This window comes from Hemiscyllium ocellatum, chromosome 34, assembly GCF_020745735.1.
Source record: "Hemiscyllium ocellatum isolate sHemOce1 chromosome 34, sHemOce1.pat.X.cur, whole genome shotgun sequence".
In the NCBI taxonomy this organism is placed as follows: Eukaryota; Metazoa; Chordata; class Chondrichthyes; order Orectolobiformes; family Hemiscylliidae; genus Hemiscyllium; species Hemiscyllium ocellatum.
In genome coordinates this window covers 26,614,786-26,758,964 of record NC_083434.1, presented here as the reverse complement: position 1 = coordinate 26,758,964, position 144,179 = coordinate 26,614,786, and the positions used below count along the sequence as shown (strand labels likewise).

Below are 144,179 nucleotides of genomic sequence, written 5' to 3'. Positions count from 1 at the left end.
TATCCATCTAGGTAGAACACCTTGGACTCCAATCAATGTAAGTCAGCAGAGGCAAACATCCAGCCTCAGCACATCATGTTGCTCTCTAACCAACCCACACTCCACCTCAACCTTTGGAGGTTCAGGTACATCCATGACTTTAATGCTTCTGTCAAATCATTTTGCACAAGGGGCCATTTATTCATCTCATCTGCACCATCACAGAATGCATGTTATAGCTCTTAGTCTGCTTTCTTAGCACTTACTTACTTTGTGCTTACTTGAAGGCTGGCTGTTTCAGTGTCTTTTACTACTTTTCAAGTGCACAGGGTCTTCTGTGTTCAGTTACAGGATGCCAAGCTTTGGGGTCTACATTGCTTTACAATGTAAAGAGAGAGGTGGCCATCTGGCCATGATGGGGAATGCTGGACAGTCAATCAGTTGACTAGTTGTTATATAGCAATGTGCTACATGAACTACAAACCTTCAGCATGTGGCAGAGCATACATGGCAAAGACGGTGCATCTGCAGTTCTGAAAGCCAAAGGGGAGCACTCCTTCATGAGGTGACAGGGAACCATGCTCCATTAAGAATCTCACCTTATTCCAGTCTAAGGGATTGGTCATGATCAGTCAAATGTTTGGCCTAACAGAGTCCAGGGATCTGTGTCCTTGCAATCAAGGGACTGAGCCATAGTCAGTGCAAGGTCAAGGGCAACCATTCTGGGGATTACAGGTAGGGTACTGTATAGAGACATCAGCCCAGAGGGGGAGCCAATATTCCTGAATTGAGACAAAGGCAAAGATTGAGTGAGGTGGAAATGGATAGAAGAGCAGTTTCTTGATAACATATGAGCAGGAGATATTCAGCAAATGAGCAGGAAACACAAAAGGTAGAAGTACTCATAATTTGAGGCCATTCAGTGGACATGATGCTTGCATTGATGAACATTGTAGTCTGTGAGCTTTGGTGAGGTACTTGTGCAGTGGCAGAGATAGAATGAGTGGTGGGCCTGTGAGTGGTACTTATCATTGCGGAGTGCAATGGATCATTGACCTTCTTACACTCTTAGGCATTCCTTTTAATCTGGGCCACAGCACTAACCTAGGAGCTGTCTGGGTGGGGCTGGTGGTGTGGCCTCATATGGTCATGGGAAAAAGGACGTCCTCCTCCCCAGCATCCTGTCCACCAGCACCTCCAGGCTGCAGACCGTGAAGCAGTGTGTGAGCTTTTTTTTCTGGGCCATATGCTGAGAGATCAAGTTTGAGCAGCATTGTATGAGGAGCAGTATATGAGTTGCTGCAGTACAGTCCAAAGATGTGCGGGTCAGGTGAATTGGCCATGCTAAATTGCTCAAGGTTTGTGCGAAGATTTGTAGCTCGGGTGCTCGTTGTTGTGGTTCTGTTCGCCGAGCTGGAAATTTTTGTTGCAAACTTTTCGTCCCCTGGCTAGGCGACATCATCAGTGCTCTGGAGCCTCCTGCGAAGCGCTTCTTTGATGTTTCTTCCGGTATTTATAGTGGTCTGTCCTTGCCGCTTCCGGGTGTCAGTTTCAGCTGTCCGCTGTAGTGGTTGGTATATTGGGTCCAGGTCGATGTGTTTGTTGATGGAGTTTGTGGATGAATGCCATGCCTCTAGGAATTCCCTGGCTATTCTCTGTCTGGCTTGCCCTATGATAGTAGTGTTTTCCCAGTCGAATTCATGTTGCTTGTTGTCTGAGTGTGTGGCTACTAGGTCTTGTCGTTTCATGGCTAGTTGATGTTCATGTATGCGGATTGTTAGCTGTCTTCCTGTTTGTCCTATATAGTGTTTTGTGCAGTCCTTGCATGGTATTTTGTAAACTACATTAGTTTTGCTCATGTTGGGTATCGGGTTCTTTGTTCTAGTAAGTTGTTGTCTGAGCGTGGCTGTTGGTTTGTGTGCCGTTATGAGTCTTAAGGGTCGCAGTACTCCGGCTGTCAGTTCTGAAACGCTCCTGATGTATGGTAGTGTGGATAGTCCTTTTGGTTGTGGCATGTCCTCGTTCCGTGGTCTATCTCTTAGGCATCTGTTGATAAAGTTGCGCGGGTATCCGTTTTTGGCAAATACCTTGTATAGGTGTTCCTCTTCCTCTTTTCGCAGTTCTGGTGTACTGCAGTGTGTTGTGGCTCTTTTGAATAGTGTCCTGATGCAGCTTCGTTTGTGTGTGTTGGGTTGGTTACTTTCATAGTTTAGGACTTGGTCTGTGTGTGTTGTTTTCCTGTGTATCCTTGTGGTGAATTCTCCGTTCGGTGTTCTCTGTACTATCACGTCTAGGAATGGGAGTTGGCTATCCTTTTCTTCTTCTCTCATGAATCGGATTCGTGTGAGTGTGGCGTTGATGATCCGGTGTGTTTTTTCTATTTCCGTGTTTTTGATGATTACGAACGTGTCATCGACATATCTGACCCAGAGTTTGGGTTGAATTTGTGGTATGGCTGTAAATACCGGAAGAAACATCAAAGAAGCGCTTCGCAGGAGACTCCAGAGCACTGATGATGTCGCCTAGCCAGGGGACGAAACGTTTGCAACAAAAGCTTCCAGCTCGGCGAACAGAACCACAACATGCTAAATTGCCCGTAGTGTTAGGTAAGGAGTATATGTAGGGGTATGGGTGGGTTGCGCTTTGGAGGGTCGGTGTGGACTTGTTGGGCCGAAGGACCTGTTTCCACACTGTAAGTAATCTAATGTGCAATATCTAAAATAGCGTGGCAGGTTGGCTTTAGATATGGCACTGATGGCACGAATACCTCAAGGTCCCAGCTGCAGAAGGCAATTCCATGAGAAAGGGCACTGAAGTTGCATAATTAATAGTAGACAGCAGCAGACTGCATGAAAAAATTAACTTCAAGCCATGGTGGACTGACAGTCATGTATCTTAGAAAACAAACTCCAACTGAAAATGGAAAACTCCTGCCCAATATCTATCTCATTGGTGTAGCCTGTACCTAATTGCTATTATGCTATGAACTATATGTTTTCTTGGACACAAGAGCCACTTGGTTACCAAGAGGTTTTCTTCTACCACACTGGAGCAAGGGGCCATGTGGAACCCTATGCTAAAAGAAAACGGTGGCAGCAAACAGTGAGCAATAGCATGGCGAGCTCATCTGTCTTGATGAGCATTGGGAAAATTTGTCCATACAACTCCAAACACAGCGGTGACTTTAACAAGCTTGATTCCATGTGAACAATTAGAATTTGTTACCTTCACAAAGATTATTTTGGCAATACTACCATTTCAATTCACCAGCAAAGGGGAGACTACTGATTCTGCCATTTTACAGGTAATGGATCCGGATTCAATTTTTCATTCAGTCACAAAAAATGGGAGTCACTGGCTGGGCCAGCATTTATTGCTCATTCCTAATTTCCGAGAGAGCAGTGTTAAGGACGTTGCTGTGGGTCTGGAGTCATATGTAGATCAGGTAATGACAGCAGATTTCCTTCTCTAAAAGGCATTAGTGATCGAAATGGGTTTTTCTAGGAGAAAGTGAGGACTGCAGATGCTGGAGATCAGAGCTGAAAAATGTGTTGCTGGAAAAGTGCAGCAGGTCAGGCAGCATCCAAGGAGAAGGAGAATCGACGAAGAAGGGCTTATGCCCGAAATGTCGATTCTCCTGCTCCTTAGATGGGTTTTTCTGACAATCTGCAATGGATTCATGGTCACCATCAGACCCTTATTTCTAGACTTCAGCTGAATTCAAATTCTACTATTTACCTTGGATGGATTTAAAAAGGATTTTATATAGAATATATACAGCATATTTGAAACAGAAACATTTAGCCTAATTGGTGCTATGGCATTGACTGGCAGTGCTCCACACAAACCTCCTCCTGCCTGACTGTCTCCAGCTTAATCAGTATATCCTTCCATGCTTTTCCTCTTCTGGCATGTAACTTCTCCTTGATTGGTTCTACATTCACCTCCTCAACCATTGCATGTGGTCATGCATTCTACTTTCGAACCACTAAGTCACAATATTTCTCTGAATTCCTTATTGAATTAATACGCACATTGGAGAGAAAGTAATACTGACATCCTTGCTTTCACATTCCGTAGTACACCTCAAGCTTTCTCTGAAAGGTTTATCTACAGCAATGGAATGCAGAAGAGAGTGTTGACTCAGTATTGTGCCATTGGAACATATTTAGCAATAAGATAAGCAAGAGCAGACAAAGCAACTCCCATGTACTGGGTTGCACTGCTGCCGCACAGCGACAGGGATTTGGGTTTGATTCCATCCTCAAGCGACTGTCTGTGTGGAATTTGCACATTCTCCCTGTGTCTACATGGGTTTCCTCTGGATGCTCTGGTTTCCTCCCACAATCACAAAGATGTGCAGGTGAGGTGGATTGGCCCTGATAAATGCAGGTTTACAGGGATAGGGGTGTGGGTTTGGGTGGTTTGCTCTTCAGCAGGTCAGTGTGGACTCAATGGGCTGAAAGGCCTGCTTCCACGCTGTAAGGATTCTATGATTCTATTTATCAGCAGCATGTGATTCAAGTACATTATCCTAGTCATAACTAAATTTTCAACTTTATAAATACAGAATGCTTCTCTTCCCATCTGGACAGTTATACAAGCATCCTGCGTGCTTCAGCACAGTAATCCAGCTGAGAGTCTTGTAGATAAAAGCTCCTACAAGGGACGTAATCTTTCATGGAGCACATTTACTGCTCGTACCCAGGACACCATGCCACATGAATACTAATGATAACCAAGTGGGGAAAACAGACCAGGGTCCTGCTGAGATAAAGGAATTAGTTGTTGTGGATACCTTGTCATGCGTAGTTTACTGAAATTGTGGTGGGTGTTGGTGCAGAATGTGAGAGAATGAGATCTTAATTCTGTGCTACCTCGTTGATTAAGTTCACTGGCAATATTTTATGGATCATGATTACAAATGGAATGAATAGTTCTCAGTGGTTATAAGCTCAGATAATTAAAACGAACAGAAACTAAAGTATGTGGCTGAGTCTGGCTTTGCTTACTGTTGTGTATTTATAAAATGGAGTGCCTGTGCAGAGTAACTTAAAAATGAAGCCATTTTTGATAACATTGTCTGATTGTACAGAGCACTGGTACAGTTGGTGATCCACTGAGAGGAGTCTAATGGCAGGAGCTGACCATTGATTCCTCTTCCAACTGTTTAATATGATTATGCCTTATGGATACACTCATACAGATCTAACCAGATCAAGTCTGCAGACTTTAATGTCATCACTTTATGAATGATAGGGGAACTAAATTCTTAGCACAAAACAGCCCAGAAGCTGAATGTTATGAGGGTGGCTTTAGAAAGGGCAAAAATGTTCAACTTGTTCTGTCATTTGTGCTAATGTATATTATTTTCCAAGCTGTTTTATTGTTGATCTTGCATGGAGCATACCACAGCATTAACTTCACCTCACTTAATTTTATAGCTTTTTAAAATGTTTGAAGAAATGCAGTAACCATCAACATTTCTGATCAAAATGAAATCTCTACCTTAACATTTGTAGAGAAGTAGCAAGCATGATGAGGTTGCTTATTCAATTGGAAAAAGGAGAAATGGAAGAAAAGCAAATTGTACATTTAAAATGCCTTTAATGTAGAAAAATATCCCCAAGCCACTTACCAGGAGTGTTATTGAAAAAGTAGTAATGAACTGAATGCTTTGTCAAAGAGGTGGCAGTGACTTACAAGAGGAGTGTGTAACAGAAAGATGGATTTGTAGAAGGAATTCCAGAGCTAAAGACTCAACTACAAAATTTATTGTAAAGCTCCACAAGGATTCTTTGAGACCATTTTTGTTCCTTCAGTCTCATGGCACTATCAATCTGCTTCATGAGATGGATTCAGAACAGTTCAACAATCCATTCATCAAAACTAGGCATCCAATCTGTAAACTCAAAACCAACTGTCTCACTCAAAAATTACCATCATGGTGGGCTGATACAGACAGTGATGTCACATGGGATCTGAGATGAGCTAGTAAGATGGATTCAGAACTGGCTTGGTCATAAAAAACAGAGAGTAGCGATGGACTTGAGATTGTGACTAGTGGTGCTCCACAGGAATCGGTACTGGAATCCCTGTTGTTTCTAATAGATATGATTTAGAGGAGAATGTAGGTGGCCTGATTAGTATGTTTGCAGAGGACACAAGGGTTGGGGAGCTGTGGTTAGTGAGGAAGATTGCCAGAAGATACGGGAGGATATAGATAGGCTGGACTCCAGGGCAGAGAAATGACAGATGGAATTTAATCTGGAAAAATGTAAGGTGATGCATTTTTAAGGTCTAATGCAGGAAGGAAGTATACAGAATCCTTAGAAGCACGAACATATGGACAGGTTTAAGCATACATTGTCCCCTGAAAATAGCAACACAAGTGGATAAGGTAGTCAAGAATGCATACAGCATACTTGCCTTCATAGATTGGGTCTTAGAACATGAAAATTGGCAAGTCATGTTGCAGCTGTATAGAACTTTTGTAAGGCCACATCTGGAGTATTGCGTACTGTTCTGGTTACCACATTACCAGAAAGATGTGGAGGCTTTGGAGAGGGTACAGAAAAGATTTACCAGGATGTTTGATTTAGAGGGTATTAGCTATGAGGAGGGATTAGAAAAACTTTGAATTGTTTTCACTTCAATGTAAAAGGAAGAGGAGAAACCTGATAGAAGTTTACAAAATAATGAGACTCATGGATAGAATAGATAGTTGGAGCCTTTCTCCCAGAGCAGAAACATCTATTACTAGGGGACATAGATTCAAGGTGAAAGGGGGTAAGTTTAAAGGAGATGTGAGAGGCAAGTTTTCTTCACAGCTGGTGATAAGTGCCTGGACTGTCAGAGGAGGTGGAGGCAATAATTTAAGGATGATATGGACTACATTGAGGCAAAAGTTTTTTAGTTTAGAAAGGTATCATGAGTCAGCAAAGGGTTGGTGGGCTGAAGGTCCTGTTCCTATGCTGTACTGTTCTTTATTTTGTCAATTGGGAAAACCTCTTTTAGTTGAATGAAGAGTGCAGGATAGCATGCCAGAAGCAACAGACCTAAACAAAACACTATTAACCGGAAACACAATAGGGACTAGCCATATAAATACTGTGCCAACAAAAGCAGGAATTCTGTGGCAAGAAAGTAACCTTCAGACTTCCCAAATCCTCATCCTCATCTTCATAAGTCTGGGGTGATGAAATAATGCTCTTTTGTATGCATGCAGTAGTCAGGAAGAGCAACAATGAGCAAGACAAAACAATCCACTTGATTAATAAAAAACAAAAAAACTGTGGACGCTATAAATCAGAAGTGAATGTACAAATTTCTGGAAAAGTTCAGTACCTGTGGTACCTGTGGAGAGAAATCAGAGTTAATTTTACAGATCTGGTGACCCTTCCTCAGAACCTTCAGAAAAAGGGTCACTCGACCCAAAACGTTCACTCTGATTTCTCTCCACAGGTGCTGCCAGTCCTGCCGAGCTTTTCTAGCAATTTCTGGTTTTGTTCCCACTCCATCTAACAGCTTAAGCATTCACTTTCTCCACTTACCAAGACACAGTGGCAGCAGAGTGTACCACTTACAGGATGCTCCTGCAATAGCACCTTCCAAATCTTCAACTTCTTTCTGGAAGAAGTATAAGGGCAAAGGATTCAAAGGAATACCACCACTGCCCTCCAAGCTGTACATTGTCCTGCTTTGGAACTACCTCATCACTCCTTCGTAGTTGCAGGGTCAAAGTCTGAGAAGTCCCTGCCTAACAGCACTACAGAAGTGTCTAATCCACGTGAATGACACTGGTTCAAGAAGGCAGCTCACTATTGTCTTCTCTAGGTCAATTAGGAACAAACAAAGAATGTTGGCCTTTTCTGTGTTGTTGACATACTATGAAAAAAAAGAAATCTGAAACTATGGCCAATGATGGTAGATCAGGAGTTATAGGAGTGAAGGAGATTACTGAGATGATGAGTGAGTGATTTTAGCTGACCAGCTATTTGCTGTTTACACTTGAATTGTCCCGACCTTCCAGACAAAAGCAATGCCACACTCTCACTGTATCTGAACACAGAGAAGACCTTTGTTGGTGGAACCCAATTGTGTTCCTCTGTGCACCAAAGGCACTGCTCAATAAGTGTCTGTGTTATTGATTAGGCAGTATAAGATTGACCTGTCATCCACAATCCATCCACCCCTAATACTGTCTTACCAATTGGCAATGAGAAATTTAGATCATTCTAGTTGACGTGAGGAATAATAAACCATTAAAGCAAATAGAAATATAAATTGAATAGAATGATCAAGCTGAAGCACTTCTCTCTGGAGTACTGCCAAAGATCTTTAAATGATGAAATAGTTCAATCCCACGTACATGGAGAAATTGCTGCCAGACATTGGTGTGTCAGAATACAAGGGTATAAATACAAGATTACCACTAATGCAAAACTAAAGATTTAATGATTTATTTTTTAAAACCAGGGATGGTGAGAATGGGGAATTCCCTGTCACCAAGGGGAATGGAATGCAGATAATACAGACATTTAGTGGCACAGTGGTGCAGTGGTTAATACTGCTGCCCCACAGTGCCAGGGACTCAGGTTCGATTCCAACCTTGGGCGATTGTCTGTGTGCAGTTTGCACATTCTCCCCGTGTCTGCGTGGGTTTGCTTCGGCTGCTCCGGTTTCCTCCCACAATCCAAAGATGTGCAGGTTAGGTGAATTAGCCAAGCTAGGTTGCCCCATAGTTTTAAGGGATATGTAGGGTAGGTGCATTAGTCAGGGGAAAATATAGGCCAGGGGAAAGGGTGTGAGTGGGTTACTGTTCAGAGAGTTGATGTGGACTTGTTGGGTCGAAGGGCCTGTTTCCACACTGTAGGGATTCTAAAATAAAACAATTAAGGGGCAACTTGATGGACATTAGCAGGCAAATGGATGGAGGTATATGGGGACAGGGTGGAAGTTAGAATAATATTGTAAAGAGACTTGATGGAATGTATCTTCCCCAGACTGGGCCATCTCTATCCTGTTCATTCTATTTAAGAATTCTAATTAAAATAACTTTGCACTGAATAAGTCATTATATTGTTCTTGGAAGGGAGAGTTGGGGTGGTGTTCTGAATGGATCAATTTTGATCGATCAAATAGACTTCTTAATTATTGTCCTTTTGTAGTTGTGTAATGTATATTGTGAGACACTATGCAAATTGGTGGGAAGGCTAGAAAATGGACTTGTGGTCAACCAAAATGAATGAGTTTCTCAGGGACAATGCAGCCACTCCCATTCATTCATCATCGATGTTTTCAATAACTTACACTGGCTCCCATTCCAACAACTTCTCAATTTTAAAATTCTCATGTAGCTCCCACCTTGGCCTGGCTCTTTCCTCCCTCTGCAACTACCTCGAGCTCTGCAATACATTAAATTGTCTATTTTCCTTTAAAACTGCCATCTTGAACATGTCTGATTTTAATCCACTACTATCAATAGCCATACCTACAGTTACAACCTTAAGTTCTGGAATTGTCTCCCTGAGTTTCTCTACCTCTCTTGCTAACTAAGACACTCCTCAATACCTACCTCATTGACCAAGTTTCTCATCACATTTTCTGACATCTCCCTCTGTAAGACCAGAAAATGCCAGAAATACTCAGCAGGTCAGGCATCATTGCCTTATATTTCGGGGTAAGGTTGAGCCTGAAGTGGAGGAGGTCAAGACGTTGTGAGGACTCTGAGCTGGCAGGCACTTATGGATGTGGTATTGAACTGTTAATGTGTTTCTTTGTTTCTCTACTTTTTAGTAAAAAGGAGTGCAATGTTTGACTTTTTAACTTTGTTTTTCTTATATCTCTGCTTTGTAACTACGATTCTGTGCCTAGGTAGCTTCATACCAAAGTAGGTGGCAACTTGTAAACATTTCACTATGAGCACATGACAATAAACCTGATTCAATTCAATTGTACAGTTCCTTGTATAGTAATGGCACAATAAAGTGCCTTAGAATGTAAGGCTATTGTTCATTTATCCAGTGAATTCCCAGACATACTATCAGTAAAAACAGAAATGTGGTCCAAAATACTGCTCAGACATCTGGCTGAATTTATAAGTACTTAAATTGTTTAATTGTTAGTTAATGACACTTGGCTGGAGGACAAAAGCAATCTATTCCCCCTTTTAATAAGGATATCTGTAAATTTACTAGAATGAATAAATGAATAGATGCCAGCATTAAAAGAGATTTTAATTTCAGGAGAGTGCCCATCTGATCAAGCCATATCATTATCACTCTCTTCTACATATGATTTGGCAAAGGCTCTAATGAATTCATTGCCGGTTGTTTGGGTGCTTGGGCATTTAGTTACATCGTAAAGTTCCAGCAGACCATAACACAGCCAATATTAACACTGATCTTAATGATGGGGCTTAGTTAAACATTTATTTAAAAATGGTAGTAAAGGATGTTTATTATAGCACGTCATTTGATATTTTGAACTGGGAGTTGATTGCCTTAAATGGAATTTTCACATCGAGTTCTGAGAAATAAATTAAATATAGGCATGGAGTCCAAAATTTAGAATGCTTGAGTGCAGTTTTTATTTGTTAAACTTTTTAATCTATCTGTAGTCAATACAAGTCCAAACTTCATTCATTACTCGACTATACAGTGTCCCAGGACTTGGGTCAGATTACATATAAAAAATAATGATTGTTGAAGATGCATAAACATGTTCTGCCAACCTTGACACTAAAGCGTATGATGGGTTGGCACGGAGCCCTGTGCCAGAGCAAGGAGTGTCATCCAAAGTTAGAGGCCATTTTGCTTCATTTCCATTCAGGTTGCATCGTAGTTAAGCGCCATAAACTTTTCTAACAAAAACATGCCAATGTTTCTCTTCCTCGGCTTCTGAAGAAGGATCAGGTTTTTTTCAGAGTTGCTGGAACTTCAGGAGATTCTGGCTTTCATGACAGGTAATTACTTACATTTGCGGTCTCGAATTGGCAGGTATGCATTGTCAATGGTCTATCACTCCCCGCACTCCCCATCGCACCAGCCCCGCATACCTCCCCCTGTATCACCCACAGTCCTCTACCACTGAGTGCATTTCTACATACTTTTCCCAAGCAAGAAAAACAAGTTGAGTTTCAGAAAATGTCTGTGTGGATATGAGGGACGCACAACAATTGTGGAGGACGACGTGAGGTGTAAATGCAAGAGAGCAAGAAGGTGAGGTTCAGTGGGAATGGTGTCTGCTGGAGATGTTCAGTTGGGAATACAAGGAGGTGCCTGAAAAGGAAAGAATAAGGGGAGCTGCAATCTAAGAGGTGTCGCACAGGAGAATACTGGAAAAGACAGGGCCTGGCACTGAAAACTGTTATTCCCCATCACCTTTCTCACGCTTCCAAGGTGATGGTCCCTCTTGCTTCATTGTGTAAGGGTGGAGGGGCCAAACCTCTGGTGCAAACTCCATGTCACTTCCAGCAGGATCGGCTTGGTTGGAGATGCTGGAGACAAAAAAAAAGCAGATACTGGAATCCAAGGTAGACAAGCAGGAGACTGGTTGGCTGCTTCATGCCAATCTTCAGAAATGTTCAGCTCACTGTAGTCCATCAAATTCCAGAGCATGAATACCTGCGAGACCTGGCAAACTGCTTTCCAATTGTTCTCTTCATTCCTGTGGTTGCTACAGCCTTGAATATCCATGCACCTTTCTGACAACCATCACAACCATGTCCATTCAATTAGAAATTCTTTCACAGGGAGTTTCATTCTGCCATCCTCTTTGGACAAAGAGCTGAGCGGCGAGACCTTAACATTGGGATAGAGTTAAAGAGACTTGACAAAATTGGAGGTGTAGTGGACAGCGAAGAAGGCTACCTTGGTGTAAAATGGAATCTTGATGAAATGGCCAATGGGCTGGGCAGTGGCAGTTGGAGTTTAATTTAGATAAATATAAGCAAATCAGAGCAGGACTTATACACTTAATGGTAAGATCCTGGGGAATGTTGCTGAACAAAGATTCCTTGGAGTGCAGGTTCATAGTTCCTCAAAAGTGAAGTCACAGTAAATAGAATAGTGAAGAAGGTGTTTGGTATGCTTGCCTTAATTGGACAGAGTGTTTAGTAAAAGAGATGGGAGGTCATGTTGGAGCTGTACTGGACAATGGTTAGGCCACTTTGTGAGGGTCAAGCTTGGAGGGTCTGAGCTATAGGGAAAGGCTGAATGGGCTGAGGCTGTTTTCCCTGGAGCATCGGAGGCTGAAGGGTGACATTATAGAGGTTTATAAAATCATGAGGAGCCCAGATAGGGTAAATAGACCAAGCTGTTTCCTTGGGGTGGGGGAATCCAAAATCAGAAGGCTTAGGTTTAAGGTTAGGGGAAAGATTTAAAAGGAACTTAAGGGGGGGCAACTTTTCCATTCAGAGGGTGGTACATGTATGGAAGTGATGGAGGCTGGTACAATTACAACATTTAAAAAGCGTCTGGATGGGTATACGAAAAGGAAGGGTTTAAAGGGATATGGTCCAAATGCTGGCAAATGGGACATGATTTTCTTTAGACCAACTGGCTGGCATGGTCGAGTTGGACTGAAGGGTCTGTTTCCATGCTATACATCTTTATGACACTATGGCATGGCCTAATGAAACTTGCAATGATTTCCTGAGCCAATAATGGTGCCATGATTTCACTGCTTGATAAATTCCTCTCATCCCTACTTAGTATCAGTCACTAGAGAGAAAAAGACAGAAAAAAGGAAGTAAGGAAACAGAAATTTTTGACAATTCAATTAAGTTGGAATACTTTGGCCTGAAGCTGCTGTGGTTGAATTCTGGGTCACACAGAAAATAAAATATTGCCAGTCTGTGAAATATTGGCAACAAATCTGAAATAGAATTCAACAATTTTTTCACAAGCTGCTGAGTATTTAATGCAATGCACCATGCCTGAATAAAGTGGCTTTTAATTAATGAGAGAAAATGTCTTGGAGATCATATGAGAAAGTTTTAATCTGCCCTGTTGTATATTGTATTCTCCAAATGAAGGGATAGACACTTCATTGCACTAAGATAATAAGCAACTGTTTAATCTTCCCAAACAAGCAGAAGGAGTGTGGATATCATAGACTTTTCTAGCCTCTCTCATGCCAATTGTTCCTCAATGGTATTGCTTGCACATGGATTAGTTAGCTATGACAAACAATAGTTCCAGTCCGTGATGATGTCTGCTGCTGTTGATTTGATTTTTCTTCATATTTGTTTGGTTTTTATTTATTTTTAATTCTAACGGAAATCTGTTTAACTTTTTATTTCTGTAACATTTCATTTCTATCTCTTTTCTCATCAATGTTTTCAATTTTCATTAACCTCTGTTTCTTCACTGGAAGACCAAAAGCACATGGAGCTAAACATGACAAATGTATGTAGAAACATCTACCATCTGAGAATGAGTGAGTACTTCACTCCCCTCTGGCTTAAGAGGTCATGGATTCAATGCCCATTCCAGAAACCTGGGCAGAAAATCTAGGCTGGCACTCCAATATGGTACTGAAGGGGTTCTACATGTTCAGAAGTGATGACTTGGGAGTTGGTTAAATTGGCCTCCTCAGGCGAATGCAACATGATCGCACAATGAGATTTGGAGAAAAGCAAGAGAGTTCCAGTTGGTAATCTGAGCCATTATTCATCCCAAAAGCCACATCAATAAAGTAGATTGTCAAGTCATTGTCATTTGCAGTTTTGGGAACATGCTATGTGAACATTGATTTCTGATGTTTCTACAGTACCACAATGCCTACGCTTCAAAAACATTTCACAGGCCATAAGCACATTGGGTCATATTGATACCTTTTAAATGCAAATTAATTCTCATTTTTCATCTTGAGCTTCAAGGTCAAGTGACCTACAAGCAGTTTAGCTTGAATGAACATGACAGAAAGGAAATTAATCAGAGTCAGACCTCATCTATAATTATACTGGTGATAACTATATCTCTTAATATATCTTAGTTTTCAGAATCTAGCCGTAGATTCCACCTTTACTATTGAATAATTCCACTGTTATTTCCTTTGTCCATATTACTGAAGGTTATCTGCAGGTTGCCCACACCTCTGCTGTCCTTGTGCTGCCTCACACCAAGTCCCATGAATACATCAGCAATATTGTCAGTCAGCTGCAGGCATGTGCAGCAGTGCACCAGCCAGAATGCCTAACTATTAAACTGCGCATGGCCAATGTTCCCTTTTAAGGGAATGCCCACTAAGCAGGCCCAAGGGGCCAAATGGCCTACTCCTGTTCCTATTTCTATAACCTTCTGGTTTTAAGGTGAGTGCATGTGTGGCTCAGCCACAATGCAGCAAACAAGATGCAAAGTAAAAAATGACTAAACATTGCCTATGGTTCCCAGTGAAGCTTCACCATGATTCTAAAATTCTCATTCTCAAATCTCTCTAGCGCCTAGCTCCTCCCTGTCTCTGTGTTCTCCTCCAGCTTCACAACTACCTGAGATATCTGTACTCTTTTAAATCCAAGCATCCCTAGTTTTAGTTCATCCATCACTGGGAGTTTGACTCCTCAGCACTAATACTTCCTCCCTAAACTCCTCTGACATTCAACCCCCTGCCAATGGTCCTGAAAACCTCTCCCTTTGACCTTCTTGCATTGTTCACTGTTCAAATCTGCTGTAAAATGGTCAGAGAAGCACCTTAGAAACTTTTATCATTTTAATGGCACTCTATAAAGGGAAGCTGTTGCTGTTATTACATTGGGTTGGATGTATTTGAATGAGAAAGTATAAGTCAAAACCTAACATTCAAAACCCCCCTACGTCCAGCAATGTTCACCCTCGAAGCTGTTCTAATTAATCAGTTTTCAAAGATATTTTCTCTGGCACATCAGAGAAACCTGTCATGCAGTTACTCATTACTGCATATACTCGAGTAAAAGTCGATCTCATGTATAAGTTGACCCCTAAATTTGGCCAAAAAATCTGGAATTTTCTATATATATAGTATAAAAGTCAACCTTAGTTCTTTGCAGATCAACATTATTATTATCCTACATATAAATGTTGCAATGAGGAAGTGAATACTTTTTCTTATGTGTTACGTGTTTTGATGTACAATCCACAGTAATTGGCGCAAAAATTTAAGATACATCAGGTCAGAATTCAGACAACTGCAGTTCAACTGAGTCCTACTTCCCTGCAGCACATGTACCTAACTGAACAGTGTGATTTTTCAGGATTTCAATGAACTTTTGTATTTGACATGTTTAATTTAAGATGAACCAAGAAATTGTAATTTAAAGCTGTGTTATATTCCTTTCGTCGCTTTTTGTATAAATTGACACTTACTAATTCATTTTTGTTTCTATTGTCTTCACCCGAGAATTACCGTCATTTATCGTGTTTTTTCTTTATTCATTTAGAAATCAATTTTGATCATTACAGTATTTTGTACTGTAGCATGAATTTCAGCTCCTCAAAAGTAATATCCATGTAATGGTCAACCCCATAAATTTAACCTTAAAACATAGTCTAAAATATGTGACTTTTACATGAGTATATATGGGAATAGATATGTTCTTGGTCTTTGCTGGTCTGAATGTTTGGCTGTTGGAAACTCCGTTTGGGTAAAGAGTACACTGATATATCTCACTGCAGACAACAGATACAGCTATAGACATCATCTCTGCTTCAACTACGTTGACAATGTTTTTAGTCCAGTTGTACCAAAACAACAGAGTTAAGCTGCTAGTATATATTAAATAGTGTTAGAAATACCCAGCAATTCTCTCTGCATCTTTTGAAGTGAAGACGTAGGCTGATATTTCAGGTGTGAAACTTTCATTAGATTATTTCTGGCTAAGTTCCTTCATCAAATTATTTCTGACTAACGACTACCAGCTGAAGCCTTTCCTCATTTTTATTTCAGTTTTCTCAACATCTGAATTCTTTTTTCAAGATCATTGGGAGAAATTAATTTCCAACTACATGAAGCATATGGCTTCAGGATTATCCCCAGCAACCTGACCAATATTTTTTTTCCCATCAATCAGAATTAACAAAAAAATGATTCTCTGGTCATTGTCACATTACTTTTTATAAGTTTGCTCTGTACACACTGGTACCATGTCCTCAAAATTATAAGAGGGACTATACTTCAAATACTCAACTGTCTGAAACTTTAGGAAATTGTGATTGTAAAAGGCTTTATATCAGCAAGTTCTAATATAACTTGCTCCATGCTTTAGGAAAAATGTGAAACTTGGAAAGGTTCGGAAAAGATTTATGAGCATGTTCCCAGGATAAAAGGGTTAGAGCTATAGGGAGAGGCTGAATAGGCTGGGGTGATTTTCCCTGGAGCATTAGAGGCTGAGGGGATGACCCTATAGAGAGTTACAAAATTACGAGGAGTATGGATAGGGTAAATAGTCCAGGTCTTTTCCCCGGGGTCAGGGAGTCCAAAACTAGAGGGCATAAAATAAGGTGAGAGGGGAAGGAATTAAAAAGGACCTGAAGGGTAACTTTTTCACATATTAGGGTAGTCTGTATACAGAATGAACTGCGAGAGGAGGTGGTGGAGGCTGGTACAATTACAACATCTAAAAAACATCTGATGTGCATCTGAATAGGAAGGGTTTAGAGGGATATGGGCCAAGTGCTGGCAAATTGGAAAAGATTAATTTAGGATACCTGGTTGAACTCTTTCCATGCTGTACATCTGAGTATGATACACAACATTATTATTCACAGTTTAAAAATATGGTCACCATTGTTAGTAAGAGAAATTCAGTTGACAAATTTGACAGCAAACAGTTGTGAGAACCTGATCTAAAAGTCTTTGCCTCTAGCACATGATAACTAGGATATTGTTCCCCTTACTTTTGAAATACCTTTATCATGCACTTGAACATTAATACATGTTCACAGAAGCAGTTGGCTAGCTGCCCAATAAGCTGACATTGGTCTCAAATGGTCAATCCACACCAAGCTTTTCATGTATAACTTTGGGGAAATTAATTAGATCACCCGACAGCCTGGAGCACTGTTGATCTTGAGTGCAATCTAAAGAGCCTGTTACTGTGCTGTACTGTTCTATGTTTAATGTTCTTTGTACGGTAAAATCTGCTTTGGCCATATTTCAGTTTAATCACTGCCCTATCCAGTATCTTTTTCCTGGATGCCTCCTCTCCAGTGCTCCCCCACTCTGCTCCCAGACACGTCAATCTCTCAAGGTCATGCTGGGATGAACATAAGCAGTTTATCTTTGCTCATTACCTCTCCAGAGACGGAGAGGAGGAGACATATCAAATAAGCTGCAGCACTCCATTTTTCCCCGATGCAAGTATTTTCACAGTGTCATTCATTTTGCAGAACATGTTCATTGCACTAAGACTTTCTCTTGGCTAAAACTAACCATCCTGACATGGGTCCTCATGTCCACAATATCGTCCTGGAGTGTCTTTGGAATGGTTTCCTCTTTGCTCTCAATATTCCAGGTTTCCAACAGAAAACAAACACCACACACAGGGCCACAACCATAATCACTTTACACACATAAATACAAAAATAACAGTTATATGGTTCAAAAAAGCAGTTAATTCATTAAAAGGCAAATAATACATTGGGTTGTCCCTGCTGGGGGCTAAACAATGTGGGCAGTGACCATTAATCTGGGTGGGTAAGAGAAAATGAGGGAAAATACTGATGAAAAAGTGAGAAAGAGAGAGCATGAGTCTTGGTAAGAGATGGCTACAGTAGCAGAGATAGAGTGAGTGTGAGATAGCAAAGAGAAGATGGTGGCAGAGTGGAAGGCTCACTGAACCCCGAAACATTAACTCTGACTTCTTTCCCGAGATGCTACCAGACCTGCTGAGCTCTTCTAGAAATTTCTGTTTTTGTTTCTGATTTACAGCATCCACAGTTCTTTCAATTTTTATTTATCCATTCTCCCTTGTCTGCCATGTACAGGGGAACAGTAACAAACCGTGCAGAGTCGCTTCAGAATATCAGCGATCATTGAGATGTATAACAGCCGTTTAAGGATGACACGGTCCCAATCCATTCCAGAACATGTCATGGGTGATGAAATATCCAACTATGGCATGTGGGGGAATTGGGCTGGCATCAGACAAGGAGTGGCGTAGGGACAGGGGTGGTGATGCAAGTTTAGGATGACATGGTGAGAAATCTCATAAGGCTTCACAGAAAGAAACCCTCTGTAAAACCCATCAAGATTGACACTTGATTAGATTAGATTAGATTCCCTACTGTGTGGAAACAGACCCTTCGGCCCAACAAGTCCACACCGATGCTTCGGAGAGTAACCCACCCAGTCCCATTTCCCTCTGACTAATTCACCTATCACTATGGGCAATTTAGCATGGCCAATTCACCTGACCTGCACATCTTTGAACTGTGGGAGGAAACTGGAGCACCCGCAGGAAATCCACGCAGACACTGGGAGAATGTGCAAACTCCACACAGACAGTCACTCAAGGCTGGAATCGAACCCGGGACCCTGGTGCTGTGAGGCAGCAGAGCTAACCTCTGAGCCACCATGAGTCAGCTCAAAGGCTGACCGAGATACATGATCAGATCATTTATTTTGGTAATGCTGATTGAGACAAAAATATTGGCCGAGGTATTGGAGATAACACCTCTCCTTTTCTTCAAAATAGTGCTTTGGGATCTTTCCATGTCCACCCTGAGAGTGCAGGTAGCGCATTGGTTTAATATGGAAAACTGGAAAAATGGTGCACTGAGAACAACCGAGCTCTCAATTCCAGCAAAACCAAGGAACTCATTATTGACTTTTGGCGGGATGTTACTCATGCTCCCCTACACATTAACAGCACAGAGGTGGAACAATTGGAGAGTGTCAAGCTCCTGGGAGTGATCATCAACAACAAGCTTTCTTAGACTCTTCATGTCGACGCACTGGTTACAAAGGCCCAATAATGTCTCTTCTTCCTCAGGCAGCTGAGGAAATTTGGCATGATGGTGAATACCCTTGCCAATTTTTACAGATGTGCCATCGAGAGCATTCTGTCTGGATGTATCACTACCCGGTATGGCAACAGTATCATTCAAGATTGGAGACGGTTACAGAGAGTGGTGAACTTGGCCCGGACGATCACAAAGGCCAACCTCCCATCTACAGAATCCATCTACCAGGCCCGCTGTCAAGGAAAGGCCGCCAGCATTCTCAAAGATTCATCCCACCCTGACAATGTTTTTCTACAACCTGTACCGTTGGGGAGAAGGTAAAGAAGCCTGAACACAGTTTTCACCCTACTGTTGTTAGTATACTGAATGAACTCACAAACTCTTCACATTCACCTGTACCTGTGTTTTTGTCTTTGCCGCTGTTTACATATTATTTACTGTCTATGCTACTTAGCTATGTGATCTGCCTGTATCGCTCGCAAGACAAAGTTTTTCACTGTTCCTCGGTATATGTGACAATAAATTCAATTCATTCATTCATTCATTTACATGCCACCTGAAGAGCAGTACGTCCAAACGTGCAGCATTCCCTTTGTACTGGCACTGGAGTGGAGCCTAGATTCTGATCTAAACTATCAACCTGAGCAGGTTGCAAATTGAACAAAGTGGAACATCCCACAAATTTGTCTCCCAATGGACTTTAGAACATAACATGACAAAAGGAGCACAGATCAATTCCTGAAGATTCCTGAATGATCTGGAAGCTTCTTAGTTATAATTAATAATAGTATTTTCAGTAAGAACCCATGCTCAGTGGATCTGCTCCACTCTTTTATTTAGATTGAGTTGCTGTAGATCTTGTTTATCCCAAAGTAATGCTGAAGTGGTTCTAAATGCAACTAGTTTAGTTACATGCATTAAACTGTCCTAAACCTTTACAAAATTTATAGCCATAGCTTGGAGCATCTACTCTCCGAAATTCTCTCCGAGATTCAGGAGTTAGTTATTTGACTCACCAGCTCCACCCACAGGCTAAAGCAGATCAGAAAAGCTTGAATAGTTAAACTGAGGCCAATAATGATGGTATATTTCTGTTTCTACCAGCCAAAAAGAAATACTCAAACATTTATATAGTATCATACATGCAATATTCTTTTGAAGCTGTTCAAATGGGCAAATGCATAACCACTTGTAGGGTCCACACTACCGTGCAGACCAATTGGCTTCCGTCTCTGGAACAGGAAATGTAACTTACACACACTCAGGATATACTCAAGTGCTTTGCAGCCAGTTAAATCATTTTGGTATGTCGTCATTGTTGTGCTATTGGAGCCAGTTTGTGAACTGTACAACCCCACAAATAGCAATGAGATACTGATGTTTGGTGAGGAATAGACATTGAAGTCCTCTGCTTTTTGTGGAAATAGTGCCATGCAATTTGTTTTGTCCCGCTAAGAGGAGAGGCAGGGCTTCAGTTTTGTATCTCATCCAAAAGGCAGATAATCAACACTGTTCAAGAAATCCAGACAGTGTGGAAGCAGGGCATTCAGCCCATCCAGTCCATACTGAGTACCTGAAGAGCATCCCGCCCAGACCCATCTCCCCCTACCCTAACCCTGAATTTCCCATGACCAGTCTGCATATTTCTGACCACTATGGGTATTTTCACATGGCCAATCCATCTAACCTGCACATCATTGGATTGTGGGAGGAAACCAAAACACCCGGAGGAAACCCACGCAAACACAGGGAGAATGTGCAAACTCCACACAGACAGTCACCACAGACAGTCCACACAGAGGCTGGAATTGAACCCAGATCTGCGGGAGGCTGCAAGGATAACCACTGAGCCGCAATGCAGTCATTTCTGAACCAACCATTACGAGCTATTGGTCAGGATAAAACTCATTCCTCTACTGTGTCTAAGAGCCTGTTTGTTTAATGGCTGTAAAGGATGAACCACTAGAGAGTCTGAACAAGAACAGACACTGTCTTAACAAGTTACATTAGATGGTTAGATGTAATTACTAGGTCTATCACAAGCCCATGACAACATATCCAACCCCATTGGGATTTCAAGCTGACTCTTGCCTCTCAATCCAAGACTGAAAGATATCTTCAGATTGGGTGAAGCTTAATTCAGCCTCCAACATTATAACTGTTAGCTTAAATAGCAGCTCCCTCCCAAACATAGCTTCTCCCTCACAATTCGCCTTAACATCTATCACTATACCATCCCCCCGACCACTCACACCCCTTCAAAATCTCTGACTTCACAAATTCTGGAAGCTTTGTAACTCCTCCAGAGCAGAGTAAGTGGTTTAGTGGGGATCAAAGGATAATTTGTTTTTACCTGAATGGTGGGAGAAGTGTGGAACACGCCATCTGAGAGGTTGGTGGAGACAGGTACTCTACCAACATTTAAGAAATGTCTCAACGAGCACTTAAAATGCCAGGGCAAAGTAGGCTATGGAGCAAGTGCAGGTAAATAAGATTAGTGTAGATTAGTGTTTGCTGGTCGGCGTAGGGTTCTTGCCTGAAACATCAATTTTCCTGCTCCTCAGATGCTGCTTAACCTGCTGTGCATTTCCAGCACCACTCTAATCTTGACTCTAATCTCCAATATCCGCACTTTCGCCATAGTGTTAGGTGCATTAGTCAGGGGTAAATGTAGGGAAATGAGTCTGGGTGGGTTACTTTTCGGAAGGTCGGTGTGGACTTGTTGGGCCGAAGGGCCTGTTTCCATACTGAAGGAAATCCAGTCTAAGTTCTCCATATTTTCAACTATTTTACACTCTTTGAGTCTCAGAGTTATTTGTCTTTATTCTTGAGAGTTATTCCATTTGTAGAATGTAGTCTGATCTCTGTAGCCTTCCACGTCTGTTTCTTTAGCCATATTATTTGATTTGAAAGAACAGTGACACTCACCGCTATATCAAACTTAAAATTCATGAGGTGTCCATATTACATTCTGTCAAACTCATGTTGAAATTTCCAGTTTCCCATGGGAATGCCATTAGTATTTTTTTTCCATTGGTGGTTGCTCCAGTGTATTAAACCTGTTGCATGTTGTGACGATGCTGGTCCTTGAGTAAGGTTATGCAGTCCTTAGGGTTTCTTTTCAAAGAGGTTGTAAAAGACACAAACTCTGAAATGTCTAAGATGAAGGGTTTTAGGGCCAGTTTGATTATAGCTAAAAGATACTGCCCCAGGCACAGGCTTTCAACTTTAAAAAAAAACACTTGTACACTGAAAGGATGGAGCCAGTTCTCCCATCTCAGCTTTTACTCTGGTTTGATGTGGTTTTGACAGTCAGGCAATCGAAACAGCTGCTGGTCCCAAAGAAGCAAGACCAGGCTGGTACTCTCTGACTTCTCTCCTGCAAGACACTGTAATTGATTTTATCTTTCATGCCAATGGGTGTTAATGGGGATTGTTGCAAGTATTTGAAGCAGCTTCATTATGTTGGGATAATCTGTTGGGTTTTTGGGTTTTTGGTTATTTGGTATTCTGTTCTCTTTTGTTTGCATTTCATTTGGTAATCTTACAAATAAGTTCTGTTTTGTTTAAACCTAAGTGGGTTGACCAGCTGCATCACTCCCAGAATAGGACGGCATGGTGGCTCAGTGATTAGCACTGCTGCCTTGCAACGCCAGGGATCCGCATTTGAATCCAGCCTTGGCTGACTATCTGGTGGAGTTTGCACATTCTCCCCGTATCTGTGTGTGCTTCCTTTGGGCACTCCGGTTTCCTCCCACAGTCCAAAAGATGTGCAGGTCAGGTGAATTGGCCATGCTAAATTGCCCATTGTGATAGGTGCATTAGTAGGGGAACGGGTCTGGGTGGGTTACTCTTTGGAGGGTTGGTTGGGCCGAAGGTCCTGTCTTTGCATTGTAGGGAAGCTAATCACATCTGTATAACATCCTCTTAAAACAATTAGCAAAGTTAGTGTTCAGGTTACTTTCCTGAAATATTTCAAGGGGGTCTGACCGGGTCAACAACAATGTGTAACTACCATTATTTTTGCTTTACCAAGGGCATGTCCTATTTATATAACATTTTTGGAAATGACCTATAATTTACAGATGAGGCATGCATTTATCAAAACTGGATGCTGTTTCTGCCTATGAGACTTTTTATTCCATTGTGCTGATGCTGACCCTTTGTGTCTATTTGGCATACTCTTAGAATTGGCTTATTGCATGTGTCTGTTGCGTGTTTATTCTTCTGAAGCTGATGGATTATGTAGCTGTCCTGTGATAAAGTTCTCAGACTCCTCGCAGAATTTGTCTGAGAGTTTTCCTGGAGTCTGCATAGAGCACAAGTTGAATAACTTTCTCCAAGGTCAAATCTTCTTCACACTGCAATAAATCCAACAAAGACTCATGAGTGGTTCAAACAATGATTCTGTCTGCTACAAAGTTCCACAGTCATATATTTAAATTAAACTGTAAAATTATTTACGAATTCCTGAAAGCTGAATTCTCTGGTAAATCTTGCTCTTCCAATGATTTTTTTGTTCTCGGATTAATTAATTTTCAAAAGCTGTCAGAAATTCTTCAAGATCACATATGCCTTCTTTTATGTTTTAGTAATTTCCGATTCATCAGCTTAGATCATGTGGATGCATTTACTTATTCAGCTTGATAGTTAGGATTTAATTTTGAAGCAATTCTGCATCATATCATTCTCCAAAGCATTCAATCCTTTTCTGTTCGAGCTATCTCTGACATTAGATCTTTGGGATAATATTATTTTTCCTTTTTTTTTATTCTTAATGCTGGCACTTAATCTGAATACCTTAAAGCTATTTTAAATTGGCAGAATCTCATTGCTGTTTCAGCTGCTCGCATTTAGGTTTTTAATTTACAATATCTCAGTACAATTTTAATTCCCATGGTTTAAAGTCTGTTCAACTGTTTAAACTCTTCATTATATTAACACATTTTGTTTCTTTTAAGTCTTAAATTCCATTAAACATCAATCTGTATCACTGTACTGATTGCTGGTCATTTCCTTTCAATATAATTACACTGATGGTTCCCATCAACTGCTGGCTAAGTGGAACTTTTCCCAACTTCCACAGCCTAGAAAAATTAATGGTTCATACCTTTCATGGCCTGATACACTGTGCACATCTCTATACCCAAATTTTGAAATACATGCCTGTGGCTGACGCCTTACAAAGTCTCTCCACCCAATCTGTGGTTTAAATTATATATCTCCTGATCTTATCACAGTCTTAAAATTTTTCTATCTTCTTCTGTCAGACTCGATCTTGTAAATCCTTGAAATTGCCCTTTTTTGACTATAAATCTGCCTCACAATGTTCCTGATGCTGCAGCCTCAGTATAAATTAATTTAATGATCTTTGACATTGTTGCTGTAACTGTGCCTCATGGTGCATGCTGACAACAGTATCATGCTTACTGTGAATGGTAAGTGTTCCCTTTTTGTTTCTAACTTTTCCAGCCTGATGCTGTTAATTTAATGTCTTTTTGCTTACTGATAAGAATCTTTGACTCTAACTAGAGTTCCAAAGCAGTTGCCTCTCAGATGAGGCTTGAATCAGAATTGCCCTGGCAAATCCTTTTCCTCTTTAACTGCCAAGCATGACTAGTTTTTTACTCTGTTACTGACCCATAGTGTCTTTCCTTTGCTTCTCATCAGTTCTGAAGTAAAGGGATAAGCCTGGCGCATGGTTTTTGTCCTGCCATCACTTCCACAAGCTCCACTGACTGTTCAAACATTTACCGAATGTCTAAGTATTTTTAAAGCAGTAATGCCCTTAAAATGGTGTACTCAGCCTTTTTCTCATTTTTTGTCTTGTGAGTGGAATGTGTTTGTTCATTACCGTTACCTTAAGATATATGAGCAATAATGCCCATTGCTGATCACCATGTTGCATGTGTTGCAGAACCAACCATGATCAATGACTGTAACGGTAATGTCACCAATGCTCTATTCTATATTGGTTCTAAATATGGTTAACAGTGGGAAAAGATAAATCACTTGTGAGGCTGAAAAAGAGGCACTTTTCTTAACTTAAGTTTATTACATGATAGCATTAGGTATTTAGCTGCATTTGTTTGACGTATATACTAAAACTACCAGGAGCCAGAGATGACATATTTGACTGCATTGGATCGCAAGTTGGACAGCCCAGTTCTCCAGGACAAAGTGAACGTCTCCAGGTGCTGGAGATCAGAGTCGAGAGTATGTTGCTGGAAAAGCACAGCAGGTCAGGCAGCATCCGAGGAGCAAGAGAATCAATGTTTTGAGCCAGAGATTCCTGATGAAGGGCTCCAGCTCGAAACATTGGTTATTCTGCTCCTCACATGCTGCCTGACCTGCTGTGCTTTTCCAGCACCACACCTCCACCCCAATTTTCCACCCAAAACTGAGAGGCATCATCAGAGTGGGTGAGCCCTCATGCAGGATTCAACATTAATCTTTTCAGAGCCATTGCCTCATACACTAGATGCTGTGCATGTATATTGACGAGTTGATATATGTCAGTTCTGCAGCAATAATTGTGCACTCTCACAGATTCTAGTTCTGAAAACTGAGCTCCTGTTAAATAGTTGTCATCTGCTGCCCTCATGTGGCAAGAAACCAAAGCACAGGATGATGGAAATGATGGAAAAACACAATTGTTGGAAATGAGGAACACGATTCAAGTTTTGGTATGTACAAGACTACCTCCCAATGGAGATGCTTAGTACAGCAAGTTTTTTAAAAAAAATTCAAACAACCCTTACAGTTGTTCGCAAGTGGAACACTCTCGGATGGCATTCCTTTCCCATCTTCGGGCAAGTTGTAGCGTGTTGCGCCCATAGGATTTTTTGCAAGGTTTGTGATACACGATGCACCAGGTTACACGAACACCAGCTAGCTACAAAAAGACACGACCCTGTCTCCCTCGTAGCCCGAAAGAAACCACCATTTCGACTGGGACAACACATCTATCCTGGGACAGGCTAAGCAAAGACATGCCAGAGAATTCCTAGAGGCCTGGCACTCCAACCACAACGCCATAAACAAACACATAGATCTAGATACCATCTATCAACCCCTCAGAAAACGAACAGGAAATGACATCAAAACAAACCCCAAGTACCCCATCCAGGAGAAAGATAAATAGAAAGCAGGAGACAACAGCTTCACTTCACTTGGAGGTTGCCACTGATGATATTACCGAGCCAGGTAATGAAACGTCTGGATATCAAACCTACAGCTCAGTGAGCAAACCTACACCCTCAAGCTCAACCTGAGCTACAAACCTTGCACAACCCTTACAGTTAAGCTTTCAGCACCACACTAACTTTGGCAATACACTGCAAACCTCACAGTCTTTTAAGCTGTCACATATCTTGGATTCTGGCCATTTATTGACTATTGTTAAAACACTATCTCCTTCCAATCCACTGCAACAGGAAACTACTGCTGTTGCTGACAACATCTTGTGAACCAGTATTTGCTGCCTTTCACTATACGGTCCATTCTCCACTTTACCGCCAACACCCCAAGCTCACCATTCCAAAAGATAAATTGTCTGAACAGGTTGTTTAAAAATATCTATAATACAAGTTGGACTAGAATGCCTCTCTTGCTGGTTTTGCTGTGATTATTTTTGTGTAACTTGAGTTTTCAAAATATGCTGCACTCATCTCTCAAACAGGTTGGATATTCGAGACTGATTCACCTCAATTCGTCTGTATCTTCAGCAGGATATTTGGGATCAGTTTTCCCCATGTAAAAATTGATACAACTGGTTGAATGATAGTTCATCATCACAGCGATGTGTAATCAAATCAAAAGTGAAATCTTCCCTCTGATTCTGGGAAGAGTTGTCTCAGTCCACATCACCAAACTGACAGAACACAGCATTTTTAAGCACTAAACCTAACTGGAATGCATACCAGAGAGACCACCAAATTTTGGCTTCATCGCTCTTAGAAGTGCTTAGAATAAAATCAGAAACACATTGGGCCTGGTTTTGTGGTAAAGTTAATGCTGATGCTGGATTGCTCTCAGCCTGGGGGATGTCAATTAGACTCATTAATGAGCCAATTAATATCCATTATCTCTCAGCCTGCTGTAATTTAACAGTGGCTCAGGGACTAAATGGAGGCCCTTGGAAGTGCTGCTTAATTGCTGCTTAGCTCAGCTGGTTAGAGCTTGGTGCAACAATATGAAGGTCATTAGTTCAATCCTCATACTGGCTAATTCTGCTGGCTTCTGATCTGGACATTAATGCTCACCATTCTTGTGACGCAGTTGTAGTATTCCTACCCTGGACTGGGAGGTCTGGCTAATAAGATATGCAAAAAAGGTTGATTAGAAAAATAGATTAAATTTAAATGGGGGCACAAGATCTCTTGTGGTGCAGTGGTAGTGTCTCTACCTCTGAGCCAAAGGCCTGGGTTCAATTCCCACCTGCTCCCAAAGTGAGTTCTAACATCTCTGGTCAGGTTGATTTGGGAAAAACAAAATAAAGCTAAATGGCGGCCTTCCCTGCTCTCTGACCTTTTGGTGGTTTGTATTGCCATTAATGGGTCTTGTGTATAAATTAATTGATTGGTAAACATGGGTTATTTACTGCTAGTGGTCAATAGGTGAAAAAATATCATGGGTGATTTGGTGATGGACAATAAAACTGCTCAGTTGTGTGTAAGAGCACTTCTGGGTATTAAAAAAGGGGGAATTGAATAGAGGTCTGGTGACTATGCTGTGGTTTCAGAAGGCTGCTCAGGAAACCCTATTGGGCTTTCCAACAGCCTTTAATGGAGAGCCTCATAGTCAGGCTTTCAGTTAAAACTATAGCCTGTAGTTAAGACATTGATTGGGATTAATTAATTGGGTTGATACAGATGGGGAATAGATGGGTCTGATGCAGTGTAGAAGGAGGTATAAGATTGAGTAGTTAATAAACTCTGTCTACAAAGAAAGGTGGCTTGGTTTTAGACTCACTCACTGACTGGCTCAGATCCATGATAACATTTGGTAGCAGAGGAGAATTACATACAGGTGAAGATTGGAAACAGTTCTTATCAGACAGAAGGTTGCAATTTGTGTCATATTTGAGAAGAATGGTTGAAGCATGCTTAAAGTGCTACAATTTCCCAGCAACATTCTGTGACTCTGACCTTTACGATCAATAGAAAAATGAAGTAAATGTCTCATGATGGGTTACAAAGACTACCAAGAAGCCTATGATTTTGTACTGTCGCTTCTTTCCAGAAGCAGGAACAGGTGTGAAGTATTCTCAGAGATAATGGCTCAGGAATTAGATACCGAGGAAAGTTTGGATAATCTAGTAATGGTTATGAACAAAACTTCTAAGAACGTTGACATTTTAAAATCATTCCAGGTATTAAAAATACAAAAGGTACAGTCAGAGTTTGATAAATGTAAAACATTGGAAAGTTATTCCATTGATGAATTTATAATGGACTATATTTTTAACTTGTTTTTAAATCATTAGACTGTGCTGAAATGTCAAATGTGTCTAAACTCCTCGCAGTTAGATTTTCAGAATGAGACCTATTTTTAGAATAGAACTTAGACGTCTTAATCCACGTGTGGTTGAAATACACCATTCGGAGTAACACAAAGAATAGAGGATTCAATGGGATCAGCAATATAAGGCTGTCCAGATACAGACTGAAAGCATCAACACAGAGCAGAATCATAACTGAAGGAGTGAAGATAGAGATATCTCTGGTAATTATAACAGACAACAGGAATTGGGTGACTGTAACAGAAGGATGCATGGGGTATGGTCAATTTGTGTTTTAGACAGAGTGCAAAATACCATTATGCAGTAAATCAACTGAAATGAAATAAAAAGGTTGCACATAGCATTGTAAAGAGACAAAGATGATACTGTCCAGGGAAAGGAAATTATACAATTTACAAGAAGTTTCAGCACAGTAATCAATGTTTTAGCTGCAGACTAATCCAACTGTGCTATGTTTGACATTGAGTGCACATACAGTATGTAGATAAAACTGGTATGAAATACAACGAAGCAATTACTTTTGGGGAAGTCAGTGGATTTATAGTTCATACAATCATTATTGCATAATTTTAACTAACTTCTCTAATTAAAATATTATGCAGGAGATAGGAGTTTAAGCGAAATAAGGGCTAACTGTCTTAAAGATATTCCAGCAGCGTTCCTAGCCATCTGTTGACAGGTTGAAAATTCTCTGACAGAATGTGGAGTAAAAACAATGATTATATTAAACTTATCAAAAAGATCAGAGCACACCATCCGGTCTAACAATGAGCCTTCCATTAGCAAGAAACTTTCATAAAGCTGTAGCAATGGATTTGAAGATATGGGTTAAGGAAAAAAGACATTTTGACTTTAGCTTACTTAAACATGGCAAGTGGATTGAGTCAGTCTAACATAACAAGAAGAGTAATTGTGGAAAAGGAATGGGGAAGTGGTTAGGACATGGATTGGGCTTACTGACTAAATTCATAAACTGAAAACTGGGATGAATTTAGGAGTAAAGGTGAAAATGTAAACATTATGCTAATGAACACAGCATAGAGTCATAGAGTCAGAGAGATGTACAGCATGGAAATAGACCCTTGATCCAACAGATATCCTAAATTAACCTAGTCCCATTTGCCAGCTCTTGGCCCATATCTCTCTAGACCCTTCCTAATCATATTCCTATCCAGACACCTTTATAATATTGTAATTGTACTAGCATCCACCACTTCTTCTGGCAGCTCATTCCATACATACACCACCCTCTGCATGAATAAGTTGCCTTTTAGGTCCCTTTTGAATCTTTCCCCTTTCACTCTAAACCTATACCCTCTAGTTCTGGTCTCCCCCAGCCCAGGGAAAAGACCTTGTCTATTTATTCTATCCGTGCCCCTCGTGATTTCAAAAGGTCAACCCTCAGCCTCCAACAGGGAAAACAGCCCCAGCCTATTCAACCTCTTGCTATAGCTCAACTCCTCCAATCCCAGACAACATCCTTGTAAATATTTTCTGAACCCTTTAAAGTTTCGCAACATCCTTCCTCTAGCAGGAAGAGCAGACTTGCACACAATATTCCAATGCCCTGTACAGCCACAACATGACCTCCCAACTCCTGTACTCAATGCTCTGACAAAGCACACCAAATACCTTTTTCACTATCCTGTCTACCTGCGACTCCACTTTCAAGGAACAGCAGAAATACTCTTTAATCACGGAGTGCCTGAAAGAAATCATGTGATAATAGGTCTCAACATCAAAGAAAATCTTAATGGATCAACCAAATTGTAAATTAATATTTTCAAGGAGAAAGTGAGGACTGCAGATGCTGGAGATCAGAGCTGAAAATGTGTTGCTGGAAAAGCGCAGCAGGTCAGGCAGCATCCAAAGAGCAGGAGAATCGATGTTTCGGGCATGAGCCCTTCTTCAGGAAGGGCTGACAAAGGGCTGAATATTCCTGAAGAAGGGCTCATGCCCGAAACGTCGATTCTCCTGCTCTTTGGATGCTGCCTGACCTGCTGCGCTTTTCCAGCAACACATTTTCAGCTGTAAATTAATATCTGCCCTAGCTCGGCCAGTCTGTGCAAAAAACTCAATGCATGGGGACGACAATCTATAACCATTTGTTTTTGGGAGAAATCCAGAAATTCCTGTGGTGATAGAGATCATCTTCCGGCTTGGGATCGAATTACAATTAGTTCCACTCTTGCTGAACAAATGAAAGCACTCAATGCGGGGAACAGGATATTTATTAAAGTGAAATATTCAAATCAAATTCAGCGAACCTTGTATAAGACCATTGTAAATACATTTTAATCCAGGGGTCATAGTGTATTACAAAAGAGAAGGATGAGTGGAAAGGTCAGATTAAGGTTACACTTAGGTTTGGAAAGTAGTAATTTTGCAGCATGGCAATCGTGAGTGCGTTCCTCAAAGTTAATTAGTCCTGATTGCCCACATACTGAATCCAAATGGCATAGATTTTTTTTAAAACTTCTCCAAGAGCTTACATAACATTTTTACAGCATTTGACATTTCACATTCTCCCTATGTCTACGTGGTTTCCTCCGGGTGCTCCGGTTTCCTCCCACAATCCAAAGATTTGCAGGTCAGGTGAATTGGCCACGCAAAATTCCCCGTAGTGTTAGGTGCATTAGTCAGGGGTGAATGTAGTGGAATCGGTCTGGCTGGGTTGCTCTTTAGAGGGTTGGTGTGGACTTGTTGGGCCGAAGGGCCTGTTTCCACACTGTAGGGAATCTAATCTAAAATGATTTTGCCTACACGAGCTTATTTCAGATGATGGACTGAGTAAGTATGGATAAAGTGAAGCAGTAACGTGAGGCAAGGCTGTTTATCCCCAGTGGAGAACAGCTAGAAGTGGACACCAAAGTGATATACATGCCAGGGTAGGACCATGATGAGAGGTGATGCTACTACTAAGCGTATAGCAGGGTAAGTCACCAGGAAATAGTAACATTTACTCAATGACCAAAGCTGGTAAGAACCATGGATTGGCCAAAAGGGGTAAAGATATGGAAGGAGAAAATGGGGACTGCAGATGCTGGAGATCAGAGCTGAAAATGTGTTGCTGGAAAAGCGCAGCAGGTCAGGCAGCATCCAAGGAGCAGGAGAATCGATGTTTCGGGCATGAGCCCTTCTTCAGATTCTTGAACAAGGGCTCATGCCTGAAACGTCAATTCTCCTGCTCCTTAGATGCTGCCTGACCTGCTGCGCTTTTCCAGCAACACATTTTCAGCTAAAGATATGGAAGGCCAGAAAATGGTTCCCATGCTCTGACAGTGCATGTGGATATGAACACTGGCCTGGAAAAAGATGTCAAACTTGTGAAAAGAATTCTGACTCTCATTATCTCCCAATTTATTCACTGCTAGCCAGTGTTTTCTTCCCTTTATTAATTCCTACCCTGACCTGCATGGATTCTATGTCTTCCAATCCAAGATCATTTCTTGCTATTATACTTATTGCAACTCATACAAAGTCACCCCACCACTTATTCCTTCCTGCCTATTCTTTCAAAAAGTCACATATGTCTGAATGTTTTGCTCCTAACTTTGATCTCCTTCCAACCATATCAGTATAATGGCTATAAGATCATATCCCTGAATCTCTAATTGTGACAATAATTTAGTTATTTTGTTCTAAATATTATGTGCATTGAAGTTAAGAATCATTAATTTTGCCTTTTTACCATTTTATAACCTTGACCCTTTTTTTGCTGCTTTTATTTAAGTTTGCAGACTCCATCCCTCCCTGACCCACTCTAGGTTTTTCTTAACTAAATAGCTGACTTGAAATGTTGCCATGCCCTCTTGCTTGGAAGCCTATAAATCTCTTCTCCAGAATCACCACATCACCAGCCCATTTAGTTTAAAGCCCTCTTTACCGTCCTAGTTATTTGATTTGGCAGGACACTTTACTTTCAAGCTCAGGGACATCCATGACATGCATGCTTCTGCCAGGTTACTTTGCACACAGGTACATACATGCATTTTATGTATCTGCACAAGATGCAATTGATAGCTTTTCACTTCCTTTCTTAATACTCATGAATCTTGCACTTACTTGTGTGACAATGCTGTAGCTTTAAGAGGTTATTTTGTTCTGGGTTTATTTGAAGAGAGCTTTTAAGGCAGAGGCACACAGCAGTCTACCTGAACCACTGGAGTAAATAGGTTGTGAGGCCATGGATATTTTTAAGTTTGGAACAATAGAAGCAGCCTGAATGGGTGTGGTCACACCGGCACCAAAGCAGGATTGTTAGCTCTGGCTTTCAGCATTTGCTGTTGGGGTCTTGAAGAAGTGGAAGCTATTTTTTCCCTAATTTTGTTACAGCCAAAAGGTGGAGATTCTTCTTCTGAGATGTTGGAGTTGTATGTGAGACAGTCTGTTTTCTGAATTTGCCTTTTGCCAATGGTGTGTTTATGGGATGCTACCATACTGGAACAGTTAATTAGCAATATTTTCTGTAGCTATCATTTTGTTACATTTTCCAATCGAGTTTAGTTATTCTAATCTCTTCTTTCTTTCATTGTATTTTAACTATAGTGAATGAATAAAGTGTGTGTTGGTTTAAATCCGATAGTTTGACTAATTGAATTGCATTTAGAATGGAACACCGTACATTTACATTTAAAATAAGAAAAAGTTAGGATCTAGGCTACCTTATTAATTTATTTTGAGGAGGTTTTGTCTGGTCCATAACACTAGGAGGCTACCAGCCACTGTATATTTGACATTGCTTCTTTTCAGTGTGCTCTGATCTCTACACTGACATACAGGCTACCAACCAGTGCAGCTTGCATTGCTCTTTAATGCAGAGACAAATGCAGGAAGCTCGTCATGGTCAGGAGCACTGAACAGTCAAGGGGATGGACTGGTTGGTAAATAGCAGCAGTTTGTGCTGCTATCACACCTACAGCATATATCAGCATTTCATGCAGCAAACACACTGCATATGCTTCGAACAAATGTGAAAACCAAAGGGAGAACAATCCCTATTAAGGTGAAGGGAGACAATGTTTGGTGAAGCAGTTGGTCCTACCACAGTTCAGGGAATCAAATCCTTTCAGTCCTGGGATTGGGCCACTCTCTGTCTTGCAGGCTAAGTGCAATTAGCCGGGGATTACAGGTCAGTCAAATGAGGGTCTGTGGAGGGGAGCAGGAGATGGGTCACTTTTGCTTGTTAAGGATGTGTTTGAATATGATGACAGTGGATAGAAGATCATCTGTGAGAAATTCCTCATGGGTGAGCTTAACTCTTCTGCAAGCAGTTGTTAGAAACTTTGGGTAATGCATGAGCAGGAGAGGAGTTCCCAGTTAGTGTGTAGGGAAATATAGAGGGCAAGAAGACTTATTTTAAAATGATGTGATGGCATGATACCCATCAGTGGTTGATGAATGAAATGAACTTCCATCAATTATTGAGCAATCTCTGTTCAACACAAAGTTGAAGAAGTTCCTAAAAAGGCATTGGACAACACCAAATGAAGGAAAAGAAAGCTCTAGCTATTCTGTCCTCATGCCTGTTCTATCATTCATTTAACTTGACTCCTTTTACCCATTTTGGGTCTGTAACTTATTGACTGTACTTGACAAACTTCTATCAATCTCAATCCTGATCTATAGTCTCCTCAGAGTCTTGAAGAAGGATGTTTGATGTTTTTAACATTCTTTGTGTGAAGTAACTTGAAGGTGAACCACTGGTCTGTATCCATAATTTGAACTCTTTTACGTCAAGTCCATGGGACCTGATCAATATGTTAAACTATTTTTTTTAAAAACTATACATTCGGGATCCAAGATGGCGGCAATCTGATGGGTCTGCTGTGCTGCGCTCTGCACCATAACCCAAGTGAATGGATGTCTTTACCACCCCAACCCTGTCTCAATACCCATCTACAAGAAAAATGTGGAAAATAAAGTAAAACAAAACTCTTAGAACATTTTAAATACTGATCATAAAAATTTGGAATGAAGATGAAGATGAAGAAAAGAAAGAGAGCACAAGGACTGCAGCAATCAGGGCATGCGCCTACAGTGTCAGGCACACCCGCAGCGGTGTCTTTGAGTCCATTGGAGTTACAGAACTTAGTCTCGGAGTTTGTAAAATTCTGAGAAAAAAGTGACTCAGTGCTGGAACCAGTGTCTGCCGTGCGCCAAAGGCATGAGCAGGAGATCCAAACGCTTGATTGACGTGTCGAGGCAGTCGAACAAAGGACCGTGGAATCGGAGACTGCGGTTGAGAATTCAGAGGGGAGGATCCAAGTGCTGGAAAGCCAGGCTCAGGCCCTGCTAGACCAGATCAATGACCTTGAGAATCAATGGAAGAACTTACGGATAATCGGGCTTCCGAAATGTGAAGGAGGTGAGAACCTGGTTAGATTCCTGGAGCAGTGACTCCCTCAGTTCCTGTGGCTGAGAGTCAGGTCAGGCCGGGTGTGTGTAGAGCAGGCCCACTGGATCATAATGTGCAGGTCTGGGTCGGATCAGCGTCCCCACCCAGTCCTAGCGCGACTGCATTGTTACAAGGAGAAGCAAGTGATAATGAAAGCCTCCAGAAGGCTGGAAAAAACTTACAGGCCCTGGTGTACAAGGGGTTGAAAATTATGTTTTTTCAAGACTTCTCTGGAGCTGTAATCAAGAAGAAGAAATCCTTTGATGAAGTCAGGAAGGTGTTGAGAGACCTGAATATCCAATACTCTGTGAGGTACCCAGCAGTACTGGGCTTCAACAATGGAGGGTTCATTTACAAATTTGACTTAGCAGAAAAAGCAAGGGATTTCCTAGAAGTCTAACTTTGAAATAGTTTGAAGAAATTTAATCCCTAGTGTTGAAACAGGTACTTCGGCCCAACAACTCCACACTGACCCTTGGAAAAGTGACCCACTCAGACCATTCCCCCTACCCTGTATTTACCCCTGAATAATATACCTAGCCTACACATTCCTGAACACTATGGGCAATTTAGCATGGCCAATTCACCTAACCTGCACATCTTTGGATTGTGGGAGGAAACCGGAGTACACGGAAGGAACCCACGCAGCCATGGGGAAAATGTGCAAACTCCATGTAGACAGTCACCCAAGGCTGGAATCGAACCTGGGTGCCTAGCGCTGTGAGGCAGCAGTGCTAACACTGAGCCATCGTCCCACCCCATTTATCCAGATTGAACTCCATCTGCCATTTTTAAGCCCATTGACCTATTTGATTAAGACCGCTTTGTAATCTTAGAAAACCTTCTTTACTATCTATTTTATGATTTTGATGTCATCCACAAACTTACTAACCATGCCTTCTATATTCTCATCCAGATCATTTATACGAATGACAAACACCCTTCAGAGCTCTGGGGTGTAGTCCATCTGGTCTGGATAGTTTAATCACCTTCAAACCCAGCATCTTCTTCTTCGTGATAGCCACAACACTCATCTCTGCCCCTTGACTCTCTTGAAGTTCTGGTATGCTGCAGGTGTCATGAACTGTAAAAATTGATGCAAAGAATCTATCCAGTTCCTCCTCCTCCAGTTTTCTTAGTTATGCATTACTGTTTCTCCAGCAGTCTAGCTTCCCTCTCTCTTACCTTTATAAGATATCGTAAAAAAAACTCTTGCAATCTTCTTTTACACTATTAGCTAGCTTACTCTCATTTTTCATCTTCTTCCCTTTTTTTTATTTATCCTCTGATACTTTTTAAAGACTTCCTACTAATCTTCACCATTTTTGTTTCACTTTTTATTTCATTTTTATGCTGTCCCTGACTTGCCTTGTTAGGCCTGGTTGCCTGGTCCTCCCCTTAGTATACTAATACTTCCTTAGGATGAAATTCTGCTTGTGTCTCCCGAACTATCCTAATAAACTCCTGTCATTGTTGTTCCATCATCTTCCCTGCTAAGCTTCCCTTCCGATCAACTCTGGCCAGCTCCTCCCTCATGTCTTTGTAGTTACCTTCGCTCAATTGTAATACTGTTAGATCTGATTCCAGCTTCTCCCTCTCAAACTGCAGGGTGAGTTATATCCTATTATGATCACAGCCCCCAGGAGTTCCTTCATCTTAAGTTCCCTAATCAAGTATGCCTCATTACAAAGTTAAAAATCACTCAACACCAGGCTAAAGCCCAACAGGTTTATTTGGAAGCACTAGCCTTCAGAGCACTGCTCCTTCATCAGGTGGTTATGGAGTATAAGATTGTCAGTAAAAGTTTTGCTATAAGTTCTGTGCCTTATAATCTTATACTCCACCAGATGAAGGAGCAGCGCTCCGAAAACTAGTGCTTCCAATTAAACCCGTTGGACTATAACCTGGTGTGGTGTGATTTTTAACTTTGTTCACCCCAGTCCAACATCAGTATATCCACATCATGCCTCATTACAAATCATCAAATCCAGAATTGCCTGTTCCCTAGTGGGCTGTACCACAAGCTGGTCATATAAACCAGCTTGTAGACATTCCACAAATTCCTTTTCTTGAGATCTGCTACAAACCTGATTTTTCCAGGGCGCCTACATATTGAAGACCCCGTGATTATTGTAATTGTACCTTCCTTACATGCCATTTATACCTCCTAAATTATTTTCTTTCCCACAACCTGACTACTGCTTTGAGGCCTATCCACAATTCCCAGTAGGGTATTGTTTCCATTACAACTCCTCAACTCTACCCACACTGATTCTATACCTTCTGTGTCTGTTTCATTTCTTGCTATACATTCTTACTAACACAGCAACCCCATCCCTTTTATCCATCTGTCTGTCATTTCACAAGGCATTTATCCTTGGATTTTTCGTTCCCAGTCCTGATCTCCATACAGCAACCCACCAACATACCTGCCTATTTCAATCTGCGCTATAATCTCATTTAACTTGTTTCATATACTGTGAACATTTAAATACAACACTCTCAGTCCTGGGCCTGAGCGATCAGCCTTTAATCCCATCAATTCCCCCAGCACCATTTCCCAACTGGTAGTGATCTCCTTCAGTTCCTTGCTCTCAACAGATCGTGTATTCCCTAACATTTATAGGACATTATTTTGTCCTCCTTTGTGAAAATACAGCCAAAATTTAATTAGCCTTTAATTGTATTTAACTACTCTGGCATCTCTTTGTTCTGCATTACAACTTTCTATTTTGGACTGTGGGGGATCGACATTAGTTAATCTGTTTCCCTTCACATATCTATAGAAGCTATTACACTCAGTTTGTATGCTCCCCACAAGTTTACTCCAATCCTCTATTTTCTCCCTCTTAGTCAACTCCATTGTCTTCCTTACTGAAACCTAAACTGCTCCAAATCTGCTGCTTTTTTTTAACCAAATGGGATGTCCATTCCTTGCATCTAATACTCTAATTTCCCTTGTTAACCAGAGTCAGGTCAACTTGTCAGATTTATTTTTGTGTCAAACAAGAATGAACAATTGCTGCAGTTCCTCCATGCACACTTAAAATGTTTGCCATTGCCTATCCACCATTATCCCTTTTCAAAACATACTCCAATTTGTCCTAGCTAGCTCACCCCTCATCTCAATGTATTTTGTCTTATTTATTTTCTGGACCTTAGTCTAATCATCTATATCATTTCATTTTATTGAAGAATTTTATCATACTACCATCTTTCTTCCCCAAGGGACCTTGCACAGCTGGATTTCCAATTATTCCTTTCTGAATACACAGTCTAGAGTGGCCTGTTCTCTAATTGGTTCTTTAATTTATTGAGACAGTGAGGACTGCAGATACTGAAGAGTCTGAGTAGTGTGGCACTGGAAAAAGCACAGCAGATCATGCAGCATCTGAGGAGCAGGAGAGTCGGCATTTCAAACGCTTTTCCACCGCTACACCCTATCTACTCTTCAACTCATTAATCCTATAAATTAATTTATAGGATTAACCTATAAATCCATCCTTATAGACTTCAAGAACTCCTGTTCTATGGTATTGTTACAGATTTGATTTGCCCAATCTATATGCAGATTAAAGTTACCTATTTTGACAAGCGTATCTTTATGGCCATGGTCTCGGTCAGAAAAAAATTATGGACAATGGTATATCCTTTGCTCTTTTGGTTGCTGGTTTTATATACTTGGCATTGTTTTGATGTAAAATTCCCTTGTTTTTACTAACTCCTGTTATTCCCTTGTTTCCGCTGGAGGTGGGGTGATTTTTTTCTTTTATTAAAGATAAAGGGGATTGAAGTATGGAGGGGATGGGTTTGGCATCCACTTTTAATTTTCCTGTGTGTAAATAATAGGTTTTCTTTGTCTCTGTACTGCTTGGGTTTGGAGTGTGGCTGTAGCTGAAAGGAACTAGCTTGATAGTCGGGATTGGGATGAGTGCCCTCTATGAGCAAGGGGGAAGATCTCCAAATATTTGCTGTTTGTATGTTTGTTTGTTTAATTTAAGAGTAGTGGTTAGTTTTTTAGTTTTTGTAGTATTGGTAGTGGTATTTTTTAGATTCTATCAATCCTGTTTTTTCTTCACTTGGTAAGTTTGAGTAAGCTTCTTTCCCTGGGTGGGGGGACTTGGGTGTGGGCCATGGGCCACAGGTCACTTTGAACAGTTATGGCTAATGGTTCGTTTAGATGGTGCACCTGGAACATAAAGGGGAGTCATTCCCCGATCAAAAGAAACAAGTTGCTCTCAAACCTTCAAGTCTACGCTCTGCTACAAGAAACACACTTGAATGACATGGAACATTTGAAACTACAAGGAGGATTTGGCAGGGTATTCTTTTCCTCTTTCAATTCTAAAAGTAGAGGAGTGCCCATACTAATACAGAGGAACCTCCCATTTCAGATAATAGACCAAATCAAGGATGAACATAAGCAGTTCACCATCCTCAAGGCCTTAATACACAGGGAAGACTATGGCATCCTGACTGTCTCTTGCCCCCCAGTGCATCCCCTTAAATTATTAATCAATGCATTCTCTAAATTGATGGCTCTTGGGATGCACCATACAATTAGAGGAGGAGACTACAACCGTCTCATGGATCCTGAGGTGGACATGATGCCAAGGAGTCTCTAGGGTATCTCCCTGCACTCCAAACAGTTGGTGGATTTATGTGGGGAGATGGGGTTGATGGATATGTGGACATGTCTCCACCCTAATGGTAGGGATTTTACCTTTTCCTCCAACCTGCACAAGTGCCACATGAGAATCGATATGTCCTTTGTTCCATCAATCTGTCTAGATTCAGTATTACCCTGCAGGATTGGGAATATAACTATTTCAGACCATGCGACAACATGAAGATCAGAAGAGGTGGCAGAGATAGGTGGCATTGGTGCATGGATCCATTTCGTTTGAAGGCTAGCAAACGTATGGAGTATTTCACAAGGGAGTTTAGGGCCTTCTGGGTGCATTAATTCAGGTAAGACCAGTAACCCATCGATGCTCTGGGAGACCACCAAGGCTTATTTAAGGGGGTTAATTATTTCATACTCAGCAACCAGGAAAAGGCAGAAAGCCAAACAGCAATATATGCTGGAGGCCCAGCTGAAGGCAGCCAAATTGGCAAATTATGCTAGATGTCTGTGGCAATGCTACAAAGGGTCACAGCCCTCTGGGCTGCTCTGAATTCAATACTTAGCCAGGTGGCCAAGAGAGAGGTCTCCTATGCAAAGCAAAAAATATGGTGATAAGTCAGATAGATACCTGGCATATTTGGCCAAGAAGAAAAGTGCCCCAACAGTTCATTGTGTCCACTGGGAAGATAACTGGTACCATCTCTCGTGAGTCTAAAAAGATTAATGCAATATTCAGGAAACTTTACTCAGAGTTATACCAGTCGGAGAGTCTTGAGCATGGAGTAGCAAGGATGGACTTCTTTTTTGAGAATCTGGACCTCCCAGGTATAAATGCAGAGCAAGCTTCCCTTTTGAATGCACCCTTAATAATACAAGTGATATAAGAGGTGGCAAAGCACCTGACCCGGATGGGTTTGCGAGCAAGTTCTACAAGGAGTTCATCAACGTAGAAACACGGTCAAAGCATGGAGGATGGTGCGGCAGGGTGAAGGTAACCTGCCAAAGACCTCACCGTTTAGCTCCTTTGTTGGAGTCCCAGGATTCAGGTTGAGGTCAATAGATTCTGGCTTTAAAGCATGGGAGATCAAGGGAGTCTTCTGTTTAGGAGACTTATTTGAGGAGAGGTCCTGATGTCTTTTGTCCAGCTAAGTCACAGATATGGGTTACCTAATAGGGACCTCTTCCATTTTTTTTCAGATTAGGGAATATATACAAAGGAGGACCACGCTTTTATCCCAGCCCTACAACTCCGACACAGAAGAAGAGTGCTCTGGTGGGTGGGCACTCTCCCGGTCAGTACTCTATACCATTCACAGAGAGGGGGCGCCTTGGAAGATATGGAAAGATCAGTGGAGTCTGGGGTCAGGAACAAGGGGTAGAAATTTCAGCTGAAACATGAGAGGACATATGTGAGAATATGAAAAAGATCTTGATGTGCAATAAAGTGCAGGCGATGCAATTGAAGATTCTCTACAGAGCCTGTGTGGCCCTGAAGCATTAGCAAAATTCATGAAAGAAGCATCTCCAGGGATGCCCTAAATGTAAAACAAGCACTGGCACCCTTACACATTGTTTGTGGTCATGCCATAATATCTATAGGTACTGGGGTGCCAAAATGAATAAGGTGGAGGGACCCTGGGAATTGAAGTTAAGGCGGATCCAATATCCCTTTTTTGGGACTGCTGAATCTGCCTTCACGAGATGAACACGGGAAGAGATTATTCAACATTCTCACATATTGTGCAAGGAGGAACGTTGGAATGAACTGGACATCCAAACACCCCCACCCCTCCCCAGGTCTCATGGGATGGCGTAGATTAGTGATGGAGCACATTCCTCTGCATTTTCTTATGATTGTGGCACACCGGAAAACTGCACTATTCTACAAGACATGGCGGCCCTTTTTAAATTACGTAGACACAGACTTGTCAGCCATATACACCAGGACATTTACATAGCTGTGAAGGCCAGATTTGGCGGTCAAGGGGCCTTGGGGGGGAGAAAACTTGAATAAATATGGGTGTAATAATTGATGCTCCCGCAGATGGGAGCCTTGATGGGGGTGCATCTGGTGTTGTAATTTAATTCAAGTTAAGTTAATTTAAGTTGATTTTATCTAATTTGACTCAATCTAAGTTGTTAGGTTAGTCTAGTATAATTTAAGCTAATTTAAATTATGTTGCTAAGTTCAGTTATGTATTGAATTGTAACAGGGACAGTTTGTTCTGTACCTTTTGTGATAGTTTTGGTTTGTTTTGTAGAGGAGTAGTTAGTTTATTGTTGATGTTTTAATAACATAAGATTGTTATAATTTTGTCAAAAATAAAAACCTTTTTCAAATAAAAAAAACTATACATCAATTATGTTTTAGAATTGGAGATTTGGTGTTTTGAAATGGTGACAGATCACCCGATGTACAGGTTGGTCAAAATTTCTCACAGTCGCTTGCAGAAGAGCTTAGCTCATCAATTAGGAATTTCTCATAGATGACCAAATGGACACATTGTTAAACACGGAAACAAGGAGTTCTGATCTTTAGCCTCCAAGCCTAGGCCAAATACTCATTGAAACCTATTGTGCCTGCAGAAGTGCTAAAAGTGACCAGCTGTCTCCCAAAATGTTCAATGGTTTTTGACCCGAAGGGTAGAATCATATTTAGAATCAAAGAATCGTACATCTATGATTCTACAATCTTCTTTCAATATAAATATATCAATGAACAATGCCACATAATTAAAACTTTTGCACTTTGAACTTATAATTATTTTCACAATAATGCTGAATTATGAATTATGGACTATTGTTCATTGAATTCCATCATCTAACTTTTATACCTAGGATTTGCATGGACTGAAGTTGTTTTAAAATGGAAATTACTGCCATGATCACTTGACCACAGGTTGAGCCAAGCTGCAACAAACTAATGTGTCATTAACAAATTCCTCTGAACTGAAATTAACACGTTTAACAACAAAGACTGACACCATCAAGTGTGAATAACCTCCCACCTGCTCTTTGTACTTTGGTATGTTTTATATATTAGCGATGAAAGACTCACTTGCAATTTGCCAGCTTGAAAACAATGAAACCAGACATGGAAATGCGTGAATGAGCTGCATTTCTAGCAATTGCTTTGGCAGAATATTGGAGTTGGACTTCTAACTGCAGATCTGGAAACAGCCTACTCTCTCTATGTTTCCTTAAGAAGGTTATAGCCACCACTGACAGCATAGATTGGAGAAGCTTCTGGACACCACGAGTTCAAAGATATTTGCAACCTTCATGGCTGCTGCTGCTCCAGGAGACTGCTAGCCAACCAAGATTTCAGGTTAACACCTTACACCTCTGAGACATCCCAAATACCTTAAATTGCACACTTTTTATCTTCACATTTGCTTTATACTCTGTCCCCTTTCTAACATAGTACTGTGTTTGTGTGTGTACTTGATGCTGCTTCATTATTTTTTGCTGAATTAGCCAGTACAAATTGCTGTTACTCTCACTCAATAAAACTTTGTAAGTGGTTCCTTACTTTGGTGAACTAGTTAATGACATTTGAATTGAAGCAAGGTTAAAATCTTTTGAAAAATCATTAAAACTTTGTTGAGTCTAACCAGGCAGGCTGTGAAAAGGGAAGCTGATGCACCGAGTCATAACACCATTGTTTTTAAGCACATGAATGAGTCGGCGATAAGATTGTGAACAGGAAATTGGACTCCAGGATAACAGCCATACCTGCGCAAAAGGTTAAGCCTCCTCAAAATTTGTTTCTGATAGATTATTGTATTCAACTGAAAAACTGGCCAGTCTGCTGTCTCTGCTTAACATCTTGCTGTGTCATCTCCAACTTTAAAGGACCACTTCAACTCTTGTCTTCATTCAACTAGATACCCCAGAACTTGAGTGAATGAATTGATTATGAACCAGACTGAACCCTCTAAAATTATATCAATAAGATAGCCCAGAACCCAAACTTTTTCTTAATTTTTAAAGGTAAGTGTTAGGTACCATGTTCTGGATGCAATTCAATTGGTAACACTACCAAACTTGAAGCAATCCATGCTTTATTCTTATACTAGATTAAAAACAGAAGAAAAAAACTGGAATAATAACTCTACTGAAAAATTTGACAAGATAATAGTTTTCTTTTAAACTGCTAAACAGTAACTGTTCCAATATAGTAACATTCCACAAACATACCCTTGGCAAGGCAAATTCAGTAAAATAGATGGTATCACATATAATTACAGCAGCAGGAAGAGAACCCAAGCTGTAACAGAGAGAGGAATAAGAGCTTCTACATCCAACTTTAAATCCCTAGCAACTGCTGAAACTTAAACTAAAATCCTGGTTCTGTTGGAAGCTTGACCCCACCCATTCAGGCTGCTTCAATTGTTCCAACTTCTAAAAATAAATCCAAGGCCTCACAGGCTTTTTAATTTATTGGCTTAAAGCAGCACCTCTGTCTCAACCAAGTAGGACTAGATTGGGTTGGGATGTCTGGTCGGCATGGACGGGTTGGACCGAAGGGTCTGTTTCCATGCTGCACATCTCTATGACTCTATGACTCTTCACAAAATAAGGATAAAATACACCCCTTAAAGCCAGAGTATCTTCACAGGGGGTAAAAACAATGACTGCAGATGCTGGAAACCAGATTCTGGATTAGTGGTGCTGGAAGAGCACAGCAGTTCAGGCAGCATCCAAGGATCAGCGAAATCGACGTTTCGGGCAAAAACCTCACAGGAGTCTGGAATTCATACAAATTGAAATTTAAACATTTGTAACTGTATAATCCTTTCCTGTAACCTTGTGCACTGATGCATGTGGGTGTGGGAAGTTGTAAAAGCAGCTCTAGATTTGAGAGTATAAAGAAAGAATGGGTCAGGTTGAAAACTTGAGGGAGTTCGCCGTGCATCATTTTTTAAAACATTCACTTCACCAACAGAGGATTTACAAAACACACCACTGCCTTTTCAAAAGTAAACAGTCAGCATATGGACAGAAGACGAGAATAAATGAGTTCATTCTCTCTCCCTGTACGTGGTGTTTCAATCAGAGAATGAAAACATTTTGATGTGATTTGATTTGAATTGAATTATTATTGTCACATGTGCCTAGTTAAAGTGAAAGGTTTTGTATGTAGTACAAAGCAGGTCATACCATACAAACTGCATTAGGGTAATAGAACAGAGTAAAGAACACAATGTTACAGCTGCACAGAAGATGCACAAAGAGGGTGATGAGCGTTAGTTTTAAGATTTGAGAGGTCCATTCAGAAGTCTAATAAGAGCGGAAAGAAGATGTTCTTCAATCTGTTGGGTCAAGTATTTAAGCTTTTGCGTTTTCAGCCCAAAGGAATAAATTATGATGAGGACGGGAGGGGTCTTTGATGATGTTGGCTGCCTACCCAAGGCAATGAGAAGTATAAATGGAGTCAATGGATGGCAGGTTGGCTTGTGTGATGGACTGGGCTGTGTTTACAACTCTGTTATTTCTTCAGGTCCTGGGAAAAGCAATTGCCATAGTGGAGATAGAATCAGTTGAGAATGTGTTGCTGGAAAAGCGCAGCAGGTCAGGCAGCAGCCAAGGAGCAGGAGAGTCAATGTTTCGGGCCTGAGCCCTTCTTCAGGAAACATTTCAGGACTCCAACATCTGCAGTCCTTACTTTCTCATAGAATCAGTTGAGGCAATTGATTAGCTATTGAACATTTTGTGATATATCACTCACTACATTACAAACCTAAATAGAAGTTCTGCTTGGACTATGTGTGTATGCAGAAGGGTAATTTGAAAACATCAGGAAAAATCAGTGCCAGAGATGGAAAGAACATGCCTACTTACTACTGCCAGCAACAGCCCATTCGCCAATCAGCAGCATGAGGGATTTGGGTGCTGACTTGTTTCAGTGTTGTACAGTCCCGACCACAGTGCATTGTACCAAAGTGACAGTGGAACCTGTTACACCAGCAATCCTCATTGCTTCTTTCAAAGACCATCTTGGCAGACAGCCATTTGATGCTCCAAAGCCATCTTTCACTCCACAGGCCTCAAGAGGACACTTTCATTACCATCAGTATCTGCTGAATTCTAGACAACAACTGAAGCAAAGGCAGAACACATAAAACAAATAGCTGAGATTCAGCGTCTTTCCAGAACAAATAGATTTTGAAATATTATTTATAGCATTTTTGAGTTCTCACTTTATTGACACCTTTGTGCAAAACAAAATCATTTCAGAAACAAACTCAGCACTTCTCATAAATATAATCCACTGCAAAAAGAGAATTATCTGTTAATACATCAATAAAATAATGCAGCAAGGGTGTCATTCCATTGCACCACAATTACATTTCTGCACCAGATTTATAGGTGAATAAACTCAGAATGTCATCATTATTGTTCTCAGCACCAGGCAGGGGTTATGCATCCTTATGGAATTCTAGCCTTCAGTTAGTGTGACAGTTATAAGCAAAGTGCACCAACACAGTGAAAGTGAAGCTATGTACTGGCATATGCCATCAAGATAGAGTACAGAAAGGAGGTAGAGTGCTTAGTGGCATGGCATAAAGACAACAATCTCTCCAACAATAACTGAAGAAGGTGGTTATTGACTTCAGGGAACAGAGTGGAGGGCACACTCCTGTCTGCATCAATGGTGCTGAGGTGGAGATGGTTGAGAGCACCAACGATCTGTCCTGGTCCACCCAATGTCAATACACCAGTCAAGAAAGCTCAACAATGTCTCTACTTCCTCAGAACGCTAAGGAAATTCAGCATGCCCATAAAGACTCCGACAATTTTTTAATAGACGCACTATAGAAAGCATCCTATCTGGATGCATCACAGTATATAAAGGCAACTGTGGAGGTAACGTCAAGGGATACAGTCATGAGGCGACTCAGGATGTGTTTGATGTGAGGGAGAACTGACAAGCTACCAGCACGTAAAAAGACTGCCTGAAAAACAGCTCTCTTAAAGGTACCTTTATCGATCAGTAACCTGTGAAGCAGAATCTCTAAGAAGAAGAAAAGAAGACACAGGAAGATCCAAATATAAGAACCGAAAACTGCCTGGTTTTAAGATAAGAAGTTTTGTTTTGTAAATCTTAATTGGGAGTTTTATCGGACAAGTATTGTGGAAGGGGAAGGTAAATGATAGGTTAGAGGATGGAGTTGTAAATAGTTGTTATTTAATTATTCTCTGTTATACTTTAAGAAATAAAGTTGTTAATTTTTACTTTAAATAATTCTTGGCCTCTCGAATTTTCACAGATTACTGCACTGTATACATCTTAGCTGTGTTGCTGGTTTTAAATTAAGCAGGAGGGTTTATCCTGTGTCTTAACACATGGCAACTGTCCTTCCCAAGACCACAAGAAACTACAGAGAGTCATGAACACAACCCAGTTCATCACACACACCAGCCTTCCACCCATAGACTCCAACTTTACTTCCTGCGGCATTGGGAAAGCAACCAACATAGTCAAAGACCCCTCTCCCTTTGGTTATACTCTCTTTCGCCCTCTTTTGTCAGGTGAAAGTTTGAATACAAATACGAATAGATTCAAGAACAGCTTCTTCCTGACTGTTTTCAGACTTCTGAATGGACTTTTTAAATTCAAAGTTTGGGAGACGATTTGTAGCTCGGTTGCTCGTTGTTGTGGTTCTGTTCGCCGAGCTGGGAGTTTTTGTTGCAAACGTTTCGTCCCCTTTCTAGGTAACATCCTCAGTGCTTGGGAGCCTCCTGTGAAGCGCTTCTGTGATGTTTCCTCCGGCATCTATCGTGGCTTGTCTCTGCCTCTTCCGGTTGTCAGTTGCTGTCCGCTGCAGTGGCCGGCATATTGGGTCCAGGTCGATGTGTTTGTTGATAGAATCTGTGGATGAGTGGATGACTTTTTAAATGCTAATGTTGACCTCTCTTTGCACCTTTTCTGTGACTGTAACACTGTATCCTTCACTCTGTTCTGTTACCTTGCTGCAATTACATGGTACGATCTGCCTGCGAAGCACGAGACAACACTTTTCCTGTATCTTGATACACATGACAGTAATAAATAAAATGTGCAGATGATAATTAGTCAGATTAATTTGAAACAGCTTCCCACATTAACTGGTATTTTAAAAGCATTTATTATTTTGCAGTTTACATAGTGTGAAATGGGCAGTAAATTGAAACTTTTTTTATAGAATCCCTATAGTGTGGAAACAGGCCCTTCAGCCCAACAAGTCCATACCAACCCTCCAAAGAGTATCTCAAGCAAACCCATTAGTCTACATTTACCCCTGACAAATGCACCTAACCTACGCAGCCCTGAACATAATGGGCAATTTAGCACAGCCAATTCACCTAACCTGCACATCTTTGGATTGTGGGAGGAAACCAGAGCACTCAGTCATGGGGAGAATGTGCAAACTCCACACAGATAATGGACCAAGGCTGGAATCGAACCTGGGTCCCTGGCACTGTGAGGCAACAGTGCTAACCACTGAGCCACCTTGCCACCCATATATGGAATATCATGCCCACCACATTTGAAAGTGCTGTGGTATTTAATCAGCCTGAAAGGTATCCATGAAAAGTTTTCGTCCCCCATCCCCCAACAGAAGCTTCCAGACCGTACCCCAATTTTGTCTGTGGCAGGACAACCCATGTTCAGCCTATCTACCCCACTACTCATTGAGGCCCCACAGTGAGCAATTAATGGTTGCTGTTATTAATCATTAGAGTCATAGAGATGTACAGTGTAGAAACAACTTTTCGGCCCAACTCGTCCATGCCAACCAGATATCCTAACCTAATCTAATCCCATTTGCCGGCATTTGGCCCATATTCCTCTAAACCCTTCCTATTCATATAGTCATCCAGATGCCTTTTAAATGTTATAATTGTACCAGCCTCTACCATTTCCACTGGCAGCTCATTTCATACACACACCACCCTCCATGTGAAAAGTTTGCCCCTTAGATTCCTTTTATTTCTTTCTCCTCACACCCTAAACCTACACCCTCTTGTTCTGGACCCAGGGAAATGACATTGTCTATTTACCCAATCCATGCAATCTGCATGCTAGCTGGTGCAATGGGGACATGGGGCTTAGGAATGTCCTTCATATAAAAGGCACTCGGTGTCTGATTGATGAACAGGATCATTGAGAGCCACACCCTATCTGTTTCTGAGCTGTAATACTCTATGTCCTTGTTTCCAATGCCTCTACATTCCTCCTCACAACCTGCTCCTGCTATTGTTTACTATAAGGCCTGAGACCTGGGAATTGGGTGGGTGTCCGACTGGCACAGTCAACATTTGCCCAGTGATGCAGTTGGGCAAAAGAGCCACCAGCCACTGAGTTGCCACCATCTCTGAGCAGGAGGGGCTTCCATACCAAGGATCCTGAACCTCAGAAAAGGCCCATCATTGTTCTGTTCGGTACCAATGGTCAGACTTCCAGAGAGAGTTATCATGGGAGCGTGCTGGCTCTCCCACCAACAGCCAATGCATCCCACCCCACTCCCATCATCAGCACAGTATTCAGTCCATTACTTTTCTAATGCAGCTCATTAAAACAGGTTTTGGAATGGTGCAGGAGAAAGAAAAAATGGTGATTCACAGAATGATATAACACAGAGAGATGTTATGCAGATGATTGAGTGTTTACCAGTTCTTTGTCTGTTTGCTCCCTCACCTGCTCTTTCCCTACTTCACTGGACAGAGAAAATGCATCTAAGGATGGGAGGAGGCCATTCAACCCCATAAGTTTGCTCCACTATTTGGTTAGATCATGGCTGATTCAAGGTTTAAATCCACTTGTGCACTTCACTTCTGTAGCCCTCATTAACCCTTAGCTAACAAAAATCCCAATTTCCCAAATTTAATAATCACCTCAACCCTGTTTTTCTGGGAGGGCACAGGAAGCAAGTTCACCAAAACATAATAAAATATCTTTGCCTTGAGTCCCTATCACCCTCACTATCAGTGCAGTATGAATTCACATGGTACACAGCACCTCACGTCAAATGAGAATATTGTAGCAGTAGATTTAGAGATGTGTAAGGCCAAGATTAAATCACACAGTGTGGCTCCTTTGCACTGACGACACCTCACTTTCTTCAGTTTAAACTGGAAATGAAATGAAAGGTCACATAGTATAACTCTCACCTAGTCAAGTAACCCCACCACCTATGCTTTCATTTCCTCTGAACCAGATGACTATAGTCCCAAAGTGGGGTCTGCAAACCACAAATTTCAAGCTCATCGCCCAGATTTTCTTAACTCTAGGGATGGCAGAGTTTAAAGAATATGCAGGTGAGCTGTTGAAGCAAGCTATGATCTTAGCAACCTCAATATTCACGTGTTGCCTTCCTTCCCTCCTCCCTCTTCCCCTCCCCGCCCCCACCCGCCCCCACCCCCCCTTCCCAGCAACAGAAACCTAATGTGTTACCACCCTACTAAGGTGTGGACAACTTGGGCCTTCTCTGTAGCTTTACCAACATGTACAATGTAACAATGATCATTGATTAACACTTGCTCAGAAGTCCAACCTGAGCTTGTATCGATATCTGAAGAACACATATTAGAGCAGAGTGAAACCTGGTGACAGCAATGGACATATTAGTCTACAGTTGCCAGGGGGTTATTTTTTTCCCAGATGATTCTGAAAGTTTATGAGGCAAAATTGAACAATCATGAGGTAAGATTGAGCAATTGTCTAAAAAGATCCTTATCAAACTTCCTTTAGGTACTGGCACCAGTTTAGCAATTCTTGGATTTTCTGAAGCCCTTTGATGTAATTAAACCATTAGACCATAAGACGTAGGAGCAGAAATTAGACCATTCAGTCCATCGAAACTACTCCACCATTCAATCATGGCTGACAAGTTTCTCAAATCCATTCTCCTGCATTCTCCCTGTAACACTTGATCCTCTTGACAATCAAGAAACTATCTATCTCCATCTTAAATATACTCTATAACCTGACCTCCACAGCCTTCTGTGGCAGTGAATTCCTTAGATTCAGCACTCTCTGATGTTTCTCCTTATCTCTGTTCTAAAAGGTCTTCCCTTTACTCTAAGGCGCTCGGGTCTTAGTCTCTCCTACCAATGGAAACATCTTCCCACCATCAACTCTGTCCAAGCCATTCAGTATTTTGTAAGTAGTTAATGGTCTGGTGAAAGCACTTAGATGTGAGGGGTGGAAAACAAAGTTTTGAAAGTACAGAATCACCTCAGCCACACATCAGTACTTTATTATACACAATGAAGTTCATAGCTGAAGAGTTCCTTATTAAGCAAAGCATTAATGAAACTTCAGCAGGTTTTCAATCAGCACTTGAGATCATTAATGCTTGTTTCTCTTTGAAGAATATTGTCATTAAATGCATTTAGTCTGGCTAAGGGTCCCAGTCACCATTGTCTTGGTAGCTTAGATTAAATATTTATGTACTTTATTAATTTATGCAAAGATGCATCACTGGGAGGTGAGCTCTTTCAAACTTGCAACCGTGTACTACCTGAATTATTGCAGTCAAACCAAGAACTGATCTTCACATGGGTGAGCCAACAGGCAAATTGGTGCAAGGCCATGGTTCCATCTATGTCCATCCATGAGTTAGGCCTAAATATGGCAGCTTTGCCCAATAAGAAACCAGGTCAACATGATGAAATGATAGGAACCGCCGTTTTGATGTTGTGTTATTGCAAGGAAGTATTATAGGCAACATTGCTGTCCAATCGGGGATGTTCACCACCTTCACTATGACAGATTTAGGCACCATCAGCAGCTTTGCAATGCGGGAACATCATTTAAAGGTAAATCACACAAAACATCTCCAGAGCAAAGGAGAGTTCAGCAAATTGAACAAGAAGTAAAAGACAAGAAGGTTGTGTAGGTCCTTGGCCAGATAAATATTGCAGATCTAATGATAAAACATAATGATAAGAATAATGATGATTGATTGGTAACATTGAAAGTCAAGAATATTGATGCTAATTTTTTTCTTGGATCAGGAGCATCTATTCATGTGATCCTGATGGTTTAGAATAGCTTAAAACTGCATTCCTTTGATCCTCAACCTACAATCTATGCAGATAGTATATGCTATTGAATCAGATAATTGGAATGATACTCCCAACCCACAGAATTCTTTGGTGATATAGTGCATAACTTTACAATTAGCCGCTTTGTTGAAGCTTCGAGATAAAGCAAAGTGCTGATGCATGACAAATGGGACACTGTGCACGGTTGCCTTGCTAATCAATATTGTAATTTTGCCCTTAGATTAGCTTGTGAGCATGCTTTAAATACCTGTCCTGATAACCAGCAGAGGTGAGATAATATTCAACAATTTATTTGTTTAAAAATCACTGCCTGATGGGTTTGTCTCTGGCTCGATTTGTTCCACAGCAGATTCAAAGTGAAGCACAGAGCAAACAGACTTTGCCAGCGGAGCCACAGAGCGTTTTCTCCCCACTTTAGAAGATCCACATGCTCATGCCTTTCACTCCCCAAGTGGACACTCTGGACAGCATGCATCCCAATATGTTAAGAGCCTAGGTGTCATGTCTCCCCCAGAGATGTGGGTTCTACCTTGCAGAGATGGCAGAGGACATTGGGATCCAAAGGGATGGCTTTTACATTGGTCATGACTATAACAGAGCCATGGATGGAATTAGGGCCGACAAATGTGGAAATTGTCAGGATTCATGTCAAGAAAGCTGTCCACCTCAGGGATGTGATCCTCATAACTGTAAATCTTCTGGTAAACGTAGCTCCAGGACATCTCTGCAGGAGTCCCTCAGGGTAATGTCCTAGGCCCAACAATCTTCAGTTGCTTCATCAATGACCTTCCCTCTTCAAAAAGTGAGAAGTTGGGATGTTCGCTGATGATTGCACTGTGTTCAGCACCATTCATGACGCCTCAGATACTGAAGCAGTTCCTGCTCAAATGCAACAAGATCTGGACAATATCCTGACTTGTGCTGACAAGTGGCAAGTAACATTCACACCACGCAAATGCCAGACAATGACCATCAGCACTAAGAGACACTAACCACTGCTCTTTGACATTCAGTGGTATTGTCATGCACTGAATCCCTCACTGTCAATATCCTTGGGGTTACCGTTGACCAGAAACTTAACAGGACTCACCACATAAACACAGTGGCTACAAGAACAGGTCAGAGACTAGGGATACTGCGGCAAATAACACAACTCCTGACATCCCAAAGTCCATCTAGAAGGCACAAGTCGGGAGTGTGATGGAATACTCCCCACTTGCCTGAATGGGTGCAGCTCCAACAACACTCAAGATGCTTGACACCATTCTAGACAAAGCAACCCACTTGAGTGGCACCACATCCACAAACATTCAATCCCTCCAGTAGCAGCAGGGTGTACTATCTGCAAGATGCACTGCAGAAATTCACCAAAGATCCTTAGATAGCACCTTCCAAACCCATCAAAACTTCCATCTAGAAGAACAAGGGCAGCAGGTACTTGAAAACACCACCATCTGCAAGATCCCCTCCAAGCATCTCACCATCCTGACTTGAAAATATACCGCTGTTCCTTCACAGTCATTGGATCAAAATCCTGGAATTTCCTCCCTACTGGCATTGTAGGTCAACCGACAGCAAGTCGACTGCAGTGATTCAAGAAGGCAGCTCACCATCACCTTCTCAAGGGCAAATATGGATGGGCTGGTCAGCCAGCAATGCCCAAATCCACAAATGAATTAAAAAGAACAGTAAGAAGTTACAAGGAAGAGGAGACCTTCGATTAAAGATTCATGTAGGAGATAACCAGTAAAACTTCAATACAACAAACAGGAAAAAATTACACCTAAAATGGGACAGGGAGATGACACACATATCCCATTGAATAAATGAGTGCTCAGCACAGACAACAGGAAAGTATAAACAACCATTCAAAGATTTTGGGTAACAGCTGCTCCTTTTTTTGAGGTATTTTAGGTGTTGGAGGTGATTTCCTCGAATTGCAGGAGCAGCAATTACTGTTTCATATGCTGTTGCATTGTTTTGAAACTTTGGAAAAAAAAATGTCAAAACAACAGCAGTTTTAAAAGAGTGAAGAACAGACAAAGGAAGCACATGGTGAGGCCAGTGCAAGAGAGAGAGAGAGGGAGAACCTGCACAGTTACTGCCTTTGCTGTTTGAATTCATGTAACGTTGGACATCGGAGTGCATCTGGGAAAATTATCAACAGTGAAATTCACAACAAATCTTGGAGGAACAGTTGGACAAAGTTCACAGCACAGAATCAGATAAGTTGATTGTTGTTTTAAGTGTGGCCTACAGAGAATCTGCAGTAGTGAGTAGAGTAGGTTCTTTCTTGATTATATGTTTTTGGAGATATACCTCTTGATTAAACTTAAAATATAAGCCATAACTATTAATTTAACCTGGGGCTGTGTTTGTAGAGGAATAAGACAGTGTCATTTTCTGGGTCTGTAGATTGTGAAGGAGCAAAGATGGCTTTTAATAGAGTGAGATGTACTTCTTTTCAGATGTGGGAGTTTAAGGGTTACTGCGGATTATATCTGCCATAAACGCTGCTGGCTGTGAATCTTATCAGATCGAATGGATTGGTTGGAGAGACAGTTAGAAGCGATGAGGAATTTGCATCCGCAACAGTATGTGATGGATGGCAGTTATAGGAAGGGGGGAATGTCTCAGATACAGTCACATAAATGGGTTAACTCCAGGAAAGGTAAGAGAGGTCAGCAGCTAGTGCAGGAGTCTTTTGTGGAGATATCCATTTCAAACCGATATGCGATTTTGGAAAGTGTAGGGAGTGATGGATTCTCAGGGGAACGTAGCCCGAACAGCCAAGTTTCTGGTATTGAGACTGGCTCAAATGCAACGAGGGGTATGTTGGGTTCCAAGAGATCAATTGTGTTAGGGAATTCTCAAGTTCGGATGCAGACAGACGTTTCTGTGGCCAGCTACGACAAAGCAGAATGGTGTGTTGTTTCCCTGGTGCCAGGATCAAGGATGTCTCAGAGAGGGTGCAGAATGTTATCAAGGGGAAGAGGGGCCAGCAAGAGGTCATTGTGCATATTGGAACCAATGATATAGGAAGGGGAAAGGTTAAGATTCTGAAAGGAGATTACAGAGGGCTAGGCAGAAATTTAAAAAGGAGGTCCTCGAGAGTAGTAATATCTGGATTACTCTCAGTGCTACGAGCTAATGAGGGCAGGAATAGGAGAATAGAGCAGATGAATGCATAGCTGAGGAACTGGTGTATAGGAGAAGGATTCACATTTTTGGATAATTGGAATCTGTTTTGGGGTAGAAATGACCTGTACAAGAAGGATGGTTTGCACTTAAATTGGAAGGGGACTAATATACTGGTAGGGTGATTTGCTAGAGCTGCTCGGGAGGATTTAAACTAGTAAGGTCGGGGAGGTGGGGGGGGGGGGAGCGGTGGGACCTAGGGAGATAGTGAGGAAAGAGGTCAATCTGAGACTGGTACAATTGAGAACAGAAGCGATTCAAACAGTCAGAGCTGGCAGGGACGAGGTAGGACTAATAAATTAAACTGCATTTATTTCAATGCAAGGGGCCTAACAGGGAAAGTAGATGAACGCAGGACATGGTTAGGAACATGGGACTGAAATATCATAGCAATTACAGAAACATGGCTCAGGGATGGGCAGGACTGGCAGCTTAATGTTCAAGGATACAAATGCTACAGGAAGGATAAAAAGGGAGGCAAGAGATGAGGGTGGGGGTGGGGGTGGGGGTGGCAATTTTGATAAGAGATAGCATTACAGCTGTGCTGAGGGTGGATATTCCTGGAACTACACCAAGGGAAGTTATTTGGGTGGAACTGAGAAATAAGAAAGGGATGATCACCTTATTGGGATTGTATTATTGACCTCCTAATAGTCAGAGGGAAATTGAGAAACAAACCTATCAGGGGATCTCAGCTATCTGTAAGAATAATAGGGTGGTAATGGTAGGGGATTTTAACTTTCCAAACATAGACTGGTATTGCCAGAGTGTTAAGGATTTAGACGGAGAGGAATTTGTCAAGTGTGTACAAGAAAATTTTCTGATTCAGTATGTGCATGTACCTACTAGAGAAGGTGCAAAACTTGACCTCCACTTGGGAAATAAGGCAAAGCAGGTGACTGAGGTGTCAGTGGGGGAGCACTTTGGGGCCAGCGACCATAATTCTATTAGATTTAAAATAATGATGGAAAAGGATAGACCAGATCTAAAAGTTGAAGTTCTAAATTGGAGAAAGGCCAATTTTGACGGTATTAGGCAAGAACTTTCGAAAGCTGATTGGGGGCAGATTTTCACAGGTAAAGGGACAGCTGGAAAATGGGAAGCCTTCAGAAATGAGATAACAAGAATCCAGAGAAAGAATATTCCTAAGAGGATGAAAGGAAAGGCTGGTAGGTGTAGGGAATGCCGGATGACTAAAGAAATTGAGGGTTTGGTTAAGAAAAAGAAGGAAGCATAAGCCAGCTATAGACAGGATAGATTGAGAGAATCCTTAGAAGAGTATAAAGGAAGTAGGAGTATACTTAAGAGGGAAATGAGGAGGGCAAAAAGGGGACATGAGATAGCTTTGGCAAAGAGAATTAAGGAGAATCCAAATATATTTATATTATATTTATATATAATTTACAAATATATTAAGAACAAAAGGGTAACTAGGGAGAGAATAGGGCCCCTCGAAGATCAACAAGGCAGCCTTTGTGTGCAGCCACAGAAAATGGCGGAGATACTCAGTGAGTATTTTGCATCAGTATTTACGTTGGAAAAGGATATGGAAGATATAGACTGTAGGGAAATAGATTGTGACATCTTGCAAAATGTCCAGATTACAGGGGAGGAACTGCTGGATGTCTTGAAATGCATAAAAGTGGATAACTCCCCAGGCCCTGATCAGGTGTACCCTAGAACACTGTGGGAAGCTAGAGAAGTGATTGCTGGGTTCTTGCTGAAATATTTGTATCATTGATAGTCACAGGTGAGGTGCTGGAAGACTGGAGGTTGGCTAACATGGTGCCACTGTTTAAGAAGGGTGGTAAGGAAAAGCTAGGGAACTATTGACCAATTAGCCTACCTCAGTGGTGGGCAAGTTGTTGGAGGGAATCCTGAGGAACAGGATGTACATATATTTGGAAAGGCAAGGCTTGATTAGGGATAGTCAACATGGTTTTGCGAGTGGGAAATTATGTCTCACAAAAATGATTGAGTTTTTTGAAGAAGTAACAAAGAGGATTGATGAGGGCAGAGACGTGGATGTGATCTGTATAGACTTCAGTAACGTGTTCGACAAGATACCCCATGGGAGACTGATTAGCAAGGTTAGATCTAACGGAATACAGGGGAAATTAGGCATTTGGATACAGAACTGGCTCAAAGGTAGAAGACAGAGGGTGGTGGTGGTGGAGGGTTGTTTTTCAGACTCAGACTGACCAGTAGAGTGCCACATGATCCGTGCTGGGTCCTCTATTTTTTGTCATTTACATAAATGATTTGTATGCGAGCATAAGAGGTACAGTTAGTAAGCTTGCAGATGACACAAAAATCAGAAGTGTAGTGGACAGCAAAGAGAGTTACCTCAGATTACAACAGGATCTTGACCAGATGGGCCAATGTGCTGAGAAGTGGCAGATGGAGTCTAATTCAGGTGCTGCATTTTGGAAAAGCAAATTTTAGCAGGACTTATACACTTAATGGTAAGGTCCTAGGGAGTGTTGCTGAACAAAGAGACCTTGGAGTGCAGGTTCATAGCTCCTTGAAAGTGGAGCCACAGGTAGATAGGATTGTGAAGAAGGTGTTTGGTATGCTTTCCTTTATTGGTCAGTGTATTGAGTACAGGAGTTGGGAGGTCATGTTGTGGCTGTATAGAATATTGGTGAGGCCACTGTTGGAATATTGCATGCAATTCTGGTCTCCTTCCTATCAGAAAGATGTTGTGAAACTTGAAAGGGGTCAGAAAAGATTTACAAGGATATTGCCAGGGTTGGAGGATTTGAGCTATAGGAAGACGTTGACCAGGCTGGGGCTGTTTTCCTTGGAGCATCGGAAGTTGAGGGGTAACCTTATGGAGGTTTACAAAATTTTGAGGGGCATGGATAGGGTAAATAGGCAAAGTCTTTTCCCTGGCGTCAGGGAGTCCAGAACTAGAGGGCATAGGTTTAGGGTGAAAGGGGAAAGATATAAAAGAGACCAACAGGGCAACCTTTTCACGCAGAGGGTGGTACATGTATGGAATGAGCTGCCAGAGGAAGTGGCGGAATCTGGTACAATTGCAACATTTAAGAGGAATTTGGGTGGGTATAGGAATAGGAAGGGTTTGGAGGGATATGGGCCGGGTGCTGGCAGGTGGGACTAGATTGGGTTGGGATATCTGATCGGCATGGACGAGTTGGCCCGAAGAGTATGCTTCCATGCTGTCCATCTCTATGACTCTATAACTACCAAAAAAAAAGAAGCCTAGAAAACTATGTGATACCATCACAGCTGGGCGTGAAAGTAAGATGTTCATTACAGAAGAAATACTGGAACCATCTCACTGATAAGAATGGCAAAGATCTTGATTACATGAATACTATTAAAAAAAACACAACACTCAGAGACAGAGAAATTAAACATCTTTACTGACAAAAGAATCCTTCATTTAAAATTAATAGTTGATATAATAAGGGACAGACGAAAGCAATATCTGGATATAAAAATGAAATGAAATATCTTCACTGACAATAAAATCCTTCTTTACAGGTTTATTAGTAAAAATGGTTTGTTTTCTTATTAGATATTCACTCTCTTATTCTTTTATTCTTAGAAGAATTTATCATTAAAAGTTTCAGACTGAAAGAATAAGGCAGAGGTGAAAAGAGTGTAAAATGTTTTCTGAATGAAAATTCAACTTCTCACAGGAATCTTCATTGAATATTTAAGGAATGATGTGGCATTACATGAAAGTGGGAGGAACCTATGTAAAAGGTTGCTATCCACATTTACAACATAGGAGGAGACCCACCAGAGAAAATATCTTACTCATTCAGGGCTTTAAAATACAAATCCATTTTAAATGTTGATGGATATATTCCATTCTCAGGTATTCTACCGTTAGCTATTCTTAGATATTCTTGAATAGTAATTAGGGAAATACTGCTTGACAAATGTAATGAAAAGTTTTGAGGATGTAACTAGTAGAGTTGGTAAGGGGGAGTCTGTGGACACAGTTTACTAGGACTTTTGGAAGGCTTTCAATAAGTTCCCACAAATGAGATTGGCATGCAAATTTGAAGCTTATATGATTGGAGAAATGCTGCAATATGATAGAGTACTAGTTGGCAAACAGGAAGCAAAGAATAGGAATAAAGGGTCTTGTATCGAGTAGCAGGCAGTGACTAGTGGGGTACCAGAGGGATCAGTGCTTGGACTCCAGCTATTCACAATATATATTTATTATTTATTTGAAGGAAATAAAGACAATATCTCAATGTTTGCAGAAGACACAAAGAAGAGTGAGTTGTGAGGAAGCTCAGAGATGCTTCAGTGTAATTTTGACAAGAGAATGAGTAGGCAAATAAATTGCAGATGAAATACAATATAGATAAATGTGAGGTGATCTAGTTTGGTAGCAAAAACAGGTGGGCAGTTTATTATCTGAATAGATTGGGGAAGGGGGAACGTGTAACATGACCTGGGTGCTCTTGTACACCAATTTTCTGAAGATAAGTGTGCAGGTGCAGCAAACAGTAAAGAAGGCAAATGCTATGGTGGCCTTCTCAGTGGGAGGATTGGAGTCCAAGATCAGGATTTGAGTCCAAGCTACCGACTTGGCTGCAACATATTTTATTTCACATGTACAAAGAGAGGAGGGTGTAAGTTGGAAGACTGTGCATTTCCGGGTCGACCTCCTGCACTTTCCAAGAAACAGAATTCACCCAATAGTTACAATGAACAAAATCACATCACGTGTCCTCCTTGAAAAAAGGTTTCAGTTACGTACACAATATGATTATCACTTTGAGTGCGATCACAATGACATAAAATACAGACTACCGATCTTTAAATTTTATCAGCTGATTTAATACCTGGGACTTCCATGGACTGAAGCAATTTTTAAAAATAAACAACACATTAACTTAAAATAGCTGCAAGGTTCATGTGACACACACAGCTTGGCCAGGTTTCATGAAATTGACGTGCTGTAGATCCAAGACAAGCCGAGGTGAAATTAACATTTTCCCCAAAAGGCAATGAAACCTATGGGAGGCATGGAAGTGTCCTCATCTCTGATTCGATTTACTATTGAGAATTGTCACTTGTTGGGGATGAGCATCATCTACAGTGATCAAGCTTGAAAAACATCCAGGAATCTACAAACGAGCTGCAATTTTAAGGAGCTGCTCTTGAGGATATGGAACTAAGGTTATAGAACTGAACGTGGAAATCTTTCTCTCATTTTCTCAAGAAGCTGGTTTAGCAGCATTGAAAGGTAAAAACCATCAGAGACCAGAAAACAATGGTCCAAGAAATTAACTAATCAACTATGGTCTCAGGTTAAAAATCCGTGCATCAAGGACTTACAAAACCATATTTCTTTTGTCTTCTTTTGTACTGCACACTGTCTGCATGTGAGTTTGTTTGAGGGTCCAAATACTGCACAAGTGCTTGACTTTGTATCTTTATTACTTTTCCTGGGGTCAGCAGTTTATAAAGGTTTCTACCTTCAATTCAAGAAAATATGAAGATTCGCTCAAAACCTTGTTGAGATCAATTAAGAAGGCTGAAAAGAGGGACCTGGTTCACCCCTTCTTAGCTGGTCATAATACTGCTAACATCTTGGAATAATGTGCTGGCTGCACCTGTGAAGAGAAATCAGAGTTAACATTTCAGGCCAAGTGACCCTTCCTCAGATCCAAAATGTTAACTCTGACTTCTCGCCACAGATGCTGCTAGACCTGCTGAGCTTTTCCAGCAATTTCCGTTTTTGTTTCACATTTATGCAACATGTTTCAAATCCTCAGGACAATTCAAAACACTTTGTTGCTATTGAATTATTTTTGAAACTCAATTAATGAATTATATTAATCATGGTATTATTGCATCAGGTAACCCAGTATTGTATTAGTTTAACATCCAGTAATATGACAGATCCACCAATTATATAAAAGGACCAGTTCATCTGTTTCCTTAGTCTTAATGGATCAATGAGTGTTGGTCATGAAGACAAAAGTGGGGCAAGAGAAAATTTTGGTGGATTCTCCTTTTCTTTGAGGAGCAATACTTGAGATCTTCCAGATATGCCTGCATCAGATCTCAGTTTTATGAGTTGTTTTAAATATGGTACCTTTGACATTGCATCTCTTTCTCTGTTACAGCACTAGGAATGTCAATTTGGATTATGGGCTGGAGTGTCTGGAATGCTATCATCAAGTCATGGATATCCAGCTGTGTGTGAGAGTGTGTGAGAGAGAGTGTGTGTGAGTGTGTGAGAGTGAGTGTGTGAGAGAGACTGTGTGAGAGACAGTGAGAGTGTGTGAGTCAGAGTGAGTGAGTGAGTGAGTGAGAGTGACTGAGTGAAAGAGTGTGTGAGAATGAGTGAGAGAGTGAGTGAGAGAGTGAGTGAGGGTGTGTGAGAGTAATTGTTGAGTGTGGGAACGAGAGGCTGAGTGAGTGAGAATGAGAATGAGTGTGAGTGTGTGTGAGGTAGGGTGAGAGTGGCAGAGAGAGAGGACAAGGGAGGGGTCAGGCAGAAGAAGGAAGGATGGGGTGGGGAGGAGAAAGAGGATGAAAAGAAAGATTTATATCTAAAGATGTAAAAAGCCACCAGTGGTAACCTCATATTTGATGAGCAATAACCAAACCTGAAGGAGTCAGTGTATCCCTGTATGATCAATAGATTACATAAACCTGGGTAATAATCTCAGTTTTTCTAAAGAAAAGAGAAAAACAAAAAAGGTGCTTTGAATTTCAAAACATTTGGTTTGCCCCTATTTTAATAACATGTACAAAGGCATAAAGGACCTCTACATCAGTGAGCTATCTATAAAACAAACTGGATAAAAAGTTCCAGTAGCAAGTAGCTTGGCACACACAAGGTTATTTTACATTCCTGAGAAAACACTTGCAGTTTTACTAGATTAAAAGATCCACTAGTTCCTTCCAAAATCTTATTTTAAAATATATTTTTACTCTCAACATGAGCAAGTAAAACTTTGGACACAATACAGTATTAATCAACAAGTATAAAACAAGTGGAAGCAGAACTGAGAGATACATCAACATACAGTTCACGTTAGCAAATTGCAGTATAATAATGTTAGATTTAGATCATATACAACACTTGTTTGGATATCACAAAGATAGTGGTAAGAGCCAAAACAAAGTAACCCTGTAGAACACTTATTAAAGACAATAGTTATCATTGCACCTGAATAAATAGCATCTAAAACTCATCCTGTCAAATCTTGTTATTTACAGCAATAACCAATAACATTTTGCTATGTCATTTTTCAACAAAGGGAGAGAAGGATGAAATTTAAGCACATGAGAAAAGAGAATAACCTGTAAAAGAACAACCAGCATTCAAACAAGTCAGGATAATACAGGGAAGAAGAAGCTGATTTCCTTCCTGATGAAGGGCTTATGCCCGAAACGTCGATTCTCCTGTTCCTTTGATGCTGCCTGACCTGCTGCGCTTTTCCAGCAACTCATTTTTAAGCTCTGATCTCCAGCATCTGCAGTCCTCACTTTCTCCTAATATAGGGAATGTCACATTAACAAACTCCTTCACATATAGAGTCCATCATTCAAAGGTTAAAAAAACCCAGCCCAACATAATGTGCTTCAACACAGGTAGAAGTGAAATGATTTCCGCTATATAGAGTATTTACTAAAACAAAGTCTTGAAAACAATGATATGCAGCCGAACTCAATGTGAATAATTTACACAGTTGGAATTCAGTTATTTCTTACATAATGGATGAGCAGGAAGGTGGGGAGAGGGGAGGTGGGAATAGAGGAGGTAACTGTTACCTCAAGGAACCTCTAGATGCTTCAGCTGTTGGCTTATTGGGTAGCTCTTTTTGAAGCCAACAATCAACCCTATCAATTGAAGACGTACTTTTCACAAGACACAGGATAATAAGGTGGGCAATTTCACAACTGGAATCTCAATGTAACAAGCCACGAAAACAGAATATCTTAGGTTGCTAATCTGCTGCACTGTGGTGCTTACATTTTCATGCCATGGGCCTGATATTTAAGTCAAAGTCTATGTTTAAAAGAAACAGATAGACAAAAATCTGTCATCTTCTGGTAAAATGTAAACCTGCAACCATGCAGCTTACGTTGGTAAACACATTTGGTGGCTGGAGGAGTGGAGGGGATTGGTTAAAAAGGACATGGAAATTTGAATCTTCAGAACATTCACCGATCTTTGCCTGTTCCATTGGCACTCAGATCAAAGCTGGTATGTATCTGCTAATATGATACATTACGTTACTGGCAAAAAGCTTCAGTAGCTTTCACTGCTCAAGTTCCAAGTGATATCAAGTACTTTGATGTACTGACTGGGGCCTCACTTCAGTGAAATACTGTTGTTTCACCATAAGTCAGCATGTGGGAGAGAGAAAGTTGTACCTCTGGGAGTCAAGAATGTGTGTAGACTTAAGGAAAGTTCTAGCACAATCATTCAAAGAAACAATTGCAACTGACCTTTGTTGGTTAGATGCTTTGTTTGCCAATTGGTTGGTGAGAATTGCTACTCACTGTTACAAATTTCAGTATCAGGAACTCACTAACATTGAAACTTTACAACATTAGTTCTTTTTTTAATTATAAACACTGCTAGCAAGGGCAATTAATTACTTGGAGGGCAGTTAAAAGTCAACCACATTGTTGTGGGTCTGGAGTTACACAAATAAGGATGGCAGATTTCCTTCCTGAAGAGGCATTAGTGAACCAGATGATTTAAAAGAAAACAACTAGCAGGAACTACAGGTCAGCTTTTTATTCCAGATTATATTGAATCGCTATTTCACCATCTCCCATGTCTCAGAGTATGAGTCTGTGTTCTGGATAACTAGTATAGTGTCAATACTACTATTCTTCTGTCACCCCCCTTGTCATCAGCTGCATCAATTGAAGCTAAATATATGCAGTTGATTGGATGTTTATGTGTATATATAAAGAAACAATTGATGACACTACATGATCAACAAACAAAACTTGCCAAAATATTCCCTCCTGCATTAAAAAATAACCAGTTTAAGAGACAGTTTTACCTAGACAAACCATGTCAAATCCTAATTCCAGTAATAGTCTCTTAACCAGACTTGCAACATTTCAACTTCTGTTGCAATTTAAGGTGTAGGTCTTAATATCATGGAATAAAATTTCACATGTTTGCTCAAGCCTTACAACACATTCCTATATTTTCCATCATTTCTTATCTTTTTCTCATGCACTTTGACACCAGCAATGTGAACAGTTGCTTCTTGGCATACCTACAGTATGGAAGCAGGCCATTTGGCCCATCGAATCAACACCTACACTCCAAACATCATCTCACCCAGATGGGCCCCATCCCCATAACCTGCATTTCCCATGACTAATCTACCTAACATGAATACCTTTGCACTGTGGGAGGAAACCAGAGCATCTGGAGGAAACGCACAAAGACACGGGTGAATGTACAAACTCCATCTGGACCGTCACCTGAAGGTGGAATCAAACCTGGGCCCCAGCACTGAGGCAGCAGTGTTAACCACTGAACCACTGTGCCACCCTATTTCTCAATGGAGGATGTCAGATTTTCAAATATTTGCCCAAAACTAATGTTGCCTGCACTGCTGTCACTTTTCTTTAACCTTTGACCTCCAATTTGCAGGAAGCCCACTGGTGGGTCTACTTTTGCAGCTCATATGTTTTACAGCACCTGACGACAGATGACTTTTGCATATGTATTTGTCTTTCTTTTACATTAAAAAAAGCAAACCCCGATATCTAAAAAGTTGTAAGAAGCCTGCAGCATAAAACATTTACGAATAAATTGTATGAGAAAGAAAACCAATAAAATGATAATTTCCCAATATAACTTAACATGGCAACCTCTCTGTCTTGACATGGTTGTGGTAAAATTTCCTCCTCCCTTTTCCATGTATGTTTTACAGAATACTGTGGATATTCACTCTATACCGTGTATTTTAGTGGAGATGTATTAATTTTCCCCTCTACTGTCCAGGATTGGCATTAATTGTAAAGTTTGGTTTGGTGCCTGTATATGAAATGCAAATTCTGGAGGCGTGTGACATGGCCAGAAGATGCTCAGCTCACTAATTAAAGGCTTTATGCAATTGCTGGTGAAGCAAGGGACTGCAATGCTTAAAACTGTGTTTCTTCTTGTTCCAAAGAATGAGGAGGAATGTGACAAGAGACTGGGAGAGATCCGAGTTTCTGGAGAACTGGATAACGCAAAGGCTTGGGCCGGTGAAACGATCGCCGATTCTGCACCCGCTTGGCTGCTGCAGAGTGCATCTTACTGTCCTTAATTATCAGTGGCTTCTGCTCTTGTAGTGCAGGGTCTTTTGGACAGTTGTCCTCCAGCTCTTCATTCAGTGTTTCAGCACATTGTACTTCCTCCTCGAGCGCTTCTCTGTCAAGCTGAGTAGGTTGGTCTTCTTCATTAAGCTTTGCTTCATCAGTTTTGTCAACTGTTGCTTTCAAAACTATTTCAGTGGAGCTTTCCTCTTGTGCTGCTACATGCTCTGAAACAGTGGACACTTGGGATTCTACATTTTCTAGTGAGGTGTAGCTCTGCATCCAGGTTTTCTGGAGGTAAGATGGGAAGATCCTCGAGGGTTTCTCAGAGCTAAGATCTTCTTGGCTTACGTGGTCATCTTTCCTGGAAATTGGTTTCTCATCCAACGTGGTAGGGCTAGGCAATGGAGGGGGACTTGGGATTGATTTAGAGTTACCTATGTAATAAAAAAAGCGTGTCAGTGTATAAGCACAAGACACAATATATACCTGTGCAAAACTTGAGAAAATCACGTTACTGTATTTAAGAAGTTGTCACCTGGATATGAATGACAATACACTTAATGAGGAAGTACCTCAGCAACATAGAAAATGGTTGCTTTGAAAGACTCTTTTACGGTCTAGCTCTATAAGAAAGTTTAATAAAAACAAAATATCTGAAAGTAAATTCTGTATTATTCATTTGAATCTGAAACTAACAGTTATTAATGCCTGATGATATTCCATTTATGAACAAGAACTGGTAAATAATAAATTAACTCAATAAGCTTTCAAATGTATATGCCATCAGGTAATCATCTGAGAGAAAAGCTTTTAACTTGAGACTCAGGAATTCTTCACGTCTCTAAAAAAATGTACAATATTCTCAAGATAGAATTGCATTAAATGTGAAAAGACAGTAGCGTGAACTTGAAATCCAGCACACACCTTCTAAAATTATTACTTTCTAAAAAAATATTAAATTAATGGAGGAAAGGCACCTAAAGTAATCTTCTGGTGAAGTGAAAACCATAGTGGCAGAGGACCTCAGGCTGTCTCTCATTACGGAGAGAAAGAGAGAAAACTGGTGATCAATTTAACTTGAGGGTCACCACACCTCAGGCAAGGCGTGAGACAAGGTCTACACAGAGACCTCAGACAGTGTAAGAATGGAACCCATGTTATCTGCATCACTCCGAATTTACAAACTAGTTGTGGATCCAACTGATCTAACTGACAGCAACAAAATAAAAACTTTGCACTGAGCTTTTAATTCACTTTGCTGTCAATGCTGTCTGAGATCAGTTTAACGGAACAGCAATGAGTACCACCAGCACATGTAGAAGGATCATAGAATTCCTACAGTGTGGAAACAGACCCTTCGGCCCAACAAGTCCACAATGACCCTTTGAAGAGTATTCCATCAAGACCCATTCCCCTACTCTACTACTCTACATGTCCCCTGACTAATGCACCTAACCTAATCCCTGAACACTATGGGCAATTTAGCATGGCCAATTACCTAATCTACACATCTTCGGATTGTGGGGGGAAACCAGAGCATCTGGACGAAGCCCACGCAGACTATGGAACAATGTGCAAACTCCACACAGACAGTCACCCAAGGCTGGAATTGCATCCGGGTCTCTGGTGCTGTGAGGCAGCAGTGCTAACCACTGAACCATTGTGCTGCCCGTAACTGCCGTACTAATTCATATTTAACAAACCATTTATAAAATGGAAATAAAAGGAGCTTCATTATGTATGTTGAATAAGGTATTGAAAAATATTTGACAATCATTTTATTTAGTTCTGAGGCCTTTGACTGCACTATTGTTCTTTGACTTTTCTCCTTATCAGCAATGTTCAGTTCACACCAGGGGTAAATAGTAAGGAAGACAACAAATAAAAGGGAAACTGTTCATTAGTGAGAACTAAATGATAACAAAAAATCAATAGAGAAAACAAATCAGTTAATAAGAATTTCAGTGAATGGAAACAAGGGTTAATGAACAGGCAACTTAATCTACAAAGTTCAACAATAGAGCACAGAAATTCAAGATAGCAGAGTTAGTGATGTGAGAAAAGAGAAAGATGCAATTCCCACAATCCAAAGAATGTGGATGGATATCAAAGTCATATGTAAACAGCCTAAGCTTCAATATCTTCATAGTCTATACACTCAGGACGAAATATAAATGAGCCAAATTACTTATTTGTTCTATTGAACCTCATCAAGTCATGCTGGTTGCCTTTCAATTTTCCAATACTTAAACCTGGTGTATGAGAATTTAAGTTAGTTTATGAATATCAGTACTAGGCAAAAGATGGGTTTTTAAGTCAATTTCAGGTAGCCAGTGTTGGCATTGCATATTCCACTACCAGACATTGAATGCACCAGCTGCAGCGTACAATTCCTTAAAATGCATTCTAATAATTTGACCATTATTCCAATCACTGTGGCATCCATTCATACCATTGCAATACTTCTATTCCTTGAAGCCATTCCTCATACTTCTGTAATAGAGTCACGTCTAAATTATATATAAATATTGTTCTGACTTTAACAGAAATCAAACTTAGACTGCCTGAACGCAGCTCCTAAAAATGATCACTGAAGTCGAAACGTTAACTTTGCTTTCTCCCCACAGATGCTGCCATGGGGTTGAGTTTTTTCCAGAAATTTCTGTTTTTGTTCCTAAAATGGGATTATCAATAGCTAGGGAACAGGCCTTTGCTTATATTGTCATGAGCAGGATGCAACTCAACGTTCTGACTCAACAGCACATTGAGGACTATCTGTGATGTGTGAATCATTTGTGTTACTGTTTGGCAAGAGAATGAGAAAATGCAAAAAAACTTTGCAAATTATAGACCTGCACAAAAATTTACAAGATGTCCTTTGTATTCTATTAATCACTGCCTAAATTAATTTGAAACCCATTCAAAAACAACCACGAAGTGTTGACAGAAAATCTGAAAGAGAAAGAGAAATGGGAAAGGTGAAAGAGGGAAAATAGCATGTTATATTAAACACAGACGGAAAGCTGATGTGAGGTTGCATTTGAGAACCTGTTCAGTAGCTTCAGGAGCGATGGCAACATTAGACTGAATGATGAGAATTGCTAAAAATAAATGATTTATAACTTGAGTACCCTCAATACAAATACAACAATCTTGCATTAAAATTAATTTTTTTAAATGCTGCTACCTTTTGCATCATAAAAACGTTTTTCTGCTTTCTGAATGATATACCTTCCATTTGGTACCTATCTTTTTTTAGAACAATCACCAACAATATTTCTACCAATTTTATCCCATTCTTCAGAATATTAAACAATGGTCAAATCACCCTATTATCCACTTCTCTGGTAAAAAGTTATTATTATTTCCACTGTTTCTTCAAATATACATTTTATCATAATGAAATGCATCTGAGTAAATATATTTTTGTCATCTCAACGTACTTCTTATCATGGGAACGTCAGCCTAACGCACAATAATTCAATTTGTATGATCATGTTTATATAATTATTCACTTACATCTCCAAGCATTCACTAGTTTGAAAGGCCTTTCCTGTACTGTATGATTGTACGACTGTATAGTTCTATGAAATCCACTCTTACATTCTATACTTCTCACCATGTAACCCATTGGTTTTGTCCACAGGTGATGCTGCTATTAAAGTCTTGTCAAGTTGAACCTAAATCTTCCTGTCCATCAAAATCCCCCAACCTTTCTGCAAGGTTCTATTTTAAAATCAAACCATAGCACTTCATATCTACTGACAGTGAATTGCAAATTCTTTTTCTCTTAACCCATTCCACCACTTTATTAATAGCCTCTTGCAGTTTGCAACAAACTCAGAATTATTTATTCATTTAGTAGCATTGCACTTGAGTATTCGTGAAAAGAGGCACATTTTATTGAAGCTTTTCATCTTGCAAGTCCCAAAAAATAACAAAGTTAAGGGAAAAGCATATTTGTAATACATAAAAGGAGTGTGCTCATTGGTTGGCAAGTGAACTGTGACTGGTGAATGCATTGCCATAGGGAATGCACAAGTTAGAGTATAACTTATGGTTAACTGCCAAGCTTCAATTAAATTTGGAAGCAGGTCGGTTGACTCTGGCTGGACATGAGAAATGAATCAGAGGATTGTTGTCACCTATTTTCTTGAGTTGAAACAGGCAAAGTATATGTACATGTACTTTAAGTCTGTAAAACAAAACTGTACTTACCAACATATGTAGCTTCCAGTTACACTGGTGACCATGCTATAAGTCCAACTGACAATCATCACACACTCTGGATTATGGTGTCTACTCACAGAATCACAACTAATGTTGGAAACTGTGTTGGATGTTTAGCAAGCACGAGCTGGTTAGATATGATCAGTACCTTGCCTATTGTAAACAGCCAAAGGGATATGCCATTTAATAGAATCCATCAATCTTTGGGAGGTAGGCAACATATTTGCAGTAAAATTCATATAGCATGTTAATAATTCTGCATTCTGCTACAGCCTGTTAGTAGCAAACATCATTCCTGTTCCTATTGCAAAGTAGCAGCATGAAATATGTAGTTTCACCTGTTTTCAAACTTTGAGATATCATGTTCCCCCAGCATAATCTGAGATTGACTGGACACTGTTCAGAATTAAAACATGATAGCCTTACCATTATCCCACAGGGTGGCTTTGATACATGGTATTTCAACATCAAGCTTCTGGGATACCAAGTGACCTACCTGATTTCCACATACAACCCAAATGCCTGGCAATGTTGTGAGGGCTCAAGGCTGACATGGACATACATATCTGTAAGCCCAACAAAGGGACAAGAGTAGGCATGCTTAAAAAGTCTGACTATCAACAAAATGCATGCAATTCTTAATAACAAATCCAAATCAGTACCTATCAGACTTATCAGACATGACCAGAAAGTAGGACTCACTGCATCTGTGTAATTATGGGCTGCATAAGGTATAAAAGTGATGTCCATTTAGACACTCATATCGAAGACTGGTTCTGCAAAACATAAATGGCCAAATCATTGATAATATTACCAATTTTCTCACATCCACCGTGAAGGATTCTTTCATATTTGTGAAGACCATACAGGTCTTGCATATTGATAATGTCCATATTCTCACTTGACATTGCTAGCTTATTCAACCGTTGATGGAATCTATAAATATGTGCTCTGCAGCATTATATCATGATGATCTAGACTCACCACATTGCCTGAAACTGTAATAATTGAACATATGAACTCACCAACTTCTAAGTCTACCTTCACTGATGAATGTAAGTGTTGGGATACCTACAGTTCCGTGTACCAAAAGGTTAGCGTTATCAGTAAGTCTTAAATAGAGCAAGAGTCATTTGTTCACCATGTATGCTTGATGTTGAAATAAGGTGCATCAAAGTCACTCAACTGGATAATATCATTTTGGTCCTGCAAAACAACCAGCCTACCTCAGATTATCCCAGAATTAATGTGGTGCCACTATTTAAGAAAGGTGGTAAGGACAAGCCAGGGAACAATAGACCGGTGAACTTGATGTCAGTGGTGGACAAGTTGTTGGAGAGAATCCTGAGGATCAGGATGTACATGTATTTGGAAAGGCAAGGATTGATTAGGGATAATCAACATGACTTTGTGAGTTGGAAATCATGTCTTATGAACTTGATTGAGTGTTTTTGAAGGAGTAACAAAGAGGATTGATGAGAGTAGAGCAGTAGATGTGATCTATATGGACTTCAGTAAGGCATTTGACAAGGTTCCCCATGGGAGACTGGTTAGCAAGGTTAGATCTCATGGAATACAGGGAGAACTAGCTATTTAGATATAGAACTGGCTCAAAGGTAGAAAACAGAGGATGGTGATGGAGAGTTGTTTTTTATAGTGGAGGCCTGTGACCAGTGAAGTGCCTCAAGGATCAGTGCTGGATCCACTCCTTTCCATCATTTATATAAATGTTTTTGATGTGAAAATAGCAGGTATAGTTAGTAAGTTTGCAGATGATACCAAAATTGGAGGTGTAAAGGACAGTGAAAAAGGTTCCCTCAGATTACAATGGGATCTTGATCAGATGGACCAATGGGCTGAGAAGTGGCAGATGGAGTTTAATTCAGATAAATGTGAGGTGATGCATTTTGGGAAAGCAAATCTTACCAGGACTTATACATTTAATGGTAAGGTCATAGGGAGTGTTGCTGAACAAAGAGACCTTGGAGTGCAGGTTCATATTGCCTTGAAAGTGGAGTCACAGGTAGATAGGATAGTGAAGAAGGCGTTTGGTATGCTTTCCTTTATTGGTCAGAGTATTGAGTACAGAAGTTGGGAGGTCATATTGCGGCTGTACAGGACATTGCTTAGTCCACTGTTGGAATATTATGTGCAATCCTGGTCTCCTTCCTATCGGAAAGATGTTGTGAAACTTGAAAGGGTTCAGAAAAGATTTACAAGGATGTTGCCAGGGTTGGAGGATCTGAGCTACAGGGAGAGGCTGAACAGGCTGGGGCTGTTTTCCTCGGAGTGTCAGAGGCTGAGGGGTGACCTTATGGTGGTTTACAAAATTATGAGGGGGCATGGATAAGGTAAATAGGCAAAGTCTTTTCCCTGGGGTTGGGGAGTCCAGAACTAGAGGGCATAGGTTTAGGGTGAGAGGGGAAAGATATAAAAGAGACCTAAGGGGCAACTTTTTCACGCACAAGGTGGTACGTGTATGGAATGAGCTTCCAGAGGATGTGGTGGAGGCTGGTACAATTGCAACATTTAAGAGGCATTTGGATGGGTATATGAATAGGAAGGGTTTGAAGGGGTATGGGCTGGATGCTGGCAGATGGGACTAGATTGGGTTGGGATATCTGGTCGGCATGGACGGGTTGGACCAAAGGGTCTGTTTCCATGCAGTACATCTCTATGACTCTGTGACTCTAAGTGACCAACACTGGATGTGATTCTATGATTAGGCAATATTTACTATATAATCCTCAGCTTCTCAGAATTATGTTGATAACTAATGGAGGATTGTCAGTCAAATTCACATTGTAGTGCATAGCATGTACAAATGGAAGCTACACATACCACTACACAGGGCTCTTTCTCTGTAGACAGAAAGAATAAGGACTCAAGTTGTACCTGCTTCAACACAACCAAACAGGTGACAGTGATTGTGTGGTTCAGTTCTTGTGCAGAACAATGCCTTGACCAATCAAATTCAATCTGCCTGGTTTCAAATTTAAACAAAGCTTGGCAGTTAACTGTCATCACCTTATTGGTGCATTCTCCGTGGCAATGGTTCCAATTAGGTTCTTCTCATGCTGTATAAGTCTTGTTTTCCCTTTAATCCAATTATGCTGTCATTCCTCTAGTTCTCAATCACCTAAGCATTTTCAATTGTCTCCTTCATGCATACTTTTTCTGAGCGACCATATGCACTACCCTAATTGTATTTCATCCAGTCACCTCCTGAGTGAATATGATAAGGTTCATCAAACACAATCTTCCTTGTAAGAACAGGATGAGCTGTTTTTAACTCTTTTGTCTTCTTGGTGTTTAGTAAATTTGCCTTTAAAGACATGCACACATATCCTTTACACAAACATGAACACTGATATGTCTAAAAATTCAATGGTTGATGCAGACCAAGTTTTTAGATTGATTTAAACATAACAGACTGTACTTAGCAAAGATGGATGATGTAATTACACTGATGTTTCAGACAATGGATGCTCCTCAGAAGTGTCTGCTGGCAAAAGTGAATCAAAGGATCTGCTACAGTGCTGCAAAAATGTGGGTCGCCTGAAGTTGTTAGGACTCCCTGGAATCTGTGAACGTGTCCTTTGGGATAGAACTACAGTGTCTTCATTAGGCATCCATAGTGGAATCCTTCGAAAATCCAGCTGATCCTCCTTAGTGAAAAAACTCAGGTTATCGATTCCTGCAGAAATTATTTAGTATTATAAAGTAAGTCATAGAGACCTAAGTGCATAAGAGGATTCAGTCTAAATATCATACAGTCAATGACAAACACTGTTAGATTATGAGAGAGGACACAATACACTCATAATAATTAATAAAGGCTATAATACATCGACGGCATCTCTGTAGAGAAAACATCACTAGGAAGTTGGGTTAAGGAAATAATGTTCCAAAACCATAATTTCTGGATGCAACTTTAACAGGATAAACAGGACAACATCTGTTGGAACCTCTTTCAATTATACAAAGGCAATGTCTGATTGCTCAAGATAAAAGTAGAAGTATACAACTCCTACCATATCATAGGAGACTTTGAAAAATATGTTGCACTTGCAGTAGAAAGGACATTAATCTTGACCACTGATCTCTGTGGAAGCTATCTGACCTGCTGAGAAATTGCAGCATTTTTGGAGTGTCAAGTAAATATTGGTAGGTTGGGTGGCCCTGGGAAAAATCACATGAGCTGGTACTGGATTAAACCAACATCTACTTTCTAATGTAAATATTAGTTTACAGGACAGGGATATAGACCAGCTTTGTCCTTCCTTAACTATACACTGGGGAGTGAAACTGTGTGCTGACAGCCAAGAGAATTTAGCTTTGAATCATAGAATAACTGTAACACAGAAGGAAGTGCATTCAGTGCCAGCTCTCCGCAAAAGAAATCTGTCTCGTCCCTTCTCCCATTGCCCCTTTCTCCCTCGTGCTGCAAATTTTCCCTTCAAATATTTATCATATTTCCCTTTTGAAAACATAACTGAATTTACTTCCACCACCCTTCAATGGACTATATTCCAGTTTGCAAACCTGGCGGAGATGGTTTCTCCACATCTCAGCATTGCCAGTCACTTGCAATAGGTACTTGGGGGTTCTCGACCTTCCGATCAATAGATAGCACGGTGGCTCAGTGGTTAGCACCACTGCTTCATAATGCCAGGAACCCAGCTCGATTTCAGCCTTGGGTGACAGTCTGTGTGGAGTTTACACGTTCTCCCCGTGTCTAGGTGGATTTTCTCCCACAGCGTAAAGATGTGTAGCTTAGGTGTGGATTGGCTGTGTTATAGTATCCAGGGATGCGCAGGCTAGGTGGATAAGCCATGGAAAATGAAGGGTTACAGGGATTGGGAGGGGTGGCGTGGATTCAATGTGCTGAATAGCTGCCTACTTTGGCACTGTAGGGATTCTATTCTATGAAACAGTTTTGCTCTACTTTTTCCATATAGATGGTTTAAATACCTTTGTGATATAAATTAGATTATTTGTAGAGGTTCATCAAGCTTTTGCATTCTAGCCTCTATATATAAGTCCAGAGTCCTTTTATTTTGTTAAACTACTTTCTCAGTCTGCCCTCTTATCTTCAATTAATTTTTCATATTTGTCACCCCAGGTCTCTCTCTTTCAACTTAGTGCAGATCAAAGGCTTAGTCCAGGTTCCTAACCAACCTAAAGGAAAGCGGTTCACCCTTTAGCTACCGTCTAATATTTTGGCAACCATCACCAACATGGTTAAAATGTATGGAACATTGTGTTGCTACAATGTGGGTATGCATCAACACAAATATATCACAACTTTAACAAGTGCATTAAGGGGCTGTTCACATAAACTGAACTTTCCAAATCCAACTTTTAGACTCCAATAGTAACAGACAGAAACATCCCAAGAAGCATTCATCTCTTCTTATTTACCTGTTCTTGTTTCATCTGATTCATTGTTTGCAGGGGTAATTAGGAAACTAATTCCTCCATCTGATGGATCATAGTGGTCCACTACATCAGAGTCTGGAAGGAATAGATAGGAAGTCAGCTCTTAAATACAACAACAAATGAAGACTAGTGTAGATAGCATTGCAGTTACTCGATAAGTAATATTCCACTTTTGTTCCAGAGATACAGATAAACATTTTAAAAATGTTCTTAAGTGAAATATAGGCTTGTGATGATTCAATCCAGCACGAACATTGAGCATGTACCAAATAGTTAAGTAGAAAATAACATTGTTACATTCTTCCTTACACTGATTAAAACTGAATGGAAGCAGGAAATGCCAATGCCCTGATAGGAATGCCCTTCTTAACTTGAGGGAGTTGGGATTTACACATCCATGAGCTGAATGAGAATAAGTTGATACCTCCATGGTGATCTGCTGGAGAACAAAATACTATGCTTTCATTTCATTAACAGTCCTGGAATTTTACTCTGCCTTCAGGCAATCAAAGTGTTAGCCAACTTCTTACCTCCTACAATCATGTTTAGATCAGCCAACTTAGTAAAACCACAGTAGTCTCAAACATTATTGTCTGTAGATTTCAGCACTCAATCCAAATCAAGCAAGCATAATTTCCTTTCAACATAAAGGAACCATCTAATAGAGTACAGCTTAACCTTGGTTTGTAACCTGTTACCACATGTGAAGCTTCAGTTCCAAAGTCCAGTGGAGATCACACACTTTTTTTTTAGATTAGATTAGATTACTTACAGTGTGGAAACAGGCCCTTTGGCCCAACAAGTCCACACCGACCCGCCGAAGCGCAACCCACCCATACCCCTACATTTACCCCTTACCTAACACTACGGGCAATTTAGCATGGCCAATTCACCTGACCCGCACATCTTTGGACTGTGGGAGGCAACCGGAGCACCCGGAGGAAACCCACGCAGACACAGGGAGAACGTGCAAACTCCACACAGTCAGTCGCCTGAGTAGGGAATTGAACCCGGGTCTCAGGCGGCAGTGCTAACCACTGTGCCACCGTGCCGCCCACAAAGGCAAAGAAGGCAAACATCAGGATGGAACTTGGTAGCTGGATGGTGCAATGCATATCGAATGTATTACTGAGTTCCTCTCACCATTAACAGTCTAATATTGATATCTGTGTGATGTAACTCTAAAATAAGAGAAAGAACATGTATTCATGTAGCACCTTTCATAACCTCAGGACATCACAAAATGCTTTATAGCTAATGAAGCACTGATGTAATGCATAAATCACAGAGACCAATGAACACACAACAATATCCCAGATGCAGCAATATGATAATGACCAGATAATTTGCTTGAATGAAGTTGATTGATGAATATGGGACACTGGAGAAATCTCATGCTCTTCTTTGAACCTGAAATGACACCCACAATAGAGGCCAACGGGGCCTTGGACTAATGATTCCTCTGAAACTTAGCAGCTATCTCAATACCCCATATGGTTGCAGCTGAGACTTCGTGCTTATTTCTCTGGAATGGGACTGGAAAGCATGAATTCCAGGCTAGGAAGCAACCACACTAGCATTGAGCCAAGACAGAAATAGGAGATGAGGAAATGGGTTCATGGTCCCCATATTTTGGAAGCTTTGAGTGTCTTTATAGCTCCAAAATATCAACTGGAGGATGCTTTGCAAGGTGATTCCTGCCAGGTGCCACATTGATGCATCAGTGTGCCATTTTGAAACTCAACATTTCAACCAATATTCCGAATTTTATACATTGGATCAACTATTGGAAAGATTTCTTGAAACAAAGGCATTACCCAATACCTACAGGTTAGTTGTTGAAAAATATGTTGCACTTCTTCAGAAAGGACATTGATCTTGTCCTCTTATCTCCGTAGATGCTGCCTAACCTACTGAAGAACTGCAGCATTTCCTGTAACATTAAGTTTGTGGTTTTCTTAACTAACAATAAGCTGTTGATACAAGTCTACACATTTATGTTATTTTATATGATTGCATAAGGTTGCAACTGTTTACAGCAAGTTGTGATTTCAAGATTCTGTGCAAATCAATTGCTCTAAGACATGGACATACTCATGGGTACCCACTCTGAACACAGTGTTTGTTGGAGAATAAACAGACAATGCAAAGGAGGGCTGGCTGCTGGAAGAGGGAGGAGAAAGAGAGGTTAAAGGGCTTTCACTGTGAAACACAGAATGTTCAAGCTGCATTATTTCTTGCTCAGAGTCAAGCAGTGTCTGCATTCCACAATGGACTTTCTGATAGAAATCTGTCCTCTGTTTTAACTGCAACCTCAGAGTGGACAGAACCATTTAGCAGCATTTGTGAACAAGATTGTGAGGATGAATTTAAGTCTGCATCTGAATTCTTGCAGGATGGACTATCCAGCATTGAATGAGGGAGGTCATCGATGCATTGACAGCATCCCATTCTCTCTTTACAGAGCGAAAAAGGCAGAAAGAGCATATAGCTTCACTAGCATTGCAAGTTTGTGTGGAGTGAAAGGGGCCATTAATTGCATGGAAATTGTTTTGTGTGACAACTTAATGTTTACCTCATAGGGCAGAGAGAATCCTGAAGTTCAATGCTTGACATTCTGACAATAATAATTTATTCTGTAGCAACTCACTGTGTCAGCTGTAACTGAGGCACCAAAAGGTGATGACCATGTGATTCTCTGCTCATTACATCATTGATATCTCTGCACACATGAAGCATACTGAACCATTTGGACTGTAATACAGCTGACCCTTGTTGTGTTTCGAATTAATGCATCTGATTCTCGCATCACTCTGCAGGAACCTTGTAGCACTTAGCCCAGCAGGCATTAAGCCTGGTGGCTACACAGTGTCATCATTATGAAAGGACAGCACATGACATCAGCTACATAGAGAACAGCTAAGGAGCAGGACAAAGAGCAGGAGAAAGTAGAATGGCATTGGCAACTTCAACAGTAACGTTGCACATATGTCATCCACGAAGAATTCATCTGGCTCTAGTACAAGTAACCACAATTCCCCACTTACCAAAACTTCTACTCTTCGCCTATCAGTGAACATCGCAGCATCTGCTTGCCCCACGGAAGATTGTAGCTTCCACAAAAATCAAGGTTCCAAACCAAAATCATGCTACATTGCAAGCAAGTGTCAGTTGTAATCCTGATTCCTTTCCTTAATGCACATTTTGCATGAGTCCTTGCCTATCCTTGTGTTCGTAAACAGTAGGAGCTGCAATATGTGTGGAGAAAGCTGCTAACTTTCAGGGGCGGGCACTGCAGATGGGCTTGCAGAATGATCTCAGACAGCTCTGGGCCTCGAAGGCTGGAGCTCAGGTTGTACCATCTCGGCAAGGGCATCGACAATGAGGAATGGCTGGCTGACAGCTAGCAATGAAGGCACTGGTGAAGTGGCAGAAGTCTCCCCACAGTTCCATGGAGTCTCTGAGGTGGCAGCACCTCAGCAATCCAAGCAGTCTGGAGGAAAACCCATTGCTGGACTGCTGTAAGAGCCTGTTGGCTCCTGTACACTGTAATGCACAGTTCACAATGGTAGCCAATGGAGCTGGCATGACAGCAGTCTGAGCCTCCACAGCAGCTATTGGGAAGAACATGCTCCAAGCTCTGCACAATATCCTCTGCCAAGTTAGTTCTGGGCATTTGTGGGATGATGGCATTGTCTTATGGGAAATGTTGAGCCAGTTGGGACTATATTCATTACATTTTAGAATTATGAGAGGTGACCTTAATGAAACACACAGGGCTGACCAGTGATGCTGCTGACAGGATGATTCCCTTCATGGGAGAATCAAGAACTAATGGGTAGACTTGCAAAATAAGGGTAATCTCCCATTTAAGATGGAGATGAGGTATATGTCCTTCTCACAGAGGGTGATTAGTTTTGGGAATTCTCTCTGCCAGCAGTTAATGGGGGTTGGGTTATTGAATACATTCAAGGCAGAGATAGACAAAGGAGTCAAGGGTTATCTAGTGGCAATTAAGGAAGTAGAGTTAAGCCTGTGATCTTACTGATTGGAAGAGCAGGGTGATGGCCAAATGAGCTACTCCTGCTCCTATTTCTTATGTCCTGCATGTTCCTTGAGATTGATGGCAGGCTTACTGCCAAATTCCCCAATGTTGCAAGCATTTTGTTGGGAACGCCTATCAGCATTGTTCTGCTATCTACCTTTTGATGGTGCTCCTGTGTACCCTTGGTAGCAAAACAAGCACATGTGACCACCTTCTCTGTGAGCTGCCACTGTCATTATTCTTGCATGTATCCCACCTTTAATCCATTGGTAACCAATTCATCACGATGTGTCAGCCCTCCCTCTTCTAAGGAAGGATCTATCTTCTAAAATATACACACAGCCAGCATCTGAACCAGTGCCTTTCACTGTGAAGTCAAATTGCATTAAAGCCAAATACTGAAAATGCCGGAATCTGAAATTAAAACTGAAAATGCAGGAGACGTTCAACAGATCTGGTAGCATCTGGGAGAGAGAGAGAGAGTGAGAGAGAGAGAGAGAGAGACAGACAGACAGACAGAAACAGATTTTACATTTCAGGTCAATAAGCTTGCATCAGACCTGTAAAGTCAGCTTGGATTATCTCTGCACAGAGTGAATCCCAACAGTATCAGTCTTCCAAGACAATAAAGAGGTTCTTGCTGAGCTCAGCATCCAAATAAAGATGGTGGGTCAGCTCTCCACTTTGCTGGACCAGTCACAAAACAGCAATTCAACAGCCTGGTGGCTACTGCTGATGCTGACAAGAAAACTTGATGGAAGGCTTAAAAGCAAACATGTGTCTGCTTTACCGTTAGGTGGTAAGAATAGCCTTTGTGACTAGAGGGTCGCTGTTAGAGGTATGATGGTCCCCAGTTCTCCTTCCCACCCAGCCATGGAAAATCCCTGCTTCCACACAACTGATGGTTATCCCTTGAAGCTTAGGAGGGAGAAGGCCAGTTTGACACCAGTATTCCAGGATGCTCCCACTCAGTTGGGCCTTTTTAGCCCACTTCCAGTTGGCATGTGACCAGGCTGCTACCTTCCCACACTGATAAAGTAGCCTGGCATCAACAATGTTTGCAGAATCCTGGCACTCGGCACCCTTGAATTTTATCACCCCTATGCCAGCCAGAGTTTGATAAAATCATATCCATTAACACAGTCTCTCCCTCACAGATCACCAGGCCCACTGAGAATTCCCAGCATTCTCTGTTTTTATTTGAAATCACCTGATTTTTCATTACTCTCTCCTTGGTTTTCCTGTATGAGCTGGCCAGTTTGCACGTCTTGAGTATCTGAAAGGGAAAAAGAGTCACGGATGGATTCAGTACATGGGAAGGGAAAGGTAAAATGGTGCTCACATCACCTGTGGCCTGTAACTCTGAAAGGATGGTATAATGAGGAAGATCTGAGAAAGAGAAGTTGGCACAAGGATACCATTATCATCAACAATGCAGCCCTTCCATTGGTCTTGGCTTCCGCTATAGCTATCCAAAAACAACCAACATTATTTGTCACATGAGGGTTAGGACACAGAGGCACAGTTGTTCCCCAGCAGGTTGGCCAGATATGGCATTCACTGACTTTGATTATTCATGTAAGATCATTGAACTTTTTGAATCACTGCAGTCGGCTCTTGGGGCTTGGTTGTTGCATTAAGCAACTCACTCCCATGGTCTTCTACCATGCATCAGCCCTCCCATCTGCTGTTACACGGTATCCCTCTTCCACCAAGACATCCAGTTTGGTCTCTAAAACCTTGGAGCTCAATCTCTCCCCTGGCTTGCCATCCCTAACTTGTTCCACTGTCACATTCTTTTTTTTGCACAACTGCAGCATCTATTCAAACAACGATGCATCTCTCTCTTAAGCAGTCCATGCTAGCTTTAAGCTGTACTAACCACTCACAATATTGCCTTCTACAGAGAATGGAGCCGGAAAACAGTGTAGTTGATGCTGGCTGAATATAGAGATCAGGCAGACGTGTTACCCACATTGAAACCAACAGATGCAGGCTAAATGTGTTTTTGGGGGTCATCCGATTTAGTTACACTATGTAGGCAGAAGTGGCGTTATGATTCTTCAAAGTTAGGGCTGAGGGTCAAAAATAAACAGAAGAAGTGAAGTTAGTCATCCCTGTGCTATCTTGTTTACCATCTACAGTCATTACAGAGCACTGGGAAAAACCACAAAGTGGCTTAGGCCACTTCATAAAGAGAGTGGTGAGAAAGACATCTCTGGGGAAAAAAAAAGGATCTCTCGGCAAATTTGGTCAGAAATAAATTTGAACAGTTCCATGTCATCCTTAGATTACAAACCTGTAAGTTCTTTGAGTGTTTAATTAGTGAGCAGCATTGCTGAATTAGACAGAAATATTTTGGGTTTGAGGCCATATGTTCAACCTCCAGCCAACAGTATGGATGTTATAATGAATTCTAGAAGTGGAAAGGTTGGGAAATAAGCAAGTTTCTTTCTCCTGATTATTTTCAGCAATCCCCATATTGGAGAGTCAGAACCATTGTTTCCAATGGCAAATGACTTCCCGGCATATTACTGAGCCCAAGTTTAACTCTGCATGAGTAAGTGTGCTTTGAATGGATTCACATCAGTTTCAATCCAATATCTGAGATCGCTCATGATGAGTTACTTGGTTGAAATTGTGAAGGTGACCAGACATCAGTGGACTGAGTCAGCATCCGAGAGGTTGGGAAGGGAGGTAGTAAAAAGGTAAAATCAGTAAGGAGAAAAACATGCTGAGGAGTACCTTTATCAGCGTGGAAAGCAAGGGAGTGCGTCGGGAGGTTTCTATTCGGCACTGCGTCACTGTGTTTCTGAAACAAAATTCGGACATGTTTAACAACAACAACTTGCACTTACATAGCACCTTTAATGTGACTAAACCAGCTTTTTCACAGGTGTATGAGAAAACGTACGACCCAAGCCACATAAGGAGATATTAGTTAGATGAACACAAATGCTTGCCCGGTGGGTTTTAGTGTCCTGAAAAGGAGGAGAGCGAGGTAGAAAGGTGGAGAGGTGTAAGGAGGGAATTCCAGAGGTAGGGATCATGGCAACTGAAAGAATAGCCACCAATGGGGCATCAGTTACAACTTGGAATACATAAGAGGTCAGAATGAGAGCTTGGAGACTTTAGCTGATTATGGAGTTGGAAGAGCTTGCAATGATACATGTGGAGCAGGTCACAGAAGAGAATTTTAATTTCAAGATGCTGCAGGCCTGAGAGCCAATGGTAGTCAATGAGCATGGGGATGAAACATAAAGGTAATTTGCTGCCAGTTAAGACATGACCAGCAATATTTTAGCCACCAAAATATACAGAGGGTACAATTTGGGATGTAACCAATTAGGAGTGCACAGCAAAATTTTAGTCCAGAGGTAACAAAGGTCAACGAACTGAGACAGGTGTGGAAATTGAGTGACAAATTATGGATTAAATTTGACACCAAGATATGGATGTTAAAGGGGCATTAGCTAAGTAATTCAATTTTGTTATCGCTGATTTGCAAAAGCAATCTTGGTAAATGCAGTATAAATCATAACCAATATTATAACTTAAATGCAAAAGATGATCAACTATCTTTATTCCTTGCTTTTATAAAACTGTGCATAGAGTACAGTAATGGGGAGCTGTACAGGACATTGGTTAGGCTACTTTTGGAATACTGCATTCAATTCTGGTCTCCCTGCTATAGGAGAAGAATGTTGTGAAACTTGAAAAGTTTCAGAAAAGATTTTCAAGAATGTTGCCAGGGTTGGAGGATTTGATCTATAGGGAGAGGCTGTTTCCCTCATACTTCAGAGGCTGAGGAGTGACCTTATAGAAATTTATAAAATCATGAGGGGGTTGGATAGGGTGAATAGACAAGGGTATGAGAGTTCAAAACTGGAGGGCATAGGCATAAGATGAGAGGAGAAAGATTTAAAAGGGACCTAAAAGGCAACTTTTTCATGTAGAGGGTGGTACATGTATGGAATGAACTGCCAGAGGAAGTGGTGGAGGCTGGTGCAATTACAACATTTAAAAGGCATCTGGATGGGTATAAGAATAGGAAGGGTTTAGAGGCACCTGGACCAAGTGCTGGTAAATGGAACTAGCTTAATTTAGAATAGCTGGTCTGCATGGTCAAGTTGGACTGAAGGGTCTGTTTCCATGCTGTACAACTCTATGACTCCATAGCTCTATACAAACGTAACACTGAGAAAATGTGCCTTCTTTAAAAAAGACAGTCTTTATTATAGTGATACAACCATTCCCCACCAGATATCAACATTTCTGAACCTATCCTGAACTGGGAACCATTCAACTATTCCAGGAAGAGGAAAAGAAGACCAAAAGGAGATGGTGTCCGGTAAAAATATCCAAGATACCTCTTGACATTAAACCAAAAGGAGATTTGAGGCCAAAAGCAGTATGTTTGGTCAAAAGCAGAGCTAGGAACAGAATTCATGACCTCACCCACACCACCTCCTCCCCACCCCCACTCTCCAGCCCAACACTGAAACGATCCCTGGTCTCTCCCTCAAACCAACCTCAGAGGCACCACAATGTCATTCCCAGCCAGAGCACACCGGTCCCAAGCTTCCTCACACACACACACGACCCCACCCCGACCCCTTGACACCAGTCCGGAGACTCTGTTTATGGAATTCCGGAACTTAAGACCAAGTCAGTTGCCTACCGTGCAGAGATTTAGATCAAAAGTCCTCAAAAGGTCAAAATTAAAGCAGCACGGAGATCTCAGTATTATAGGCATGGAGACAGTCCACAGGGATAATGAGGGCTGAGTCCATTTGAGGGATGTGAAAATAAAGACAAGAATGTTTTAAATGAGGCATTGCTCAGCTTGAAGCCAATGAAGGTCAGTCAGTAGATGGGTGACAACTGAACAGAACTTGTAAAGATATGGTGAAATGTTTTGGAGGAGTTTAATTTTATGGGGTTGGAAAATAGGAGGTTGGCCAAGAATGTGTCAGGAATTGAAATAACAGAGACATGAATAAGGATTTCAGTCACAGATGTACTGAGGCAGGGTTTGAACCAGTAAATGTTGCAGAGGTGAAAGTAGGCTGTTTTAGTTGTAATGTGATATCAGAAGTACATCTCGGAATCAAAGATAACACTGAGAGTGGAACACAGTCAGATCTGGCTCAAACCAGCAAGACTGTGGAATGGAATCAGTGACTTGGGAGTGTAATGCTCTGGATATGACAGGAGCTGACATTAATGGCTTTGTTCATCCAAATTGTCAGTTTCAGCAGTTATTCAATTACCATTTGAAAGTAACTTTTCAATCATCTTTCATTCCCCATTCAGGCCGTGTTTTGCAGATCATTGCAACTTTACAAAAAACGCCAGTGCCCCTCCTTCCCTCCATAGATTGGAAAGGAAGATGGCCCAACTTTAAAGTGGAATTCACAAAGAGTAAAGCAGCTACGTAAAAAAACTTTTCTTCTCATTAAAACTAAGAATGTCACAATTAATTCAGCTTACCTTTTTAGCTCCTTTCTCTTTCTTGGTGTTTTTAAATGTGGTGTTGTGGTTGGCTCCGAGCTTGCTGGGTTTCAAATTTTCCAGTCTCTTTTTCATGGTTTGCTGAAAAATCTCTTTATCTTGTTTCGCGCCCTCATTATGTACCAGCTTATGGCGGCTGTAATTGAGCTTGTACTTTAAAAAGAAAACAATGACCTAGTGACTATAGTGAGGGAGCTGGTTACTAGAATAGTCATCCAGAGGCCTGGACTAATGGTCTAAAGAGAGGAGCTCAAATCACACCACTGCAGATGGGGGGTTTTTGAATTCGTAAATCTGGCATAAAATTCAAGTCTCATTAACAATGTTTATGTAACTTCTAGATTATCATTAAAATCCCATCTGATTCTCCTTAAGGGAAGAAATCCCTCACCCTTACCTAGTCTGGCCTGCATTTGACTCACAGCAATGTGATTGGCTCTTGACTCTTAAAATGCTTCTGAAATGAGTTAGTGAAGCAAAGTATTGTTGCAAATTGATACAGAAACTTAGCATGAAGGAGGAAATCCGCATTGACCCAGACATTGGAAATGACAAAGTTGCCAACTACCCAGTCAACCCTTCAGTGTCAACCTTGCAAAGTCATCCTCAGTAATGGTGGGGAGTTGGAAGAGCTGTCTCACAGACTCGTCAAAAAAAATGGAGCCTGGCATTGTCATATTCAGGAAGTACTTGTTCAATGTTGAGACTCCTCTATTTCTGTACATGCCCTGGCTCAGTGGTGGAATCACTGTGGTATACAATCAGGCAGTGTTGCATTTAAAGACCTCAATAGTGACTCCAGCTCCTTTGGAGTCTCATGCTATCAGGTAAAACATGGACAAAGGGACCTGTTACTAATTACTATGATCACTCCATTCAACACTGACCCCCATCCCCCACTCCTGCACCTCCTCCTTCCTCAGCTAACCAATCAGTACTCCTCTATATTAACCATCAGGAAGGAAGTATTAAGGCAAGTACCTTGGACATGCCTATGTCTATCCCTAAGAGCACAACCATTGTCTGAACTTGTCATTGAGTCCTGAAGGACACATCTGCTTGAGTGGACTTGGTGAGCAGGTGGAAAGAGAATTAATAATTACTTGACTCCATTCTCACCAATCCACCTCTTGCACAAGCAACTTCCCTGCATGGTATTGGTGGGAATGTATTGAGAAGGATTGTTTAGATGTCAAAATTACAACTTCATACTGATGGCACACTCTGTGTTGTGTGGTATTATCACTGTGATCAATGGGAGAAATTCAGAACAGGCTCAGTAGATGAAAATTGGTCATCCATGAAGCACTTTCGGACAATAGTAGCAGAAATGTATTCAAACATAGTTAGTAAACTCAGGGGGAGCTGATGCCTAGTGGCTTTATCATTGGACTGTTAATCCAGAGACCCAAAGAATGTACTGGGGACCTGACTTTGAATCCCACCATGGCAGATGGTGAAATTTGACTTCAATCATAAAATTAATGAATTAACAGCCTAATGGTGACCATGAGTTGATTGTCGGAAAAACCCATCTGGTTCGCTAATGTCCTTCAGGCAAGAAACTGCCAACCGTATTTGCTCTGGCCTACATGTGACTTCAGACCCACAGCAATGTGGTTGACTCTTAATGGTTCTTTTGGCTATAAGTGCTGGCTTATCCAGCAATGCCCTCATTCTGTAAATAAATTTAAAAGTCTAGCACATCTCTCACTACCATCAACAACAGGGTTAAAAGTCCAACCATGTCATAGTCCAACAGACTTATTTGGAAGCACTGGCTTGGGGCGCTGCTCCTTCATCCACCTGATGAAGAGGAAGCGCTTTGAAAGCTGGGGCTTCCAAATAAACCTGTTGGACTATAACCTGCTGTTGTGTGATTTTTAACATTGTCCACCCCAGTCTAACACCGGCACCTCCAAATCAACAACAAGGCAAGAGATTAATCCTGAGTCACTGAATGTAGGACTACATAACACAAGCAGCACCAGATATACATAAAATGAGATTCCAACCAGTTGAAGCTACAACATAGGCTACATGCATTTTAGAAAAATGGAAGTAGCATGCAGTAGACAGAGCCAAGTGATCCCACAACTGATGGATTTGATCAATGTTCTGCAGTCGTGCTACATCCACTCATGAATGGACAATCAAAGAGAACTGGACAAAGAGGCTGCACTAGGATAAATGATGGGAGAGCACAGCCCATGAACGCAAGAGAGTCTGAAAGCTGAAACATTTGCAACAATCTTCAGCCAGAAATACTAAGTGGTTGATCCATTTTAACTTCGCTGGAGGTTCTTAGCAACACAGATATCAGTCTTCAGCTAATTGGATTCATTCCATGTGCTATCAAGAAATGGCTAAAAGCACTGTATACAGCAAAAACTATGCTTCATGACAACATCCTGGCTCTCATTATGAAGATGTGTTCTCCAGAACTAGCTATGTCCTCAGCCAAGATGTTCCCAGTACAATGAGAAACTGTCATCTACTTGACAGTGTTGAAAATTCTCCAGGTATTCAGTCCAAAAGAAAATTAGGAAAAATCCAAACCACTTAATCACTGTTCTATTTGCTTGTGTGTCTGGAATCAAAGTGATAGAAGGTTTCATTGACACTTTTATGAAACAGTACTTAATAACAAAATGCTTCGCAACATAATTTGTGTTCTGCAGATCCACTCAGTTCCTGATCTCACTACAACCTTTGTCCAAACATGGACTAAACAGTTGATTTGCAGAAAGCTGATGAGAGTGATTAACCTCAACATCAAGAAAGCCTTAAAACAAATGTGGTGTCAAGCAGTCTGAGCAAAACAGAATCAGGGAGAACTCTTTGCTGGCTGAAGTCATGTTGAGCACAAAAGGAAGATGGCTTTGATTGTTGGAAACCAATCATTTCAGGGCTGTGTCCAACTCAAACTAACTGCCTTTAGCTACTTCATCAATGATCTTCCCTCCAAGATGAGGTCAGAGGATTGATTGTATCGTGTTCAGTAACACTTCAGATACTAAAGAAGTATGTACCTACATTCAGCAAGAAGAACATTTAGCCTTGGATAGCTAAATGGAAAGGAACACCTATGTCTCACAAGTGTCAGCATTTCCAACAAGCAAGATCTTAATTATTTCCCCTTGATGTTCAATAACATTGTCATCACTGAATGCCCCACCAACAATGTCCTGTATCTAAGCAATGAACAGCAATTTACTAAACTAGCCAAATAAATGGAATAGCTAAAAGAGCATGACAGAGGTGCAAATTCTACAGAAACTAACCGATTTCCAATCTGCCAAAACCTTGTCCATGATCTCCAAGGAAAAATAAAAACTGTGATAGAATTGTTCTCCACTGGATATGTTCAGTTCCAATAATGTTCAAGAAGCTCAACATTATGCAGGTCAAATTAAACTACTTGACTGGTACCTCATCCATTATTTGAAACTTCTCTCCTCCAGTGCTGGAGCATGGTGGCATCAAAGTGTACCAACAACAAAATGTACTTCAGCAACTCACCCAGCCTCTTTCAACAACACATTCCAAACCCATTACCTCTACCACTATTGAGAGCAAAAGCATGGGAACATCTCCCAGGCTCTCCACCAAACCATGTTTCATCCTGACTTGAAAATATATCCCTATATCAGAGGAGTCTTCTGACAGATGACTGGACTCAAACTGTTAATTCTTTCTCTCCACAGATGCTGCAGGACCTGCTGAGTTTCTCCAGTAAGTTCTGTTTTTGCTTTAGATTTCCAGCATCTGCAATTCTTGGTTTTAACCTAGGCTCCATCCTTGGTCTGGATTGAACCAGAAAACAGTCTTGGTGCTAATTTTGGTGGACAACAAATCTTGGTTGGGATTTGTCCCAGCCCCTTCACGTTCAGTCGATTCTCACATTCTAGACACTTGCTCATTGACAAACTGTTCTGAATATTACTCAGGCCAACTTATCTGCAATAAGCAAATCAGCAACTGCATGTGTGGATGATGGTGTCCAAGGAAGAGAAAGAGTGTGATTTACACTCAGGTCCAACAAGACTTAGCAAAAATATCAAATGATGATATCAGACCACAAAAGAAAGACTGTCTAGTTGAACCTTACTTACAGCTAATCTTTCCTCAAACTCACCACTAATCACAGGACCATAATCTTTCCCAAACCACCATGTTCTTTCCTGTGTTAGGTCAGAGAGTTGGGATGGAATCCATTGGCTTTTTTTATGCCATTCAAGTGAACCAGCATAGTCCTCTTCAGTGAGCTGGCATATATAGGCAAATGCTAATTAAATAATTGCAAGGTAATCAAAACTAACGCTCAAAATTACAAAACTCACTTACAAAGCATTCAATTTCTTGTTTACTTGTCCCAGCTTTGTCTCTCAGATCTCATGGGTCCATGTCCTCCCTGTTAGTTTGCAGGAGTGCAGAGGGTTCAAGTAATGGAGGAGGAATGTCTTGCTACAATTATGCAGGGCCTCGATGAGAACACACCAGGATTAGTGTGTACAGTTTGATCTTCTTATCTGAGGAAAGATGTTCTAGCTATGGAAGAGGTGCAAAAGAAAAGTTTGCCAGATTGATTCCTAGAATGGCAGGACTGACAAATGAAGAAAGATTGGTTGGTTCAAGTTCACTGGAATTTTGAAAAGCTAGGAGGGGGATCCCAAAAGAACTTATAAAGCTCTAAAAGTACTAGGTAGTGTAAATACAGAAACAATGTTTCCAATTTCCAGTGAGTTCAGACTCAGGATCACAGTCTAAGGATATGAGGCAGACCATTTTGGAATGAGATGAAGAGAAATGTTTTCGCCTGGACAGTGGTAAGGCAGTGGAATTCTCTTCCATGGAAAGGGGCTGAGGCCAAAACATTGAATGTTCTCAAGGAGTTAGGTATAGTTCTTGGGACTAAAGAGGATTAAAGGAGATGAAGAGAAATAGGTTACTGAGTTGGATGATTACAATGTTCATGTTGAGTGGCGGAACTGGCTCAAAGGGCTGATTGGCCTATTCTTGTTCCAATTTTCTTTATTTGTTTTTTCAAGATCCCTGGCATAACATGGAAACAGACCGATTAAAATTTGGACAGGAATATGAGGAAGTACTTTGCAAAGCTTTTAGTTAGCAACAACTTGCAAGGAATATGGATACCAAATGTGGCGCTGTGGTTATATTGTTTGCTTAGGCCTTGGTCAGATCAGTGCAAATGTTTTAAAACAAAATCAGAAAGAAATTGCACAGACAGCGATATCTGCCAAAACCCGTGAACACTCTTTGTAAGCTACCTTACCCGCTTCCTGGGTTTGTACAGAAGTTGTTGCAATGTGTGATGGGTGACTATTTCCTCTTGATCCTTCAGGCTCTTTACTCTATTTTCAAGTGCCTTCATGTCCAGACATACATCACTGGCACTCTCTCGCCTGGGGGAAAAAGAACAAATTTTATCGCAATGCATTTTACAATGTATGATACCAGCCTCAGGCAACTGTCTGTGCAGTGTTTGTAAATTCTCTCCATGGGGGTCTGTGTGGGCTTCCTCTGGGTGATCCAATTTCCTCCCACAGTCCAAAGATGCCAGGTGGTTTGGCCCTGGCAAAATTGCCCCATAGCATCCATAGGTGGAATAGCGATGGGAAGTGGATAGGGTACATGGGTAGGGTAGGGGAATAGATGCTGTTTGGGCAGTCAGTATGGAATCGATGGGCTAAATGGACTGCTTCTATATTGTAAGGATGCTATGATTGTAAGATTAGCCTTGGCAGGGTTGGTAGCAACATCAGCCCTGGAGTTAAATGATTTTGGGTTCAAGTCCCATTCTAGTGGCTTAAATGTATAATCCAGGCAGTCATTCCCTATACTATACTGCAGCAGAGCGATGAGGTACTGCAACAAGGCCCTGGCTGTTCTGACTGTGCTTTGTAAAGAATAACTTTCCTCGAGTGTGACAGGTATTTGAACACAATGAGATTCTCTCACTTACAGCACTGCAGAGATGGACGAGTCGATAACAGAGTAACGAGGGCCAGTGAAATCGATGTTAACGTCGTTGCTGGAACGCATAAACGTCAAAGATCCTTGCCGTTCTCCCTAGAAAATTGAAAAGAATCAGGCTAACTGCAAAAGAATTGTTCAATTAACTTCAACCATAGATAACAAGAGGTGTGAATTATGTAATGGTAATTCACCACATATCCAATAAATTAAAGCAGATGGCATAGATTGAAATATCTGCATGTTCTACAACAGCTTCAGCTCAGTGGTAGTGCCTCACCTGAATAAAAATGTCTTGGGTTCAAAGTGCCATTCCAGTTGATTATAGTTTTAATTCTTGTTCTGACCAGGACTGATTAATAGTACAATCAATTATCCTAATACATGCCAAGTTATTGTAACAATCCCACACTCAACCAGCAGCTAACCTGCCACAAATATTATACTTTACAGCTTCCACATGCTAGAGTGCAATCACTAGCATGTTTTATTTGACAGCAGTACATTTTCTAATCATGCACTATTTATCCATTTAATTTAAATCAGTATGATTTATAATTTTATTGATCGCATTGTATGTCTCAGGAGGATGAATCTATCTAGTAGGAGAATCGAGATAATTACACAGGGTTGATTAAAGGTGTATTTAACTCAACTGGTACCATTCAATATTGCATTTTATTGGTATTATTCAAGGGAAGTAGGGTTAAAGATTACTTGAACAATGCTATTTTGGTGCAGAATATGGACTAATTGAGATAACTGAGACCATAGAAGAGGGGACAAGGAGTAAAGTCCTCTGAAAGAGGGCACGCCAAAATGATGGCAGTGTGGAAAATTCCAAAAGACACTAAGAAAGGGCAAAAAGTCATTACTGTCACACCACACAATAAGTACAAAATCCCCAATCAAGACCAAAATCAAAATATAATTTCATAGGAAATGTGACCAGGCTTTCTTTCAGTTTTTCAAGCAGGATGTTAAACAAAGGGCTTTCATCCAAAATCATTCATCCCAACCCCAAATAAAGTGACCAATTTTCCCTTTTCTTGTGCACACCATGTGTCGTGATTGTTACATTATTTTTCTTTTAACATAAATGTATTAATCGTACGTAAGAATTGGTGTAATGATAATATGGAGAAGAGTGGTGATTCCAATGGTCAGGAAGGACAAGAACACAAGACAAATTGCAGGGTAAGAGACACTCATTCTTCAATATCTTAAATACAAGGTTCTTCTGCACACAGTAGGCAGTGGCTAAGTAAGACAGCTTCATGGTCTTAAGGAATAAGATCATAGCATATTTTAGCTATTCCAACCATCTCCTCAATCCTCAGTTAGCCCCATAGGTCTGTTTTTTGAGTAGGTATCCAGTTTTCTTTTGAAACGCTTTCTCAAATTTACTTACACCTTTTACTATTCTATGTTTCTATTCTATGCAGCACAACATATCTTTACAATTCACATTCTGATCTCCCTCCCCACCAATTCTCTTGCCAATTATTTTGAATCTATGTCATTACATTATTGACCATTCTTCCAGGCCAAGAGCCTTCACTTGTGTTTACTTCAGCAAAACTCTTCATGATTTTATGAATGCCTTTAGTAAACTATTCCAAACCAAACTAAGGGGAACTATTCCAATATCTTGAGTCTCCCCATATAACTGAAACACCTCATACTGAGTATTACAAACCCATTTTCAAAGCTTTAACATGTTGCCTATATTGTGATGTACATAATAGCAATATTTTAATTGAGATCACATGTAATGATTATGTTTTTTTATGACCTCTCCATTTCTATCTCAGGCAACTGACTCAACACAGACATTTACTGTAAACCGACCGACTCCCACAGCTACCTAGATTACACCTCCTCCCACCCTGCCCCCAGTAAAAATGCCATCCCATATTCCCAATTCCTTCGCCTCTGCTGCATCTGCTCCCTGGAGGACTAATTCCAATGCCAAACAACTCCGATGGCCTTCTTCTTCAAAGACCGCAATTTCCCCTCAGATGTGGTTGACAATATTCTCCACCGCATCTCCTCCACTTCCCGCTCCTTTGCCCTTGAACCCCACCCCTCCAATCGCCACCAGGACAGAACCCCAAAGGTCCTCACCTACCACCCCACCAACCTCCATATACATCATATCATCCTTCGTCATTTCCGCCACCTCCAAACAGACCCCACCACCAAGGATATATTTCCCTCCCCTCCCCTATCAGCGTTCCAGAAAGACCACTCCCTCCGCAATTCCCTCATCAGGTCCACACCCCCCACCAACCCAACCTCCACTCCTGGAACCTTCCCCTGCAACCGCAAGAAATGCAAAACTTGTGCCCACACCTCCCCCCTCACTTCCCTCCAAGGCCCCAAGGGATCTTTCCATATCCATCACATATTCACCTGCACCTCCACACACATAATTTACTGCATCCGCTGCACCTGATGTGGCCTCCTCTACATTGGGGAGACAGGCCGCCTACTTGCAGAACGTTTCAGAGAACACCTCTGAGACACCCGCACCAACCAACCCAACCGCCCTGTGGCTGAATACTTTAACTCCCCCTCCCATTCCACCAAGGATATGCAGGTCCTTGGCCTCCTCCATCGCCAGACCATGGCAACATGATGCCTGGAGGAAGAGTGCCTCATCTTCCGCCTAGGAACCCTCCAACCACAAGGGATGAATGCAGATTTCTCCAGATTCCTCATTTCCCCTCGCCCCACCTTATGTCAGTCACAACCCTTGGACTCAGCACCGTCTTTTTGACCTGCAATCTTCTTCCCGACCTCTCCGCCCCCAACCCCTCTTCGGCCTATCACCCTTACCTTAACCTCCTTCCACCGATCACATTCCCAATGCCCCTCCCCCAAGTCCCTCCTCCCTACCTTTTATCTTAGCCTCCTTGGCACACCCTCCTCATTCCTGAAGAAGGGCTTATGCCCGAAATGTTGATTCTCCTGCTCCTTGGATGCTGCCTGACCTCTGCGCTTTTCCAGCAACACATTTTTCAGCTGTTTTAAAGCCAGCATTTTAAAGAATTGCTGAAGGTTTTAAAAAGTCAGAAATTATCTCAGAGTACAATGAGGCCTTGATCAGATGGGCTGATGGGCGGAGGAGTGGCAGATGAAGTTTAATTGAGATAAATAGAGGGTTTTGCATTTTGGTAAGGCAAATCATGGCAGGACTTAAACACTTAATGGTAGGGCATGGAGACTGTTGCAAAACAAAGAGACCTTGAGGTGCAGATTTATAGATTCTTGGAGGTGGAATCTCAGGTATACAGGATAGTGAAGAAGGCATTTCGTTTGCTTGTCTTTATTGGTCAGTGCATTAAGTATTCGAGTTGGTAGGTCATGTTGTGGCTGTACAGAACACTTGTTAGGCCATTTTTGAATACTACTTTCAATTCTAGTCTCCCTGCTACAGGAAAAATGTTTTAAACTTGAGAGGATTTAGAGGGATGTTAACTGGGTTTGGAGGGGTTGAGCTATAGGGAGAGGCTGAATAAGCTGGGGCTTTATTCCCTGGAGCATCAGAGTCTGAGGCATGACTTTTAGAGGCTTATAAAACCATGAGGGGCATAGATAGAATGAATAGGCAAGATATTTTCCCAGGGTATGGAATTCCAAAACTCGAGGGCATAGGTTTAAGTTGAGGGTGGGAAGTTTAAAAGGGACCTAAGGGACAATGTTTTCATGCAGAGGGTGGTGTGTTTATGGAATGATCTGATAGAGGAAATGGTTGTATTTAAAAGGTGTCTAGATGGGTACATGAAGGGGAAGGATTTAGAGGGATTTGCAAATGGCCATAAATCAGTTTAGGATATCTGGTCAACATGGACGAATTGGACCAAAGGCTCTGTTTTCGTGCTGTACATCTCTACAACTCTAAGTAACCTGACATTCATGGGAATTGTGTAAACAGCTGTTTGAACAAGCATTAATTGAAGTGGTTGCAAATGAATTGGGACTGAGGGCTTCTGTGTACGGTTGGAGTTGGTTAGCATCAAGAACTTAGTCTATGGACTAGTGACCAGTTCTCAGTGACAAAAACCTTTTGCCTGCAAACAACCATATAATTTGTTCTCAGGTAACTGAACAGCTTGGGATCGGGTACCACATAGATCTCCACCGGCTCAGAAGTGGTCTCTGTTCTCTGCTGTGAAAAGCCATTTAAAACCTGAAGGTAACCAGTTCATCTTTCTTTCAACAATTGTTTTCAGCTGTGACTTTTAACTGGTAGGTCAGGGACCTCATGTAAGTGAATCTGCGACTTTGTATCTCCTGCAAATTACTGGAGGTATCTGGAGAAAAACTGAAAAGCAATGTTCTGACAAATATAAGGATTATCTCAGCGACCCATGATTAGAAATCACTGAACTGCCTCCTAGGTTTCCTCTACCCATAGCCTATTTTTCCTGTGTATTTGCTTGTCTGTGTGTATGTAGGGGGAGTTTTAAAAGGCAATTAGAGTTTTAATCTGCGGCATTATATGCCAATAAATGGTGTATAAAGATTTACCTGGAGCTGGAGCTGAACTACTTGAATTAAATAGTCATTCTTATTAAGTACAGAATCCTGGTCCATGCTTTCTATCAGCCTGGGTCAGAAAATCAGGTACGTTGGTGAATTTTGTGAAGTTATTTTAAATTCTTTAACTTTTATAACAACACTAAAAAAGGCATTTGATTGATTGCCAGCACATTACTTCAGTGAGTTACATGTAAGTACAGCTCTTGTCTGACTCATTTTCACCTAACGTACTGTCAGATGTAAAAACTAAGAGACACAAAGCCTGTCTTTTCTGCATCCTAAATAACCACAGGCCCAATGAGCAATTACCTCAGACAAGTAACTGATGGCATCCTTCAGATTCAGCTCTCGGAAAATGCTAAGGAGATTATCCTGGCTAATCAGCGCCGATTTCCTCATCATTATTTTGCTCAGATACTTTCTGTCAAACTGACTCCACCTGCAATAGAACAAAGCATAGTAAGGGGCTCACAGCTTTTGTAGATCAACCAAATGGAGAGGCTAGGAAAGGACTGCAAAGTGGTAAAAATTAAAATAGAATCATTTGGAGGGTAGGGAATTATGTTTTTACAAATGGGAATTAAGACTTTCGAAGTATTTGTAAGTTACAAAATTGTGGGCATTGTACATTGCACTCAAAATTTACAGAACCTAGAGAAATCTATCAATAAATTTACATACTTATCTCGAAGATAATTGTATCCAATTTGGCCTGAAATATCTTCTATTGCAGACATAATGTGATCAAATGCCTTAAAAACAAACAAACACAATTCTTCACTTCAGGAAATGAAAATGATTACACTTGCAAAGCTATGGTACATGAATAGTACTCAAACATCACCTTAATGAAATATTTGTTTACATCCAACAGAAAAATCTCACATTTGGAAAGAACTGTGAAGCAAACACTATTTTTTCGTTCAAGACTATGGGAGGTAGAATCACTGAAGTTTCAGACATCAGGAACATTTCCATGTCCCAGTGCTAACAGTAACAGAGGTCTGCTGACGATTGGAATCTTTTGGACAAGTGAGCAGTCACCTCCAGTTAAACACACTCAGAGAGCTTTAGGAGATACGAGGCACAATCACACGGCCAGCAGCAGCTGGCAGACCAGCAGCTCCACTGACAAACACATTCCCTCAGAAGTCTGAGAAATATTTGAAAGCAAAAGACTCAACACTCATTACTGTGGCAGGGAAGGGTATGACTGAGTCGTGAGCCTCTGTGTTTCTATGGTATGTCCATGTGTCCAGTGGCAGGATGACCAGATGACTTTTCTGCCTCCTGCTGGAAGGACCCTACAAGCTGCCACCAGCACTCCAACTCGACAGGGGATGAAGAGTGATCCGAATGGGGGAATATCACACCAGCAACAGTCGGCTCCTTGATTGGCCTAACTGACTATTTGCCACTGCTGGTCCATGGCCTAAATTTCAACATTTGCAATCAATCCAAAATGGACAACACAGGCTGTAATTGTTACATGAAAACATACGAATTCAGAGAAGGAGGAGGCTATTCAGTGATTTGAATTTGCTCCTCCATTCAATAAGATCATAGCTAATCTGATGTGAACCTCAAATCTGCATTTCCACCTATCCTTTTCCATGCTTGCTTAACAAGAAACCATCTACTTCTGCCTTATAAGCATTCAGAGACTCTGCTTTAATCTCAGAAAGAGAGTTCCAAAGACTCAATCAGCAAAGATTTTGCCTCACTTGTTTTAAAGGAGTGAGCCCTGATTTTTATACAGTAACCCCTAGTTCTAGACTTTCCCTAAAGAGGAAACATCCTCTCCGTACCAACCCTATCAAGACCCTTCAGGATTTAATTGTTCTTTTTGTTGCTTTGTATACATCTAAATGCCACAAATACAATCCCAGCCTGTCCAATCTTTCCTCATAAGACATCCTGCCCATTTCAGGATTTTTTAAAAATTCACTAGTTAGACTTGGGCATCACTGGCTCCACTGGTATTTATTGTCCATCCCTAGTGCCCTTGAGAAGTGAAGGTGAGCTCCTACTTAAACTGCTGCAGTCCACGTGCTGTAGGTCGATGCACAATGTCACAGCATGCATTAGTTCCTGAGGGGAAAAAACCCTCCAATTGCTTGGTGAAACATGATTTCCCTTTTGCAAAACCATGTGGACTCTTCCTGATTACCTTGAATTTTAATAGTTCCAAGATTTTCCTCATGTTGTTAAATCAACTGGCCTGCAGTTACCTGCTTTCTGTTTCCTTCTCTTTTTGAATGAAGGAGTTACACTCACTATCTTCCAAAATAATGGGGTTGTCCACAAATCAAGAATGTTTTAGAAAAGTAAAGGCAATGTATCAACTGTCTCACTAGCCACTCTTGTCTTATGTTCACTCTAGGTTGAAGTCCATCAGGTCCCAGAATGTGAGTATGATGTCAGTGGTGAGTAAGTTGTTGGATGGGATTCTGAGAGACAGGGATTTACATGCGTGTGGGCAAAAGTGAGGACTCCAGATGCTGGAAACCAGAGTTTAGATCAGAGTGATGCTGGAAAAGCACAGCAGGTCAGGCAGCATCTGAGGAGCAGGAAAATCGATGTTTCAGACAAAAGCCCTTCATCAGGAATGTGGTGCGTGGTTTACATGCACATGGTGAGGCAGGGACTGATTAGGGATAGTCAGCATAGCTTTGGGTGTAGGAAATCGTGTCTCAATCATCTGATTAAAAGTTTTGAGGATGTAACCAAGGTGAGGGCAGAGCAGTACACATTGCCTATATGGACTTTAGCAAGGTCTACGACAAAGTTCTGTATGGTACACTGGTTAGAAAACTTAGATTGTATGGGATCCAGAGAGAGCTTGCCAATTGGATATAAAATTGGCTTGACATAGATGGCAGAGGGTGGTGGATGAGAGTTGTTAATGGACAGGAAGACTGTGACCAGCAGTGTTCTTCAGGGATCAGTGTTGGGTCCACTATTGGTTGACTCCTAGATTCACATTCTCAACTCATTTCCCTCTCCCCACCCGCCCCCCCCCCCCCCCCCCACCCACCTTACTCCAGTCTCAACCTGCTAGCTCTGCACCATCCTCATGGCCTGTCCTACCTCCGATCTTATTCTCACCAATCCACTCCTCCCTCCTCTCCGACCTATCACCTTCATCCCACCTCCATCCACCTATTGTACTCTTGGCTACCTTCTCCCTAGCCCCACCCCTCTCCCATTTATCTCTCCACTGCAGAGGCTCCCTGCCTCATTCCTGATGTAGGGCTTTTGCCCGAAACATCGATTTTCCTGCTCTTCAGATGTTGCTTTTCCAGCACCACTCTAATCTAAACTCTGATCTCCAGCATCTGCAGTCCTCACTTTTGCCTCACTCTTGCCAGGTTTAATTATCATTTCCTATATTAATTCCCATCTCTTTAACCTGGGCTGTACTTTTCAACTTACCAAAAATTCACAAATTTTCCCTTGCCAACACTCATTAGTTTAAAACCCACTCTACTTCAGTGGTTAAGCAGTTGGTAGGAACACCAACCCCAGCACAGTTTAGTTTGAGATCATCCCATGGCTACAAATCTCACTCTTCCAGTACCAGTGCTATTGACCAATGAACCAGACCCCACCTCTTCCATACCAGTGTTTGAGCCTTACATTTCTCAATAATCTGATCTTCCCTATACCTTTGCATGTGTCTCAGATGATAATGTTATAACATCCACGTTTCTGCTTCTTAATTTAGAATCTAGCTCCTCAAACGTGCACTTACACTTCCTCCCCTGACCATTTCAATGGCTTCCTGTACTGTGGTGCCAAGGGTTAGTTAGCTTACCCACACCAAAGCCCTCACTTTCATCCAACCAAGCTGAAAGAATTTCAAGTCTTGTTGATCAATTGCAAAGTCTGAGACTCCTTACTCTTGGGTCTTCTTACCTGCCTCACTTTCTTAACCAAGAACTGCATATACCCAATCATAGCAACATAGACATCATCACAGCAGTGCGAACTCAGAACTCAAACAAGTGCACTCAATTTGCAACATCAGAGTGCTCCTTTAGGAAGGAATCCTCCTCCAACACATTCATTGGATGCTGAGTGACTGAAACTTACCCTTTCATGAAGTTTCTCATTGAGTGAAGGCTCCTTCTGCTGAGTCCTCTTTACCTTCAACCATTTAACCAAAGGTTTGATTGTCAGACCCTGAAAAACATCACAATGCAGTCAGCATTATCACTCAACAGAATCCAGCACTTCTGATATGAATTCAGTGCAGTAAGTTCTTCAGACCAGTGCATGCAAGTTTAAAATAGATGTTGTCAATTCATTCATACGTTTTCTGTGTCACAACAGTGAGTGCGCTTCAGAAATATTTAACAGTTAGCTCCCTATTAGGTAACATCATCAGAGAGAGTCTCTGGTGAAGCGCTGGTGGTATGCCCCGTCTCTCTATTTATAGGTCTTGGTTTTTTTAAGGTGGATGATGTCATTTCCAGTTCTTTTTATCAAGGGAAGGTAGATAGGGTCTAAATCGATGCATTTATTGATGGAGTTCTGGTTAGAATGCTATGCCTCTAAAAATTCTCGCACATGTCTTGGTTTCGTCTGTCCTACGATGTGTGTGTTGTCCCGGTCAAAGTGGTTTCCTTCTTTGTCTGTATGTATAGAAACTAGTGCTAGTGGGTCACGTCTTCTGGTGGCCGGTTGGTGTTCATGTATCCTAGTGAAAGTGAGGACTGCAGATGCTGAGGATCAGAGCTTAAAAATGTGTTGCTGGAAAAGTGCAGCAGGTCAGGCAGCATCAAAGGAGAAGGGGAATCAACATTTCGGGAAGAAGGGCTTATGCCCGAAACGTCAATTCTCCTTCTCCTTTGATGCTGCCTGACCTGCTGCGCTTTTCCAGCAACACATTTTTTTAAGCTCATGTATCCTGGTGACAAGTTTCCTACTAGCTTGTCCGATTTAGTGTTTTTTACAGTTCTTGCATGGTATCTTGTAAAAGATGTTAGTTTTGCTGGTGGTATCCATTGGATCCTTTATGTTCATTAGTCATTGTTTAAGTGTGTTCGTAGGTTTGTGGGCTACCAGGATGCTAAGGGGTCTGAGTAGTCTGGATGTCATTTCTGAAATGTCTTCGATGTAAGGTAATGTGGTTATAGTATTTGGTTGCGTTGTGTCTGCTTGTTTGGGTTTATTTCTGAGGAATTGATGGATGTTTATTGGGTACCCGTTTTTCTTGAAAATATTGTATAGATATTTTTCTTCTGCTTTTTATAGTTCTTGGGTAGCTGTAGCTCATTGAAATAATGTCTTGATGCAGCTCCCTTTGTTGGCGTTGGAATGATTGCTTCTGAAGTGAAGTATTTGGTCTGTGCTTGTTGTTTTTCTGTAGACGTTGGTTTGAAGCTCTCCATTAACTGTTACATCTAGAAATGGGAATCTGTTATCATTCTCCTCCTCTTTTGTGAATTTTATTCCTGTCAGGATTTTGTTGAAGGTGTTGTATGTTTCCTCTAATTTTTCTGTTTTGTGATGAAAAAAGTGTCATCTACGTGGTGGACCCAAAGTTTAGTTTGGCTATAAAGGGGAGGGCAGCTTGTTAAAGTCTCTGCATTACTGCTTCCACTATGAGCTCTTGTGTTGGCAATCCCATACATGTTCCGTTGACTTGTTTGGAGGTTTTGTTATTGAATGTGAAGTGGGTGGTGAGGCACATGAGGGGACTAAGCTTTTCAATACGGACAGAGAGGAAGTGGGATGCTTTATCTTCTTGAGAGTGCCCCAGTTGAAGAAGGCACCTTCGAGAAGTTAGTAACCAAACCCCCTTTCCTTCCTTCTGTTTTAAAAACTTCAATTAAAGAAAAAGCCCACACAGTCCTCTTCAACTGCTCAGATGAATTGTATTGTGGCATGGGCATGAGATTCTGGGGCCAATTCAGTTTTTAACAAATTTAATTGAGTCTTACTTAGTTATATTGCTGGTGGGTTGCTGAGTTCAGTCCTCTGCAACTCTCTGTATATTTCGGGCATGACCTTGGAGTTGATGTGAAGGTAGTGGGACAGGCACCTTCCCTATTTCACATACTCAAATTAAGGAACAAGGAGACATAAGCCACACAACTGAACGGTATCAGTTGTCATTGGGAATCTGTTGTTAAACATATTGAATGGTGTTGAAGTGTATGAGATCCTGATGGGCATAACGAGGTATAATGTCAAAGGGAATAGAACAGAGTCTGTTTACAACATTGTCTGTGCTATTGCCTTGGGTTTCTGTAATTCAAAAAAACATTTATATAATGGCTTTTCCACAGTCAGAGAATGACGTTTTGGAGTGTGGTTACTGTTGTTGTATAGAAAACACAGCAGACAATTGTTCACATCTAAAGCCCAGGAACAGCAAACTGTTAATAGCCAGAACCACTGATGTTGGTTGATTAATATTGGTCAGGCAACAGGCCTCACAGCTCTTCTTCAAGTCCACACAAGATCTCAGTTTAACAACATCTTTGAAAGATAAAGTAACTGTTTGACTGAAGTACTGTATAAGCTTTGGATGGTACGATGTTGACGGTTACCTGAAAGATGATTGTGAAGTACACCACAATGATGGTTGTACTGACAAATAGCCGCTTCTCATGGACATGCTTCAGATCCAACAACACCACCAGAGCAAAGGCCATCGACCCACGCAGGCCTCCATATGACATTACCACCTGATCTATCATCTCCAACTGCACCACACGGTAGTGATTGAGAATCCAGGTCTGAGCTACAACACCTACAATATTTAAAGAGTACAAATATTTTAGTTGGAACTCAAATCTGCTAGCATGACACATTTAAGTCAAGGTCACAGCATATTCAAACCATGAATTCCTTGAACCATGTGACATTTGCTAAGATCGGTATCCAGATGGTGCATATGAATAAATGAATAAATAAGCTTCTCAGCCCTTCGAGCCTCCTCCATCATCCAATAAGGTCATGACTGGCCTGAATTTAACCTCAAATCCATATTCCTGCCTACACACATAAGTAAAGGGTAACAATGTTATCAGACATCTGTCGACCTCTACATTAAAAATACACAAAGATACTGCCTCCGCTGCCTTTTGAGGATATGTTCCAAAGATTCTCAATCCTCTGAAAGAAAAATAATCCTTAACTATGTCTTAAATGACCAACTTTCATTTACATTTAAACAGTGACTCCTACTTCTAGATTTTCCCTTTACTTATTCATTCTGTCAAGTGTCTTTCCCAATCCAATAGATACAAACCTCATGTATCCAACTAGGATTGGACAATTGGACAATCTGCCCATTTCAGGTCTTAATTTAGTAAACCTTCCCTGAAACGTTTCCAATGTATTTACATTCTTTCTTAAATAAGGAGACAAATATCGTACACATTACCCCTGAAGTGTTCTTATTACCACCTTGTGTAGCTGAATCATAATGCCCCTTTATGTGTATTCAATTTCTCTGGTAATGAACAATAACATTCAATCTACTTTCCTAATAATTTGTAGTACTTACATACCAACCCTTTACAATTCATAAACTTGGATGCATGCACTCAGATCCATTTGTACCTAAAAGCTTGGCAATCTCTTATTATTGAAATAATAAGTAATAACTTCAGTCTTTCTGTTGAAATAGACCATTTCACCTAATCCCACATTATACTCTATTTCTGCCCACTCACATATCCTGTCATTTGGAAGTCTTCTTGTCTCCTCTTCAATATTTAGCTTCGTACCTATCTTTGCGTCATCAGCAAATTTAGCCACCTTACTTTCATTCAAGTTATTTATTTAAATTATAGTCAGTTGAGGCCCCAACACTGATAACTGAGATGAACCACTCGTTACATCTTGCTCTCTGGAAATGATTCATTATGTCTATTCTCTGCTTCCCGTTAGCTAGTCAACCTCAAGCCAACGGGTTACCCCATACACCATGAATTTTATTTTGCAAAAATCTTTGATAGGGTACCTTATGAAATGCCATCTGGAAATCCACCTACAGTGTATCCATTGGTTCCCCTTTATTCACAGTATACGCTACTTATTCAAAGAATGCCAATAAATTATTTAAACATAATGGCTCTTTCACTAAGCCATGCTGACTCTGCCAGATTACTTTGAGTGTATTTAAGTGCTCTGTTATGTCTTTAATGATAACATCTAACATTTTTCTGTTTGCCTCCCTCTTTGAATAAAGAAATACCTCAGCTATTTTAGAATTCAATGGGACACTTCCTGAAGCTAATGAATTTTGAAAAATTCAAGCAATGCAACAACTAGCCACTTATTTAAGAATATCAAATAAAATTCATGAGAACCTGAGCAATTGTCAACCCATGATTATAAATTTCATGAGTTCCTCCTTTCCTTTCTATTCCTGATTGACAGCTATTTCTGGGATGTTACTTGTATATATCCTGTAGTGAAGTCCAAAAAAATTCCAGTTAAATTCATCTGCCCCCTCCTTATTTCCTGTTATAAAATTTTCTGCTATTTTCTATAGGGACAATGCAAATTTTGTTGGCTCTTTTCTTTTTCTTAACTCTAGAAACTATAATTGACTGCCTTTATATTTTTAGCCAGCTTTCTGTCATACACAAATTTTTTCTCTTCTTAATCTTTATCGTCATTTTTGGAGTTTTTATAGTCTGTGAAATCTTCTAAAATGCCATTTATCTTTGGGCAATTATATACTTTTTAATTAATTTTAATACAATGGTCAACTTTTCTTAGTTACTGTGGATTCTCCCTTTGCAATTTTCTTTCTTGGAACACACCTAACCTATGCATTCTGAAATATCCACCATGTCTTTATTGACGTATCCCTCATCACAAATTGCCAGTTCACTTTCGCTTGCTGATCTTTCATCCCCTAATAAATGTTTTTAGATCCACTCTTCTCTCGCTCAAATGTTAGGTAAAATCCAAATATATTATAGTCTCTGCTACCTGCAGGCACCTTCCCCATGTGGTCATTAATTAATCCTCTTTCATTGATTGATATCAATTGTAAATAAATTAATAGATTGTGATTCAAAAACAATGCATGTAATCTACTCAGATCCTGAATGACACAGGATTAGAGTGGTGCTGGAAAAGCACAGCAGGTCAGGCAGCATCCAAGGAGCAGGAAAATTGACGTTTCAGACAAGAGCCCTTAACCAGGAATGATCCTGAATGACACAGCCCATGATACGATATTTGGGGGGATCACATGAAACGTCAGGCTACAATAAACAGTTAGAAGAAAGGCTTGATGACCATTGCTGAGTGATACAAGTTCTTCAAGGATGACAACACAAATTTTTGTGGCCCAGAGAGTCACAGTCTCCTGCAGCAACAGATTTTGGGTTGCTGCAGCTATTGCCATCTTTAGCAGTGCACTGGTGGTATGTCCTTTGTCTCCTTCCTGCTCTTCTTTCTTCCTCTGTTCCCTTCTGCTGCTCAGGGCTCCACCTTTCCTGCAGAGCATGGTTTCCCTCATCACCCCTGGGCCAAAGCTCTGTCACTCTTACTGTCATTGCCAGCTGGAACCTTCCTTCTGGCAAAGTGACTACTCCCAGAGGATGCAAACCTAATTCAGAGCTCTGACCCTGGGTTTCCATTCTCCTTGCTAATTATGTAACACCAATGACATTCCTGCATTGAGTGTCCTTTTGTCCTGCTGGCTATTTTGTGGGGCTGGATGATGTGCTGGAGGAGTCAGGACTGCACCCTCACTATGCAGCTGCCTCCATCCAGCTGATTGGTTTCTGAATAGAATAGTCCATGCACTGCTTTAAGTAATAGGCTTTCCACCATTTACAAGCTTAAGAGTTTAAGTTATTTTAACTGGCCTTCATGAGGAAAAGAGCAGTATTCTTGTTGCACCCCATCCCAACCTGTCCTGGTGATTACTGGAGGAGTTATGATTAGTTCCTTAAAATTAACATGTCACCTGATGCCAGTATATTTTGACCTGACCTATCCTAATGCATTGCCATCTTTAGGGCACCCCTAACATTCAGATCTTTATATTTATCTGTTTTTTTTCCAGTTAAAGACACAAAAATAACACTAAAAGTCTTCAAAAGGATATAGATAGGTCATGTGAGTGAGCAAGAAGACAGTATAATTTGAGGGACTGTTAGTCTTCACTTTGGTAAGTCAATGAAATATATTTTTAAATCATGAGAAACTGTCACATGTTTCGCACCAGAAACTCAAAAGGCTCACACATAGGCATGGGATGCAGTTATAAATGCAAATGATATGGCAATCTTTATTGCAGGTGAGTTGGAGCACAACAATAAGAATGATTTGCCTCAAATGCTCCGGACTTTGCTGAGATCACATCAGGGGTATTGTGTGCACCTTTGGCGTCAGAACGTAAGGAAGGGTAAACTTGCTTTACAGAGGATGCAACAAAGATTCATTAGATTAGTCCTTGTGAGGGCTGTCTTTTGAGAACAGTTTAAACAATGAGAGGCCTATGCTCTCCATAGTTTGGAAAAATAATCTTATTGAAATATAAGAGTCTGAGAAGGGATAGGGTCCAGTTGGGTAGGATCTGGTGAGGTGAGCATGGTGACAGGTTAGGGCTGACAGGATTGTCTGTGTCAGGTAATTGGGTTAGTGGGGATTGGATCGCAGGTGGTGTGGGAGAAAGCATCAGGTCAGGGTGTGGGGAATATATGCATATGATGGTAGGCATGGGATCAGTTAATATAGTTATCCTATATTCAGTTATACTATATATTTAACTTTTTTAGAGTAAATACATTCTTAACCTCATGAGAAGCCAACTTAAATGGAGATGTTTGGGGGTTTTGGAAAGTGCCTAAAGAAAATAATCACTCTTCTCTAAAATTCAGAGTGTGCAATGATGGAAATTCTGTGGAGTCATCTTGCTCAATTCCCTTTTATTCTGGCATAATGACTGTCTGGCTAATGGAAAATCAAGGCCATTGTGTTCCTTCTATGGGTATGCATGGCAGGATCACCTACATGATTACCCCGAGCCCTGAATTTTCATCTCATTCATTTTGATGAGTGGAAAATCTCCTCACCATGAATTTGACCCATTTTCAACTTCAGGGGAATAGATACAGAGTCAAATTGTCAAATATGTCTCTATAATTCATCATTGTCCTCTTCCTCCACGTGAACACCTCAGTCAAAACATGCACACATTTATCCCCTAATGGGTAAAAACCATATGACTAGCCTCTCCAAAAAGAGAGATGAAAGCTCAATGCTGGGAATCTGAAACAAAAACAGAAAATGTGAGAAACATTCAGGAAGTTGTACAGCATCTGTAGAGAAAGAAACAAAGTTAGTGTTGATGATCTTCCAAAAGGAATAGAAGGTATGAGAGATTAACAATCTTAGGTGAGTACAGTGCCCGTGAAAGAGGGCAGGGAAAGGATTAAAGGGATTTGCCTGCCTTATCACAGTTCCAAGATCATGGAATTGAAATATTAACTGTCTCTGTCTCCACAGATTATGCCTAATCTGCTGAGTATTTCCTTTAAAAAGGAGTTAGTTAGTTGCCAAATTTGGTAAGGTTCTGATCCACAACAGAGAAGGCAAGTTAGGGCAATTAATTTCTTTTAACAAAACAGGTTGTGACTAGAACTACTTTTAGGTTATTAGGTTATTAAACTAGAACTACTTTTTCTTATGGGAGGAAGTGAGCACTGCAGACACTGGAGATCAGAGTGTGATACTGGAAAAGCACAGCCAGTCAGGCAGCATCCGAGGAGCAAGAGAATATGCTCGAAATGTCGATTCTCCTGCTCCTTGGATGCTGTCTGACTGGCTGTGCTTTTCCAGCACCACACTCATTGACTACCTTTTCTTATGTTCATCAATTTCTCCCTATGCTTGTGTGGCTGCAACACCAGCATTAAACCCCAACCCTATAAGCTTGAAGCACTCACCAATGACTCTGTAGACAGAGATGAAAACCAATGTGAAAAGGATAAAAGGCGTATTCCATGTCCATATCGTCGTATCCACTGCAGATACTCCCAAAAACATGAAGATAATGGTTTCCGCTCCACTTGCCAGCATTTTCATTGTGTACCTGACGGTGATAATAGACTGCTCGCAGAAGTTGGCCTGCACATATTTCTGACAGCAGATACCACAGAATGCGATACTGGTGGAAAAGAACCCAAAGATACGTAAGGATGGAAGAACTGAAAATTCAACAATGTTGCCCTCACCCCCCAACCCCCGCCCCCAAATCAGGCTAGAATATTGAGGTCACATATTCCCTTTGCATCCCTACCTCATCTGGTCAACTTTAGCTAGATGCCTGTTTAAGTGAGATCCAACTGGGTAAACTTGAATAAAAACTGAAGGAACTACACATGCTGTAAATCAAAAACAGAAACAGCTGGAAAGCTCAGAAGGTCTAGCAGCATCTGTGGAGACAAATCAGAGTTGACATTTCACGTCAGTTCTGAGGAAGGGCCACTTGACCCGAAACGTTAACTCTGATTTTTCTCCACAGATGCTGCCGGACCCGCTGAGCTTTTCCAGCAATTTCTGTTTTGGTTGTCAGTAATCTTGAACATGTGCTGAGTCTGGATGGTCTGCTCCTAGGCTTTCTGCAATTATTGTTTCATAATGCTATTCCTAGGAAGCTTTGGAGAAACCAGTGTTTCAGGAACAAGGAAGAATACAGATCTTCACCCCGTTTCTCCTAATGGAAGAACTCAACTGACTGCAGAAACACATTAGCTCTCCCACATACCATTGTATTCCTGTTGACAAAAGAAGAAGATCTGTGGACAATTGCTGTGTGAAATCAGTGAAATTTCCTCCAATTTCACAAAAGGAAACTGAATCTCATCTAAGACTCCATTTGTCACTACAGAAAAGAAGGCTGTCCGTGGATCGCCAGAATGAATCCATTGACAGTTAAACCACAAACAGTACAAGTTTGTGAATTCCCATCATTTTGTTAACTTTCTTGAATTGAGTGGGTGGGGTGGAGAATTTGCAATACTCACCCAAGTTCCAATCTTTACATGCAAATGTAATTTTCTGGGCAACAGGAAAAGTCCAACCTGATCCAGTGCTCAACCAACATCCAGATCACCTCCAATTCCAAAAAGAATCATTTGGTAACAATCAGACACTGTCTACTCTTGCCACAGAAGCCTAGAGACACCATGGTTGATTAAACCAGCCATACAGCGATCTTGATTGAAAACTAGTATTAAGTGGGAATTAAATCTCACACCTTCTAGCTGCAGTTTAGTCAACGAAGCTGGGAGAATAGTTCCTCCTTCCCCTTTATGTTGGATTTCTCTGCCTGGACTGGGAATGATCTTTCTAATGCTAAATACATGGAGCTGAAGGAATATTATAGTCAAAGTTGATTAGTTTTTTCAAAAAAATACTTACGCTAATATAGCAGAAAGGGAAAGCATATCTGAAGTGAGGTAGGACAAGTAAGAAATGACAAAGACAAATCCAGGTTCGATCACCCTCACGTGCTTGGTAAATCTGGTTACCAGGGACAATAGGAATCCAAAGATGATACCAATGGCAATTCCACCCAAACTTACAACAAAGAAAGAAACTAGGAAGAAACAAATAATCCCATTTAACACTTTAGTTTCTTGTAAAACATGACAATATGTGAACAAAGGACATTAATTGATCAACATGTTATTATATATTGTCAAGCAATGTTGGATATTAATATTCAGAGAACACCTTTAGTGCAGTAACACACAGTGAGATGCTTCACATGCAAGTTATCAAACAATAAATTACCACCAAGCCACCTGAGATGATCTTAGGACAGATCATCAAACAGAAGCATCTTACAGGAGAAAAGAGAGGTACACAGGCAGAGAGGTTCAGGGAGAGAATTCCTTAGCCTTTAGGGTTTTGCTAACTGAATGCACAACCACCAATGTTGGAGCAATTGTAAACAGGAATCTGCAGGGGACCAGGATTAGATAGAACATAGAGGGATGGAGGACTGGAACAAGGTTTTATGGTGGCCATGGAGGGTTTTGAAAACAAGAATGAAGATTTTAAAATCAATCACTACTATAACTGGTAACTAATGTAGGTCAATGATCACATGGATGATAATGGATGGGACCTGGTGTTACGCAAACACAGCAGCAGAGTTTTGGATGAACTTAAGCTTATAGTAGATGGGAGATTGATTGGGAGTGCAATGCTACAGCCATGTTCAGACGGAGCAAAGACTTCAACAGATTAGCTGAGGCAGGGGAGAGAGTTGAATGATTTTGCAAAGTGATTGTAATAGAGTCACAGAGATGTATAGCACTGAAACAGACTCTTCGGTCCAACTCATTCATGCCAAACAGATATCCCAACTAATCTCATCCCAATTGCCAGCGCTTGGCCCATATCTCTCTAAACCCTTCCTATTTGCAGATCATCCAGATGCCTTTTAAATGTTGTAATTGTACCAGCCTCCACCATGTCCTCTGGCAGCTCATTCCATACACGCACCACCCACTGTGTGAAAAAGTTGCCTCTTAGGTCTCTTTTATATCTTTCCTCTCTCACCCTAAACCTGTGCCCTCTAGTTCTGGACTACCTCACCCCAGGGAAAAGACCTTGTCTCTTGACCTTATTCATGCCCCTCATGATGTTATTAACCAGTAACCTCAGTCTCTGATACTGCAGGGAAAACAGCCTCATCCTATTCAGCCTCTCCCTCTAGCTCAAATCCTCCAACCCTGGCAACATCCTTGTAAATCTTTTCTGAACCCTTTCAAGCTTCACAGCATCCTTCCAATAGAAGGGAGACCAGAATTGCACACAATATTCCAAAAATGACCTAACCAATGTCCTGTACAGCTGCAACATGACCTCCAAACTCCTATACTCAATGCTCTGTCTAATAAAGGAAAGGATACCAAACACCTTCCTTACTATTCTATCTACCTGGGACTCCACTTTCAAGGAGCTATGAACCTACACTCCAAGATCTCTTTGTGCAGCAACTCTCCCCAGGACCTTACCATTAAGCGTTTCAGTCCTGCTCTGATTTGCCTCACCTCACATTTATCTAAATTAAACTCCACCTGCCACTCCTCAGCCCATTGGCCCATCTGATCAAGATCCTGTTGTACTCTGAGGTAATCTTATTTGCTGTCAACTACACCTTCAATTTTGGTGTCATCTGCAAACTTACTAACTATATCTCCTATGTTCAGATCCAAATAATTTATATAAATGACAAAAAGCAGTGGACCCAGCACAAATCCTTGTGGCACATCACTGGTCACAAGCCTTCAGTCTGAAAGGCAACCCTCCACCACCACCCTTTATCTTCTACCTTCAAGCCAGTTTTGTATCCAAACAGCTAGTTCTCCCGGTATTCCATGAGATCTAACCTTGCTAACCAGTCTACCATGAGAAACCTTGTTGAATGCCTTACTGAAGTCCAGATAGGTCACGTCCACCACCCTGCCCTCATCAATCCTCTTCGTTACTTCTTCAAACAACTCAATCGAGTTTGTGAGAATCATTTCCCACACGGAAAGCCATGTTGACTATCCATAATCAGTCCTTGCCTTTCCAAATGTATATGAACCCTGTCCCTCACAATTCCCTCCAACAATTTTCCCACCACTGATGTTAGGCTCACCGATCTATAATTCCCTGGCTTTTCCTTACCACCTTTCTTAAATAGTGGCATCATGTTAGACAATTTCCACTCCTGTGACTATCAATGATACAAATATCTCAGCAAGGGGCCCCACAATCATTTCACCAGCTTCCCACAGAGTTCTAGGGTACACCTGATCAGAATTTATCCACCTTTATGCGTTTTAAGACATCCAGCACCTCCTCCTCTGTAATATGGACAATTTTCAAGATGTCACCATCTATTTCCCCACATTCTATATCTTCCATGTCCTTCTCCACAGTAAACATTGATGCAAAAGACTCGTTTAGTATCTCCCCCATCTCCTGTGGTTCCACACATGGGCTGCCTTGCTGATCTTTGAGGGTGCAAAAGTGAGCACTACAGGATATGCCTTGTTCCTGATGAAGGACTTTTGCCTGAAATGTAAATTTGCCTGCTCCTCGAATGCTGCCTGACTTGCTATGCTTTTCCAGCACCACACTCTGATCTTTATGGGGCCCTATTCTCTCCCTAGTTACCCGTTTACCCTTAATATCTTTAAAAAATCCCTTTGGATTCTCCTTAACCCTATTTGCCAAAGCTATGTAATGTCCTGTTTTTGCCCTCCTGATTTTTCTCTTTGAGTATACTCCTACTGCCTTTGTACTCTTCTCAGGATTCATTCAATCTCTGCTGCCTATACCTGACACATACTTTCTTCTTTTTCTTAACCAAAACCTCAATTTCTCCAGTCATCCAGCATTCCCTACACCTACCAGCCTTGCCTTTCACCCTAACAGAAATATTCTGTCTCTGGACTCTCATTATCTCATTTCAGAAAGCTACTCATTTTCCAGCCATCCCTTTACCTGCAAACATCTGCGCCCAACCAACTTTTGAAAGTTCTTGCCAAAAACCATCAAAATTGGAGTTCCCCAATATAGAACTTCAACTTTTAGATCTGGTCTATCTTTTTCCATCACTATTTTAAAACTAATAGAATTACGGCCGCTGGCCCCAAAAGTGCTCCTCCACTGACACTTCAGTCACCTGCCTTGCCTTATTTCCCAAGAGTAGGTCAAGTTTTGCACCTTCTCTAGTAGGTATATCCACAAACTGAATCAGAAAATTGTCTTGTATGCACTTAACAAATTCCTCTCCATCTAAATCCTTAACACTATGGCAGTCACAGTTTATGTTTGGAAAGTTAAAATCCCCTTGGACAGTTAAAAACCATAACCACACTATTATTCTTACAGATAATTGAGATCCCCTTACAAATTTGTTTCTAAATTTCCCACTCACTATTGGAGGGGGGGGGGGGGGGGTTCTATAATACAATCCCTTTCAATTTCTCAGTTCCACCCAAATAATTTCCCTGGAGGTATTCTCAGGAATATCCTCCCTAAGTACAGCCATAATGCTATCCCTTATCAAAAATGTTACTTCCCCTCCTCACTTGACCCCCTTTCTATCCTTCCTATCGCATTTGGAACATGAAGCGCCAGTGCTGTCTATCCCTGAGCCACGTCTCTGTAATTGCTATAATATCCCAGTCCCATGCTCCTAACCATGTTCAATTGCCATCCCTATTAGGACTCTTACATTGAAAGAAATGCAGTTTAATTTATCATTCCTACCTTGTCCTCTGCTTTGTCCCTGTCTGTTTGACTCGCTCCTTTTCCCAACTGTACCAGTCTCAGATTGATCTCTTTCCTCAGTATCTCCTCCCCACCTTACTGGTCTAAATCCTCCTGAGCAGCTCTAGCAAATCTCCCTGCCAGTATCTTAGTCCCCTTCCAATTCAGGTGCAAACCATCCTTCTTATACACGTCACTTCTACCCCAGAAGAGATTCTAAAGATCCAAATGTGAAATTGGGATTTAATCTAGCAGTCAAATACAACTCTCAGTTTGTGAACAGGCCAGTTGGATGAGCTTCAAAGTTGCCAGGCAGAGCTATAGAGTCAGTGGCTTAGAAACATAGACTGGGACAATTAGCAACAGCTTTAATCTTCTCAGTATTAACATTTAAGAATGTCGCTGTGAAATCATTCTCGACTCTGAGTTAAGAGATTGTAGTTCAAGTTCCACTTCAGAGATTTATGCAGGCATTCCAGGATGACTCTTCAATGCAGTCCTGAGAGAATGCTGCACTGTCAGAGGTGCTTGCATTTATTCTCATTGTTAAATTGATAACAATAGTAGCTTGCTGGGCTACAACAGGGGGCTGTTTAACTTTGCATGCATTGGGGTGGGAATGGAATCACATATAATTTGAATCAGATAAGCCTGGCTGGTTTCTTTCTCCTAAAGGACATTAAGCAAACAAGTTAGGTTTTATTGTGTTTGTCTTCCTTATGCTCGTTATGGTCTGGTCCATGGCAGACGCCATCTCCCTGGCTCTACACTCATCCCTGCAACATCTGGAAAACAGGGATACCTATGTCAGACTCCTGTTTATTGACTTTAGCTCTGCCTTCAACACCATAACTGCAACTAAACCCTCTGCAAGTGGATCCTCGACTTCCTGACCCATAGACTGCAATCTGTACCAAAAGGCAACAACACCTCCCCATAATAATCCTCAACACCACAATTCTGTGTTATACTCCCTTCCAACCCCCACCAATGGGCAACAGGTACAAAAGTTTGAAAATACGTACCAACAAATTAAAGAACAGGTTCTTCCCTGCTGTTATCAGACTTATGAATGGACCTCTCATATTGAATATGGCATTTACTATGCTTTCCTTTATTGGTCACAGCATTGAACACAGGAGTTGGGAGATCATGCTGTGGCTGTACAGGACATTGGTTTGGCCAATTTTGGAATATTGTGCGCAGTTCTAGTCTCCATCCTATAGGAAGGATGTCATGAAACTTGAAAGGGTCTGAAAACATTTGCAAGAATGCTGCCAGGGTTGGAAGGTTTGAGCTATAAGGAGAGGTTGAACAAACTGGGGCTGTTTTCCCTGGAATGTAGGAGGCTGAGGGGTGACCTTATGGAGATCTATAAGATCATGAGGGGCATGGATAAGGTGAATAGACAAAGTCTTCTCATTGGATTGGGGGAGTCCAGAACTTGAGCGCGTATGTTTTGAGAGAGAGGGGAAATATTTAAAAGGGATCTAAGGGGCAACATTTTCATTCAGGGGGTTGGTGCATTTATGGAATGATCTGCCAGAGGAAATGGTAGAAGCTGGTACAATTACAACATTTAAAAGGCATCTGATGAGTATATGAATATGAATGGTTCAGAGGGACCAGCCAAGTACTGAAAAATGGAACTAGATCAATTTAGGCTATCTGGTCAGCATGGATGAGTTGGACCGAATGCTCTGTTTCAGTGCTGTACATTTCTATGACTCTATTAGAGTTGATCTTTCTCTGCAACTTCTCTATAGCTGTAACGCTATATTTTACACCCTGATGTATGTATGTAAGGTATGATTTATCTGGCTAGCACACAAAACAATACTTTTCAATGTATCTCGGTATATATGACAATAATAAATCAAATCAGTTGGACCCTGGTACCTATGCCTTTGAAGTAGTCCAGGCCTTGAATATTCCCTGCTCCAACTGCAACAAATGAGTTAAAGACATTGTACAGCACCTAAAAAGGAAGAGAAAAAAATACACTCGAGATCAACTCAAGTTACAGGAAAGACATTTTATAGAACTTAATGCAAATTGAAATACTGCAGATGCTAGAAATCCTAAATAAAAACAGAAAAGACTTGAAGTACTCAGTAGCACTGGGAGTATCTGTGCAGAGACTCAGAGCTAACAAGCTGAATTTTTATGATGGATATCAGTGCCCTAATACCAGTTAGCCTTGAGCCAGTGCATGCCAGCTGCAAAACCTGCTCAGCAACCTAACCACAGACTGTCCCCAAATTGGCATGCTGTTGATCCACTCTCCAAATAAGAATGACGTGTACGCTCCTGATGCTCCCCAGCAACAGGGCCAGAAATCCTGGCACCTCACCAACACCACTGGGAGGGGTAATCATTGTAAAGAACACAGGAGATGTGAAACCTTCCAGTCCTAGGTTTAAGTACATTAAGAAATTCACAAAGCCAAGGGCTATGGTTAGCTCAGTTAGCTTGGTTAGTTTGGTTTGTGATGCAGAGTGATGCCAACAATGTGGAACCAATTCCTACACAGCTGAGGTCACGAGGAAGGACTCTCCTTCCCAACCTCTCCACTTGCCTGAGGTTGTGACTTTCAGTTTAAACTGCCAGCAATCATCTCTGTCTGGTGAGAGGGACAGCCCTGTAGTCTCGCTATGGAGACTAATTGATCTGACTGTGGCTTCAATTCCACTTTTCCACCCATTCCTCCTACCCTTAGATTCTTAATTAAGAACCTACTTCCAACTTTAAAGTCTTCCTTCCACTTCACCACATTCTGGGGAAGGGAATTCCTAAGACTTACAACCCTGTAAGGGGTTTAAAAAAAGTCTGCTCATCTCAGTCGAAAATGGGAAACCATTTGTTACCACGGAGCCTTCTCTACTGGACTGCTGGCAGAGAGGCCACCTCCATTTGGCTAGCAGTTTCTCCACATGGCAAACATGACCCTACCAGCAGGAAAGAGCCAAAGGCAGCATAAAATGACCCCTTCTTTGTCCTTTAATCATATAAATCAGCTGCCTGCCTCCCCCCCCCCCCCCATGAGGTAGGCAGCCTCTCTGCATCTGATTCTGCTGTTGATAAAATGGCTGAAGGTGGGACCACAACAGGGAGAATCCCAACGGTCAGCAAAATCCAAATCAATTACTTTTCATCAGAACAGTTATAATGAAAGCTCACCAACTTGAAAGGCTAACTCTGATTTCTTCTTTGTAGATGTTGTCAGATTTGTTGAGTATTTCTAATATTTTCTGTCTTTATTTTATAGAAACCTCCTGTGCTGAGATGAAAAGCCCCTTAATTTATACATCTTAATTTCCAGTAATGGATTTCACAACACCTTAAATAATCAAACAGTCACTTGGGAGCACAGAGTCTAGATTAGAGTGGTGCTGGAAAAGCACAGCAGGTCAGGCAGCACTCCAATCTAGACTCCAGCACCACTCTAAGCTAGACTCTGAGCTCCATCATCTACAGTCCTCACTTTCAGCTACTTGAGTACTGATGAAAAACATATTATCAAAGCTTTTAGTCTTAAATTCATCAGGACAAATGTAAAAATACCATATTTCAAATGATCATAATAATTTATAAGTCCAGAGAAAAGGTGCTGCCTGGTTGCTAAGTCATTGATTGGCCAAGGTATTCTCACAGAGTAAGCAATGTGGGAACTAAACGCTCAAAGATTCAAGCTAAGTCAGAAAATAAACAAGGCTTGAACATATTCCTTTTGTTTGCAGAGAACTGATTTGTGCATGCAAATCTATATCACTTCTATTGAGCATAAATAAGCCATATTATGAGTTTAACGGATTATCTTAAATTGGTTGTTTCTGTATTTTTAGCACATTCAGGGTTGTTCAGCAGGTGTTGCCAAATTGCAAAATGACATCTAACAATAGACCCAATGTTTTAAGTTTTCCAAACACTGGTCGGTTGAGCATAAGTTGTAGTCCGGCTACTATGAACAATAGAAGGAACATGTCACAGTCAGCCAGTTGTTGGGATGTAGAGCCTCGGTACTTGACATTGAACTAACACAGAAATGTGTATGTGACATTGCTCAATTGTGTGGTAGGCAGATTGTTGCAGCAGTGTCATTGGTTTAGCAGCGTGGACTTGAAGCACCAGGGTGGAGGAGCCCAGATCTAGACACATGGCTGAGCTAGAATCAAGAGCTGTTCCAAAGACCACCCAACTTTATTAAGATAAGATTAACCCTATTTTTTTTGGCTTTATGTTCTGTCTTTTAGTTTATTCTTTGTGTTTTAAGATGGAGCTGGAGATTGGTGACATGAAACAACACTTTTCACTGTATTTGTAACATATACAAATGATGATAAGTAATTCAAATCAAATCAACTACAGGTTATCCATGTTATTACTATGCAGTGGCTATAGAGCCAATAGTTTCCATTAAAAAGATGCAGTCATCAGTCGAATAAAGCCCAAGTTCAGCTTAAATGAGTTGAAGTGCTTTATCTAGGCATTTCATGGCATTACTACAGGAGTACTGCATTGTCAGATGTATTACTGTCTGGATGAATGTTAAAACTCAGATCCTTCTGCCAATTTCATTAGATCAGAGGGACACAATTGACCAGATGGCTCTGTAAAGAAATAGCAAATTAAAACTTCATCCTGGTAAACAGTCTCAGCCATTAACATTTTTTCTACTTTATATGTTTCTTATATTCTACCATAGAAACACTTCAAAAGTAGTTCATTGGCTGTGAAGGACTTTGGAATCCTTTGCTGCCCTGAAAAGTGCTATAAAAATAGAAGGTTAATTGGGATTTTGATGTGCACTAATTGGCTGCTGTATTTACCTACACAACAGGGGGCCCATGTTACAAAAGTAATTGAAGATTTGGAAGAATTTTAGAATATGATAATAAATCCAAGCCATCTCTTCTAATCTGAATAATTTTCGAGGTTGGGTTGATCAATAAAGGGTGTATCCAAATTTGTGTAAGTATAAAAAATGTACCGAGCAAATGTATTTGTCAATATATAAGCTAAGAAAAGCTTTTGCTGCACTTAAAAATTATTGTACTCGTGCTTTGTCTATAAACCAATAGGGGGAGCCAATCTTACATATTTCAATCAATCATGTTTGACTGGACAAATTATGGAGAAAGTGAGGACTGCAAATGCTGGAGATCAGAGCTAAAAAATGTGTTGCTGGAAAAGCGCAGCAGTCAGGCAGCATCCAAGGAGCAGGAGAATCGACGTTTCGGGCATAAGCCCTTCTTCAGGAATTCTGGCAAGAACAAACCACTATAAATACCGGAAGAAACATCAAAGCAGCGCTTCACAGGAGGCTCCAATAGCACTGATGATGTTCCCTAGCCAGGGAACGAAACGTTTGCAGCAAAAACTTCCAGCTCGGCGAACAGAACCACAACAGTTTGTTTACTTCAATGCTGTGTTCAAATTAACTGACTCACGACCCTACAACAGTAGCTACACATCAAGAGTGCTTAACCATGTAGCATTTTGAGACGTCCAGAGTTAGTGAATGATACAATGGGAATGAGAGTTCTTTATTCAGTGTGTATGCTAGCAGTGGGTCAGAGGACCCTGAAATCCGATTGTTAGAAACACTGGGCAAAATCTTACTCATTTTAGGCTAAGTGTGAGTTAGGACGAGTTTTTTTTTGTCTCGTGAAGCCCAATGTTATTTCTCACAGTATCTTGCCAAACTCTCATCATTAACTATCTACCCCCACCACCATGGTGTCCAATTCTACACCCATCTTAAGACCCTTTGTTCCAGGGACATCTCATCACTCACTCTACATCCACTAAATGACCAGCAGCTTGCGCCATCTTTGAAAGGACACTGTACCCAGGCAGGCACCGGTAATCCACCATTGTGCCTCACTACAGTTTAATGACACAGCAGCCACAGGACCATGCTGTGTACAAACAGCACTTAGCCAGCACGGCTGCTGCTCACTCAGACATGAAACCCCATTTTCTCAGCCTCATCACCATTTTACCACCAGGCCACGCACTTGCCCTGTCCTTCACTACATCCCTCCCAAACACTGTTTCTAAAAGCTACCACCATTGTTTCTTCAATGTCCACTCATAGTGCATCAGGGGAACATCACATCTGGATAAGCCCAAACATTGGTTTTTTTATTGACAGGCAGCAAAAGAGGAAAGAATACTGAACTACACTCACCCTCACAATGCAAACCAAGTACTGGGATCATGCCCTTCGCAGTCTATGATGGCCCTCTGAACTCAGCTTCCATCTACTCGAACCAAGCATCAGTCAGGTCCTGTCTGCCCTGTAACACCCAGTTGCAGCTGAGCTCTGTCATCCACAAGGAGAACTTCCTCCAGATCAATGTCCTCCTCCTTCTCCTCTGATAACTGCCTCCAATCCCCGCAATTCCTCTGAATCCATCACATAATTACTTTGTTTGCTCCAGTTGTTCAGAGCAGATAGCACACTCTTGTCCAAACTATACTGGAGAGGGCCTCCCCAGACTGCTCCAAGCCAATGGAACTGCACTGTTATGCAGTCTTACCACCAGTACTACCTGGTCACAGCATGTGCACCAACTTGGAAAAAGTGTCAATCTGGCTGAGTGACCAGCACATTACATCAAAAAAAGAGTGCCTGCTGTAATGAGACCACTTTCCTATCCTAGACCCTACTTAAGCTATCCAGCTTCCATTGCCTTAATTCAAGTCCATCCATTGTCATGCTTACATGGTGCAACCCACAGCACCCTTGGAAGTTCCACTCGGCTTTTCCATCCTTTTATGTTGTTGGCATTAATGTCTGAGATCCCAGTGTTAGGTTTTCAAGCACAAAGGCATGGCGCAATTTGCCTTTGACCAACATTCAATGCATAATAGCCATTGCTCTGCATGCATTGTCTATGTAAGAGGAAACATTTGCAAACAAAATATAGCTGGAGTTGCAAAAGGATACTGCATATATTTGATCCTCCAATGCCCTAATATCCAGTGGTTGTGGATCCTGTGCTTTCACCCGTTAAACTGACATTGACTCCACCCATGATGGGAGAAGTCCCAGCCGTTTTCCATTTGGATTATGTGTGTACAGAATGGCAAGCAAAGGCAGGGAACATAGCTCCTGGAGCCAACTGTCAACATCAGGCTTTGTCGAATTGCCAACTACCCTCAAGAGAACCTCCATGTCCCTTTTTACCTTACATTAGCCAGACAGGCCACTACCACTCATCCCTCATATGGACACCCACCACATCAACCTTTACCTCCAACTGTTCTTACTGACCCTTGAGCTCCAACATTATATCATAATGTTGCCCAGCATCTATGATTTCCTCGGGAAGCTGTGATGGTCATCATGTAGCCCCAATACACCCAACACCCCTCCAGAAGCCATATCTTCAGATGCTGTTCAACATACCCACCTCCTCTATACATTTTGAGATTCCCCATCACTGTCCTTGTTCCCACTTCTGCAGCCTACCTCCTTGCCCTCTGCCTTGATCCCCTAAACCCCTTTTGCTCCCCCAACAGTTGCCCCTGCAAGGCCCACTGCACACTCCTTAGAGTCATAGAGTCATAGAGATGTACAGCATGTCCAACCTGTCCATGCCGACCAGATATCCCAACCCAATCTAGTCCCACCTGCCAGCACACGGCCCATATCCCTCCAAACCCTTCCTATTCATATACCCATCTAAATGCCTCTTAAATGTTACAATTGTACCAGCCTCCACCACATCTTCTGGCAGCTCATTCTATACATGCACCACCCTCTGCGTGAAAAAGTTGCCCGTTAGGTCTCTTTTATATCTTTCCCCTCTCACCTTAAACCTGTGCCCTCTAGTTCTGGACTCCCAGACCCCAGGAAAAAGACTTTGTCTATTTATCCTATCAATGCCCCTCATAATTTTGTAAACCTCTATAAGGTCACCCCTCAGCCTCCGATGCTCCAGGGAAAACAGCCCCAGCCTGTTCAGCCTCTCCCCATAGCTCAGATCCTCCAACCCTGGCAACATCCTTGCAAATCTTTTCTGAGCCCTTTCAAGTTTCACAACATCTTTTTGATAGGAAGGAGACCAGAATTGCACACAATATTCCAACAGTGGCCTAACCAATGTCCTGTACAGATGCAACATGACCTACCAACTCCTGTACTCAATACTCTAACCAATAAAGGAAAGCACACCAAGCACCTTCTTCACTATCCTATCTACCTGCGACTCCACTTTCAAGGAGCTATGAACCTGCACTCCAAGGTCTCTTTGTTCAGCAACATTCCTTACGACCTTACCATTAAGTGTATAAGTCCTGCTAAGATTTGCTTTCCCAAAATGCAGCACCTTGCATTTATCTGTATTAAACTCCATCTGCCACTTCTCAGCCCATTGGCCCATCTGGTCCAGATCCCGTTGTAATCTGAGGTAACCTTCTTCACTGTCCACTACACCTCCAATTTTGGTGTCATCTGCAAACTTACTAACTGTACCTCTTATGCTCACATCCAAATCATTTATGTAAATGATGAAAAGTAGTTGACCCAGCACTGATCCTTGTGGCACTCCACTGGTCACAGGCCTCCAGTCTGAAAAACAACCCTCCACCACCACCTTTGAGCTACCTTTGAGCCAGTTCTGTATCCAAATGGCTAATTCTCCCTTTATTCCATGAGATCTAACCTTGCTAATCAGTCTCCAATGGGGAACCTTGTCGAACACCTTAATGAAGACCATATAGATCACATCTACTGCTCTGCCCTCATCAATCCTCTTCGTTACTTCTTCAAAACACTCAATCAAGTTTATGAGACATGATTTCCCAAGCACAAAGCCATGTTTGACTATCCCTAATCAATCCTTGCCTTTCCAAATACATGTACACCCTGTCCCGCAGGATTCCCTCCAACAACATGCCCACCACCGAGGTCAGGCTCAGCGGTCTATAATTCCGTGGCTCGTCTTTACTGCCCTTCTTAAACAGTGGCATCACGTTTTCCAATCTCCAGTCTTCCAGCAGCACACCTGTGAGTATCGATGATACAAATATCTCAGCAAGAGACCCAGCAATTACTTCTCTAGCTTCCCACAGAGTTCTAGGGTACACCTGATCAGGTCCTGGGCATTTATCCACCTTTAACCATTTCAAGACATCCAGCACTTACTCCTCTGTAATCTGGACATTTTGCAAGATGTCATCATCTATTTCCCTACAGTCTAAATCTTCCATATCCTTTTCCACAGTAAATACTGATGCAAAATATTCATTTAACATTTCAAAGACCGCCTTGCTGATCTTTGAGGGCCCCTATTCTCTCCCTAGTTACCCTTTTGTCCTTAACATATTTTTAAAAACCCTTTGCATTCTCCTTAATTCTATTTGCCAATGCTATCTCATGTCCCCTTTTTGCCCTCCTGATTTCCCTCTTAAGTATACTCCTACTTCCTTTATACTCTTCGAAGGACTCACTTGATCTATCCTGTCTATACCTGACATATGCTTCCTTCTTTTTCTTTACCAAATCCTCAATTTCTTTAGTCATCCAGCATTCCCTATACCTACCAGCCTTCCCTTTCACCCTGACAGGAATATACTTTCTCTGGATACTTGTTATCTCATTTCTGAAGACTTCCCATTTTCTAGCCGTTCCTTTACCTGCGAACATCTGCCTGCAATCAGCTTTTGAAAGTTCTTGCCTAATACCATCAAAATTGGCCTTTCTCCAATTTAGAACTTCAACTTTTAGATCTGGTCTATTCACGATTTTAAAACAAATAGAATTATGGTCGCTGGCCCCAAAGTGCTCCTCCACTGACACCTCAGTCATCTGCCCTGCCTTATTTCCCAAGAGTAGGTCAAGTTTTGCACCTTCTCTAGTAGATTACATCCACACACTGAATCAGAAAATTGTCTTGTACGCACTTAAGAAATTCCTCTCCATCTAAACCCTTAACACTATGGCAGTCCCAGTCAATGTTTGGAAAGTTAAAATCCCCTACCATAACCACCCTATCATTCTTACAGACAGCTGAGATTATCCCACAAGTTTCTTTCTCAATTTCCGTTTGACTGTTAGGGGATATATAATACAATCCCAATAAGGTGATCATCCCTTTCTTATTTCTCAGTTCCACCCAAATAACTTCCCTGGATGTATTTCCAGGAATATCCTCCCTTAGCACAGCTGTAATGCTATCCCTTATCAAAAATGCCACTCCCCCTCCTCTCTTGCCTTCCTTTCTATCCTTCCTGTAGCATTTGTATCCTGGCACATCCAGTTGCCAGTCCTGCCCATCCCTGAGCCATGTTTCTGTAATTGCTGTGATATCCCAGTCCCATGTTTCTAACCATGCTCTGAGTTCATCTGCCTTCCCTGTTAGGCCCCTTGCATTGAAATAAATGCAGTTTAATTTATTAGTCCTACATTTTCCCTGCCTGCCCTGACTGTTTGACTCACGTCTGTTCTCAGCTGTACCAGTCTCAGATTGATTTCTTTCCTCACTATCTCCCTGGGTCCCACCCACTCCCCCACCCCCACCTTACTAATTTAAATCCTCCCAAGCATTTCTAGTAAATTTCCCTGCCAGTATATTAGTCCCCTTTCACTTTAGGTGCAATCCGTCCTTCATGTACAGGTCGCTTCTACCCCAAAAGAGATTCCAATGATTCAAAAATGTGAATCCTTCTCCCATACACCAGCTCCTCAGCCATGCATTCATCTGCTCTATCCTCCTATTCCTGCCCTCACTCGCTCATAGCACTGGGAGTAATCCAGTTATTACTACCCTTGAGGACCTCCTTTTGAAATTTCTGCCTAACCCTCTGTAATCTCCCTTCAGAATCTTAATCTTTTCCCTTCCTATATCGTTGGTTCCAATGTGGACAGTGACCTCTTGCTTGCCTCTCTCCCCCGTGAGAACATTCTGCACCCTCTCTGAGACATCCTTGATCCTGGCACCAGGGAAACAACACACCATTCTGCTTTTTCTCTGCTGGCCACAGAAACCTTTGTCTGTACCTTGGACTACAGAATCCCCTAACACAATTGATCTCTTGGAAGCCGAAGTACGTGTCATTGCATTAGAGCCAGTCTCAATACCAGAAACTTGGCTGTTCGTGCTACGTTCCCCTGAGAATCCATCACCCTTACATTTTCCAAAACAGCATACCTGTTTGAAATGGGTGTATCCAGAAAAGACTCCTGCCCTAGATGCCTACTTCTCTTATCCTTCTTGGAGTTAACCCATCTATGTGACTGTATCTGAGACTTTCCCCCCTTCCTATAACTGCCATCCATCACATACTGTTGCTGTTGCAAATTCTTCATTGCTTCTATCTGTCTCTCCAACCGATCCACTAGATCTGATAAGATTCGCATCCAACAGCATTTATGGCAGATATAATCCGCAGAAACCCTTAAATTCTCTTTAAACTCCCACATCTGACAAGAAGTACATATCACTGCAAAGGCCATTTTTGCTCCTTCACAATCTACAGACCCAGAAAATAACACCACCTTATTCCTCTACAAAACACTGCACCACCTTATTCCTCTACAAAATAAGAGACTTATCTCCAAAATCATATAATCAAGAAAGAACCCACTGTACTCACTAATACAGCCTTTCTCTTGGACAGACTTAAAACAACAATTAACTTATCTGATCCTGTGTTGTGAACTTCACCCAAACCAGTTCCTCCAAGATTAGTTGTGAAATTCACCGTTTGTTAATTTTCCCAGATGCACTCCCATGTTCAGCGACATGTGAATTCAAGAACAGCGAAGGCAGTAACTGTGCATGTTCTCTCTCTCTCTCCTGCACTGCCCTCACCACATTAAATGATTGACAGATGCGCACCCAGGTCTGTATTCACTCCAGACCTCTGTCTGATTTCAAACGCCCAGCTCAGATCCTGAAAGATAAGTATGATAAGCAAGCTTTCTGTGTATCTGTGCAAAAGAGCATGGCAATAAAGGCAGTGCACCAGCAGTTTGGTTCAATCAGAAACTCCAATACCAATGTGCTAACCGACAGGGCATAGCATGGCAAGGCAAAACAAGGGAACGGGAGATGCAACCTGGTCCAATCTGCAAGCTGATGCATGCCTGCGCTTGCAAAGTGTCCCTGCTGCAGCCTTTCACTGCCAGTTGCCAGTGGTACCCAACAATATAATTCTGTGCTTCCTTAGTAGCCTGCAAGTGGATCAAAGATGTGCCATGACAGTCATGGGAGAGTTGGCAAATGTCAGATGCCAATGTCCTTTGAGGGGTGCATTGTCCTCTGTATCAGTGCCCTGAGGTATTATTCATTGAGCAACCTGGAAGCTCAACATAGTCAGTGGCAAGCTGAATTCCCCAGATACCCACTCTGATTCGCCTGTCAAGATTTCTTGATATCTGGCTTGTCCGGTAAGGTAGAAAGCTGAATATTCAATGATGCAACTTGTGCATCAACAATTGGTGCATTTAACAACTTGTGGTATTAATAGATGTTTAACATCTCCTTAAGTGGCAACTTGCTGTTTGTGGTGATTTTAATGAGGTCCGACAGCCGGACCTTATGGAATATGAGTTTCCTGATTGAGCTGTTAATCTGGCCCAATTAGGGAGCCTTGGTTAAAAATGAAAAGGGTGGGAGTCAGAGATGCTGACACTCTGGTATCTGGCTCTGAATAAGGCAGTACTAAAATCAAACACTGTAAATAAAGGGAGACTTGGGGACAGGATACCTGCCTCTGTTGATTTATTTCACTGCTGCCTAGTGAAAAGCTCACCTCGCTGCTCAGCAAAATTATAAAGGATGCAGTGAGATGCTCTGAACATGTAGACAGACCTCTCCAATCTTGTCCAATACTACCTCAGTATGCCTTTTGTTGCTCAGACCGTACCAGCTTCCACCATAACCCATTCTTCCTCCGGCACAAGCAATTTGTTACACCAATACGTAATTTTAAAGAGGAATTTCATTCACTTAACAATGACATCTATTAAATTTGAGCTCATTAAACACTACACCACTGTCAAGTGTAGAAGAAGGATTTCTACACAAATATCCATTATGTTGTAAACTATATTCCACCCAATTCTTCTGAAAGTCTGGTTTAATAATTAAGTACAAATATTATGTGTCTCACCACGACTGAGAGGTTATTGAAATCACTTCAGTTTGTATATTTGAACTGGGAACATGGCAATGTGTAAATACAATATCATACTAAATCCCTCATTGGTTGGCCAGCTCATTTCCACAACTTACTGGAACCCATTCTGATACCATGGTAACCAAATTCCTGAGATAAATTACTACTTTTGCACCACCTCGTATGTCTGTGCTGATTTGTGTGCTCCCCATAGATTGCAAACAATGCTATTTTTAGTTTTCCAAGTCCTGAATGTTGTCAGTAAAGATGAATTAGCTGGTCTATAATATTCAGAATGTAGTGGTGTAAGTAAAACAAATGTTAAGTCAATTTTGTGCTGGCACTGCAAAGGCCTGTAAGATCAGCCTGAAGTGTTCAAGAATTAAAGGTCCAGACTCTCGGTAAACCCAAGGGGAAGAAACATAGGTGGTGTCAACTAAAATTGTATGTTTCTCCCCACCCAATGTTATTTGAACACCTTTAGCTGTTAGTCATAAAAATGTTGGCAGTAAACAAAAAGAGGCCATATGACAGACATTTAAGAGTCAAGTATTTTTTCTCTCAGAGTGTTGAGTGCCTTTGCAACTCCTTGCCGCAGGGACCTGTGTGAGACAAACAAACTGCAGATGCTGGAATCCAAGGTAGACAAGCAGGAGGCTGGAAAAACACAGCAAATCAGTCAGCATCAGGAGGCGGAGAGGTCAACATTTCAGGTGAGGAAGAGTTACACCTGAAACGTTGACTTCTCGAGCTCCTGAAGCTGCCTGGCTTGCTATGTTCTTCCAGCCTCCTGTGTGAGCAGAGTCATATATACTTAAGGCTGATTAAGAGAGATTTTTGATCAGTAGGGCAATCAAGGGTTACAGAGAAAAGGCAGGAAAGTGGATGTAAGGAATGTTGTATCAAGATAGGATAATGGAAAAGACATCTGGTATGCTTGTCTTTATTGATCAGTTTGTGAAGGTTTGTAGCTCAGGTTGAGGTTTAGGGTGTAGGTTTGCTCACTGAGCTGTAGGTTTGATATCCAGATATTTCATTACCTGGCTCGGTAACATCATCAGTGGCAACCTCCAAGTGAAGCGAAGCTGTTGTCTCCTGCTTTCTATTTATATCTTTCATCTTGATGGGGTTCCTGGGGTTTGAGGTGATGTCATTTCCTGTTCGTTTTCTGAGGGGCTGATAGGTGGCACCTAGATCTATGTATTTGTTTGTGGCATTGTAGTTGGAGTGCCAGGCCTCTAGGAATTCTCTGGCATGTCTTTGCTTAGCCTGTCCCAGGATAGATGTATTGTCCCAGTCGAAATGATAGTTTTTTCATCAGTGTGTAGGGCCATGAGGGAGAGAGGGTCGTGTCTTTTTGTGGCTAGCTGGTGTTCATATATCCTGGTGGCTAACTTTCTTCCTGTTTGTCCTACGTAGTGTTTGTGGCAGTCCTTGCATGGAATTTTGTAGATGACGTTGGTTTTGTCCATGGGTTGTACTGAGTCTTTTAAGTTTGTTTGTTTGAGAGTGTTCGTGGGTTTGTGTGCTACTAGGATTCTGAGGGGTCTTAGTAGTCTGGCTGTCATTTCTGAAACTTCTTTGATGTGTGGTAAGGTGGTTAAGGTTTCTGGCTGTGTTTGGTCTGCTTGTCATGGTTTGTTCTTGAGGAATCTGCGCACTGTATTATTTGAGTATCTGTTCTTCTTGAATACGTTGTATAGGTAGTTCTCCTCTATTTTCCGAAGTTCAACTGTGTTGCAGTGTGTGGTGGCTTGTTGGAATAGTGTTCTGATACAGCTTTGTTTGTGTGTGTTGGGATGGTTGCTGGTGTAGTTAAGTATTTGGTCAGTGTTTATCGGTTTTCTGTGTACACAGGTTTGTAGTTCTCCGTCATCCTTTCTTTCAACTGTGACATCCAGAAATGTGAGTTTGTTGTCGGTTTCTTCCTCTTTAGTTCACCAAGGAGGAAGAAACCGACAACAAACTCGCATTCCTGGACGTCACAGTCAAAAGAAAGGAAAACGGAGAACCGACAAACCTGCGTATACAGAAAACCGATAAACACTGACCAAATACTTAACTACACCAGCAACCATCCCAACACACACAAACAAAGCTGTATCAGAACATTATTCCCACAAGCCACCACACACTGCAGTACAGACGAACTTCGGAAAACAGAGGAGAACCACCTATACAACGTATTCAAGAAGAACAGATACTCAAATAATAGTGCGCAGATTCCTCAAGAACAAACCACAACATCAGACAAAACACAGCCAGAAACCTTAACCACCTTACCATACATCAAAGAAGTTTCAGAAATGACTGCCAGACTACTAAGACCCCTCAGAATCCTAATAGCACACAACCCACCAACACACTCAAACAAATACTAACAAACTTAAAAGACTCAGTACAACCCATGGACAAAACCAACGTCATCTACAAAATTCCATGCAAGAACTGCCACATACACTACATAGGACAAACAGGAAGAAAGTTAGCCACCAGGATATATGAACACCAGCTAGCCACAAAAAGACACGACCCTCTCTCCCTCGTAGCCCTACACACGGATGAAAAAAAACCCACCATTTCGACTGGGACAACACATCTATCCTGGGACAGGCTAAGCAAAGACATGCCAGAGAATTCCTAGAGGCCTGGCACTCCAACCACAACGCCATAAGCAAACGCACAGATCTAGTTGTCATCTATCAACCCCTCAGAAAATGAACAGGAAATGACATCACCACAAACCTCAGGAATCGCATCCAGGAGAAAGATATAAATAGAAAGCAGGAGACAACAGCTTCGCTTCACTTGGAGTTCGCCACTGACAATGTTACCTAGCCAGGTAATGAAACATCTGGATATCAAACCTACAGCTCAGCGAGCAAATCTACACCATTTATTGATCAGTGTCATGAGTATAGGAATTGGGAGGTCATGTTGTGACTGTACAGGACATTGGTTAGGTCACTTTTGTAATACTGCATTCAATTCTGGTCTCTCTGCTAAGGAAGAATGTTGTGAAACCTAAAAGCATTTAGAAAACATTTATAAGGATGTTTCCAGGGTTAGAGGGTCAGAGCAATAAGAAGGGGCTGAATAGACTGGGGCTATTTTCCCGAGAATCGGAGGCTGAGGAGCGACATTATAGAAGTTTATAAAATCATGACGGGCACGGATAGAGTAAATAGCCGAAGTCTTTTTCCTAGGGGAGGGGAATTCAAAACTAGAGAGCATAATTTTAAGGTGAGAGGGGTAATATATAAAAGGGATTTAAGGGTCAACGTTTTCAACTTTTTGCAGAGTGTATGGAAAGAGCTGCCTGAGGAAGTAATAGAAGTTGGTACAATTACAACATTTAAATGGCATCTGGATGGGTATATGAATAGGAAGGGTTTAAAGGATATGGGCCAAGTGCTGGCAAATCGGACTAGATTAATTTAGGATATCCGGTCGGTGTGGACGAGTTGGACCGAAGGGTTTGTTTCCATGCTGTACATCTCTATGACTCTATGACTCTATAACAATGATCTTAATGAATGGCAGAACACAATTTTGGGATGACTAGCCTACTTTGTTCGTATTTCTTGTTGCCTTATATCAGCTGATTTAGTATGTGGTGAGAATGGACAACTCAGGCACTCAGTGGCAAGAATGTATGGCAGGGCCACTTGGAGGCTGGAGATCACGTGCTGAAAGTTCCAGGTATATGCTCAGATGCAGCAACCCTTGTTGCTAATTAGTTAAGATCACAGAAAGATTATCAACTCTTTTCACTGTTTTTTGACAATAGGTTCTACAGGACTCCTGCAGTTTGAGGGGAGATGTGGTTCATGTAGCACACTTGGGAGCAATAGGTAACTTGTATTCCACATTCCCCACAGCTGTCAGCTTCAGACAGTTTTTCTTTTGTAAACTAACTGTTAGTGATTAATTTTTGGTCAGTTAATAACTCCACTATCATTCTAACTCCGGTGGCAACAGACAAATTAAGTGAGCTTAGGAATCACTGGACGAAAAAGGACTTTGTAATTATGATTTGTGCTAAAAGATTAATCTGACACAAAACTGCTCACAATTTAACAGAAGCTAGCATTGATCTCACTTAGAGATCGTGAGATAGTCAATAGGTGGGCATTCAATACTTAGTAGTTTTGATGCAAGTCTATGTAAAGTTCCAGGAATCTTTATCCAGCAACCAGCTGTTGATATATTTCCCTTGGAACTGTGCGCAAATTTGAAGTTTTCTATTCCATAACATCAACACAATTTATTGAGAAAAGCACATCTAGGCTGAAAATGTGTTGCTGGTTAAAGCACAGCAGGTTAGGCAGCATCTCAGGAATAGGGAATTTGACATTTCGAGCATAAGCCCTTCATCAGGAAAGCACATCTATAATTGATAGAAAAAGCGACTCCACTTGTGAAATGTACCATACCAGAAAATTTTAAGACATGAGAAAATCTGTTCATGGGGTAAGCGCATTGCTGACTAGGCCAAGATTTATTGCCCATCCTTCATTGCCCAGAGGGTAGGATGTGGAGGTGCCGTTGTTGGACTGGCCTGGACAAAATCAGAAGTCACACGACACCAGGTTATAGTCTGACGAAGGATCATTGCTCCGAAAACATTTGCTTTCAAATAAGGCTTTGCGACTATAACCTGGTGCATGTGACTTGTGACTTTAGTAAGAGTTGATCACATTGCTGTGGGTCTGGAGTCACACAAAGGCCAGACCAGGTAAGGATGGCAGATCCCTAAAGACATTAGCAAACCAGATGGGTCTTTCTTGACAATGGATACTTGGACATCAGTAGACTCTTTCATTCCAGATATTTATTGAAGTCAAATTCCACCATCTGCCATGGCAGGATTTGAACCCAGCTGTCCAGAACATAACCTGGGTCTCTGGATTAACAGTCCAGCTATAATACCATAAGGCCATTACCTCCTCACATTAACTCCCAGATATGGCTATGTAGTAGTTATGGTACTGCACTTATAATTCAGAGAATGAAAACTCAAATCAGCTTAAATTCAGTTATACAAACTTCTGGAAACTATCTTGCTTCTATCTGCAAAATCTACCATGAGGTTGTTGGAACATCTAAAAACAGGAACATTGGGTTACTGAGGCTACAAAGCATGTCATTCTTACTTGATCTGGCCTATATGTTACTGCAGTCCCACACCTATGTGACTGAAATTAATATGGCCTGGTATCAGACCACTCAGTTGTACCAAACTGTTACAAAAAATGCCTCAGGGATTGGAACAGTTTGAAGAGAAGGCCAACATCTTCAAAAGATGAACAGTAAATCCCATTCCTGCCAGCAGTGACCAAGAATGAATTTTTAAATAATGACTTTTGATCTAATCTCACACATCTGTGACAATATATCTATATCCAAACTGAAAAATGTGTTTGCACAAATCAAAACACTTCCCTTCATTACCAAACTAAACAGGATAGGCAATGAAGAAAGTTAAATGCCAGTGTGAACGTACCACAGTGACTCCATCATTAAGCAGAGATTCTCCAAAGACAACGATAAACAATGCTTCATTCACGTGAATCTCTTCAAACACAGTCAACACAGCGACTGTGTCAACTGCAGCAATCACACTTCCGAACAGGAGGAATTCCAGGAGGCCAGCATCAAGATTTCCTGCAAACCAAATGGAAACCACAAAGAATGTCAGCACTCAGCCACTCCTATGATAAGAAACAATATGAATTTATATAGCACCTTGATGCAGTAAAACTTTCCATAACACCTCACTGGAGCCACTGAGCCACATAAACCAACAGTCGGAGAAATGGCCAAATGGTTGGTCAAAACGTTACATTCTAAAGACTGACATAAACGGAGTATGGAGTGGGATGGTAAAGTCTATAGAGGGAATTCCAGAATCAACTGTGGACAGCAGAAGACCTGGCCAGCTTTAGTGAAGGAGATCAGGAATTGTGCAAAGGGACAGAATGGGAGACCTCCAGAGATTTTGGAAGGTTAAGCCATTTAGGGACACAGAGAGGCCATGGAGGAACTATGGAAATGACATTCATTATGCCATTAAGACAGTTGGTGCCTGAAAACAGGAAACTGCTGAAGTGATGTCAGAAATTGGAAAAGTCCATTATGTAGTTAGGAAGGTAGATAAAATAAAATTGGGTGGCACAGTGGCAAAGTGGTTAGCACTGCTGCCTCACAGTGCCACAGACCCAGGTTCAATTCCTGCCTCAGGCAACTGTCTGTGTGGAGTTTGCACATTCTCCCCGTGTGTGCGTGGGTTTCCTCCGGGTGCTCCAGTTTCCTCCCAAGTCCAAAGATGTGCAGATTAAGTGAACGCCGTAGTGTTAGGTGCATTAGTCAGGGATGAATGTAGGGGAATTGGTCTGGGTGGGTTGCTCTTCAGAGGGTCAGTGTGGACTTGTTGGGCCGAAGGGCCTGTTTCCACTGTAGGGAATCTAATCTAATCAGAATCAAGATACAAAAACACCAGCTTAGCAGAGTAGGAACAAGCTGATCAATAGGTCAATTTACATGTGGATTTTGAGATGGATGTGTTCAGGATTGGTCGTCTATTACATCAGAGGATGTAGAAGGAAGATATCCGAGATGGTGATATCAGTGACAGGCATGGGGGATGTTCTGTGGTGGGGTCATGTTGCAAGAGAGGGAGGATGAAGTTCTGGAGAGTTGGCATTGTGCCTTTGCATGGTAGAGTATAATATACCAGACAAACATGGGATTACACTTGCAGTGAGTTTGACACCAACATTAATGTCAGAATTGGATCTGAGAGAATTGCAAGTTCAGAGCAAGACAGGTCAGAACTCCATCACTTCGGAAAGGAAGTTAGAGGTCTTTTGTTAAAACAGCAGATGAGATAAAGGTAAAAAATAAAACTGTGAACAAAACAACTCTGAGATAGAGTTGGTGTTGCTTGAGAGGGTGGGGCCAAGAGTCTACGTATGGATGTGTATTCTGAAATGAAAGTCACTGAGCTGAAATGTCAACTTTCTGAGTGTCTCCACACATGACACCTGACCTGCTGAATATTCCAGTTTATTTTTGGTTTTGGTTGAAATTTCCAACAACTGGTGTTGGGTCTTAACTATTGTCAGCCCTGGCTCAGTTATGTCAGTCTTGTCAAGTAATGCTGGTTTCAGGCTTCGTTTTAGAGAATTGTTAACAGAACCATGGAGGATTTGTCTGTACAGTCCTGGTGAAACACTATGCTGCCAGACCATGTGTGCCTTGTCTCATGTGAGGCATTAAATCCAAGGCCCTGTCTGTCCTCTCAGGTGCACATAAGCAATCCCATGGAAATGATTGGCAGAAACACAGGAGAGTTATTCCCAATTTCCCAGCCTATATAATATTCTATAATCAACATTATGAAAGAAAATCATCTGATCATTGTCAGATTGCTAAATTGGCTGCAGCATTTCCTATACTACAATACATTCCATACATATTCCATTATTATAAAGCAACTTGAGATATCCTGTTCTCATCAGAGGTGCTATGTATATTGGGTCTCTCAGCTGAGAAGTTAAACCAATGCCCTCTTGAATGGAAATAAGAAAACCTAGTGATAATTCTGCCTTTCATGTTTACACTGATCTTGACACATCTTTCATTTCTTAACTTGTCCCACTACCAACTCCTTTTGCTGTGCACCATAATTCCTTTCATGATTTAATCTATTCTATCTTCTACCATATCACACATATTCCCCGTGACCTTGCTCTCATCCCTCCCCAATCCTTTGTATCTGCTTAAAATCGCTTGCACCATTTTTTTCAGTTCACCTAAAAGATCAATGACCTGAAACATTAGGCTGAGTTCTCCAAAGTCAGGCCCAAATGGAAGGTCTAATTCTGCACTAGAAAGAAGTGCAAAGAAGTGTCACAATCTTCCAGGAGGTGGTCTCCTATATTCCAAACTTCTATATTGCCACTTTATATATGATCTAGGCACCCAAACAGAAGGCCTACAGCTCTGGAACCATGGCAGCCTCACTGGGGGAGGTCAATGCTGCTCAGGTAGGTTAGGGGCCAGGAGAGTGCCTCATCTTGGAGGTATCCTTGCTCTCCTGCTCAGAATACAGGAAATAAAGACAGCAGGGCCATCAGAATGTTGAGGAAATGCCTCTCCAGAGTCTGATGCAACTACAGTAGTTTCACCTGATAGAACCCTGCTGATGTACAGAACTTTCGGCAAGACACAAACAAGATTAAAAACTAAAACTCCGTTTTATGCTTCAGTTAGCCACAATTGCTATCTATATTTAACCCTGGCCTCAATTCAGTTGGAGACGAAAAACTACAGTTTGGATCTCTGCCCTTACCCATAATACCAGTCTGGAAGACACCGTAGAGGGAGAGACCAGTTGTTACAGTATTCCAAACTGTTCCAATGATGGCGTACATTAGAATTGATCCAATGTTCCTGAAGAATTGTTGGTTGGGCATGAAATATCCAGCATCCAGTATGATTGGTGGCAGGAGGTAGAAGAAGAAGACATTTGGTGTTAAAGTGAAGGAGGCAGTGTGATCGGCGGCCCAGACAATTCCTCCCAGGATGAGGCCCAGTACTATCAGCAGAATGCTTTCTGGTACCACCGAGGTGACTTTCCCAGACAGATGGAAAACTAAAGGAGAGAATACGTCAATAATTTGGATTACACAAGCATTTACAAGGTGGATTGAATTAAGATTTAGTGTTGTGTGATGAAATTAAATGGAATCATTGCATTTATCCAACACTACAAGGATGGAGTTTTCATTTCTACATTCATCGCTCTCTCTGATTCTCTAATTTATTTTGACGCACAATAGGTTTTCGAGATGCCAATCACAGAAACAGAAAACCTCGGCTAAATTATATATTATTACAACACATAATATTCTATATAAAGCATGTAAATTAAAAACACATAGTTTCATTGCATTGGAACTTCCACAATCTTCAAGCCCTGTTGTTATAACACAAAAAAATGTAAAGGTTGTATTAACAGGAGTAAGAAATCCATATTAGGACTTGATCTGATTTCATAGCATTGTGATCATACCATACAACCATCAGTCATTACATTTGTAATAATAGTACAAGTAGATACACAATTGTGACATACCACAATAAATTCCAAAATTGTTGTTTTTATTTTGGTGAACAATTTTTTAATATTTCTGCACTGATGCTAAATTTATATCCTTTAATTAAATCACAAGGCAAGAAAGAACTGGAGAAATTAGATTGAGAGCGACTCTTTGAGAGTAAATCCACATCAGACATGAGGGAATCTTTGAAAGGACACTTGATCAGAGTTCAGGACCAGCACATTCCTACGAGGGTGAAAGGTTAAGAATGACAAGATTTCAGAACTTTGAATGACAAGAGATATTGAAAGTTTAGTCAAAAGGAGAAAGGAAGCATGTCTAAAGTTTAGGAAACTGAAACCAAACAAAACTCTTGAGGAATCTAAAGGAAGCAGAAAAGAACTTTAACAAGAAATTAGGAGGATTAAAAGGGACCATGAAATGTCCTTGGCAAGTAGAATTAAGGAGAATCCCAAGGCATTTAATACATATATAAGGAGCAAGGGGGTAGCTAGAGAAAGGATAGGTCCACTCAAGGATAAAGGAGGGAATTTGTGTGAAGCCAGAGGAAATGGGGTTGTCGTTAATGAGTATTTTGTTTTGATATTCACCAAGGAGAAGAACATGAATGTGGTAAGATTAGGGAGGAGTATTTTTATAGTCCAGGGCTTGTTGATAAAAAGAAGGAAAAGGATTGAGGATGCAATGGCCTAGTGGTATTATCACTGGACTGTTAATCCAGAGACCCAGGTAATGTTCTGGAGGCCTGGGTTCAAATACTGCCATGGTAGACAGTGGACTTTGAAGTTTAAAAAACACTATCTGGAATTAAGAACCTAATGATGACCAGGAAACCATTGTCAACTGCTGGGAAAACCCATCTGGTTCAGTAATGTGCTTTATGGAAGGAAATTCCTAACCTTACCTGATCTAGGCTGCATGTGACTCCAGACCCACAGCAATGTGGTTAACTCTTAACTGCCTGCTGGGCAACTAAGGATGGGCAATAAATGGCCTAGACAGAGGCACCTACATTCCATGAATGAATTGGGAAAAAAAAGATACTGGAGGTCTTGAAAAACATTAATGTAGGTAAGTCCCCAGGCTCTGGTGGGATCTATTCCAGGTTATTAGGAGAGGAAGGGAAGAGATTGCTGCGGACTTGAGAGATATCTTTGTATCCTCTTTAGCTGCATGTGAGATCCCAAAATGTTGCAGAATAACTAATGTCGTCCCTTTGTTTAAGAAAAGTTTCAGAGATAATCCAGGAAATTATAGGTTACTCAGCCTTATATCAGTAATAGGGAAATTATTGGAGAATATTCTAGGGACAAGATTTATTCACCTTTGGGAAGAATTAGGGATAGTCAGCGTGGCTTTTAGCAGGGGACGTCTTGTCTCACAAATTTAATTGAGTTTTTTTGAGGCAGTGATAAAGGTGATTTGTGAGAGTAGTGCAGTGGATGCTGTCTACGTGGACTTTACTAAAGCATTTGACAAGATCTCATGGTAGGCTGGTCCAGAAGATTGTGTCACATAGATCCATGGTAAGTTGGCAAATTTAACACAAAATTAGCTTGGTCATACAAGATGGTAGCTGTGGAGGGTTTTTATTTTCTGACTGGAGGCCCATGACTAGTGATGTGCCACAAGGATCAGTGCTGGGACCTCTATTGCTTGTAATATATAGAAATACCTTAGATGAAATGTAAGTGATCTGATTGGTAAATTTCCAGACAACACAAAAATTGAGTGAGTTGTCAATAATGAGGAAAGTTGTCAAAGGACACAGCTGGATATAGGTCAGCTGGAAATTTGAGTGGAGAAGTGGCAGGTGGAGTTTAACCTGGACAAGTGTGAGGTGATGCATTTTGGTGAAGTCAAATGTAAGAGAAAAGTATACAGTTAATGACAAGGACCTTAGGAGCATTAATATACAGAGGGATCTTGGGGTTCAAGACCATAGCTCTTAAAAGTTAGAACACAAGTGGGCGGCACGGTGGCACAGTGGTTAGCACTGCTGTCTCACTGTGCCAGAGACCCGGGTTCAATTCCCGCCTCAGGCGACTGCCTGTGTGGAGTTTGCACATTCTCCCCGTGTCTGCGTCGGTTTCCTCTGGGTGCTCTGGTTTCCTCCCACAGTCCAAAGATGTGCGGGTCAGGTGAATTGGCCATGCTAAATTGCCTGAAGTGTTAGGCGAAGGGGTAAGAGTAAGAGTAGGGGTATGGATGGGTTGCGCTTCGGCGGGTCGGTGTGGACTTGTTGGGCCGAAGGGCCTGTTTCCACACTGTAGGTAATCAATCTACAAAGTGGATAAGATGTTGGAGAAGGTGCAAGGCATGCTTTTCTTCATCAGTGGAAGCATGGAGTATAACGGTTTCCAAGTCATGTTGCAGCTGTGCAAGAGTTTAGTTGGGGCCATATTTTAAGTACTGTGTGAGCAGTTCTGATCACCACATGATAGGAAAGATGTGGAGGCTATGGAAAGGGTGCAAAAGAGGTTAGTTGAACTTTAATCGTTTCCACTAGAGCACTGGAGACTGAGGCGGGGGGTGACCTAATAGAAATATACAAAAGTATGAGAGGAATGGAATGGATGGATAGTAGGAATACTTTTCCTGGGGTGGAAGGTGAACACCCAGTGGATGTGGTACACATTGGTCCCAAGAACATAGGTTTAAAAAGTGATGAGGTCCTAAAAACAGAGTATAGGGAGTTAGGAAGTAAGCTGAACAGTAGAAACTCCAAAGGTAGCAATCTCAGGATTATTATCAGTGCCATGGCTAGTCAGTGTAGAAATAGCAGGATACATGGTATGAACTCATAGATTGATCAATTAGGTCAATGGGCTGAGGAGTGGCAGATGGAGATTAATTTGGATAAATACAAGGCATTGTTTTTTGGTGAAATAAACAAGGGCACGAGTTATACAGTTATACAGGGCCCTGGGTAGGTTGTAGAACTGACAGTCCTGGGGATTCAGGTATTTAGTTTCTTGAAATTTGCATCACACCTAGGCAGGGTAGTGATGGAGGCTTGCCTTCATTTCTTAGACCTTTGAGTATAGAAGTTGGGCTGTCATGTTGAGATTGAACAGAATATTGGTGAGGCCACTTCTAGAGTACCGTGTGCAGTTTTGATCGCCCTGCTACAGGAAGGATACTGTTAAATTGGAGACGGTTCAGAACAGATTTACCTGATGTTTTTGGGAATGGAGGATTTGAATTATAAGGAGAGGCTGAATAGGCTGGGACTTTTTTCACTGGAGCATAGGGGCTTGACGGGTGATCATATGGAGGCTTATACAATCACAAAGGTCACAGATAGGGTGAATATCAAGGGTCTTTTCCTTATCCAAGGGGTATATTTTTAAAGTGATAGGAGAAATATTTAAAACAGACAAGAGGGGCAACTTTTTTTTCCAAGGAGATTGGTTCATGTGTGGAATAAACCTCCACAGGACGCGGTGAATGCAGCTTCAGATGCAAAATTTAAAGGACATTTGGATAAGTTCATGAATAGAAAAGGTTTCAAGGGTTTTGGGCCAAGTGCAGGAAGGTGGGACTAGTTTAGTTTGGGAACATGGTTGGTGTGGACTGGTTGGACCAAAGGGTCTGTTTCTATGCTGTGACACTATGACTTTGTAAAGAAATGGTGTGAGAAGGACAGTTTCAGGTTCCTGGGCCATTGGGACTGGTGCTAGTGGAGGTGGGACAAGCACAAACTGCATAGGTTACACCTGGACAGGACTGGGAATGATGCCCTAGGGGGAGTATTTGCTAGAGTGGATGGAGAGGGTTTAAGCTAAATTGGCTGGGGGTTAGGAACCTATCCAAGGAGTCAAAGGAATAGAAATCTAGGATAACAACAAAATAACAGAAAGGGGATCAAGGGAAATGATAGGCAGCAGAATCAAAGGCCAGAATAAAACAAGAATAAAACAGTAAAAATGGACGGAATGGGACAAGGAACATTAAAAAGACCAGTCTTAAGGCTTTGTGCCTTAAGACTTGCGCAGAAAAATTAAAGTAAAGTCAATAAATTAATCATGCAAATAGATGTAAGTGTATATGATATAATTGGGATTACAGAGACATGGCAACAGAGTGACCAAGTATGGAACTGAACACCCAGGGATATTCGGTATTTAAGAAGGTCAGACTAAAAAAGAAAAGGCAGTAGAGTTGCATTACTGGTTAAAGAGGGTATAAACACAATATTAAGAAAGGTATTTGCTCACACAAACAATGTAGAATCTATATAGTTAGAATTGAGAAATACTAAAGTGCCAAACAATTAGTAGGGGGTTTGGACGACCGAACTGCAATGGTGACGTTTTGAATTGTGTTAAGTAGGAAAACAGAGATGCAGATATCTGCAATTATGGGTGACTTCAAGCTGCATTAAATTGGTAAATCAGTCACAATACCATAGAAGAGGAATTTCTAGAGCATTTATGAGATGGTTTTCTGGATCAATAAGTTGAGGAAGCAACTACAGAATAAGCCATCTTAGACTAGGTATTATGCAATGAGAAAGTAATAATTGGTAATGTGGTTGTAAACCATTTGGGAATGAGTGACCATAGTGTGATAGAATTCTCTGCTAATATCGAGAGTGAGGTAGCTAATTCTGAGACTAGGGTTATGAAGCTTGATAAGGGAAATTACGACAGTGTGATACATGAGTTGGATATGATTGATTGGGAAATCTTACTGAAAGAATGACCATGGATAGGCAATGGTTCACATTCAAGGAGTGAATAGGTGAATTACAAAAATTGTTTATACTGTCTGGCTCAAAACAGCAAAGAGAACAATGACTAATCCATGGTTTACAAGGGAAGTTAGAGATCGTACTAGATGTTAAAAAAAGGCATACAAATTGTAAAAACAAACGATAGAACAGAGGTTTAGAAGCAGCTTAGAAGTCAACAAAGGAAGTCCAAGGGATTGATTTAAAAAGGGGAACATAGAGTATAAAAGTAGGCTTGCAGGGAACATAGAGCTGACTGTGAAAGTTTCTGAAGGTTAGATTAGATTAGATTACTTACAGTGTGAAAATAGGCCCTTCAGCCCAACAAGTCCACACCGACCCTCAGAGGACAACTCACCAAGACCCATTCCCCTACACCTAAGACTACGGGCAATTTAGCCAATTCACCGAACCTGCACATCTGTTGGACTGTGGGAGGAAACCGGAGTACCCGGAGGAAACCCATGCAGATACGGGGAGAATGTGCAAACTCCACAGACAGTCGCCCAAGGTGGGAAGTAAGGAGAAAAAGATTGGTGAAAACTAATATATGTCCTTAACAATCAGAAACAGGGGGATTTATAATTGGAAACAAAGAAATGGCTGATGAATTCAACTAAAACTGAACTTCTATCTTCACAAATAAGGGCACAAATAACATACCAGAAATGATGGGGAGCATCACTGGGGATTAGAGAGAGAGAGAGGAACTGAAGCAAATCTGTATTAGTAGAGAAATGTGTTGGGAAATGAATCTTCCAAGATTCTTTCTATTCTGGAACAGTGTCTACAGATTGCAGGGTAGCTAATGTAACCCCACTATTTAAAAGGGTAGGTAGAGAGAGAATAGGGAGTTATAGACCAGTGAGTCTGATGTCGGTATTCGGGAAGATGATAGAGTTCTTAATCAAGGATTTTAGAGCAGATCACTTTGAAAACAGTGGAAAACAGACAGTCAGCATGGTTTACATAGGGAAATCCAACTTGTAAAATCTATGGAATTTCTTGAGGATGTAACTATTAAAGTTGATCAGGGAAGCCAGTAGATTTCACTTATTTGGACTTTCGGAAGGCTTTCAACAAAGCCTCACAGAAAAGATTAATGTGTAAAATAAAAGCACATGGAATTGGAGTTATTGGATTTACATGGATAGAAAATTGTTTCGCAGACAGAAAACAAAGAATAGGAATAAATGGATCTTTTTCTGAATGGCAGGCAGTGACTATTGGGGTACAGCAGGGATAAATACTAGGACTCCAACTATTCACAATATATGTTCATGATTCAGATGAGGGAACAAAATGTAATATCTCACAATTTGCTGATGACACAAAGCTGAGTGAAAAGGTGAGCTGTAAGGAGGATGCAGTGATGTTGGACAGGCTGAGTAAGTAGGCCAATGCGTGGCAGATGCAGTAATAATGTGGGTAATTGTGAGGCTATCTACTTTGGCAACAAAAGTAAGAAGACAGGCTATTATTGGAATTGCTGTACATTGAGAGATTTAAAATTTGATCAACCTCATTACCTGCCTCTCCTCCATATTCCTTGATCCTTTTAGCCACAACAGCCACATCTACCTCCTTCTTGAAAATACAATGTTTTGGCTTCAACGACTTTTTGTGGCAGTGAATTCCATAGGCTCATCACTCTCTGACTGAAGAAATTTCTCCTAACCCGAGTCCAAAATGACCTATTCTCTAAGCTTTAACTGGTTACTCCGGTTCTGGGCTCACCATCAGAAACGTCCTTCCTGCGTTATTGTAATTTTATAGGTTTCTATGAGATCTCCCCATCATTCTTTCAAATTGCAGTGAACACAATTCTAACTGACTTAATCTCACCTCTTTCATCAGTCCAGCCATCCCAGGAATCAATATGATAATCCTTCATTGTACTCCATCTACAACAAGAATATCCTTCCTCAGTTAAAACTGAACCCAGTATTCCAGGTGTAGCCTCACCAATGCCCTGTATGATAGCAGTTAAGATATGCATGTTCCTGAACTCAAATCGTCTCTCTATGAAGGCCAACATACAGTTTGTCTTCTTTACTGCCTGCTGCACCTGCGTGCTTACATTCAGTGACTGGTGCACAAGGGTACCCAGCTTTTGTTTAGCTTCCTATATGGATGCAGCACAGCTTGGTATGGCAACTGCTCTTCCCAAGACTGCATGAAATTACAGAGAGTTTGTGAACACAGCCTAGTCGATCACGCAAACCAGTCTTCCATCCATTGACTCCACGTATACTTCCCACCGCCTTGGGAAATCAGCCAACATATCAAAGACCCCACCCAGCATGGATATACTCTCTTCCAACCTCATCTGTCAGGCAGAAGATGTAAAGGTTTGAATGCATGTATGAACAGATTCAAGCTGAAAATGTGTTGCTGGAAAAGCGCAGCAGGTCAGGCAGCATCCAAAGAGCAGGAGAATCGACCTTTCGGGCATGAGCCCTTCTTCTGGAATGGGGATTCCTGAAGAAGGGCGCATGCCCGAAACATCAATTCTCCTGCTCTTTGGATGCTGCCTGACCTGCTGCACTTTTCCAACAACACATTTTCAGCTCTGATCTCCAGCATCTGCAGTCCTCACTTTCTCCTGAACAGATTCAAGAACAGCTTCTTCCCCACTATTATCTGATTTTTGAATGGACCTCTCCAGTGTTCACTCTGATCCCTTTCTTTTCATCTGCTCTGTAGCTGTAACATTGTATTCTGCACTCTGTTCTGCTGCTCCGATGCACTTTGTATGGTACGATCTCCCATAAAAGCATGCAAAACAACACTTCTCACTGTATCTCAGTATATGTGACAACAATAAAATCAAACTCAGGAACTCTAATGAGAATCTCACAACTTGAAGAAAAAACTTTACTGACTGCTGGGAAAAGATGGGTGAGTGTGTTTGGAGAGATGTTCTTGTAGAGAACTGGCATGGAATGATCAGCTAAATGGATTCCTTCTGTAGTATTACTATTCTAGGATAGTCTATTTTCTCTATAGAATCTGTTCTAAAGGATGGGCCAAGACACCCAAGTCTCCAAGATATCTCATTTATTGCCAGGTCTATTCAGGGGAAAGGTCTCACAGGCTGGTGATGTTGGAGGCCCATCATATACACCCAGGTTATCACCAAAGGAGTTCCTCATGGTTGTGGGTCTAACCATCTTCAATCGTTTCATCAATAACTCTCCCTCTATTATCAGGTCAGAAGCAGAGTTGTTTGATGATTGCACTGAACTGATGTCCATTCAACAGATAATGAAATGGTCGTTCCCACATTGCAGCTAAACAAGACCTGAACTCTCAGGCTTGGTCTGATAGCCAATAACATTAGCAACATGCAGGTATCAAGCACTTAATGATCATATCTAACAAGATAGAGAGTCTAATTCCATTTCTTCAGTGCTCAATGGCATTAGCATTGTCTGAATTCTCCCACCTCTACATCCACATCTAGGAGGTCACCATTGATCAAACATTTAACTGGATCAGTCAGTTACTGTGGTTCAAGAAAAGATCAGAGGCTAGGTATTTTTCAGTGGATCACTCAGCTCTGACTCCCCAGAAACTTTCCATAACTTTCAAAGAACAAATCAGGAGTGTGATGGAATATTATCCGTTCGTCTAGACGTTTGCAACACTTGAGAGGCCGAACACATTCCTAAAGAAATAAGTTCATTTAATCAGCACCCCAATCACCAGTTTAATCATCATACTATCCATTGGTGCACATTTTACTTGCAATATTAACCACCCACAAGATGCACTGCAGCCACTCGTCAAATGATCTTCAGTAGCACCTTCTAACCCTGTGACCCCAAGGGAAGCAAACAAGTGAAAATTTAACTATCTTTATATATTCCTCCAAGTCATACACCATCCTGACTTGAATTCCTTTATCCTAGCTGGATCAAAATTCTGGATTTCCCTCCCCAATTGCACTGTGACAGGGCCTTCACCACACAGAGGGCAACGGATCAAGAAAGTGGATCAAAACTACCTTCTCCAGGGTACCTAAGCATGGCCAGTGGTGCAGGCATGGCAGGCATTTCTAGTTTTGTCTGAAAATTCTAGTACAGTGATTGTATAGTTTTTAAGTACAACTAGCTTTTTTTCTCGATAAAACTTATGGAAGATTGGTTCAGAAGGCAGGATTGCCCACACTATAAGATAAAGAATCAGTGAGGAACATATCCCAAGTGATCACAACAGCCCCGGAGCTAATTAATGCTCTGAGTTATTAATTGGCTGGAGACAGTTCTGTCCCTCATTCAGGCTGCTCCCTCCATATTCTTTGTCAACGTACCAATCGCCTGCAAGATTTGGTGAAACAATATTGTAGATCCTTTATTTGAAGGTCAGACCATATGCATATAATGTTACTAGGAAACTGAGATACAAGTTTAACTGCAGCCAGTGCACTTACACACCAATCATGGAACTAAACTACAGGTCGTTTTGCTATAACGTAACAACTGTGTTCCTATTCAACCCAGCTCTATATAAAATCATGCTATGGAAAACCTCTATAGAAAATTGCACTGTACAAAATCACTATAGAAAATTGCTATACCATTCAATAGAAAGTTTACATGATCCAAACAATGTTCACAATTCATCAATCATGTTAGAGGCAACTTGTGTTAACGAAATGTGCTTTATACCTGAACAACCTGTATATCAGATCCTGTTTAGATGGTAATGTTTGACAGTAGTTAAATATGCACATCATATTATAACATCCTAGCTTGTTTTTAACCAAAGATGCATCCTCATCATTGAGCCATTTGGCTTATGTAGATCATTTAATGGACTTTGGCATTTTGCAACTCTTAGTTGTTTTGAATGATATACTTTCCTGGCCTCTGGTCTTGATTTCTCATGAAGAACTTGTTTTAGCCTCTGTTTTCTTCATTGGCACTTCCAATGTCCTCTGGTGCCACGTGACTTGCATGCAATGTTAAAAGCTGGACATTTTCTTGGTGCATTTATGAGGCTACACAACCAGACTGTTTACAAGGTCAATATGGACGAATTATGTATCACTTTTAGACTGTCTACCCATTAGTATCACTTGTATTTGCTTCCATTTTGTAGTAGCAATTCAACATTGT

The 144,179-nt window shown here is 41.2% G+C and overlaps 1 protein-coding gene across 1 annotated transcript; it reads right to left on the bottom strand.

Moving 5' to 3' along the window:
- Positions 1-72,706: 72,706 nt before the first annotated feature.
- Positions 72,707-133,688, bottom strand: LOC132832336 (sodium/hydrogen exchanger 3-like). Its single transcript, XM_060850259.1, has 15 exons — positions 133,550-133,688; positions 130,700-130,860; positions 113,959-114,037; positions 108,202-108,379; positions 106,725-106,945; positions 101,352-101,554; positions 98,887-98,976; positions 95,473-95,543; positions 95,101-95,230; positions 90,233-90,339; positions 89,543-89,672; positions 84,226-84,399; positions 81,478-81,544; positions 74,670-74,762; positions 72,707-72,942 (listed from the first exon to the last, which is right to left on the bottom strand). Exons 1-15 carry the CDS (start codon positions 133,671-133,673, stop codon positions 72,707-72,709), a joined length of 2,064 nt encoding a protein of 687 aa, XP_060706242.1. The 5' UTR covers positions 133,674-133,688.
- Between the last annotated feature and the right edge of the window lie 10,491 nt (positions 133,689-144,179).

Excerpts from the sequence above, each read along its gene's own strand:
- LOC132832336 (XM_060850259.1), bottom strand. The coding sequence starts at position 133,673 with ATGCCCAACCAACAATTCTTCAGGAACATTGGATCAATTCTAATGTAC. Across the intron at positions 114,038-130,699 it reads TTAATGATGGAGTCACTGTG|GTGCTGTACAATGTCTTTAA; the intron begins GTACGTTCACAC and ends CTTCCTTTTTAG. Across the intron at positions 74,763-81,477 it reads TGCTTTCCACGCTGATAAAG|ACTCTGATGTAGTGGACCAC; the intron begins GTACTCCTCAGC and ends TATTCCTTCCAG.